The sequence below is a fragment of the Simochromis diagramma genome, unplaced genomic scaffold (genome assembly GCF_900408965.1).
Source record: "Simochromis diagramma unplaced genomic scaffold, fSimDia1.1 OVJJ01000602.1, whole genome shotgun sequence".
NCBI lineage: Eukaryota > Metazoa > Chordata > Actinopteri > Cichliformes > Cichlidae > Simochromis > Simochromis diagramma.
Genome location: NW_024387040.1, coordinates 478,670 through 622,848, shown reverse-complemented (window position 1 = coordinate 622,848; position 144,179 = coordinate 478,670). Strand labels below are relative to the sequence as shown.

The 144,179-nt window shown below is 40.5% G+C and overlaps 1 protein-coding gene across 1 annotated transcript; it reads left to right on the top strand.

Annotated features, from left to right (window-relative positions):
• The first annotated feature begins 45,462 nt into the window (after positions 1-45,462).
• Positions 45,463-125,061, top strand: ofcc1 (orofacial cleft 1 candidate 1). Its single transcript, XM_040044284.1, has 23 exons — positions 45,463-48,105; positions 52,343-52,409; positions 52,790-52,969; positions 55,355-55,459; positions 56,088-56,171; positions 58,262-58,486; positions 58,815-58,912; positions 60,296-60,382; positions 60,471-60,541; positions 61,801-61,924; positions 66,402-66,644; positions 69,724-69,872; positions 70,182-70,296; positions 71,120-71,417; positions 77,560-77,651; positions 79,433-79,578; positions 91,019-91,273; positions 93,322-93,574; positions 93,957-94,120; positions 100,415-100,574; positions 117,749-117,949; positions 123,146-123,278; positions 123,474-125,061. The coding sequence occupies exons 1-23, from the start codon at positions 48,088-48,090 to the stop codon at positions 123,545-123,547; spliced, it is 3,342 nt and encodes a 1,113-aa protein (XP_039900218.1). The 5' UTR covers positions 45,463-48,087; the 3' UTR covers positions 123,548-125,061.
• The last annotated feature ends 19,118 nt before the right edge of the window (positions 125,062-144,179 follow it).

Here is a 144,179-nt window from a genome sequence, read left to right as displayed (position 1 = left end):
AAAAGTGAAGCTGGTGTAAATTACAATTCCCCTGCACATAATCCACTTGCTGATGGAAAACATTACAGGGGCCTTGTCTCTTGACAACAGATTACAGCTGTGGCTTTACCCTACCCCACTCGCAAACAGGAGAAACCATGGGATTTCTGTTTTTATCCGCCCCATCCCTTCTTCATCTTCTTTCTCTTCCTCCCTCCCTAACGTCCCCCTTTTCTGTCCTCTCGTTCTCCCATTGATCTCATAGTGGTATTCAGTATGTGCCAATGGTTCATGCCTGCAGGGGGGCCACCAAATCCATTATCAGGTAGGACAACAGTTTCCACACTGCTTCACTCACACTGTATACTATATGGAGGAGAGAAGACAGGGAGAAAGAGAAGGAGAGATGGGGGATGAGGTATACAATAGGTTTTCAAACCAGATTATGAGCCACTGGAAATATAATTTAAACACTGCAAATAACAGTTAAAAAACTGATGACTGTATTATCCACAGTGCAGATAAAACGTGTGATCCAGCATAAGGGAGCAGAATGTCAATATTCACATAAATCTAACAGATTTAGAGTTTACATATAAACATCATGGGTGTGAATATTAATTTGGACTTTGGATGATTCCTTTAAACTGTTCTTTTTCCCAGCCCAAATTTACCATGAAATTAGGCATTCTGATGAATGTATTTAAACTTATGACCACAACTACACATTCATCTTCTAGCCATAGCTGACAGTTGCCACTGTACTTACTGATACTGTATAATGTGATATATAATCAAGACAAGCCTGTGCAAAAAGTGAAACAAGTTCAAATGTGTTCGAGGGTGTGTAAATCCTTGTGACAGTTACGACATGTTACCTGCATGACTTCAGAGATAATATTAGATGAAGCATGAGCATGAAGTATGTCAAGTGGGTGGCTTTTTTTTTAGCATTCCAACAACCAGATATTATAATACATAGCTAATGTTAGAAGGTCTCTAATTACTCATTTTAATATAAGGATAGAACAAGTCATCTCATAAAAACAGTTCTCAGGATCACAAATCAGCGAGACGTCTGCTGATCTAAAGTAACATTCTCGACCCAGACATCCACAGAAAGCTGCATCATAGTGATGCTGTGAGTTTAGTGCCTCAGTGGGTTTTGCTTGTTGGGACTGGTTGAGATATTGGGAACACTGAAACACTACCGGCAACTGGCAGCATTTACTTATTCACACACACACACACACACACACACACACACACACACACACACACACACACACACACACACACACACACACACACACACACACACACACAGGCAAACTGCGGACTAACCAAGGACCGATGTAGCAGTACTGATGGCCAGTGTGCCAGCCTGAGCGTGAGTGTGTCTAATTCTCGACTAATGCTGTCTACCCCCCAGGTCCACTGTCCTTGGCTGCCTGCCACTCTCTCAGTACTCACTATGCTCTTTTAAAAGCCTTTCAAGGAAAAGTTCAGGGGCAAAAAGTGAGACAAAAAAAAGAACGACACAAGAATACTCACTCAACATATATAAGAGACAGGTGTACTTTATGTACAATGTTTAGAACGACTAGCAGTATTGCTATTGGAGGTAGAAAAAAAACAATATAGCAGTTAGATTATTTTAGTAAAACAAACATTTACTTATCCATTCTCAATCTGAAAGTAGTAAATTAAAAATAAAGCTACAGCAGGTATGCAAACTGTCTGTTTGAAGCAGCTGTAATCAAGTGCTTCATATTCCCCCCTCTATATATCTAGCAGAAACAGATGCCATTTAACCTGAAATTTATCAACTCTGACCGCAAACCTTTCACCTGTTCCCCCACTCCCACATAGTCAATATCCAACTGCAACACACAGCTCCAAGTTAACCTTGCAAAAATTCCCTCTTGTTGCTTTTCACCTACTCTCCCTTGCGTTAAGTTGAAGGCAAGTTTTAGCTACTGAGAGCGTGTATTCAGAGATTAACATAAATGTGTGTTGTGCTTAGGGCCCTAGGCCCTGTGGCTTAGTGACATTGTGCTGGAGGCTCTCCCTTATGAAACCTGACGCCTAGAGCAAAGCTTACAGATAATGGGTCAGCTGGAGGAGGGGGGGGTGTAATGTAAGTTACAGCAGAGCAAACTAACCAGTCGGGCCAGTGTGGCTTGTTGTTATTTTGTGTGTTTCCGTGTGAGAGCCAGGCTTCTGATTTTTCCTTTCATATACCCACAAGGTATATGAACACAAATGTGGCTGCACACAAATCCAAAGGCACAGGGTGCATCTGTACGCATACGAGCGGCACACACAAACATGCAATGCAGAAATGTAATTTGATAATTTTGCTTGCATCTGTTGTTAACAAGGCGTGTCCAGGAGCACACCTATCAAAGTGTGTCATCTATGGCACCTAAGGCCCTTTTTGAATCCTCCACTCTTCACCCTCTTTCTCAGGTTTTGTACTCTCGAGGAACCCAAAATAAATATGCCCTCCACACAGTTTGAAACATATTGTCATCACTTTCACCCCCAAGATATGAATTTCAAGGAAAGAACCACTGGAATTTTTTTGAGAGATGCCAAAGCATAAATGCTGCGCTTCAGGTAATGGAATAAGACTGATTATATTTAGAACAGTAAGATCCTTAAAATTTCAACACTTGACTCATTCATTTTTTTTCATCGTATTTGATTGCGTGCTTTCTAGTACGGGACTGCCTAAAAACACAGGCCATCTACAACAAAGACAACAAAGGGGTTTTGGAGTAATATTTTAACCTCAATAAAATATAAGGGAAAAGTAGAATAAGGCAAATGCACATTAAATCACATATTATATGTTGTTGCATGTTACAACTTAATTTAACCTAATAATGCCACAGAAAACACCTCTAAAGGCAGCGAATTAAATATTGTTTCGATCTCGTTTTCATCTCGCTGTCATATTAAGTATCTAATCTGATGGCGGATTGACAGATGAACAAACAATCCTGATGTCTCAGACCGTAACAGCTGCACTTAATGATGCGACTACTGTTCATGCGATGGAAGGAATGATGATGAAAAATAATCTCGAAATTCATTCACAATTATATACTTACATCCACGGGCACAAGTCATGTCTTGGAGATAAAACGATAGAGTGGTATATTTAAAGGTTAATGGCCTTGGGTGTCTACGTGCATGTGACTGTGAATGCACGGCTGTGTGTGAATGTGTTTTCATATGAACTTATGAGAATATGCGCAAATGTCTGCTCACATGTGCACATATCGGGTAAGACAGATGAGGGTGACAGATGTGAGTGTACTCGTGCATGTGGGAGCGTGCGGGATGGGGTTGGGGGGGGGGGGGGAGCTGGGGTGGGGTGTGGTGTGGGGTATTCGTGTGTGCATGATTGAAAAATGTCGAACAGACATGGGAGCACAATGACGGTTTCATCTGTCTCCCCATCACTGCCTTCATCCCTCCTTCCCCTACTTTCCTAAAGGCACAAACTCTGCCAGTTGTCACCGTAGAGTATTTCAGGCCTGCTGAAGCACTCCACTCCTCGGGAGGAGAATGTCAGCCCAGGCTTGGGGCAGTTTTGACAAACAGAGTATATATTGATACATGATAAAGTATGCTAGAAATCACCCGACTGCTGAGGGCTACTATAGTTTTAATATCATCATTTGAATTAACAAGCATTCTGTAGAGAAATAATGAGCTTTCATTATTCAGAACATCATCCTTACCCCGGCGGAGACTCGCAGGGCTATTAGTGCTTGAGAACTTAATGAAAAGAAGATAAAGAAGGTTTGAGATAAAAGTTTGAATGGCCACACTCGGTAACCAGAGTTAAAATTTAATGCAGCCCCAGTGGATGACGGATGAGCTTCTTATCTGGGGCCTGGGGAATGAGTAGACAGGGGATCCGCTTTGGAAGGTGCCATTCTGGGGGAGGTGAAGAATGTGAACCCTTCCCACTTTTTCTGACAGGCCCAGTGCGGTGTGCTAACCTGGGTGGACCCCCCACCCCACTTACTCAGTAATTCATGACAACCTGTAGATAGTTGAATGTGTCACTGAAAAACATATACAGGATTTAAAAAAAAAACAACAACCCACTGTTGCTTTGCCAAAATGACATCCCATTAAATTAACTCATTGATTTGATTTGTTTGTTTAATATTTCATAGTTAATATTTCCAACAATGTACCCAAAATTAAGTCTGCTTCTCTTCCCTTCTGTAAGCTAGAGAGCTACAGAGTATTACATCATTACTGATTAGTTATCACCAAGAGAAGATAACTAATGCACATAGGAGTTGTTAGTTTAAGATCAGCAAAGGCTAAAAAAAGTTACAAACCTACACACACTATATGGAAAAAAGCACTGGGCCACACCTCTTGACTATTAAAGTCAGGTGTTTTCAGTCCAGTTGCCACAGGTGTATAAAATTAAGCACCTAGTCATGCAGTCTATACTTACAAAAATTTCTAAAAGAAGTTCTTTTTTCTAAGGATCTCTAAATTTGGGCATTGTACTGTAATAGGAATCCATCACTGCAACCACAGCAGCTCAGCCACAATGTGGTAGACCATGTAAAGCTGCAGAGCAGGGTCACAGAGCGTTGCATTGTATAGCATGTAAAAGCTGTCAGTGTTCTTGGGAACCACGAAGAGGCTGCTAGGACACCCGTAACTACCAAATACCTGCAGAGGGAAGGGCAAGTCCTGAGGAGTCAGCTGAATGAAATGAACACAGTCGAGACAATTAACACCCACACCCTCACTGACAACAAGACCAGGAAGCTCCTGACGATGCATGGAGGATTTCACCCCAAATCCAGCACCCTGAGACGGTACGGTATGTATTCCCAGCAGATGCAAGAAGTGGCAAACGTCCAGAATCCTACTGGTGGATGGACAAAGCTGGACTGAAAGGCAACACAGAGGCAGCACAGCACAAAACAAGCTCTCAGCACAAGATCGATAGAGGCTGGGGTCTAACCACACCAGGCAAGACCCCAGGTGCATGCTGTGCAAAGATGCCCCTAAGACAATCCAGCCAATAACAGCTGGGTGCAAGATGCAAGATGGAACGCCATAACCAAGTGGCCAGTGGCCATAGCCAGTTATGGCCACTTGGCATTATTTTATTTCACCAAACTTTCATCTGTTTCATTTAATTCTCCGCAATTTCAGTCATATTTATGCATGCAAGACAGCCCAAAGATGGATCCTCTTCACTCATCAAACTCTGTTATGATGCCCTTTTCCCTTAACTAGTGGTTGTTGCTTTATTCCCTAAATGTGCTTTTGCTGCACTGTATTACATAATTGACATACACTGAGATTTCATGGAAAACAAATCAAGCAAAATATTTTAATTTAACCTAAAACTGAGCTTAAGACAGTAAGAAATAATGAAAACGCTGTTATTTGGAGAATAATCTGATGATGGTGAAACATACAGGTAGAACAGTTCAAGAACACACTCATAACACACAATACACATTGGAAAGCACACACACAAGGAAAAAAGACCACAGCAACCACTCATAGAGTGCCTCTGCTTGATGCTGTGTTTGTCCCAAGGGCCTTAAGGGAAGTATGTTTGCTTGCTGAACCATTGTGAAGTCTCCAACAGACATGTCTAGTTTGCTGCTGTGCTGGGCTGTGCTGTTCTCTGCTGGAGGAGATCTCGGTGAATGGGAGGGGAATGCATTGATTTGATGAATGAGTGCATATTTGTGGGACTACTGGTGGCCAATGTGCAGTCTGGTGTGAGAAGTTATTTTTGTGGCTAGAACTTGACAACAAAGCCTTTAGCTCTAAGACGGCGAGAATCACAGCTCAGTGAAAGGCTACCACAGATTTTATTTTCCCAGACTGTCTCGTAATCTGTCTGTTAAATGTATTTTAGTGTACATCGAATATTTTTATTTCTTATGTGCTGTCATGGACTTTTAAGTATACAGAACTAAGCGCAGAATTTACATAATGGCATCATCTGCATAAAGAGAAACCTTAGAAACTGGATTAATTACTTTATGAATAAGATTTCAACTAATGTGTTTCATAATTCTCAGCTTTGTAATTCTGATGTGCACTGCTGACACAATACTTTAACAAGAAAGTAAAACGAGAGATGTTGTCCCGCACAGAAAAAGAGTTTGGGTTTTACAGCTTCTTCCCTTAAGCTCAAGTTTATAAATCGAAAGAATTTAGGGCAATGCTTGTATTATAGCAATGTGTTGCACCTTGTCCCGTTCCCATACATCAAGACACATACATATGCTGCCAATGTGCTTTTCAGTTTATAAAACTTTTAAGTTGGCCAATATAATCTTTTTAAAATAACCAATTAATACTTCTACCAGAACTATAAAGTTTGACATCAAACCCAGGTGTTTTATGGAAAAAGTAAAAATATCATTCAAATGTGTGTGACTCAACAACTTTTATGGCTATAAGTGGTTCACACTTCAAAGAAACTGTTTAATTTTTTAAGTTCCTATAAAGGTTCCTTATCCATCATGGCAACTCCATTTATAGAGGCTATATAACTTTAATTAAGCACACCCATGTGTTGGCTGGTACAACAACTTGACACAGAGCAGAAACAATACGACCTGGTTAAAGACACGTGAGGGGGAAAAGGGAGGCTAGGGTTTCATGGGCTAGCTGAAATTCTGGGTTTCCCAGAAGCAGTGTAGCCGTGGTGGTACTTCAGGGTTAAAGCCAGTTAAATTTGGAATCCATGTGTGTGTTTTTCTCTTAGGAATACAGATATACGATGGAAAACAAATGGTTTACAGAGCCATATGTAATTCACATCACCCATTGTTTTGTTTTTTTCAATGGAGAACTACAAATTTAAAGGTGAATTTATATATGTTGTTTAAGAGAATCAAGAAAACTGTGGAGAATGGATAAGTGCATCACTGAATGCAAAACATGTTGGACCTTTTAGGAGATGGGCAATAGCAGCAGACCACTCCAGTCAGTTTATGCCAGAAACTAAGTTTATAATATTATAAACTTATAATTTGCACAGTGTTACCAAATTAGAAAAATGTTGCCCAGTGGTAGGGTCAAACAACATGAATGCATCACGACTTGTATCAAAGGTTCAGGCTAGTGATGTGATGGTGTGGGGATGCCTTCTTGGCATCCTTGGGGTCCTTTAGTATGAACTGCTCACCATTTGGTCGCCACAGCCTACTCAAGTATTGCTGCTGACCATCCCTTTATGACCACAGTATCTCCATCTCCTGATGGCTGCTTCAAGGAAGATAACATGTCATATAATAAAGCTCAGATAATCTCAAAGTGGTTTCCTAAACATGACAATGAAATCACTGTGCACAAATGAGCTCCCCAGTCACCAAATCTCAATCTAAGAGAGCATGGATTGGGCCTGGGATATGGTTCAATGGAAGATTTACATCCTGGACATGCAGCTTACATATATGCAGCGACATTCACATTTTTACTACTAAAATTAAACTGGTGTGATGGTCATTGGCTGTTGCAAGCCTGAAAGGGCATTTAGACACTTATTCGACTCTCCCTCCTTTTTTAATATATGTAAGATTTTCAGTCATACCAGTCATATCAGAGTTTAGTTAACATGTAAGTGTTGATTTTCAACATTACAAATCCTCCTGCTAGAAAAAATCATTCACAGAAGGGTTAAATGTGACAAAAACAGCAGACTTACATTAAAACCCTTTTTTTGTAATTTAAAGGAATTTATAGGGGGCTCAATGCTGCTTCATTTACAGATTATCTCAGCCTTTGTAATTCAGTTGCGTTGCATCATTTTTTATGGGACGAGGCAGGGATAGCTGGAGGGGAGGGTTGGGGGATGGAGGGGAGCTCGGTCTAAGTCCTGTACAAGTATTCACACGCTCAAAAAGCAGGGAGGCATCATAAAAAATGGCTCACTAATCATTTCAATACAGCACCGAGGTAGGCAGGAAGATAGCTTTATGTCCACAAGCACACACATTCCCAGCAACAGGTGACATTCATGAAACCTTCGGGGACATTACGAGAAGATGACATACGATAAGAAGTGAACTCAAGGAAGCGAAAGAAAAGGGTAGCGAATGAGTAAGAAAAGAAAATAAGTTGGATAGTTTGTGTTATGATCCACAAGAGAGGGAGAAAAGAGAAAAGCAGACTCAGAAGTGATGTAACAGCTCCACACATCAGAGGCAGCAGAGAAGAAGGTGGTGTGTTTTTACAAGGTGAGCGTGCCTGAGACGTGGAGACACCTCATTTAGATAACTGGAGTAGTGAGCCACTGTCATCTCAAGGGGAATCTTGCTCCTAATTTCCCTTGGAATCACAAACAGCTGTTGTTTAAACTAGATCACATCACTGTCACATGGCTGCGGGGGCTTGGAGTAGTAGCTCTGCTGCTACTACTGACTGTCACCATCCAATAGCCATTTTTAACGCTGATCCCTTTCAGGTACTTTAATGTTCTTGCCGTCTCTCGAGACTGGGGGTGGTGGAAAACAGAGCAAGAGAAATCTGATAATGAGAAATATGTATTTCTTTAATAAGCGCTGACCTAAGCTCAAAAGAACACATATGCCTGGTGTCCAAACCCTGCTAACACAGAGGCAATCTGTCGTTTTCTCTTTTACTTTCCAACAGGATGTGTGGGCCCCATCTCTGTCCTTTCTTTCCCAGGATCCCATGCTCGTGCCATGTGTTGCTGCTGATCACAAACATATGGTTTAAATACAATGAACAGACAAAACAACAAATGCCGACATTAGGATAGATTACTTCCCCTATTCTTTAAATTTCTTTCATAGCATGTGATCTGATGTGACCTAAAATGTTTAAATAAAACATAAATGTTAATGCAATTTCTGTACACATGGAGTATGTCAGCAACACTTAGTACTGTTCAACAGGTGATACAATTTTCTTTAAAAATTGCCATTTGTATCAGTTTTCTTAGTACCAACACAAACACAGAGCCACAGTCTGTCTTCAACTTATGACTCAGGATATCAGGTGATCTTACTCCACACAAAGGAATTTTGTAATACCTATGACATGCAAACTTTGCAGTCTGCCTAAACGAGGAACTAATAAACACCTTTGTGATGTTCAAAAATTAGCAGCGGTTTTAAGTACTGACACTAAGATATACTTAGCGTAGTGCTCTCAAAGAGATGATGTAGCTTAGACAGTCTTGTATGACACATAGATTGCAAGACCCTTTGAGTGCAGTCAGTTTTAAGTCCAGTAATATACTCGAACTATCTCAGTCTTTGGTCAACTTAAACTATATTTTTTCCTGTATGTTATTAATAATAACTGGCTAATTCATTGAATATGAATGAGCAAACTTTGGCTTTATATCAGGTTTAAATCTGTCCCCAGAAGTCAGATGTGAAGGTTGAAGGCAAAAAAATATCACACAGTCATGTTTACTTCAATCCACAATGAAAAGTCCCCGTGGAGATCCGTCTACCTTACCTCGGCCAAGAAACAGTAACCATTCTAACAACAGCATACTCAAAATCTTATTTTACATAATTAGGGTTTACTCTAGCTAGCCTAGAGGCTTAACTGGAAGCATCCCTTGTATTTACACAACTGACAGTTCAAAGTTTGTGTGTGTGAAAGAGAGAAAGAAAGATGGCAGCACGCTGGAGCGATTCTCTGTAGACCATGCTTCAGGAGACAGACGTGAGTGTAAAGAAGCAAAAATGCAAATGAGTCCATCCATCCAAGGCAGCACTCAAACCTTTTACACATGTGAACTTTAAATACCACCCACCCGACTGTTTCCCATTGCCTGTCTGTCAGTGCCTGTCTTAAGAAAGGGCAGCGGACTGAACTTTTTAGTCATTGATTATGTGATTATACTGGCTTAGCGTTTATCTAGCACCGGCCTGCAATATGTCTCATGAGACACTCAGTTCTTTTAGGACTGTGTGTGAAGGATAAGTGTGAGTGGGTGTTCTTTCTTACATGTTTGCATGTTTGATCAGCGACTCCTTATTTCACCCATGTAGTAACTGAATGGTATTGTGGGGCAGAATTTTTTACTTGTATCTGCTTCTGATGGAGCTTCTCTAAACTGTGTTGGGAACAGAGTGGCTGCTATCTTAAAATTCATATTTTATCCAACTGTGTCTAAGAAAGCAGCATTGTCTTTGAATCTCAACTCATGAACTGAAAAGCACTGTTGTGTGTTGCTCGTTGCCTTCCTATTGTGCGGGATCTGCCTGCTGTGCTGATTACAAAGTAAGGGACAAATCATCAGGTGAGTCAGAGCGAGAAGCATTCCTTCATCAACAGTTCCCCTGCGAGCCTGAGAGTTACCACACAGTCATACCCACAGACACGAATACAAAAACACACGCATATACACACACACAGACTCTGCAGGTGTGCCATAAATTAAGTGCATGAGTAACTGTCTGGAAGAGGGAAAGAAAAAAGTGATCCTGAGAGACATTAAATGTGAGCACACACTCATAAACAGATGTATGCAAGTTCCCCTCTTGCACACACAAGAACAGAAGTACGTACACAGCAGGGTAATGTTTACGAACACGTATAAATCCCTGTTGTGTGTGTGTGTGTCTGTGTGTGTTTCTGTGTTTTTAACACTGCATTTTACCATGACAGGCGGCCCAGTGGTGAAGTGGTTAGCACTGCCAACTCACAGACCTGAATCTGCCAGCCAGGCGGAACCTTTCTGTGTGGACTCCGCATGCCTCCCTGTACCTGCACGGGTTCTCTCCAGGTTCCCCAGCATCCTCCCACAGTCCAAACACATGTTTGTTAGGGTCACTGGGGATTCTAAATTGGCCATAGATGTGAATGTGAGCATCTCTATGTGTTGGCAACGTGACAGACTGACACTCTGGCACAGGGTGTACCTCTAACCACCACCATACCACGTAACCCCTAACTGGACAACAGGTTAAGAAAATGACTGCATTCCCATTTTAGGAATTTCCCTTCCCCTGAGTGTGTTATTGTTTTTTAAAAACATTAATATTAAAAAAAAAACATTTTTAGTAAAATATATGTGCACCCTACTAGTTGAACATGTGCTTCACTCTGTTCTGAGAAGGCCTGTTTATGCGTACATATATATGTATATATATATACATATATATATATATATATATATACCTTTTTTTTGTGGCAGTCACTGTGGTGAAAGACTGTGGCAACTTGACAATCCAGTTCTGCATCCATGTGTGACAAGCCACACCAAAAGGTCAGTAACTTGAAAGCCTGGAAGCAGCTTCAAAGCAGAGCTCGGCACTTCTGACAGCTACATAATGTTTGTAGAAGTCTAAACCTGTTTGTGAGGTATGAAAATGGAACATTTTGAAATGGGTGGGTTTTAATGAAAACCTGCCAAGAATACCTATCGCTTTATCTTGATGGCTCAACAGTGGAAACACTTTCGTAACAATGCGTTGGGGAAAGGAGATGTTCAGTGAACGAGGCTTGTAAGTAGAAGCACTCAGGAACAGAATACTGCAACAAGTTTTCAGTTATATTCAGTAGGTTTTTCCTCATGTGAGCAGACATTATGACAAAATCACTGTCCCACTTTTGGCATGTACATATTTTAATTTTAAATTTTAGTTCCAATTCAAAAATCCTTGAAAGTGCTTCAGATAATTCCCATTTAATGCAGGCAAATGTTCATCTTCCCAAAAACTCGTTATAAAGTTATTGCCTACCACTTTCAGAACAACTGGGGAAAAGCAATGGCTGTGATGCACTTGACATCCACTGACCTGTTGCCACTTTGGTATGTACTTGCTTAAGGGGACTTGATTGACATCCTGATCTTAACACAAAATGCTCATAGATGCAGCCGAGCTATTCTTTACACTAAGAAGTAATCAGTACACAGGCATCAGCATTGGCTCTCTTTGTCTCAAAACTCTGCAAAGTCACATTAAACTTGGGCTCACACTTTATTTTTTATTTTTTTTGGAGGACTCTAAAAAATTAATTTGTAAGCCTGACACAAATAAACAGCTCATGCATAAATATGCCCGTAACTTTAAGACAAAAGGAGAACAGCTCTATCTTCGTTGCAAGGAAGGGATTTCTCTTCTTATCAAAGCTACACAGGGCAAGATTAAAGAGTCAAAATCCTCCCAATGTAGTGTGTAGTGTGTGTGTGTGTCTGTGTGCGTATTTGCTCCTGCATGCCTGCCCCCGGATGTTCTCGCTCCTTCTCCTCCCTCCCTCTTGTCACTCTCCCTGTAGCATTATGAGCTAGCTGCCAGGCTCTCCTCTTTAGCATCCATCCATCCATCCCTCCATCTTTACCCCTTAAGGAGTCTGCATTAATCAGTTCTTTTCAAAGGAGGTCCTGCTATGGTGGCTGCTGTGTTTCCTCACATTTGTTTCCACACAGATGTGGCCTACAGTGAAGTTACACCAATTCATATACAGCGGAATCACATGGCCAGTCAATAACATTCAATAACAGCAAGTCAATTGCCTATTGATGTGTCCACTATTCAACCCAAACACTGTGTACATCCTGTGGATTTTGGACTGCATCAAGAAAAAAAAACTTCCATAAAGTAACTTAAATGAAGTATCAGTAGGGAGAGTGATAAGGTCAGTATTACAGAAAAGTAATAACAAATTTAACAAACAGAAAGAGTTGCCAATCCTCCCTGCAACAATGTTTAAGTATTAAAGCCTTTTCTTTATCCTGAAACAGTAATACAACACAAAGCCTCAGGAATTTTTCTTAACCTGAAGAAACTCTTTCGCAGGTAGTAATATGGCTGAGACATCTACTTAGAAGTCTGGAGGTTAAATTTGAAGTACTGTTTCATAATTCAGTAATGAGCAAAAACATTTTTAGTCCTGACCTTTCGTGATGTTTGCCATAGTTACAGATACAAACCACATGCAGGCACATCATGTTTCAGCATACAGCAGCGGTTCAGGTTAGAAGCAGATTAGAAAGGGCAGTTTTGTTCCACAGCAGTCAATCATATTTGAATAAACTATATGTTCACAAGCTAATTATGTGTATCTGAGTCCATTTTGTGCAGCAGAAATGAAGTTAAGGTCATTCAAGCATTGCAGGGCAGTTTCTGTCCTACTCTGGAATTTGAATAACTCATGTTCAAAATACTAAAACATACATTTGGTGTCTTCTCCTGAGACAACATGTGAACCAATTTGTGGAAAAGCAGTTCCAAAATAGTATTTATGGAAATAATCAAAATGAAATAGCTTTTGAGCACCTCCCAAAAAGGCAACTTTTGGTTACCAAATTGCAGGTGAAATAAGTTATTTTTGTTTTGATTGTATTGATATGTGCCTTTTAATAACTGTTAAACCAGTTTAACATAAATAAATAAATAATTTTGCACTGCACACTGCACATGTGCAACCCTGTTACTGGAAACTATTTAGGAAAATCGAGTCGCGTCGTAACACCGAGGTCGGTGCTTGTTGATGTTTTGTATTTTTTCAGTCTTTTCTGACTAGATCGAGTATGTCAGTCTAACGAAACAAAACATATCAATTTCAGTTTCCTTACTTTATTTATATAACTTCATCAATCCTGTTACAAAAAAGTGTAACTTTAAAAAAAAACTGTAACAAAATGACTAATGAAAAGTTGGGCTTATCTAAAACTGAATGACTATGCAGTATCAGGGTAACTTAATGGTGATGGTTTATTCATAGCACACAGCAACTAAAATATCTTGTAAAAATGTGCAGTTAATGCCTCATCTGAGCAAGAATAACTTTTAATGATTTATTGTTAATGTCTTAAATGCATAATGGAGAATTATAAAGTAAAGGGTCTATTTCTTTTATTTCACCAGTTTTGAAGCCTAAATCATCCTCATTCTGGAATGACCCAGTAGTGGTTTGTCAAAAGTACAAGATGTAACACAAAGAAGTACCTGATGCTAAAGATAAGCCTGTTTAGACCCAATGTTTTTAAAAATGCTTATTTTTGCTATAGTTAGAAGATCCACAGAGAAATTTTTTTTATTAAAAATGTAATTTAAAGTAAAAAAAGGAAACATAAGGGATACATAAATATACATAAAAATGCTTAAATATTGCCACAATCCCTAATGCCAGTCTGCTACTCTGAGTCCAAATCAAGCTGTCAGCGAGTGTGCCAACATGTCCAGAGGGCGTCACCACACATACTGTACTGAGCTACAAACAGACACCACTTCATGCAGTGGGTTTACAGTGGCTGCCAAAGGCCAGAGAGGAAAGGAGTATGAGGTGTGTGGAGAAAAAAAATGTGGGACTGAAAGATGTAAAGAGAAGATGAAGAGAGAGAGAAAGGAAAAGTGGAAGTGAGAATGGAAAGAGAGAGGAGAAGAGAGGATGTAGGAGATGGCATGAGGGCAGCATGAAGATTGCCCAGGACCTGACTGGCATATTCTTGGATAGCTAACAAACAGAGAAACAGAGAATAGAGGGAGGGGCGGGGAGCCTGGGGAAAGTTTGGGCCCTCAGGATGTTCTGTCCCACTGCCAGCCCCAGAAGTGTGGCTAGGAGATAGCAAGCCCACGTGCAGTGGTGCACCATACACATGCAGACATCCACACACATGGACTGACAGTGAAAATGAAGACATTGAGCAATGTATGTATCGGGACGCTTAAGGGAAAATGTCCCAAAGATACAGGGAATAAACTAAAGGTAAAAAAACAAAAGAAAGAAAGAAAAAATTGATGTTCACGTCTCTTGGAAGATTTTTCAGCTTCTGGATGACTCTGCATTAAAAATGATGCATTCTTCAAGTTTCATTCCCCAGAATTTGGTAACTCAGACTCTTTTCACATAGACCAGTGTGTAGTGCATCTTCAGTCAGGTCAGCTCTCTTTTTCTGCTACACTTTCTCCATCTTTATCCTCCACTCTCTCATTGGCAATGTAGAGTGGAGGAGCTTGAGGCCATGTGTGCAGGTTTGGGCCAATTATAGGGATTCTCATCAGTGCTGGGCTGTCTCTTGCTGCAGGCACAGAGCACACAGACCAGCCGAGGGTCCACATGGGTCAACCCTGTACCCTGCACATTTCTGCACAATGAGCATACCTGGGAGATGCAGTTTGGTAGACTTGATACATAAAAGACGGGGGGAAAAAACAGAAAAAGGAAAATTATTCTTGTTGAGCTCACGTACAAAGAAAAAAAAGGTGTTTTTCTTTAAAAACATAATACATACTGTATTCTAATACAACCAGACAAAAATTATGTAAACAAATGAAGAAGCTAAAAATGCTTAAATTTCCTAACGTGATCTGGTCAAAGTTATTTGTTATGTATTGTTGTCCCTCTGTGAAAAAGGACTGCTGTCACATAAAATAAAATCTAAATACAAAAGAAAAATCATGAAATTTAAATTCAGAAACACTAACTTCACAACGCACCTGTTGAAACATGAAAAAATGTCCTAAGAAAGAAACACAGACAAGCTTTGTGTTAAAGTTGTGCCTCTAAAGGTTTCAAAGACACCATGCAACCATAAGAAGGATAGAGCAAAGATGTAAGCACCGAGTTTGACACGAAAACAGATGGATAATCCAGTCATACAACAAGACAGTGGGGATGAGATAATCTGCACACAAAGCATTTCCTCTTTAGTAAGTTATTTCTTCGAAATACGACATGTATTCAAATGTATTTCAGCTCTAATGAATTGTTATAAAATAAAAATAAAGAAAAGTTACACAAGCTTAAACATATGATGGTGTAGTAGCAGGAATTCTTGAAACAGAGCCTGTGGTTCACACAGTTCAGCCCCCCTTTTAGGCTAAAAGGAAAAGTAAATAATTGGTACCCAGTGAGTGAAACGTAACATCTGCTGACAAAGTGGTTAAAGCTCACTGTCCCAACTCCCCCATAACTGCTTCTTGCTGGACTCCTTAACACACTAATGTAGAAGTCACTGCCCTAAAAACAAATATCCACATCAGCAGATACCAGTCAATTAGGTACAAGTCAGTTTGGCTTTACCACAAAGCTAACATGGAAGAACAGGTCAGTGACTTTCTTAGTTTACCTGGAAGTAAACAGCACAGGTACGACACTTGGCTCAGGGCTTGACAACAGCAACGACAGCAATACTTCGAGTATGCGCTTTATTCAGCCGTAATTGCCAGCTTGGAGGGAAATTTGGATGAGAAACTGGATTAAGCATGACCAAATCTTCTTAAATGTGTAGAAAATCAAAGCACAGTGAATGTTTGCCCCATACACATTGGCTGTGGGATGAAAGGCTTGGCCGAGGTTCGTGAACTAGTGCCGACACCGGGAAGGTTGTTCGTTGTCAAATTATCTGCTTTTATACTACCAGAACTTTGAACAGTGCTGGTTTGTGTGTTTGCTGCTGAAACAGAATCTCAAACATGGCCTAGAACTGTGTGTCTTGGAGAGGGAACCAAACTTGTGGCCTGTTTGGCGCGCCTGCAGTAGCGCAGCCCTTAAAGTGGATTTTGCTGGTGCACAGGATTAGCTGCGAGCAGACTCAAGCAGAGTGTGTACGTGTGTATGAAAAAAAAAAAACTATGTGTGCATGTCTGTGTGTTGGCGCTGGAGGCTAGCGTGTGGTGAGGAGGAAAGATTCGCACCTCCATGCATGCTGCTGAAAACCTGCTAACCGTTGCATTTACAACTCTCAGTATGGTGAGGTAAACACATTTTTACTGAAACTGAACCCCCACCCTCCCCTCCACAGTAGATTTTTTTTAAAGGAAAAGCAACAAAAACATATCTAAAATAGCAGTGCTACAGAGGAGGGATTCTCTTTGCCCCTAAAACAAACATTTTGGATTGCCAAATGATCCCTGTCATCCAAATGCAAACATTCCCAATACCATCAGTTGGGCTTACGCCTGCTGACAAAATGGAAAGCAAATTATGTGCGGTCACCATCTCTACAGAAACTAACAGTGACATAAAAATATACCCACTGAGATCAGCTAATGCTTTAAACACTCATTTAAGTGCTCTTGAATTTATTAAAACCATAATATAAATAACCATGGGTATTTTTTCACTCCTAAGAGAAGAAAAATGAATGTCAGACCCAGATTTCTATCCCAAAGTGCATTTTGGCTTGTTAGTTGAAGAGGAGGGAAGGAAGCTAGAGGAAGCTTTAAATCCTTGTCAAAAAGAAAGACATTAAGCCTGAGCAAGATGTTCATTTAGGAAACCTGGTCTGAAGGTAGGTACGACGGTGGTCCATTAATTACAATAATCACATCGTAGGTGTTAGAATAATTCATTAACTCAGATTTAGTTAAGGCTTCATTTAATAAGTCCTTGTTGGTCAGGAGAATAAGAGACAGGAGAGAGGAGGGCGGGAGGGAGACGGAGATAGAAAGAAACAAAGGGAGGGGGAAGCTTGAGAGGGAGATACAGGGTGCCTATTAAACCACAAGGCCTGGATTGTCAATTTGTGTTTGAGCGTTCCACTGGGGGAACTGTTCCATCCTTTTTAAGAGATATATCATTTTATAAACGACCAAAGGGAGGGAAATGGAGACAAAAACTGGGGGCTGGGTTGGGTGGGTGGTGGTGATACAAGGGAGGGATGGAAGGAGGGAGTTACAGAGGAGGGGGTGGTTGGATAGGGAATCAGTTTTGCCTACTATATTTAACTGACCCATAAATCTGTTTTTAAATTCCCCTCCATTAAAAAACGCCTGGGCAAACGGGAGAGAGGAGAAGGCAAGGAAAGGGAGGGCTTTTCTTTTTCGCGCCAGCTGTTAAGTACCACAATCCATGCATAGCCAGCGCTACATTTATCCTAACAATGTAATTGGTCCAGCTCCCTTGGCTGGTGGCTCAGTTACTGGCCCTCCCTCAGGCCCCCCAGTGTGTGTATGTGTGTGTGTGTGAGTCTGAAACTGAGGCCCTCCCTTCAGCCCTAAAATGAAGAGAAATCCCTGGATTCTACTGAGACAGAAAGTCACAGGGGGCTACGGTGGCTAGGCTAACCTTGGCTAATGCTAACATAAACTGCATGCACCTGCTAACAACCTCACTTCAGGGCTGTAAATCTGTGTGTATGAGTGTGTGCATATTTGTGCATGGAGGGCACAGGCAACAGATGAAAAAGCAAAGGAGGTATGAGTTAAAACACATATATATGCACACGCATACTTAAACAAGCTATCAGTCCTCCTACAAGCCTCTCCTTGTTTTTTTCTTTCTCTTTGACACATGTACAGTACACACACATTCACAGTCATCCCCACATGCACCCACACACACACACACACACACACACACACACACACACACACACACACTGTATTGAAAGCCTTGGTGCAATTATGAGCAAAAGGACAAAAGCTTCATAGCAGCGAAAGGGTTTGCTCACTGTTTTACCTGGAGCTAAATATCTGAAGAAGAGTGGAGTAAGAGACGAGGGAGGAAAGGGGGGTGAGGACAGAGACATGGAGAGGGGGAAGAAATGGGCAGCAGGACAACAGGGCAAGACCCGAAGAGGAGGTGGTTAAACGCAACTATCGAAAGAATGGATATGATTTTTTTTTTCTCTTCTGTTGTTCAGTTTCTGATTTTAGAATTTTATATCAGATTTTGACAGTGCTAAGAGTGTTGGGGAGCAAGTTTTCTTTAATCAGCATGAAAAATAATGTGAGACGCTGGGTGAGGGTTGGGAAAAACGGGGAGGTGAGGTGGAAGAAGGGAGCATTGGGGATGAGAAAGGAGACAGGAGCTGCATAATGAAATGCCGGGCTAATTTAGAGAACTCCAGCTGGCTGAAGCCAGAGGGCCTGAGCTTCCACAACATCTGAAGCACCTTAATGCTGCACATGCACACACACTATAAACTACAAACACACACACGCACAACACCCTGTCAGTAGGCTTGTGTGGCGTGGCTTTGTGTATGCCCGTTCGTGTTGTTTGGTGACGGTTGATTTCATCTGGCTGGTATATGTGTGCATTAGTTTTTAGAAGGAAGCATGCTAATACTTGGATTAGAATTATTTACATAGAGTACCTTTGTTCTTTGTTTTGTGATATGCGTTTCCACGTAAACTGCGTGTCATGCAGATTTGGGAAGAATGGGAACACAATGCAATGCCATATTTTCCATTCAAAATACTTCTTCTGAATGGCTCACTATGAGATAAAATGCATGTGTTTCTCTAACTGTGATTCTAACAGCAATGGCCTCAAGCTTTCCCAAAAATTCTCCCCCCAAAAAACTAAGGAGATATTCAAATTTCTTCTTATCTTTTCATATAAACAAATGTAAGAGATACGGCGACACAATAGAGCATCATTTGTTGCATCTCGTGTTCTACTGTTTGCACATAATATGGTGCATGGTATGTTTAAAAAAATGTGACAGTGCCATTGTAAAAATAAACTAACAATGACACTGACAATGAAAGTGTCAGTTACCTTTATGGTGCAGTCATTTTGAAACAATAACCCTGCCACTATTAATAATCCTGCTTTTGTTATTGATCGTCACAATCGATCTGACAGGTTCAACTTGAGGTTGAAGTAGTCCTGCTAGTATGGTTGGCCCGGCACACCTTTTCTGAACATCCAATACTTCTTTTTGCTCCCTGTCAACTTTGGATTTCCTCTGTTTGGGGCTCTGCTGCCTTTTTGACCCAAGGAATATGTTGGCCCTGAGAAGTCAAACGCACTTCGACTTAAGAAAACACCAGCAAAAAGAAAAATGCTGTAAAAGCACACAAAACACAACAGAAGTGCTTTTTGGAGACAATAACTTGAGTGAACAGCTGTGGAAGTGACAGAACATGCACAACACAACATGAAAAGGATTGTACTGAGACAAGCTTCAAAGGAGTAGAGCATTCACCGCTGTTTTGAAGAAGAAGATACAAGGAAGTGTTTGCTTTAATTGCATGAGTCATATAACACTGCAGATACATGTTTGCTTTTACAGTTAGCTCGTCCCGAAAAACACTTCCATCGTGTTTGGTGTGCTTTGTTTTTTTTTGGCATTATCCTATTTAGTACACTGACCTTTCAAGGACACCATAAACTTACTTACTTTCCTTTGGCCAGGTAGTCTGTACAGGTGTATAATATCTTGGCAAACAAGTTAACATTGAATATGTACAGTACTCAAAAAAAGAGTAGTAAGGAAGAATATTAGCATTCTATTAAAACTAATAGTAATTATATTGTGAAAGTGAAACTTTTACGCCTTCAGTTCCCAACTGCAAGGTTTGGTCTTCAACACACTGATGCCAGCTACATATGAGGCACTGAGCAGAACATAATTGGCTGAAATGTTGGAGTAAAATTCCTTTCCTCTGAGGCTACATCACAGTAATGGCTCAAAACACAGCTGGATTAGAGCCTTTCTGGTTTACAACCAATAAGGTTTCCCATCTGCAAACAATGCCCAACTATATTTTGTTGCCCTCCTCCATTTGGTTAACCTCAAGCCTTTATGGTTACCTAGGGGTGGCTTGAGGTGATGGCATTTGACTTAAGACTAGAGCCAGAGTGAAATGTTGACTAATCTGTAACATCTGGCAACTTTTACGAGAGAGAGAGAAGAGAGAAAGAGAGAGAGACTGATGTCAAGTTGGCAGGTGGAAGAGTGAGGAGCAGTCACTGTTAAATTTTTATAACCACACACGCACGCGCACACCTACGTGCACATGAAGCGACTAGACTTCCCATTGCCAGGGTGTGTCGGCTACCGATGCCAAGCAGCTCGACCTTGAAAGTTAACCAACACACATTTGTGCGGTTGTGTTAGTTATCCCAAATAAACACACCAAACACAGTCGTCATCTTAGATGGTCACTGAGTGTTTTACATTTACATGCATGTGCACACACACACACACACACACACACACACACACACACACACACACACACACACACACACACACACACACAGATCATTGTGAAGTATCATGTAGTCCAACCAGTGTGTTTTGCAATTGTCGCCCTGACCTTTACTGCAAAGAAGGCACGGTGAGCCCGAGACCTGGGAGCTGTCAGCAACTCAAACAATCCAATAAATAATGTTTAGGCTTAGGTGTAAATGTATGTGTGTGGGTCTGTGTGCTACTTAGAAGAGGCCTACAGCACTGTTTCGTTTAGTTGATACTCAGAAACCATTTAATAAAACGTTAAAAAAATAGATAAATGCACAGCCGTAAGTACAAGTCAAAACAACACACAACTGGTCTATTATTAGAGTTTAGTGTTTCCTGGTTACTGCTGCTGCTGAAGTCCTGGGTTTGAATCCAGCAACTGGCCGAGGCCTTTCTGTGTGGCGTTTGCATGTTTTTCCCGTGTCTTCTTCTATGATCCAAAGACATGCAGTTGGTGGGTTTTGGTCAACTGGTGATTCTAAAATTATTCCATAGATATAAATAGTTGAACTGCGGAGTGGGGTTTTGTGGCAACAGTTAACCATAATCTGAGCATAATTATTCAAAGCACCAATAGGAATTGATAAACAGGTTATTGTGGCAATGTTGACTTCACTTCTGCTTTCTCTACTGAGTATATGCTGTAAAACTGAAAGATAAACAAGCCTCCCCCCTTTTCTCCTTGGCATTTATTAAGCATTATTTTTATTCAAGTAATTTTTCATATCAATTCTTAGCTAGTGTCAGGCTTGCAGTAAACAACCTTCCTTTGTGCTATAAAATCACCAAGCAGATCCCCCCTCTGAAATGTGATAAAGGTGGCACACAATTAAGTCTGTGTATATTATATTTTTCTTATACGTGGAAGATGAATAAGTTTGAATATGAATGTTTCCACACACACGCACAACGATGCACATGCTCTTCTTCAGCACAGACCTCATGTCTTCCTCACACACTGAATTACTCTGATAATCACCGGAAAAATGAAACAGCTATGACACATAATGCAACATAAAAGGGAAAAACACATGCAACACACTTTACTCCATGTTCTAAGCTGTACCACGTAGCAATCACACGTTTGGTACGCACCAGGGTGAGAGGAATAGCAATAAATTGGATTTCCCAAGGATGATGGTGTGATGAAAGATTGTGTGTTTTTCTCATCTACCGCCAGTGCTGTTAGAGCAAGGCATGATTAAATAAAACCTTGCCCAAGTTTCAATAAATGCATTATAACAATTGCATTTCCTTGACAAAGATTTAGGGACTGGTGTGATGCGATTGGATTACTGGGGAACATTGAGCTTTTTTAATGCTGTTTTTGCCCTGCCTGAAGTTGAACGTACACCTCCACTTGAGCAAGTTTAAAGGATTTCTCTCCTCTCAACATGTGGTTAGGGACTTTGATGAACATGATAGAGGTGGCTTTTGCTCGTTCCGTCCCCACCCTTTATGCAATGAAGAAAATAAATGACCACGCTTCTGCCTTTCACGCCATGATTTTAATTCCTATTTGTGGTTAGTGCACACACCAGCAGTGTAACAAGTCATCTGAAAGTTTCTCTCCCAGTATTGATTAAACCCCTAAAAGCTCATCTCTCTTAATCAAAATGGCATATTTAGAAGTTTTAGTTTGGTCTCTTTAAATGGACAAAATGTAACTCTACACCTTTGTAAAGGCAAACCTGTCTCTGCCTCCAGCTCCATCAACCCTCTCCATCTCTCTCCTCCATTGGAAGCTACACAATGGCTAGGTGTAGTATTGGTGTCATTTGCCATGCATGTTTGCACCAGAAAGCAATTCAAGAAATAAAAGTGTAAATTGTACATGGTTGTATGAGCCTTCAACTTGACTGTGTCATGAAAGCTCATAAATCTGTTGTCGAGCTTTTCTCACGACACTGTGCAAGATGCCGGGACTGGTTCCACAGGAATTTTATGTTTGAAACCGTGAATGTCTGAAACAGGAGATTTTGTGCAGCTCCAAGTTGGGAGTGTTACAATACATGATGACAAATGTCAAACTTTTATGTATTTATTTGTTTTTTTAATGACACAGCAATGGAGAAAAGCCTGGTATCCAAAAACAAACTTGTATATGCACCAAAAATCTTTTTGTGATTATAGAACATAGCAACACAATTGATCGCACGGGCACATTCATGTGGTCTGTGCTGCCTCAGATGAAATATTTATCTGAAGAGTAGAGAGAGTATGAGTCATAGCAGATCTAATAGTACAGAAAGATTAGAAGCCTGTTACGCTGATGACTAATACGTAAAAGGTAGTGCATAGTTACTGAGGAAATTCAAAGAGATGTAGAGATAGGAAGAACACCCAGATAAACAAAAGGAGACAAGAGACAAGTTTATGAATGTGTGTGTGTGTGTGTGTGTGTGTGTGTGTGTGTGTGTCACCTACCAGCGTGGGAAGATTGCCTTTTTTTTAATTTAAGGTCAACTGTCTGTCTTTTCATTAATTCAAGTCCACATGTTAGGAGATATAAACATACTCATGACCCAGCGCTACCCATCTGTGATTCTGGCAGGTGGCGACAGGTTTGTTAACAATACCACACCTTCTCTTTCTGCTTTCACCCACACAGATGCACAGAGTATACACTGATATATAGGACCTGTATGAACACATTACAAAAAAATTACACGCTTTAAAATCCTGCTGCTCTTGTCATCAGTCCATATTCTCCTGCCTATCTGGGTGTTTACAGGGGGCAGAATAGAGGAGGACACATGACCTTGAGCGGTGTTATTGTCTTCAAAACGGTGTAGAGAATAATCTTTTTTTGCAAGTGTTCAGGATGTTAGAAATGAAAAAAGCTGTCCAGGTTGTTCAGAAATGCCTGAACAGCCCGTAACTGAAACACAGTAGTCTGGGATTTAGACTTTACAGCTTGATCATTTACTTTATGTGACCAAAATAAAAAAACACCTCCAAAGACAACATGATGCGTTAGGTAGGTTATTTTCTCTGTGTCAAGAATTTGACTCTAAATAATGGAGGTTAGTTCATATATACTGTCGGTGTTATTTGCCTTATGCTATTGTGCGACCAAACTCTGCGCAGAAAGGGTTCGTGCCATCCCTCCTCTTTGGTAGAATACGTAATTGGGCTCATAGCAAGTGTGTCCAGCGCCAAGATACATGCTAAAATACAGATCTTTCCTCTTTAAACCAGCCAAGTGCTATAGGAAACTTTCTTCACCAATGGTGTCCACAACAGCCTTTTGACACCAGCACAGCCACCAAAACAATAGAGATGTGGAACATGGAACATTGGTTCCCCACACTCTTACATAAGGCTTCAACAGCTTTGCAAGATTTGAAGAGATCCCAGATTACTAATTGCCTAAACTGACACTTTTATGATGAAACACAACGAGTTGGTCAGACAGTTCTTGCTGATCACACCGCAGTCCCATTCCACTGCCCAAGTGAGCACTGAAGGCCCCAATGGAGTCACGCCAAAGGAGTCCAGAGAGACGCTTGAAGTAGTCCCCCAACCCAAGAGTACAATGAAAGCACTGGAGGAAAGCAAAATGTATGGCCACTAAACCTGGAGCCAAGAGTACTACAGTGTACACCACTGTGCACTGCTTCTTACCCAGGGCAACTCCAGAGACCAATAGAGTCCAGCCTCTCTCCAAAAGATTGGCTCAAGAACCTGAACATTTAGGTAAATCCAAACTAGATTTAGCAGTTTTCTTTCAAACATAACTCACTTCTTCTTATAGCAGTAGTCTTGGAAAATATAAGTTTGTCTAGGGTGACCCTACAAGAGTCAAATTGCCCCCAGACAGCAGCTTGTAAAAAAAACTGCCTGCAAAACTAAATAATATCAAGGTGTTTTTTTAACATTGTTTTAACTGGTTACATGTTGCTAATTCAACCAGTTCAGTTCCAGAATAAACATGGTGCACCAGTGATTTAACCACAACAGTTTAGCACATCAGAGAATTTAAGCTAAAGGCTGAAACAAAGCGAGGAAACATTGCCTCTGGTCTTCTAAGTAAGATCAGACTAAATTCAAGTGATCTGAAAATGCTATAGATTAATTTTTAATGCCACTAAGGCAGTGTAAACCATTTTAATTCATCTGTCACGTACGGGCGTGTGGCAAGCAGGGAGCGAACCCAGACACAGGACCCATCTCTTAATCTTGGCTTTATTAATGCTGGCAAAACAGCAGGAAAAGCAAATAGCAAACAGTGAAAAGGCAGGTCAGGAACTGATTGACAAAGATCACACACAATGAAGAAGAACACAACAGAGAACAGAGGGAAACACGGGCAATATATACACAGGGGGTCAATTCAAGTGGTTGGGCTGTATCCTATCACAGCTGCCATAAGGTTAGAGGCAGGCAACACCGTGGACGCGTCACCAGGTCCTGTAAAACATTCACAAATTACTAGTTAACCTAACATGCATGTCTTTGGACTGTGGGTGGAACTCAGAAAGAACCCATAGACAAGCACAGGAAGAACATTCAAACCTCGCATAGTAGGTGAATTCAAACCCAGGCAACAGTGCTAACCACCGCGCCACTGTGACGCCAACAACTACTTAATGTTTTTTAGTTTAGCGAGTGTGTGAATCTGCACTTATGTGTTGAAGATATTACATTCACAGTTAACACAAACCCTATTTCATTGCTTCATAATATGTAATAAGGTGAAATCTCATTTAAGCTATCGAGACAATGACGATTTCATAACACTAACTGTATATGCGAATACATTAATGTAAAAGTTCCTTATTGAGAGAAGCACAGCTGTACGATGTTAACAAGAGTGTGATGAAGAACAGCATGTTAAAGTGGATGGATGTTAAGTAGGCAATAGTGCAATATATAGCTTAAAAGGGAAAATGTAGGTTGTTTAAACAAAAACACTAAAGTATAAAGCTTAAAAAACACTTTGCGATGTCACATTCCTACTGACGCTTTAAAAAAAAGCATAATGCAAAATATGCCTGGTATGACATGAATAAAAAAAAATTGCACAGCTTTAAGCCTTAAAATTAAATGAGAAACAAAACATTGTTTACAATATGCCACGGTTATCATTATTTCAACAGGCAAATATGTGACATTATGGAATGTCATAAAAAAAGTGACATTGAGTGATAGCAAGAGCATGCAATTGTGTGCCACGGTGGCAAAGGCTGCTACGTCAAATCACTGCGAACTAAAGTGACACGCAGGTTCCTCAATGCAAAATAAAAATAGAGTATTATAATGAGAAAAAATTGTTTTATTAATGTTTCCCCCCTTTTCTCTTTTTCTCTCGCCGTTGGAGGCATCCAGGGTTCTGCTCAGCATAGCTCACAGTTCCTCCCTACTTGCAGTCTCTCCTTGGAGGGAAAGTCAAAAGGTTTTTCATTTATCTCAGACTGAAGACAAAGCACAAAACATGACTCCCTCGAGAGACCCACGAGGAAACTGCGAACACCTTGCCCTAAATATCTGATCTTGGAGGAGCAGAAAATAGCATGCACGCATTTGTTTGCTGGGACGAAGACTTCCCTCATTCCCCAGACGCTGTGTTGTCATTGAACATTTTGCCTGTGTTTGTTAGGCATATAAAAATACATTTCGATTTTTATTGGGGAAAGAAAACACATACTACCAAGAACAAAAGATAATTGTATTGATTTGCAGAGCATGTGGAGCAGTTCAAAAAAAAGTATCTGTTGGTAATGTTTGGAGCTCTGAGATTGTGAATGTGTGTTATGTGTGCATGCATGTGTGTGTGTATTTGCTCACTTCTGTATCTGGATGTGTATATTCTATTGACCACATTTTTTTTTTTTTTTACCAATGTTGACTTCCAGATATAAAAAGGCTCATTGGGTTGTTAAACTTGAATTTGAGAAACAGCTTTGAGGTATAAAAAACTAAGATGAAAGCTAAAGAGGTGGAGGCAAAAGGTTTAGAGTCCTTCTGCGGGTGTATCTGTACACTGTTCCTGCACAGTGCAGCTACATATATAGATCAGTGTGACACAGAGTTAAAGTTCAAAGCTGAAGGGAATGTGGTTTAAAGGCTGTCATACTCATTGCGGTAGCTTCCGTGTCTGTTAATGCAGCAGTAATATTTTGCACTTTGCATTCAAACCTGCATAAAAGTGCCGAGTAAGGGACTCCAATGCTTGCATTAGGCTTTTTATTGTGAAATAAAATTCGTATTTCACGCATGCTTTTCCTGCAGAAATTCATGGCTGCATCTGAACAAAGTCACAGACAACAGTTAATCAGAGTCACTGAGAGGAACTGGTAATGTCAGTTATGGCTCATGGCTCAAAGACATATTTTCTCATCTGTAGGCAAGTTAATCTCTCACTAACACACTCTCTTTTGCTGCAAGCTACACTAAATCAGATTTGCATATGGATAACTACTCAAGTGAAACCGTATGAATGTCCACAGAAAAAAAGAAAACAACAACCCCCCCGAAAAAACTAAAGAGCAAAATAGTTATTATGCTCCGTTTTGCTTTTATCATATATTCTGCCTGACTCGTTGTCTCGTTCTCTCATGTACACATGCAAAAATGTGTATCTTGTATCAAATGTTCGTGTTATTTTGAAAGATATATAAAATGAAGAAATAAAGGAGACAATGTAAAGTCTGCCCTCTGCTGCAGCCGGAATGGCAGGCTGCTGTTTGTGTCAAGCGTCGAGTCTTGCACAGACTGGTTTGCTGCACCAAAGCAGTGCAACAAGTAATATATTAGATCATTAGTGCAAAACCTTCATCATGTGCTTTTTCTTGTGTGGGTGGGGGACCTCCGGGGAGGCCAAGCTTAGGGGGGAGACCTCCAACCTTTTCACAAGGAGGGTGACCTACAGAGGCAAAGGGGAGTAATAAGACCTTCAAAGGCAGGTTAGTTGAAGAGAGTCAGGGACAACCCACACTTAGTGCCCGCATGAATATGAAAACAAGCAAAAAACTTGATGCATTGGAGCACTTAATCATAACGTTTGGGTTTTTTAAAAAAAAAAATAAAAGGACATACAAGAACATATAAAGCTGGGAAAGAAATTCTCACTGATGCTACAGATGCTAAAAAAAAACCCTCCTTCCTCTCACCTACATATCCACACAAACACTCACATAAAGTTTCAATCTGGTTATCAACCTTGGTCTCTTGGCTACAGGGCTTGTGGGATATCCCTGCTTCTTGGCACTCATATCTAACACAAGCTAGAAAAACAGGCTTCGGGTTTGTGTGCGCACGTCTGCGCTTCTGAGTCATTCTCTGTGCGCGTTTTGTTTTTGTACGAGTGAGTGTATTTTCAGAGTACGTCTGTTTCTCAGGCATGTGCGTTTTAGACGGGCTTTTGTTTGTGGGATAACTTGTGCATGCACCTGTGCAAATGTGTGTGGATTACAGAAGGTAAAAACAGATCCACGACTAGATAAAGCTGCTGAAAAACATAAATGACACATAGAGGAGGAAACGGCAATTAGCCGGAGACTAAGAAAAGGAGAGATCCGAAAGCAACTGGTTTCTAAAAAAGCGAATCATTTCTTCTTCTGTCCATGCAACAAAAGGATTACAAAATGTTCTTGCAGAGGGCTTTTGTGTCGTTACTAAACTTTTAATCAAAGTGAAAGATAAATTTTGGATTTATATGTGAATGTATAAATGACAGAATCAAACAAAAAGCATAAAAATTTGAAGTCTTCATTCTTTTTATTTTGTTTGAAGTAAATTGCCTGAGGAGCAGAAAAAGTGTTAACATTTCATGTTAACTCATTTCATGTTACTCAAATGCTGAATTCTGATTGTGCTGCAAGTGTTCATGACAGAATTACTCAATTTACGTCTTTCAACAACTATATTTTTTAGGTGTAGGCACAGGTACGTCTGTAGGTATAAGTGGGTGTTACTGTAAGTACAGGGTGTTTTAAAAAGAGTCATCCGATTTGAAAAGGCTATATTTTTCAAAGTAAAGGCGAGAGAAGCTTATGGTAAATTTTAAAATACGAATTCCAACAATATGTGTTTCAGTCATTACTAGTGAACGGCCGTGGAATGAAACCAATTTGTAATCGGATTATTCTTTTTAAAACATCTTGTATATCTAGCACAGTTGAATTTGTATTATAAGACCACAGTAATACATTATAAACTATCAGGGTTGTGATCTCATTTTTGAGTCAAGGTTTGAAATCTCAGCAGAGATACACGTTTCCATCTCACTTACATGTTTTCCTAAGAAGTTACACATGCAACTCTAACTGCTGTTTTTACTGCCTCCTGTCTGGGCTTTGAGGTCACCTCTTACCTTTAATTAGCTCCATCCGTCTGTCCTTCCTTTCATCCATTTTTTCCCCAGTTTTCCTATTTAGCCTTTTGGACCTTGACTTTGAATAGTTCAGCCCAAGCAAGATGGACTTTAATTCTGACAGGTGTATTTTCCCCCCACTGGATCACTTTAAATAAAGGGCAACATTTATTTGAAAAATGTGGCTCTGATGATGTGTAACATCGTGGAGGATGATGCCAAGGTAGGATACATGTTGAATTATTGACGGTGTCGGTGGTAGAGCAGAGTAAGCAGATATTTGATGAAGATTTTGGATGAGATACCCTGAACAACCTGCTCATAAATGTAGTACTAAGTGCTGACGTGCCAGAAGCTCTCCTTAATTTTTTGATTACAAGCAGCATTTGCAAAGCTGCTTTGCAAACACACACACTCCCAATCTCATTCATACATTTAAACACCTAACTTGTTTCCCCCCTTAATCCTAAGATAACCAGATGGTTTGCTTCTAGATACTATTTATCTAACAGCACTATTATTGATATGGATGGCGATAATGGGCAGGGGTTGGGGAGAGGACATGGTGCGGCAGCATTCCTGGTAGCCACTGAGTCAGCTGGAGAGTTAGTACTGCTGAAAGCAAAGAGACTTCCCACCCATTTTTCAGAAGATCTACAGGTACCTGCTACTGCAGCCAGTGTGTTTGTTTGTGTTTATACACTTTTTTGACTACATGAATAAGTTATTAAAAAGCAACCATGGACTAGTTAGACATAGATCTCAAACAACTGCAAGCAATGCCGGGATGTGTGTGCAAATAATCCAAATAAGTGGGCACTGAGTGAAAATAAACAAAGCAAGCATAAAATTACTAAATTTCACCATCAAAACACTGGTTAACATTTTATGACAGAAAAATCCGAATAAATCTGGACATAAAGGCACAGAATTACACAGAATTGTATTGTAATTAACCAGAAACATCATCTCATTATTATGAGTCATGGTCATGCCAATCAAAAAGGTCAGTCCTATAAAATTATATCACTTCCTTTTCTTTCAAGCAATACGGAAGAAACCGTTAACAACTGAGCTGTAGCCAAAACAAGACAGTAGGACAGTAAGATGTGAAGAAGCTAAGCGTTTCATTTTTGAGCGGAGTGTTGATAGAAACCTGGGGTTTCCTCTCTTCTTTCTGATATGTGATGTCTCGTCTTTCTTGTGGACATGAACTAAATATAAATAAAAGGGCAGAGTGCACAGGTATGAGTCTGAGTAGAATAAAAATGGTAGACACATGCAGACAGATACATTTTTGATTAGCTTACTCACTGCACGGGCTGAATGGTAGAGAAGCTGTTGAATGAATGCTCGTGCATTTCTCATTTTCTAAAATTCATTTTTATGTCTCTACTCTATCACCACTGTTCACACATGTTGGTTTTCAGTTGCAATTTTTACTTAAAATGTTGTGGCGAAATTGTGGTAAACAGGCCCCGCACCACTGGCCTCCTCTCCTTTAATAGACCTGGTTAGTCTGAAAATCTCCTTGACTCAAGTTGTTTAATGACCATGGCTAATGCTGCTGTGCTCCCTCCTCTCTTTGTCTTGTCTGTGTAGCTAGCCTAATCACTGCTGACAGTCAGCTTTGCTCTTTTATTAGCTCTGTGTCGCTTGCAATCAGTGACAGTGAAGTCAGGCAGCAGGAAGGGCTTGTGTGAACTCAACACCCACTCTGGCCCAATGTTCAGACTTGCACACACACAGACACACACATACACACAAATGTGTACACATGCATCATCACAAAAAAAACCCAAAACCTCCCTAGTCAAATCAACAATCGCCTCTGACTTGCACACATGCAAATGAGCAGTGTATGTGCAGAGACACGCACGGCCATAAATTCATAAAAATATCTGCAGCGATGTATGTAAGCACAGACTTGTCCATACATGCATTCATACATCTACTTTCAAAATAATGGAACAGCCTTGACAGCCACTGGCCTCTCTGTATGTGGGTCAGGCCGATGCAAAGCTATATTGATTTTTTTGGCTGTGTGTCTAACTGCGTGCCCCCGTGTTCAAGAGGCTGACTGCTAACACGACAGCTAGCAAGCATATCTAAACGCGCACACACTCATTCACAGATGAGAGGTTCCACAGTTTGCTAGCCCTTCTCGTCAGTGCCCCACGAATTGGCAGACAATGAACTTATTTGATAAAGAGGAGGGCTGACATTCGAACGGGCAATTTGTGAGCGACAGGCCAGGAGAGAGGGATGGGGGTGGGAATAGGGGGTCAGGAATTTGCTTCACTCTCTTTAGAGAATGTAGCGTCACCCATATGTCCGTCTGCCCTGGTGCATACTCGATGGAGTGGAAGAACAGGGATGTGAGAGTGCTCTCTCTTTTTTATTCTCTCTCTACTTCCAGCCTATTTTTGCAGGGCTGACAAGCTTTTCTCCCAACTCTGGTGCAGAGCGAAAGCTTAATGCTGTTTTGTCTATTGCATTAAACCATGGAGTGGCCATTTAGGCCACTATGTAGGCCACACAAAGCCAGAAACAGACAACTTTAAAACCTGTGCCATCCATAGCTGAGGTTAGTGCAGTGCACAGCTCTTTCTCAGTGAAATATCTCCAGTATTTTAAAACACTGAAATGTCACTCATCCTGAATTGCCGGAACGTTTCTTTTCCTAAAACGTGCATGCTATATTTAAGTGCTTTTCAGGGATCCCTTATTAATCCCCTTAACTGCAGGTTTGCACCTCATATTTACCACAGCTGACCTTTTGACCCTAGCCACCGGCTAACATCTAATGTTGAAATTGGCTAATTTGTGAAATGGCTGAATTTGGGGCTAAAGACCACTTAGTGCTAATGGCTGGCTCATCTGAATATAAGCGCCATGCTCAGGGGAGGGCATGAACAGGGCAGCACTGCTACCAGTGTTGGTGAGAAGTATTTGCAAGAATTTCCCATCTCAAAGAAGCTAGATGTGTCTCCCTCCCACATCAATCTGAATACCTAAGACTTTCACTGCTTCCATTATCTTGCCATTCGTTATCCTTGTGTGCTGTAGGCTTATTCTCAATTACAGCCATTTATGGTTTCTAGAGTAATTACATCAAACTTCAGTCAGTTACCTGTAAGGTGTGTTCTACTGTAAATTAATTTGGAAGTTTCTGTCTTACTTCCTTTTCATTTGGTAGTAATGGGCTGTACTTCTTTTTATGCAAGACAACTAGAGGGCTGAATGAATTTAGAAGCAGGAATCTGACCTCATGAGGGAAAGCAAAATTCCAAGAGTTCAGAACAGTTTCTATTAAAACCGGGAGACTGAACACGATATGTGACAAATGCCGCACATGGATGGAAAAAAAAGATGAGTCATTTGTTCTCTGTTAATAGGAAGATAATTTAACACATTATTACCACATTTTTTAATTAGAAACAGCTTAATTTGTGCGATGGTAATTGGAATGATGATTCAAATAGACAAACTGTAGCGTTGTGCAAAGTAACTAAAAGTAAAGTAACCATCTTAAAATAGTTTTATTGTAACTTCTTATAGTCCAGTAAAATAAATCCACTTATTGTGCAACCAAACTATCTACAGACCACCACTTATTCTAGGTACAGCTGCTAGATGTTCTAGGACAGTGGTGTCCAAACTCAGGCCTCGAGGGCCGGTGTCCTGCAGGTTTTAGATGTGTCCTTGATCCATCACAGCTGATTTAAATGGCTAAATGACCTCCTCAACATGTCTTGAAGTTCTCCAGAGGCCTGGTAATGAACTAAACATTTGATTCAGGTGTGTTGACCCAGGGTGAGATCTAAAACCTTCAGGACACCGGCCCTCAAGGCCTGGAGTTGGCCAAGTCTGTTCTAGGAGAATCTTTCCACAAGTCTTATGGGAATTTAGACTTTTTCCAGATATTTCATGTAATCCCAAACTACCTTTGGAGGTTGCAATCAATATGATAAAGTGTATATTTATTTATGGTCGCCTATCCTGCAGAGCGAATCTGAGATCAATCATACACCTTCCTGATGGTACGGTCCCTAAAACCTTATATTGCTGTATTCTGTTTCCCAAGATACAAACACCATCAAATACTAAGAACACTTTTGGAAGGAGTACGGTGCTTTTTCAGTGGAATTACACAGAAAATATGCATGATGACAGCTATACCTGAGAAAGCATATTTACTTCCAGCTTCTTCACTTTCTCTTCACTGTAATTTGTGTACTGGATGTTTCACTATCTCGGTTACCTTCAGCATATTTAGCCAGCCCTTCATTTGCACTCGTCATTTAGGCTAACAGCTTATTCAGCCTGTTTATGGATGGCCCCTCAGAGCTAAATTAATAGAAGAGGCTTTGGGGACCAGAGAGGAAAGTCATAAGCAAGACTGTAATGCTCATTTGCAACGCAGAGGCTAATTACCAATTTGCCACTCTCCAATCTTGTTTCATAATACTTTCACGACTCAACTTCTTTTGTGTTTTGGTGCCTGCGAGCGATGTATGACTTTTATACAACAGAGGATGCTTTGCTTCTGTCTTCTTTATAACTTCATGTGCTGGAGATATTGAGCTTATAGAGTTGCTCCACACAGGCCCACATTAAACACTGGCTCATGTGAGAGTGGTACTGTGATTGCCTTCAGATTTGACAGTCTTCCCTTCAGTTGCATTTTTTTTTTTTTGTCTCATGAAGAAAAAGAGAGGTAGATGTGACGAAGCATCTGAGGGAAAGAGTGCAATTGGACATAAATCATCACTCTAAGCTATTCAGTGGTTAAACTTCTAAAAAGATCTTATCATTTCCTTTTGAGATTCAGAAAATGTGGATAATTTTACAGATAAGAATTTTGCGATAACAACACTTAAAAAACAGACTTTTGCAAGCTTTACTTATAACCTATAGTTTACAGCAGGACAAAATGCTCAGATGTCAGGTAATCAGGGGTGATTATAAATAATAACACGCTTTTTAAAAATTATGTGTTTTTAGGGATCATAGACGCATGAAAAATATGAACTGACAAAGCAGTATAAGCACCCTGAGATACGTTATCTGCTTTTAAAATGCCTTTTTTCATTGAAGCCCTGAAAAGACAGACAGAAAAGGAATCTGGAGGGTTTACTGTATTTGACAAAAGCTTTGCTGAACACAATCCAGTCAAATAATTTTGTCAGATCTTAACAGAAAAGTGAAGTCTGATTTCTGAAGGACTCCGGGGTGACGTGTTGACTCAAGGATTAACAAACCTGAGTTATAACATGCGTTCACGAAATGAATGTTGACTCCAGCCTTTTCATCTATGGTTAAACATCTTCTACACAGTAGCTATTAATGCTGCTCATCTCACAGCAAACAAACAATGGATTACCCAGCTTTAGAGACTGCATTCTTGAGAATCCATCACTTATGACTTTTGGGTGTTAGCCCTGAAAGCGTTCATAAATAAAAATCAAATTATGTGTCTGCGTGAATGCTGTCAAGGCAAATGCCAAAACATATAGCATTAATATCTTGTTGTAGACTTTCACATTCCTATGAGAGCACATAATCCCCATTGAAACCTCTTTTTTTTGTACTGACATGAAGGAGCTGGCTAGCTAGCATATGTGGAAAATTAATTTGGGAAATCAAATTGAAAAGAAACTTGTGGTTTTCTCATAACCACTAAAGGAGCTAGCTTACAATCCTTATAGCTTAAATGTTACCTATATCCCAGTCTTCTTTCTGACTGCCTTTTTATTTGGGCTATTTATATCTGACTGCTCAGTGCTAGAAAGCTGCTAGCTTACTCTGTTACAGCTACTTGTAAAGATATGGTGTCCCTGCAAAATTAAACAATAAAGTAAACAACAAAAACCCACAAGAAGTTGCTGTGTTTCTTTGATATACTGTTTACTCACCTCTGCTATTGCCTTGAGATTAGCTAATGTTAAAGGTTATTTTGTAATATGTTCAAGATGTAAAGACACCGAGGTCATGTAGCCATATTCAAGTCACGTGTTTCTGGGAGGAGTCTTGACAGTGGTGCTCAAGCACCTGTCCTTTTGGCCTCTTCCTTGGTAAGTGCACTTTTTGCAAGACAATTTTTTTTGTGGGTTTTTTTTTTTAATTTCAATTTTAATCTTACATTTTGCCCACAGCACACAATTCCCAATTAAAGAATGTAATTTCCAGCAACTATATTTTTATAATTTTGCCAGACCACACATAAGCAGCTAAGCCTGCCAATCAACCGCCATTATGTCTCCTAGCTGCTTTTTTCTGGTGAGCCAGGTAATGATGGTGTTTGCCCTAGCCTCATCCATGTGCTATCAATCAATATAATACAGCCAGCCAAACACAAGCAATGATAATCCACTTTTAGCTTATAAAAAGCAACGCGTGAGCTCAGTCAGTCTCTTTGCTTGATTGCTGAGAGAATTAGGTGATCATTTGTCTACACAAATATTTTTTAATAATTATCATTATTATTTTGGATGAAAACAACGTAAACACATCTAGTCAGAGTAAACAAACCAGGTGTCTGGTTCTGTGGGTGCTTCATGAGGTTGGGCTTTTGCTCTGAGTGGACAATGTAGCAGTACAAACAAAATGAAAGAATATATTAAAGTTCTCTGCAAAACATGAGTAGCAGCAAATTGCGTGACATGCTGCAGAGGAAAAAAACAACAGAGACGACAGAGTTGATGCCCTGAATAGTTTGGATAATTTGCTCATCATCAGACTGAAACATTCCTAGCATTCTCCAGAAAAACATACAATTCAAAAATGCAAGTCACAAACCTAAATCAGTGTCGGTCACTGTTATCGATCAAATGTCTTTAAACCTTAAATGTTGCATATTCATTTACTGCTGATTAACCCTTAATTATCATGTAACACAGCGGTCTCCAACCTTTTTTGCGCCACGGACCGGTTTATGCCCGACAATATTTTCACGGACCGGCCTTTAATGTGTCGTGGATAAATACAACAAAATAAAACTAGTACCGGTACCGAAAAAAAGAAGATTTATTCATAACACACGTGAAAAGACCCAGGAAAACCGAGTTAACGATGAAAACGATAACAAAATAACGCTGAAAACCGATAAAAACCCTGAAAACCATACATTTCACACCTGAGCCTCAACTCTCGCGGCCCGGTACCAAACGACTCACGGACCGAGGCCCGGGGCTTGGGGACCACTGATCTAACATACTGCTTTTGTATTCAGCAGTTGCCACAATCCCAAGAAACAAGAGATTTGGAAAATGAAAGAAAGAGAACTACAGCAGGCAGTCCAGGGTAGCAGCTCACCTCTGTCATGGATCAGGCCACAGCTATCAGTAAAGCGGTGGGAGGGAGATATATATTATCACCTATTAAACATCCTAAACAGTGACTGCAAAACACCACGCTCTGTGTGAAATAATATTTTTGTAGAAATCTGTTGATTTTTGATCTGATAGATGTTTACATGATTGTAAATAAATAAATCATTAAGTATGTAAGCCACTAAATGGTGTGATATTTTGTAGAACCTTTAATTATTTATTTTTGATTAATACTCATGTAGCCTTCTGTGGCTTGAGCAGCTTAGTTAGCTGCTGGTCTAAAAATGTGTGACAAATTTCAAGTCTTATTTTGAAAAGAACCTTTATATTACACACACACATACAATTTTTGAAATCTACAACATCTACAACAACATTGAGAGTGACACAAACAGAGAAAAATGCAATTTTACCCCAGAGAACTCCTAGTTCTCAATGTGTCCTTGCTTCCCTTGTGCGTTAATATGTCAGTGCACACACACAGCAGTAAACCGAGTGTTGAATCATTAACTGTAGGAAATAGATCATTAAAAGTTCAAAAGAGATCTAGGTTAAACTCACAGAGTGAACATTATACCCTTTAAAAAACTTAAAAGGCAAGAGGCAGAGGACACATAGTCTATGAATAGTCCAATGAGCTTGCTACTGCCTTCAGGGTCAGTGTTGCATGTCCACTGAAGACAAGCTAAGAGGAGTTGCTCATTGGACATTAACATTTCAAACGTACTCCTAGAAATTTAGACACACGTGTGGGTTAGCTACCAACCTCAGAGATCATGGTTGAACTCATTTGAGGTAATCAGCTGCTGTTACAGAAAGAGGTTAACCTGGACAGCTCAACTATTTCCTGGTACATTAATTAAAACAGGATATGTCCTTGTGAGCCTTTGATGAACTGATTTAAATAAACTTCAGAAACCTTGCGTACAGTATTTTCTAGAGTCACTTTTTGAGATTTCAAAAAATTAAGCACACATCCTCTCTGAATATTTAAGTTGTCTTACATGTGTGTGAATGTGTGTGTGAATGGGTGGATGATTGTGTATAGTGTAAAGCGCTTTGGGGTCCTTAGGACCAAGTAAAGCGCTATACAAATACAGACCATTTACCATTTACATACACAGGCATTTCTGTGCTACACAGCAGTTCTTACTGTTCACATTGAATGTGAAAGCATGACTGTCAGGAAATAATGACAGTAATGTATACTATGTATACTATCTGTCTATAATTTAATACAAAGCATCACAACATTAGAAAGTTGTTTGACAGGGTAAACTGTTGAATGTCAAGAAGAATGAACTGAAAATCCTAGAAAACCTGTTTAATAAATGATTAGACAAATTCTTAGATAAATCTAAATTACTCTCTGACAGTTAATATGGATTCAGATCAAAAAGATCAACATCTCTGGCATTAATCGAATCAATTGAGGAGATTACAAATGCTATAGATCAGAAACAGTATGCAGCTGGACTATTTCAGGATCTCAAGAAAACATTCGACACAATCAATCATGACATATTAATTAATAAACTGGGACGGTATGGGATAAAGGGGGTTGTACTGCACTGGGTGAAAAATTATTAAAGTGACAGGAAACAATTTGTGAAGCTGGGTGTCCGTTCCTCATCATGCTTGGACATTGCTTGCGGTGTTCCACAAGGCTCTGTACTGGGTCCAAAATTATTTATTATTTAAATAATTTTGGCATCTGATATATTAAAATTAGCATCATTTGCAGACGACACAAATATTTTTTGTTCTGGAGGGAATATAAAGGAGCTGCTGGATACAATTACTTCAGAAATGTGCAAAATTAAAAAATGGTTTAACAGGAATAATCTTATTTGGGAATTCCCTTAGAAATGCACAAGTGCAGATTCATATAGATGGTGTGGAAATTGAAAGAGTACTTGAACGTAAGTTTCTTGGTGTGATTATAGATGATAAATTAAACTGGAAGTCTCATATAAATCATATACATAACAAAATTTCAAGAAGTGTTTCAATCTTGAGTAAAGTAAAACACATTCTGGAGCACAGATCCCTCCACATTCTCTATTGTTCCCTGATTGCACCGTATTTGCATTACTGTGCAGAGGTTTGGAGCAATACTTACAAATGTTCGCTATCATCAATCTTTATATTACAAAAAAGGGCCATAAGGATAATCCATAAAACTGGTTACAGAGATCATACAAATCCACTATTCTTAAAATCAAAAATTCTAAAAATCACAGATCTGGTTCATTTTCTCACTGCACAAATTATGTATAAAGTATTCTAAAACTGTTTTCTAAAAGAGAACGGGGATACAATTTGAGGGGGGAATTAAATTTAAAACATCCTTGTATCCGTACAACATTAAAAAGTTTTTGCATCTCTGTGTGTGGAGTGAAGCTGTGGAACAGACTAAATAAAGACATGAAGCATTTGATAGGGTGTCCTTGTCCAATATTTTCATGTGTGTGCGGGTGCACAGGTATGTTGGTATGGGTATATATATCTGTAGGTTGTGTATCCTTTGAGGTGTTACTGGGGTTATTGAAAATGTGTATATGTGTGTATGTGAATATATGTATGTATGGATAGATATATAATAAATAAATAAATAAATAAAAATACACGTGACATATAATGTAATTGCAAGGAGGTATTTCTGTAGTCTGTTGATTACTAGATAGTGGGAAAGGGGTGGGATTAAATAAGCTTATGCTTCTTCCTGCTCCTTTTTGAACATGAAAGTTATTTGTAGTTGTGGTTGCTCGTTTTCCTTTTGTTTTGCTTTGTTTGTTTGTCTCTTTTTAATTCTATGTTGTTGTACTTTTTCAACATGTTCAAAATAAAGATTCAATCAAATCAAATCAATCTTTCAAACCCAACGAGTTAACAATTTTGTCATACAGTTCTAAGATTATGTTATTGTGGAAACCTTTTTTTCAGAAATGAAGTTAAACGGGAATACAGAAGGTTTTTCTAAGCAGAAGCTCATCCAGCTTTGCAACTGTGTGTATATAATAGGAATTAAACTGTACTTAATAGGGAAAAAATGTCTGGATTTACTCTGATCTGCAGTGATCACACCTGATGTCAGGTTTTAAAACACAAGTAACTACTCCCACTATTATATATTATAGGAATAATTTAGTGTCATTACAGTACAGTTAGGATTGTAATTCAATTAGAATTTATTAATGAACATATTAATGTAATTGCACTTTTTATTGCAAGCAAAGGGCATTAGATTGGAACATGCCAAAATATACAAGGAAATACAATATACAAGGCAAAACAGAGTTTGTACAATTCCAGCAAGCCTTAACATCAATTCTTCTTCAAAACAAACCGAACTTTCTTAGACAAGCTTTCTTGTAATTTCTTTAAGTGGTCTTCAGGAATAGTCCTCCAGGCTTCTTTAATTGGCATTCAGAGCTCTTCTTCTTCTTCTTCATCTGTGGATGTTGTCTGCTTATTTGTTCTATTCTCTGTCGAGATGATCCCACACTGCTTAAGTAATGTTGAGGTTTAGGCTCTGGGGAGGCCAATCCACGACAGATAGTCTTTCATTGTGTGTTTTTATATCCAGGTATGATTTTACTGCATTACTGTGTTTGCATTCATTGTCATGCTGAAAAATGAAGCTGTTGCCAATCAGATGCTTTCCAGGTGGTACACACTCATTGTTGTACCTCTCTCCCGGACTTCTCCACATATATTGATGATTTGAACCAAAATTTTAAATTTGGATTTATCACTTTATAATTCTTATAAAGTGATGAATTACAAATTAAAAGAAAGTTTGGCTGCTTAAGACTTTTACACAATGTTGTATGTCATGTTTTTGTTACATTTTTGATGTTTAGTTGTTCAAATAAGTCAATAAACTTAAGCTACTTTAAGCTAAATATAACCAATCACCAAGCAGCAGTACGGTTTTATATTACATATTTCTTTTGATGTTTGCTGTGAGTCACCAAAGTTAAGTTGCAGCAATCGATAAAGCCAAACTTGTATGTTCACTCTTGTCTCAGACTGTATTTCTTATCGTATCCTATACACGCCAACCCTTTGAGCCACTAACAGAGTGCAGCCTCTGGCTTCCTGATCTTTAAAAAGAGATCATAAGTCCTTCACTCTGACATGTCTTCGCTGTATTTCAGAATAAATGGCAAAGAAAGAAAAACAATGTATTTATAGCACAAAGTTTCCTAACAATTGTCTAATTTCCTCAAGCACTTTGGGTGCTCATCAAAAGGGGCAGACTCACTGCCTGTCAAAAATAATAACTTATAAATTCTTGTCATATGGAGTCATTTGCATGTGAAAAGCCCCTTGTTGGTCACCAAAATGTTTCTCAAACACGTCCCTCTTACTCTCAATTTCTGTGAGATCATGCCCTAATGATGACCCTAGGCACACTTTTAATCACTATTTGCATTGCCCTTTTAAAAATTATTCCACTCCTCTGCACAATTTTAACCATAGAAACAGGAGAAGGATTCTTGTGATTAACTCCCTTATAGACGCAATCTTTTAGGGCCACGTCAGTTTTCTCTTTGACATTTGAGGCATTCAAAATAAGTAATGTGAAATTTTCACATGTGCTTATGGTGCATCATGTAAAGCAAGTTTCCTTTCTACAGCAATTTTTCTCGAGATTGATAAAACCAAAGTTGAGGTTTTACATGCAAGCGACTTTAAAAAAAAAAGTCACTCACTCCCACTCTTATAGATCTACATGAACTCTATGGTGAAAGAGACAGCAAAGCGAATTCAGAAAAAAAAAATTGACAATAGATACAGAATTTTTTTTTCTTTTTTGACAGAATTGCTCTAACACTTACTCTTAGCAACACCTTTTCCAGTTTCACTCGCCTATAAAATCCAACAGGTCACCAATGACTCGTCAAGGTTTAGGGTTACAGTTGGGTATTGTTTTAAAAGGCAGGTTTTTCTATATTAGAGGATGTTAAAATAAAAAAAATGTCATAGATTTTGCCATTACAGTTTCTCTGTAAAAACGCACACAGACCCCAAACCTTGCCCTTAACACTGAGGCTACGTCCACACGTACCCGGGTATTTTTGAAAACGCAGATTTTTCTATGCGTTTGCACCTTTCGTCCACACGTAAATGGCGTTTTTGGTCACTAAAAACGGAGATTTTTAAAAACTCCGGCCAGGGTGGATATTTTTGAAAACTCCGTTTTTGCATTTACGTGTGGACGAGAAAAATGGAGAAAACGCAGCGTCAAAGGTGTGCGCCTTTTTTGACGTCACACTGTGCGCCACGTTATTGTTTCGGTGAAATGAATTTCTACAATACTGTTACTGTTAATTGTACTCTCTGCAGTGTTTAAATGCTTACATATACACACACAGTTACTGTCCCTCCACACATACAACTCGGTTCTGCTTCAATGCCCCAGCTTTGTTTACTTTTTCCCACCGAGGCTTCTAGACTTCTGATTGGCCAACATTTCTGCACGGTTAGGAATCTAGCGCCACCTGCTGCTTTGGCATGTTCCTAGCAGCGTTTTCCTTCATTTCTGCCTTTACGTGTGGACGGGATTATTTTTTAAAACGAAAACGGAAAATCTCCGTTTTCAAAAATACCCGTGTACGTGTGGACGTAGCCTGAATGGATTCCCAATAACCTGGTGGATGTTAAGGCATTATGTACACGCATAGGAGGCAGTTTCTGATAAACAGTATATAATACAGATCAGTGTTTCATCCTTTTTAATTTTAACATTTAGCATAAAACAACAGGATAAACTTTTTTTTTTTTTTTACATCAGTTTCCTATACTTGGATCCAAGAAATAGGTTTATGGTGCTGCAGCGCCACATTCATGTTTGAGTAATCTACAGTACATGCGAATAATAATGTAGCCTTCAAGGTTTATATATTTTCCCTTCATGGGCGATGTTATTAATAGCCTCATCTTTCTTGCTGCCTTAAATACAGGGTGAAATATTTTGACAAGTCCATAGCAAAGGGAGAGAGGTCCAGGCCAAAGAAACATTTGTTTGAATTAATCATTCGATTGTGAATTAACGGTAGGTTTACATCTCGCTGGACCTTTCTCTGTAACTCTGACATCACCTTGAGTCAGTATGTGCAATTGCTCCTGTAAGTCACATCTGTGTCTATTTAGGGAAAATCTTTACAGAGATAAATTATTTTTGAGCAATGAAGGATGAATCTCTTGTGTTTTCTTTGACCTTGTGAGCAAAATACAAAAAGTAGAGCAATCGATCTCTACCCTCTGAAGATACCACAATATTGTATTTTGGAATGAACAGCGGGGGGGAAAAAAATAGAAGTGAAGCCAGATGAACAGCTGTATTGAGATAAACCGTCACCCCATATGCTGAGGGAAAACAATCTCTGCACATTACAGAGAGTGAAGATGAAAAAAATAAGCTTAATCAACTAACATTGATATTACTTCTGGCAATTAGGAGCATGCTGGTAATGATATGAGTTTTCAGCTGTAAATAATTATGCTGCCTGCGGGCCATGCTTTAATTCTCGGCTGTATCTATAAACAATAATCAAACCAACAGCAGCAGGCTAAAAGTTGGAGATTTGTGGTTTGCAGAGCAGCGGTTGAGGAGCAGCTTATTGGAGCCCTGTGGTGATGCCAGTAGTCAGGGTCACCTTCAGGTGCTCTCTCATCTGTACACCAGCGCGCTGTTCTATTGATCAGCCGGGATGTTTCAACACAACAGATATACATATACAGCTGCACACAAAGCACATGCGAACGTATATGAAAGGTTTGTGCAAAGACGTGCACATGAATGCATGGGTCCTCCTACCTATATAGTGTGTATGCATACTTTCTGTGCACACATGCATAAAGCTGGCATGCTTTACTCATTCTTCACATAGGATTTCCCTGGCAATGATTACAATAATACTAGGTTTAGGAAACTGACTCAGAACTAAACGTGCTTAACATGCTTGTTTACTTCAGTGCTCCTAAAATTAATACCAGTTTTAAAAGAGCAACATAGGAAAAAAAAACTTTAAATGCTAGAGTGAGACTTGACAGGTAACTTTTACTCACTGTCACACAGGAAGCAGAAATCTGCTGATGTGTTGGGACTAAGATGAAGTGCATAATTAAGGAAACATATGAAAGCCAGCACCAGGCCTGAGATTAATTAGGTGTGTGTCAATACCCTCATCAATATCCGATTAGCTAATGACACATGGCCCAATGAAGGCTATTGATCTTCTTCAAGTATGCGGAGTTAATAGGTTGAAGCCCACACTCAAATGGAAAGCTGACAGAAAGCTGTAGAAACAGTTTCAATGTATTTGGGACACGGGGCCCTAAACACAGCAAAAATCTGAAATGTCCCTTCAGTCATAGACAGTCGGATCACATTCGCGTAATGTGGCCTCGTGGGATTGCAGTGATTGCTGTGACCACAACTGAACTTACTCAGCTTTGCAAGAATTCCCATTCTTTTAGTGATAATTAAAAATGACCCAAAGGATCCCCCTCCCCAAAATGAAAAAAAAAAAAAAAAGACTCAATCTAGATTAATAGTGGTGAAATGGCCAACATCATAAGTTGGCCCTTTTATGATAATGATTGTAATGATAATAATGAACACTTGGATGAAGGATGAACAATCCCCTGTCCTGGAGTTGAATCCCTATACAGGTTAATTAGGTAAGATAACATCATTAGCCACTCTCATGCCTGCAAAGAGAATTAATTGGATAAGATGGAGATTTAGGTCTATATTTAATCGCATAAACGATCAATGACAGCTTAGGCAGAAAATGGGAGGTCCGAATCGGTGGGCATCTTATTTAGAATATATTTAACCAGCTTAATAAGCAAAAATAAAATTAAACAAATGTAAAAAAAAACAGAGGTTTGTAATATAGATCCTGTAAATACTGCTTTTGATTCAAACGTGCATTAATGATGCGTTGTTGTTCGTAGTTAACTTCTGATTGTTTTTGGCTTTGTTCATTAACCAAAGAAAGAGTGTGATACGGGTCCCCTGAATGAACTCAGAGTGTTCACAGCAGCTATCATAAACTTTTGATAAAACAAAACAGTGACTCCGTAGTGGCAAAAAACAAATGAGGGCTATTCATTGCTGATACATATGAGCAATCTCTCTTCCTCAGTTGAAAAGGCCACCAATGGCCTGATGGCTTTGCAGTCATAAATAAAACAGAGGCTGACTGTTTGTTCTAAGGGAAGCATTAGTAGTTCATGATCTGTTTTAAGGAGACATTAGTGTTAATATGCCTTATGCCAAACATGAATGGGCCAATCCGCTGGGCATTTTGTGACTATCCTTCATAGCAGCTGTAAAGCTTGCTTGGTTTTCTTTGGCTGAGAAATACATTTGTCTGCACTTTCCTTTAAATAATGCATGCAACTCGTGTGAATTGTCACATACTACATAATGGATGTTTACACAGCAGCACGAGCACTTTAGCGTCAGTTTGGGAGGTTCACTGGAATCGACACTGAGCGATGACAAAATGGGGAAGTTTCGTACTTTTGTTCAGGTGAAACTATATGTAAACATTTGTTTGAAGAAGCGCCATACCGCACTCCGCATTAATAATTCAGCCTTGTTGAGCAGTGATGCCATCTGTTAGATGAAACTATTACACAGACCATACTTTATCTTGCCAGCTTAATGGTGTTGGTCATGGGTTGCCACAAACTGTCAGAAATGTCCTTCCCCAAAATGTGAAATTGGATAACTCACAGTTCCTGCTTCTGTCATTCATGTCGTATTCATGACAGTCATCTTGCCGCTCTCGAATAATGAATTGTGTGCTATCTTTCAAATATAAAAAGTTTAAAACCGGACGCGTGTACTTTCACCCAGTGAAAGTGAACATGAGGAGGTCATCTGACACCAAGTGTAAGGGCTTGCTGTTAGGACCTGCGTCACTATCGCCTTGGCGACTGAGGTGTAGCTAACCATAAAGAGGGAGGATTCTGACTTCACAAGGTAACATACCTCTTAATCCTAAGTAATAACAATATCTATGTATTCAGTTACTGTTATGGTGTGCTAGTTCTTTGCAAAAGTTTGGCTTAATAATCCATTCAGATCAAATTACATAGTTTAGTGAAAAGCCTTCTTACCTGCTTTTAATTTACCTGAAGAGGAGCAGTTTGACAGAACTCAGAAAAAGGGATTGTTTCTTATGTTACTATGAATTTATAAAGTGCAAAGAGCACATTTAAAGTAAATATGCTGCAAAATGTTAAAAAGCCTGGCCCCTTTTTTGACTCTTATTGTCAGCCGTGTGAACTGTGTGTTTTGGGGGAGACTGACGGTTGTCAAAGAACAAGAAAAGGCTTCTGTCTGCAAGCAAATAAAATATTCTTTGGTGCGCGATGCCCTGTCTCTTTGTGACTATTGAATTACAGCCCCGATCCGTGTTTGTGGAAACGGGAAAAAAAATGTCAGGGAAGATTTCAGGTCACACCATGCCTCAAAAAAAGGGGAAGTGCCTTGTCTACTGCAAACACTGATCCCACTGTCATTCTGGATTAGGGGCTGATTGAGCTTAGCTGACTAGATGACAGAGGAGATGGTCTTTCTCAGGGCGAAAGAAGTAGATGGAAAAAGGTTGCAGGTCAAATATAGTGACATTCCTGAGGAACAATGCACACACTTGCGGTATTTTTAATCAGTAGATCCATTGTTCATATTAGTGCTGTCACTATTTTAGACGTCTAGGGTAAAGCACAAGCTCCTTATTTAATATATTCAGTGTTTGAATTTATGCGAATAAAGTTTAACTCTTAAAAAGTTTTGAGAGAAAACCTTTAAAATGCTGCTTTGTGTGGAAAGGTCCAGAAAAAGTCGTGAAAAAGTTCTTTAAAAGCCGAAATATTTTCAGTTCCAAAATTTAAAACAGCAATCAATCGACGGCAGCGTTGTCTTTTTAAACTCTGAACCGAGCTGCTTGTTCCCACCATTTTGCTGTGATTGAACAGTTTTGTGGTGTGCAGGTCAAAAACAAATGCAATTGCAGGAAACCGTATATAGATCATTTAGCTGCACCCTGGCTCGTGTCGGCAGAGTGTGTTTGCATGGGTGTATTGCTCAGTAAACACATGAGTTAAATTAACACAGCAGAGAAGTCCAAACTTCTTGTCCTTTTTTTTGGATTGATACTAGCAAAAAAAAAAAAAAAAAAGTCCAGAAAGTGCATGAAACTTCCTGGACTTTTGGGGTTTGTTGTGCAGTGCTGTAATATATTCACATATGGCTGTTGACGGAAAGCAGAAAAGTGAGCCAGTCCTTTATATGGTTAACAAGAGTACTGGCAATCTCAGTATTTGGCAGGGGGTGTTCAGTTTTAACTACTAATGGACTTATTTTTCTCACAGCATCACAATTTTACAGCCTGTGTAAAACGATTGCACACACACACACACATGCAAACACACAATGCCAGAAAAACAGTTCACCAAATTAAAAACAGGAATGTTAGGGTGTCTTTAATTCAATAAAATACACATGTACAGGAAATGCTACAAAGCACCTCTTTATCTAAAAGTATTATCCTTCTTCTGGTGATAAGCGCCATTAGACACAAATAGATGCAGCTGGAAATGTAGCTGAAAAGTTTTACTCTCCACAGTTGTTTACGCGATCGCTTTTTCCTTTTCTTTTTTTGTTCTCTTTTTTTGTGAGCCGTGATAAGGTGCATGGATATCCTGTGGTCTTTGCCTAGTTAATGTGCGCGGACCGCACACTGGCTCCGCTTTCACTGAGTTATTACGTCGAGTGTAATTTGAAACAATTACAAAAACACTGGCCCACTTGTTACAACACTCATTTTCCCTCACATATACAAACCACAGATTCAATAGCTTTACATGTTTTTCAATCACACCCAGTGGAGCAGTGTTCAGTGTGAAAAAGTATAGCATTTCATCCTAGCTCGCATGGTATGGGATAATCTTTCACATTTTGCCTGGGGTTTGTTTTGCTATTTCAGCAGAAACTTGTGCAAGCCATGTGAATTACCATAGGAAAAGACGATAAAAATACCAAATGATATTGTATCAGATGTAAATGAATAAACACTTTGAATAATCAAGGCAAATAATTTGTTATCTGTGATAATAAATGGTGTTTAGTGTCCTACATTCTCTGAGATGCATTGCAGAGATAACGGTTTTAAGCACACAAGCAGGAGGAGAGTGTGTAATGCTGTGTGTGCTGCAGTAAAGGCTTTCGTATGCACATTCAAATAAACCTTTTTTTTATCTTTATAGCTCTAATAATATAGGCGTGCTTTAAATTAAGAGGCAAATTTAACGTTTGAAATTAAGTCAATAGTAGCATCTCTTTGTGCTTTTTATTTATTTTTTAGTTTTTCATGAGCCTCGGTTTAACTTTATGTTTTTTTCCACCATTTTTCACACATTCTGTTTTTTTAGGCCTGGTCTAAGTTCAGAAATCAGGGTCAGCCAGTGATGATCTTTTGCAGTTTGTGGAGATGGACACCTTTGGCAGTGTGAGTACAGTTTCACTTCTGGCCCTCATAACAGTGTGACTGAACACAGCGAGGTCAAATCCTTGTACCTCCAGCTCTCCCTCTCTCTCAAGGTGCTGGAGCAGCCTGACCATTGACATTTAGCATTCCTCTGTGCTGCCTCTGGGTTTTCAATGGGGGGGACTGAGAGATGCAGAGGCCAGTGCCTGGTTCTCAAGGGTAAAAACAAAAAGGCTCTTGAAAATCCCAAGGAGTTCCCATGATCCTAGGAAAGACCTTGATCCGACCTGTGTTAGATTTCCATTCCATGGATTAGGACAAAAAGAGCATATTTGGCTCATATTTACTGGCATTATTTTGGTATTTGTTTTGTATTTTTCCCTGGATTGTGGAATTGCAGCGTTTAGACGACTTATCTAAAATTTTGGCAACAATAAGAATTTACAGATTCTCTGCAGTTTATGTTTTCACATCCATTCAGAATTCATGCCCTTCAATGACATTTCTAAGTCGGTACAAAAGCTTGTAGTGACATTTTATGGTAGAAAGTTTTCAAAGTCATTTTTCAAGGTTTTTTCCAGCAACATACATAATCTGTTAGCATCAAAGGAGCACACATGCATAAATAATTGACTAATTCACTTAAAGGGGGCCAGCGTAGATTAATTAAGCTTGAATACTAATTATGTTTTCTGTCTACACCAACTGACGCGGTTGTTGTTTAGAAGAAACTGTTTGGTGGGTCACAATTACCATGCACATATAAGGCTGCTCTATAAATTGAGACGGTTTCACATTTTAAGGGTAGAATTGGCTTTGTATGCTTTTGAAACAAAATGCTAACCTTATCTATACTCATTTAAATAGAGATGCTTTGTAGATGTTTTAATTATTCTTATGACATTTTATCAATATAACCATTTTTTATTATGTGGATAGATAAAAAGAGACTTTGTCAACATGAAAACAAAAGTGGTCATTGATTTAGCAAGGCTCAACTTTTGCGTGTCACATCGTTTTATTGCATGGAGTTATGATGTGTAGTCGCACATATATGTATATTAATGACTTTACTCGCTGTGTGTATCATGCCCTTGGATTCAAACTGTGTTGATCAAGACAAATAAGAAATTATTTTTAGGTACAAGTTGGAGCTCAGTGAAGACACAAAACACATTATGGGATCTCTGTGTAAAGCTCTTAAAACTCTTGTCACTTCCAGAATCACTCTTGTCCCTGAATCCTTTGCCTAGTGCGCAGGGTGCTTGTCTGGAAATGGTAGCTTTAAGTAGCTCAGTGAAGACAAGGTTTTGCTGTCTACTCTCCCCTGGCAAGCAGCGCGCAGGGACAGAGGAAGACAGCTCAAAGCTGGGGCCTTGTTTACAGCTGTGTGGGGAAGAAAACAGGCAGACGTAAATGAGGGTTGACGGTTTCATGAAGCACAATTGGTTGATGGCAGATTCAATGTGACTGGGCTGAACTGGGCGATGATCCGTACAGTATGCAAAATTCACTTTCTAGCTGGTCTGTGCCCACCAGCCCCTAGCAGCGAGCGGTCTTCCCCAAGCCCTTCTAGCTATGCCTTTGAATGCAACAAGAACTGAACAAGGCATTGTTGTGCTCAATTCCTTTTGACAACAATCACATTTAAAAAGAAAGAAAGGGAAAAAAGTCACGATTCTCCTTTTTTGTCACCCGTTGTAAATTATTTTTTTCCCATGTTGGCTGCAAAGTAAGCATTTGGTGTGCTTCACAGTGAAATGAGGTGGAGTGGGTGGATTTAAAGGGGCATATGCAGATGCCTTCAGATGGGAAGAGAATGGGCCTGTTGTGCTGTGTTACTATTTACAGTATGGCTGTTGTGAATGGTATAATACATCCAAATTTCTTGGCGTGTAATTTTGGTGCAGCTCCAAAAGTTTAACACATGTTTGTGCAAAGTCACAGAAAACAGCAGAAACTTTGGCTTGGGCTGGTTTTCACATTTCTCATTGTACTGCATAGTAAGTCCTGCACCTGACCAATTAGTTGGCTTTTTTGTTTTTTTAATGAGTCCTTTCTTAGCTTTCATGACAGAGAGTTTTACATGGCAGGATGTGCACCCAGAGTCTGGGGCTACCATATAGAGTCTAGGCTCTTTACTTGGTTACCTTATATTCAAATTGACACTTTTATTTGCAGGGCATGAAGCTATCACACTATGCACAGTTAGAAACATGGGAACTTTTATAAATCAGAGTACTACAAAATGTGCTTTGAGGACAACCAGTGTAAAGACAAAGAAAGAAAAAAAGAACAGTGCCAAAAACCCTTCATGTTATGTGCTTAAAATGTAAAGTCTGCTATAAATTATGAAGTGAATGATATTGCAGATATTTCTAATTGGGCTGTTAGCATAAAAGGTGGCTTCATCTTAAACGTCCACTCTTCAGATGGTTTGTGGTTCAATCCCCAGCCACATGCCACAGTGTCCTTGGGAGAAACATTGAACAATAATAGCAAACACCTGTGTTGAAAGGACTTATATATGCAGACTATTAAAGATTATTTTCCTAGTCTGAAAATCAATTACAGTAGCAAACAAATCTGAAATGTTTCTAATCACAGTATGTGTTGTTAAAAGGCTGAAAAACAAGCTTTTAGTGTCAAGGGGGAAAAATGTAGTGTGGATGGACATTATTTTATATTTAGTCATTAAGGATTTCCGAATTGGCTCTGAGGTTCCAATAACAATCAGCATTTTAATACCATATAAAGAATGCAAATACCATTTAGCTTATTCAAATCACTGATTTAGTTTGCAGGATAATATTATTTAAGTTGTCTGGTGTACAAATGAGGAGTGTGTGCATTTTTATTAGCAAAAAAAGAACTGTCTGATTAATTTTCTTCTAATTGTTGCAGGGAATGTCGATAATTTGAGTATGCACCTGAACATTAGTGCAGAAAGTTCTGTAAATTGTTTACTGAAATGTAAAGAAAAAAATCAGAGAGAGAGAGAGAGGAGAAGAAGAAGAAGAAAATGAAAGAAACGACATGGAGACATCTTCACCAATGCCAAATTTGTCTCTCATTTTTGTATGTGCAACTCAGAGAAAATGATTGGTACCCAGTCGAAAAGAAAATGGTTTTTAAATAAGTTACAATTAGATAAGCATTAATCTCAGTGGTATAAATGAATGTCTTGCTGTAGGGCTTGTTGAATGTAAAAACAGATTTACAAAAACTCCTCTTACCAGATTGGTCTGGAAGTAGTCCTCTGCTATTTTAATTGCTCTGTCATTTAGAGTTGAAATAAGCCCTCCCCACCCATTCTGCCCCTTGATTTTTCCTTTGAAATTAAATATTGTATACAAATACATGCTGTTCATGGGCATGAGCACAGTTCATCACTGAAATCTGCATAAAATGATGCTTAAAAAGCTCCATACGCTCTGAGCAACAAAGCTCTTTTATATGGCGCATTCTTATGTAAACATATCAATAACAAAAACAACTACTTATGCTTTTTACCTCGGCTTTCTTATTGTTCTGCTTGTCCGCAGAAATGAGAGAAATGTGGGAGTGCGGGGTTTGTTCCACATACTCTTGATTTCAAAGAAACCCATACTTTCTCTCTTATAGCCCTTCTTCTTTTTTCTTTCCACTTCATACCAGTGAAGACCACCTACAACTCCAAGTCGGAATAGTGTTCACTTAGCCTGTCTTTGTATTCCCCCTGCCGCCATTTATATTAAATTTGTGGCATCTTCAAGAATAAGTCCTTCATCAAAAATCTGTCTTTACCAAATGCAGGAGACCTGACATGATGTTATTTAAACACCACTTCTCTCCCTCCTTTGAGGGTTTTTAGGTTGAGTTCATGTGAATGGAAGTAATGAGAAGTGTGCCTGGATTTCCATACTCATTTGCACACCGAGACGGTGTACTCTCATGCAGCTTGTGCAGAAAAAAAGAAAGAAAGAAAGAAAATGCATAATTTTCCAGGCGCGAGTGTTGTTGCCCGTTCTTTTTAGAAACAAGGAGGGAGTATTTTAATGTGACCTTCATTACACATTCGTGTCAACTTTTCTTATCTATTTATGATTAAATTCTTTTCCACTCCTGTTGTTCAATTAGTGCTTGACCCCTTTAGCGGCGATGTAAATTAAATGACATTTCAGTGTCGTCCCATATTTAAAATACTGCGTTAGTTGCGGATCATAAATGATGATCTTCATTCTGCAGCTAATTTATTCATTTAACAATTTCCCTCCAGAAGTTACAGCAGAAGGCTCTGCAGCAACCTAAGCAGAAGAAATCCAAGTCGGCTGAATTTCTGATGGGTGAGTCCTGCTTGATGAGTTATTGCTCATAATTTGTGTAAGGATTAATTAACTAATTACAGACAAATGGCTTTGGGCTAAATTTTGCTCTTGCTTGTCAGGGCGCAATTTGTAATTATTTTAATCATTTCTTCTTCTCCTCTTTTTTTTCTCCTCCTCCTGCAAGATTCTGATTTAATTTTAACCTAATTGTGTTTTAGCATCATTCGAGGAGGATGCGCTTGAACATTTTGGGGCAGTCAAAGCACCAATAGAATTCTGTTGTTTATAAATATGCCTTGTTTTTTTCTTTTTTCTTTTAATGACTCACTTTGATGTAAGTGTTGTCCCGGCCCTGCGTGTCATTGTATTTTCATTTATGTTTCTATTTATTCTGTCAGGGAGAGAAGCGAGAGCTAATGTGGTGGGCATTGAAAACCCAGCCTTTGATGGAGAAAGAAGCACCGAGCGTTCCATTCCTCCGGTTTGGCTCGGGAGAGAAATTCGAGGTGACAGGCCAGATAGCACCCTTGCAGCTCACCAAAAAAAAATGGAGCCGCGAGCCCCTGCCAAAGAAAGAGGTGAAGCTTCATTCTTCATTAGCCTCAAATTTGTTGACAGTAGATGTGTTCCTGATCTAACCTTTCTCTCACTGCCTCTTTCCTTCTCTCAGTCTGTAGCTTTCCATTTGGGGGGCCCTTGGTCCCTGCATTCCAAAGCAAGCGTGTCCTAACAAGCAACCCTCGTATAACTTCTTCCTTCGCTGGAGAACGCTACAGTAGTGGGTGTTCTATCTCTATCTAGAAGTACCCTCGACACAATCAGCCTTGACTCCCACTCTCGGCTACATGCCTTGTGGTGGGCTGGAGTCATAGGAGAGTGCATTTACATACGCTACTACGCTATCGAGCCGATCCGCTGTCTGTGTGGTGTACTCACAACGCCCCCAAAACACAGCTTAAGGCCAATCAGGCATACGAATATGCCCCCTTATAATTCAGTATGTCAGAGAGAACTCTTGAGGAATGGGATGGTAAATTAGGATGTGTTCGAGGTTGTGAGTGTGCCAGTTTTCTCGGGGATGAGTCACATGTTAGATTCTTGATTTAATATGGTTTATTTTGCTTTCGCTGTGTATGGCTAGTAATTATTATCTATTTTGTCATTATTTTTTATGCACAAGAGGCAGAGCAAATCCTGGGTGGAAAATAAAGTTCATTCTCAAGTTGCTCTGGAAAAGCAATCATCTTTTTTCTTCTCTCCCACCATTGGCTCGCATTTGGTGTGAATTAAACACTGTCAATATCCATTATAAGGATTTGCAAGGTAGGCGACCAAATCTGGAATCAGAGAGCGAGCCCCATCCGTTCAGAGAGGAGCGTTACATCTGACTGCCGGTAACTCAGAGTAGCGCTGCAATTGGACAAGGGAAGCCTGCTTTGATGGACTGCCTTCATTTTTACATGGACTTGATTAGGAAGGCAATTTATGGTTGCTGAAACACTGCAAATAAATAAAATTGAACATGCACTGAAGAATTTATAGGCTCTGAATCCACAAACTATGAATCAGTGGCACGCAATAAGCACTTCTGACTTGTGTGCCTTTACTGGAAGATCCAAACAGAAAATGTTCCATGTTTGTGACACTTTGGCCTTTTCCAGACTCTTTCATTATCTCTTGGTCTCTGCTAACAGTATCTCTGGCTGCCAAGAAGTGCTAGTTACAGATATTGTGCATGTAAGAACAGATAATTGAAATTTTCATTAGAGAGATGAATTGGAGGGCAGCCAGACTATTTAGGTAAATCACAGCTATGATTCAAAAGGCGATTCACGAAGCTACTACCATTATGCAAATTTGTATTTGAAAAAAGGGTTTCATAACCTCAGAGCTATTTGCGGAGAAATTGTTCAAACTCTCTGCTAACAATGTACCAGGATTTAACATGTGAATTTCACAGTCAATTTATGACACCATTGAAGAGTCATGTAGCAGCATGACTCTTAATAAGTATTTCAGTCTGAGTGTTTAAGTTGGAGTATGAAAGAGCAGGAAAACCTCATGCAGATATTTTACAAGAACACAAAAGAATTTCTGTGGAATTTTTTTGGGGGTAGTGGCCGAGTGGCCAGTGGTCCTTTTATGCAAACAAACTCGCATTTTTATGCAACCAATCACTGAAGCCCTCAGACTTCTATAAACGCGCCTTGTGTGGAATATATAACATGACTTAATCCATTTTCCCCCCACAATCTGAGAAATACAAGTCAAGCAATTTAGATTGGAGCAAAATATTCAAGGCTTGCAATGATAATGATTCCAGGGGTTAAAAAAAAGCTGTAGGTGGTGTGTACCTTTAATAGAAAGTGCCCCTGAGCCAACTGATTCCCATAAACTCTGTGGAGCAGACTTGATACCCATAGGTCAGTGATTGCTAATAAGAAGTCAATGAGACATGGGCTCAAGTTATTTTCCTTTGGATCTGCTCCCCCAAACTTGCCTCCTTCTCTAGGCCGCTGACCTCGGAGTATTTAGCTGGTATTGTCTTTGAAATTCCAGGTACTTTTGGGCTTGTAGACTTTCTCATTAGTTCCTTTTGAACATGGAAAACATATGGCAGTCATATTTAAGAGATTGCTTGCCATGACCTTTTGCAGCATGCTAATTAGGCCCCTGAGCACCGCAGGCCGTGGAGAGGTGCACTGAGAAACCCAGGAGTCTTTTTCCCAGTTCTTTCTCTGCGCCTCTGAACTCCTGTCTCATCTTGGCTCTGCCTTATCTAGTAGCAGCCACTACCACTGCCCTTCGACAGTGTGGGTTTCAAAATTAACATTTTGCTTCATGTGCTTCTAATAACCACTAACCTGAACCTGTACAACTCCCTCCTTCCCCTCCCTTACCACCCCGCCAACTCCCAATCCCTCTTTCTCTCATTCGCTTTCCTCATCGTGCACTTTCCACAGGAAATGAACGTGCGCAAAATTACTTTGACCCGTCATCGACAAGGCAGACGGACTCGGGGCATTGCAGGACGACTGGGGTCAGCGCTGAAGATGAGCTGGAATTAAGTATGCCATTCTCTGTCATAATGGTTCTCCTCGGTTCATTAAAGAGGGGTGAGAGAGATCACTAGTAACAGGCTGCCATTCGTGATGCCACGGCGGTCTATGTAAATACACCAAGTGATGGCATCACTAGATTGGCTACCCAAGTCGTTGTCATTGATGAAGGTCATGTATCATTGGTCAGTTTTCATTTCACAGTGGCATTTTCTCTCCCCCCCGTCAAATGACACGTGCAGAGCCATATCAGGAGTTTGCAGCCCCCTCCTAAAGTAGGCCTATTAAAGGCAAGCTCTTGGGAGCCAAGTAATATGCATGTTATAATGAAACCTGGCTATTAATGGAGAAGGCATTTCACCTGTATCTTTTGGATATCACTGCCGTGTAATATCAAAGGATCCACCAAATCAAATCTCATCACATGATGACAGGCCAGCTAACAGGCATGTTAATGCTCCCATTTCATTACCCCTCTACATACACTTGATTTTCACCCTTCCCCACGACTAATTTGCATGTTAAGATGCAGTTTAGATTGAGTTGGCTGATAAGCAGAAAGTAATTATTAAAGCACACAAAAAGAAATATATTTCTTTTTTTGGCACCATTTAAATATACTTGTTTGGATTTACAGAAACTTTCACTGCTGATGAAAAGAAACTGTATGAAAGAATAACTGCATTGCTGGATGACGAAGACACCTTCATTGACTTACCTGGTATGTATCCTCTATTAGCTATACTACAGTGATTTGTGGGTCCTTGATTTATTGTGATATTTAGCCAAATTTCATCCAGTTTTGCACATTTAACCTATGTGTATCACTTAAACTAGTTTGCATGTATTTGCTTGTATTGCTGGTTTAAATCATTGGTATAATTCACAGACATGCTGGTTAGTGTAGATAGTGCAGAAGCACTAAATTTGTTTTCAGATTTTAGAGATACATCTTTCTGTTAACTTCCATCTGTATTAAAATATCATTAAAAACACAATTTTGTGAACAAGAATGTCATATTTTCTTGTGTGTTCTACTTTCTAATGTTAAATGTAAATAACAGAAACCATCCACCCAAAAATATGATGCTGTATTTCCCACTAAAAGCAGCACTACCATAGAACAAAGAGTAAACTAGAAAGGGACGCTCACCAGCAGACGGTGCTTTCCAAGCAACCCTATTGTCTCACAGTAGTCGTGCCTTTTCTCATTAGCTCAGTTTCATTTAAATATGTAGCCATCCAGGCAATACTGAGATGGTTTAAGCTTAGCATTGTTCTGGGTGAAGACAGTCATACCAGATCCTGTTGACATGACGCACATCTCTCTTGTAATTCCAGCGCACAAGTGATGGGTTTAGGCCCGCTTCAACACGGTAGAATTTAGCAGGCTTGTATTATTTCCTATTGTTTTGGATTTAGCTGTACCACCGAGATTAGCAACCCCATCCATTGTTTTGGAATGTTCATGAAATCCCACAGAGAAAGTAAAGAGGATCTTGGATTAAGAGTTGCTTCATGCAATAGGCTGAGAGAAAGGGAAGGAAAGAGAGACAGGGAAACAGAGAGAGAGAGAGAGAGCTTGTACTTCTGTACTGTCCAACACTACTGCCAGTTAGCACTTTACTGAGCTACAATAGACTTCAAGACAATGACCTTATGCAGTTGTATGGATGCCTCCCACCGGTGTAGGCTTCAAGTGTTCTTTGCAGAGGGCTCAGAGTATGTCAGTCCTGATCCTGACATTTTGTGACTGCTTCTCAGGCTTTTGTTTTGGCTTTTACAGCCTGTCACAAAGCACCATACACATTTCACAAGAAAGAACCTGAATAAAACAAAACATTAATGAAATGGACAGTGGCCAGTGTTGGAGCTTTTTTTCTTTCCTTCTTTAAGAAAAAAAAAATCCTGGAGAAGTCTTGTCTGTCTGCCTCGGATCTTCAGCTCTTCTTCTTTTTTATCTTGATGAATTCCTTTGCTTTGGCTTGGAGATGAAAGACCACAAAACTGGTATTCTGGTTTTCTGTAAGGTGTTAGGCGTCGCTATCAGCCTCTATGTGAAAAGCATTAAGCAGTTTTAACAGATTTGGCTCTTGCACACGTTGGACTGCACACGTTGAATATAGAGATTGTTGAAGAATACATCACATTTCTACCAATGAGCCAGTACAGCAAAACTGAAACAGAAACAGCGAGCATGATAAGCTACTGCAAACAATGCCTCTCTCCATTCAGTAATGATTTTTAGGTTACTAACTTAAAACTACTTTGCATATGTTTTTTTCAGTTTAGAGGCTTGGTCCCATTTCAGTCTGGGCATGTTAGATTAGCCTAGCCTGTAGAATGCCTTTTACTGAAATAGAGCAATTTGATGAAATGTGCTATATTCATTGATTCATCCTATTTTTTTTAAACTAACTAAAAAAATATATTTTTGTACACCTCTTATAATAAAAAAAACTAACATTATAGGATTCAGCATTTCTTTTTTGTTCCTTCTCTAAACAAAAGTCCTGCCTCAGTATAGTTTTAAGCCAAACATGTGGATGTGTGAATTGAATATGATGCTTTTTGACTGTTCACCATTGTGTTTTTGTACACACTTCCACTTCAGTACATCATACTGTTTGCAAACATACACATATCTATCAGTTGTGCCTGTTTCTGGATGTGCTAAATATGCTCATCCATCAGTATGTGAATACATGTTCCAGTGTTTACGAGTGGAAATCCGTGTGCGTATGTGTGTGTGTTTGTGTATGTCTGGTTGTGCGTGTGTCTGCACATGCCCACTGATGCGAATCTCTCCAGGTACGCTGCTAGCCTCCAGGGATGAGGAGGTGTTGGAGGTGAAGGCGGGTGATCTGGTGCTTCAGCGGCGACTGCTGCTCCACAGTGGTGGTGATGCCTCGGGCTCCAGGCCCTCCCAGGCCCATACCATTGCCAAAACCCAGGCTGAGGGTAGTACTGAGCCGGGAGGAGAGGCTGGACTCGAAGCAGGGAGGATGGTAATGGGCAGAGAGAGCACTGTAAAAAGTAATGCTATCCTTTTATTCGTTTTAATGTTGATTGATCCTATACATATATACATAGTACTATTTTATAGCACTAAATTAAACAGATTATCTGATTAAAACAAATATATATTGGAGAGCAGAAAATGTCTCATAAAATCAAAGTTAAAGGTAACATGATATTATTTCAGCATTGCAAAATTAATTAATTAAATTCAGGGTTGCATGATTGGATCAATGATGCAATGGGAGACTTGACATAATATTCAAAGAATCATGCATGCTTTGGTAATATTGTAGTTTTGTTAAATATTAGAATGCTTTTGCTGCCTCTGTAATATTTCTTGCAGTGAGGACAGTTGAGGAGGTGATCCCCCACTACACCCAGCAGCTGAAGGAGCGTGCGCGGCCTGACATGATCATGCTTGGCAGCCTTTCACTGCAGCAGGTCAGCGCTACAAAGAGGAATATCTGTGTCATCATCCCATATTCACCAGCACATCAGCCATGTCCATTATGCTGTGTACCAGTGGCTTGGCTAATGGACATAGAGTCTGTGCATGTGTGCATGTACGTCTATCTGTTTTTTGTCTCTTCACATGCCTGTTTGCAAAGTGAGTAACTTCCTTGGCTTAATTTTCTTCTTCTCATTTTCTATTTTTCTTCTTTTCTATGTTGTCCCAAACCTTCCCCCCCTCCCTTCTCAATCCATTTCATTTTCTTGGAAGATGGTCTCAGCTGAATGCACTCATGTTTCTTTTGAACAGCGGGCATTCAAGGTACTTCAGAGGTTAGATTACTCATTCATCCTTGACTCAAAATTAGAACATGGATTTTAAATCGATATTCTATTCTACATATGATAAGCTCAAACCATTAATTTATTTGATTTATGCAGACTCTCTTCTTCTCTCTTTCCACTTTGTTGTGCATTATTATGCATATTTGTTTCAAACAGAAGCTGAATTTCCTCTGTGATTTACAATTCTCACGGTCTTTTCAGGAAAAAAATAAAAGATCATGACTACTTTTCATTTTCCAACTGAGGATTTTCTGAACTAGCTTTAAGATCTGAAGCTTCTTTCAAAACAAGTGTTTGCATTTGATCAGACAGAAGAGAAATGGGAGTGGATAGAAGGACAGCAGGTTCTCATTGTGTAGGCAAATCTAGGTTCCAAAGAAACACATTAATGCATATGTAAACACAGGAATGCAGGACTTCCATCCACTGTATTTTTAGTTCTAATCCCATTTGAAAAGAGAGGAGAGAGAGTATCAAGTTACATGAATAGAAAGTAAATGTAACCGGGAAACAAAATACCCAACAATGACTTACTGTCACTCCGAAGTCACAGCAACAGTTGACTCATCTTCCCTCACTGGATAATCAGCGGCATCTACTGTGTACTGTATCAGTAGTGGGATCGGTGTTATCTTATTCGACAATAATATGTATGCGCTCTCCTACTGTTTCCACTCCCACCTCCCATTGAAAGCACATTATCCACCAGAGATTTCACATCTATTTTAAAAATAATAGCGTTTTTCTTCTTTCTCTATTCTGCCGCACAAAGCCGCTGCAGTGCGAGACATTGTCACTTAGCAGTGTCAATGTGTCTGAATGGGGAGTGTGAATGTGCTGACTGAATGTAAAACCGGCAGAAATACTCATCAAACGCTACATGTCTTTAGGGTCTGGCTCGGTATCGATTGCCTGCAGATTGCATTACAGTTGCTCCTTGTGCTTAATTCTGCCATTATGGTGCACTGCACTGTTTCACAAAGCTGCACCCAAAAGAACGCGTGCATGTGATTTTGAACATGTTTTCAGCAAGTGGCTCAGAATGGACCCCCGAAGAGAAGCGAGTGGGCAAAGAGAAAGAAAAGACTAATGGCTTTCTTCACTGGTGATTTTAAGGTAAATGATCATGTATTGTATAGTGCAGAGCAGAGATGTTGCTGTTTTGCTACATATGAGAACACAACATATCCACTTTAAATTAAAGGAGCCCGGTTCACAAAGAGACAGGGATGAGGCAGTGAGACCACAACCCATGATGAACACACTGCTTCCGTGGTAAAGTCCAGCCCATTTCATATTTCTTTCCATATGTAAAATTTATGTCACATGACTGTAATCATTAATTGTGTTGAAAGCATTTGTATTCCCACTGACGTTCGGGAAGGAATGTAATTCATGTGTCCCCCGCATGGCTTCTCTTGTCGGCAGACATTGCGTTGTGGGTACTATGGCTCCGGGGCACAGAAATCTGTCCATGTCACTGGGCTCGGAGGTGCATCAATTCTTGGTCCATCCGCTTTATTCAGAGATCACACATCACATCTTGAAGCGAGAGCCCCAAAGGCAATCAGCTTAGCATGTTTAAGTTTTAAGTAATTACGGACTACCGCGCCGGCTGACACGATAAAATCAAGACACCACTGTACACATCAGCATCTCGTCTCGCACCGGGTTGTATTATGGGTGGGTGGCAGTCGGACACCAGCCCTGTCAGATGAATGTGGTTTGGAGTTTAGCGAGATGACCTCCTCTCGACAGCCTTGAACCCTGTAAATTCCCTCTGATATCAATGGTGGGTGGCTATTAGACATGGGAGACTTTCTATGCATCACCTAGGGCTACATCTGCCTGAAATTGAATGAGAAATTATTTCACTTTCTCTCTCTCTCTCTCTCTCTCTCTCTCTCTCTCTCTCTCTCTCTATGCCTGTGAAAGAAAAAAATTAAAGAGCAGAGACACGGAGCTGACTTGTGGTTTTTGTAACAAATGTGTAATTCATTTGTTTCCACTGTTTCTAATTTAATGGAGGTTGAGTAATTGCATTAGGAAGCACATTGTGCCTTGTTGTGAACTGATGAAAGCACATGTAATACTTTTGATAGGCAAACAGAGAGGAGGGAGTGAAGGAGAGAAAGAAAAGAAAGAGTGCTCGCCTTTGATGCGCAGCATTTATTTGCTGAATTATCCTCCCTTTTACAAGCATCTTATCCCCAGTCACAGGCAGGCCAGGGCCCTTGTGATATTGCTTTATTTTGAGGAATTAAGAGAGGTGGCGAGGAGACAGAGCGAAGCAACCGCTTATTACATTACCACTGATAAGATTGAAAGGCAGAGAGAAGAAAAAGAGGAGGGGGAGAGAAAGACAGAGAGAGCGAGAGACAGTGGAAAGTGTTTTGTTGTGGTGTTATTAGATTGAGCCGCTGTTGGCTACAGAGTGGAACAACAGAGGGTCCAAAATGCAGGTGGCTGTTAACAGGGTTAGCCTCTTGTGTTTGTGCGCATCGCATACAAGTGTGTGTTTGTGCACGTAGCAGCAGCGACATCGAAAGCCCGTCACTCAGAGCGTTGGGGGAAGGCCAAGAAGAAGCGATGGCCAAATACAGCCAGATGACAGAGCTCCCAGAATCCTCCTCTGCAGCATCACGGCCCCTGTGGCAGGTAAGATCTGTTAGAGCGAGCCACACATTCACCGAGGACAGAAAGCATGTAAACAGGAAGTGACATACCCTTAATCTGTAAAAGGGTGGTCTCGCAGGAGAAGATATTGATCCTGAAGTGTTTACAAATAACCACAAAAAACAAAAGTGAATGATGTAATTTTGTGAAATCCTGTAACCTGTTAGAGTATCCAAAAAAAATCCTTTATTTTCTAGATTTTCAAATGTTGCTCCTGTATGTGCACACGCCTGCGCAAAGGCGCATATATTTGCAATACAGCGCTGACTAAAACAGTTTTCCTTATACAGCATGCTAAACAAGTAGTCACAATATCACTATATATTGACACAATGTATTTTTACGTAGCATATAAAGAATCTTTTTTCTGTGGGGATGCTGTCTTTGGTTTTTGCAAAATAAGTAGGAGGAAAAGGGAGCCTTTAGAGATGAAAAAGGGGGGAACAGAGTTGGAGGAGAGAAAAGATAACCGAGTAGGAAAGAGAGAGAAGGGGACTGCAGCTTTAGTGGTAGCATCACCAGCTGTGGGAGGAGTGTGCTGTTGTGTTGCATCTGGGGATGAGGCTGCCATGCCACCGTGCTGGCTTAAAGATGTAATGAATCTTCAGTCGGGGGCTTTCCTTCCAGGGTGACAACTGGCTTTGAGGAAGGTTGTAAATGCAGGGGAGATTGTGGTATAATTCCTCAGACTGGCGTTTGTGCCCCCCAGTCACCATTCGATTATCTCCCAAATTGCTGTGTTTCACTGAGATAAAGATTTTTTATGGCTTGCTGACTTGAAACAACTAGCACAGGCAGAATAGGGGGCAAAAGAGGGAGAGGGAAAGAGAGAAAGAAGAGAAAGCAATGGCCAAACCTGCCACGCATAGTAATTTCCTTTGGTAAATGACAAAATCTTTGTTTATATGACATTTCCCTAAAATCACTGCAGCGAGATGAATCTGAAATATAAAATGTCACATTTGGCATGCAAAACTATGAAAATATATTTCTGTGCAAAATTCATGGAGGCATTTAATTTAGAACGTGTTTAATAACTAAGGCAGCCTGCATCAGTAATCCTGCCCGGAGGTCCCAAAAAGATTGTCATATTTATTCTCTCCTTTCTTCACCCCCCCTCCTTCATTCCAAAGCCAAAAAATTTTAAGGGTAAATGTTCATTGTTAATTAAGATATACTAATTAAAATGAAAATAATTAACGAGAAAGCTTAATCTCTGAATATTAGCCCATACTTAGAAAGAAAGGAAGTTTTTGTATGTGGCATTTCCTGTCTCTATTAAGAGTGCATTTTGTGTGATCAGTCAATGTGTGGAAAGCCCTGAAAAGATATTTCAGTGAAAGGACGGCCGCTTGCCAGCAAAACCACGGAGGATCCCTCGCTGGAGCCTTTGATCTCATCTGTAGGAGTGCTGTAATGTTATGGCACTTTAGGCACAACTCAAGCTTGGGGCAAACAAACCACCTCTGATATGGAAAATTGGCTCACTTCACCTTTTACCTTCACCTTGCTGTCTCGACTGACTCCTGTGATGCCTGTGCAAGCATGTGGGCTTGATAATAACAATGCTTACAAATTGGACACCGGTATGACGTTATTATTTTTTATTCCGGTGCTTCTTTATGCTCCTTTCTCCTCCTCCTTCTCTTCCTTTCTTGTCTGCATGCATACATCTCGTTCCAGTGTGGGGGTTTGGAGGTCTTCATCCCCTCCTCCCAAATGTGAGATGTGTGGGCTAAACGGCTTTGCCACCAATTATACTAATTTCGCTTCTGCCTAAATTGTTTTAGTTGTTTTGGTATGCAAAGATGCTCACAGAGGGGAGATTGCGGGGCATTACTGCAGGGCTCAGCACACACACCCCTGCATTGCCTGGCAGAGCAATGGGGATCACCAGCCCTTGCTAGGTGAACGTGTGTGGTGCGTGACTGTGAAATAGCAGGGAACAATCTCAGGTACAAACAGCACTGTGTGAAAGTGCGTGCATATGAGTATAGACACTAGCCCCTGAGTGATGCTATATCATTGATTGGAACTGAGGTCTTTAATTGCCAAACACTCAGAATTTGCCCCTGGCGACTGGTTAACATGGTGTAAATTTGAGCACATAAAATAAATAGGAATTAGAAGTTGGACCTTAGATAATGTCAACACTTATTTAGGATAGGATGATATGTTGAGTATCACTGTGCGAATTGTATTGTGGATTTATTTACCTTCATCTGGCAGCAGGATTAGGTCAGGAGAGCTGCTTAAAACTTCAGATGGCAGCTTACAGATAGGTTACAAGTAGTTAATATTATAGCAATGTATCAGTAGTCTCATGGTAACATAACTATAAAGTTGTATTACCCGACAACTTAGCAAAGTAAGGACCAAATTTCGTGCTATCCTATGCTATAGGTTGGTAGATAAACAGTAATATCTTGATGTTAATGCATAATTATTTCAATATCAAAAGACAATTAATCGCATAATATTCTGCATTTGCAGCGGTATATTGTTGGCATGGTCACTTTTGACCATTAATACACTAATCAGGGTGAGTATTATTTACATATTAACATTCATCTTGATGCATGCTCAATCATCCAGGTAAGTAAATCTCCAAAAGTTGATTCTGTTCATCTGGATGAGCACAAAAACGCTACGTCCAGATATTAACATTCAGTTAGCCATTTTTGCCAACGTCATATAGATTTGGTTACAATGGCCATGTACTCACAATGCTGTTCTTAATATAACACCCCTGCAATGACACAAAAATATTCTCTACTAGCCAAGAGTAGAGAATATATTAACAGAAACACAGAATATGCATTTTAGCAACAAAGTACTAACATGTGTGAAATATAGTGGGGGGGAGGGGAGTAGTTGCAATCCAGCTAGAAGCCTGCAGTAAATGATGTTATGATGTGAATAAGCAGAAGTAGATGGAGTCAAACTATAAGCTCAACTTTTCTTCTAGTTTTTAAAAGTGGTATATTGGCTAATATATATATCACCCATAAGACAGTTTCTCCTGCTGGTTTTCAAATGATTATAAAATATGCAGTTACTGGTTAAATAAAATAAATATATATTTTTAAAAAATGACATGTGCACATAAGAAAGCTTATATTCCGGCTGGTTGTGGTGATCTGTGATTGCTATCAGGTGGCTGCAGTGCTGCTTCCTGTTTGATGTGTGAAATCAAAATGGCAAATGCTGTAAAGTGGCTTATGGTGCATGATGTCACATCACACACACACAAACATGCACATGCTCCACAGGGTCTCATACTTTCCAGACTCCCTTGCAAGTGCCCCTGATGGAACATGAACTCATGAGTGGAGTTGCTGTAATCTTAACCTACACTTAAACTAAACTCAAATATGAATTGCATTGAAATTTAGAAACAGCACATAATTACATTGTACAGGTTATTACAACGTTGCCATGCAAAGGCAAGCAATGGGCCAAATTTACTGTTTGTGCTAAAAAAGTAAATAAATTGTGACTAAGATCTGGGGTTTCTGTTTAAACTAGATTGACTTTTCATCCACTGCTGTTCAACAGATGCCATAGGACACAAAAGGCTAAAAAGTATATACATTGTCGTCTGATTATGTTTCATTAGAACAAAATAAAAATGACTGTCTAGCCTGCTTAGACTATTACTCATCCTAAGCTCTGAAACAAGGCACATGTCACCAAAGCAAACAAAGGCATTTGCAAGTGGAATGATGTAGCCTGAAGGTTAACGGGATAATCTTAGTAACACAAGGATGGCTTTTTTTTAAAAACCAGTCGTCTGAATGGGGAATCTAGTTTCGTTATCAAGGAATGCTGGTATTCCCTTGAGCAAGGCCTTGAGCTTTAAACGCTGAGGGATTGAATGGAGATATGTAGATAGGAGATTGTGACTTTACTGAGCTTGTCTTTAGTGGAATCACATTTGAAACACCTGTAATCTGAGTATTTATTTTTTGAGAGATAAAAATGCAATTCTTGTTTGAAAGATATACTCGTATGAGGGTTTTTAGTTTGTTTGTCCATCTGTCTGTTTATTTGTTTGTTCTAATGATGTTGCCACCAGCATTAAAGTAAGGACAATATTTAGGTTACATGATAAATAATACAGACGTTAAGATGCCATTTGGCAAACTCCTCAGGGGTCTCATATATCCTCAGCAGTCAAAGACACTGTTGACAGGCAAAATCTATTAATATAATTATTAATTGCCCCGTAGTTTCCTTAGCATACAAGAATTTATATTTATATTTAAGTATAGAGAAAAGCTGTTCAAATAGAATTTGACAAACTTTATTTACACTCACAGTTATTTACAAAGTTACAGAAGTCTTGGTTCAATAAGGGTGTTGATTAAATAACAGTATTTTCCCTAAGAAAATATTTTTATACACAGTTTCCACGAATAAAGAAAGATAATAAAATCAAGCCTGTACTTTTTTGTAGGCGGACCAGAGGAGTGCTCCCCAGCACGTGGAGGTGTGTGTGCGTTGCCTAAGAGCCACGAGGGACAGACTTCCCAGGGGTCTCTATACTGTCAGAGTGGCACTTCACAGCCATCTAGGGGGTCCGGCTCTGGCCTGGTGCAGTAAGAAAGGGCAACATGTTTGGGCAGCGTCTACTGAGCCCACTGAGCATCGGGGGCGCTTCTACGACATTGACCTCCACATTAACCAGAGTCTGTTCATGGTAGCCACAATTTCACTTTGTATAAGCTGTGTTTAAGCATCAGGGCAAAGCATGGGGTGTGCTCTAATGGGGTGATATCCACTGAGCTCTGACAACAACAAAAAAGTTTTAATTTTAGTGTCATACGTCTTTTCTCTGTTCACAATAATACAACAACACACATCAGGGAAAATACACACAATCTGTCCCTGGTTGTGACTATTAAGTGTTAAGAAATAGTATAAATATAGTACAATTTTGTTTTGCAGTTGACAATTGGAAAACTTGAATTTAATTTCTATTTTTTCAAAGAAAAATGGAACTAAATATAAAATACATCTTTTACCGGGAAGCAATTTTGACACTGAGGAGGCAAGAAATTAAATAATATTTATAAATTGGTCAAACAATAAAGCTGCACGTGCTAAAACGACAGAAGCTACAACACTACATTTCTGGTGCTATTTCAGAATTTCTCTTTCTTCTTCTGCCTTTATTTTCATCAGCTGCAGTGAAGATGGAGCAGTTTCTACACTGAAAGGGTTATGAGAAGTTATATTACTGTAAAGGCAGCGTATGAAAATATGTCACACACAGCCTCTAGGTTTTTCTCTAGGGATCCCTATATGAATAAAACAACAACTTCTCAAAGATGACATTTAATCCATGCATGTAAATCAAATCCAATATCAATTATTCATTCATATAGAAGAAATAATGTTTTATTGGAATAAAAATGGAGCACAAATGGAATGAAACATTTCGTTTCTTTCCTGTGTGTCTTTCAGCATCTGCCACATGCTTGAGCCGGATCAAGGCAAATAAAAGCAAAAATAGAAAAGTTAGGCAGAACTGACAAAAATATGTATTTGAAACATATTTTTAAAATTGTCAGCCTACATTTCCATTGCATAATAGATGACTAAATATGTTTTCCCGTTTGGTTCTTTTATTGAAACAACACAGCAGATTACATTAGATGAAATTATGCACATTTCACAACCCCTTTCCTAAACCTTTGGATATGAAGGAGCGGATCTTCTATATAAGCTGTGCTAATCTTTAAAAAAAACCCACATACTTATTATAGATGGTCGATATTGACCAGTGGATTAGAACTCTTTGGTTTATTCATTCAGTGATGTGTGCACGGTACAAAAGATTCACAAGCAAAACCTTAAAACAGAAACCACTAAATGCAGTGTCCCTCTTGATCCCATAGAGTCTCATACAGGCTGAGAAAGCATTTCTTCACTGTTGTGATGGCAACTCTAAAGGCCTAGCTGGAGCATTTAGCACATGTGGACACTGTCAGCGTGCTGGTGGGTGTATTCACTGAGCTAGAGCATTCTGATAATATTGTCACAAGCTCCCATGAAACATAAAAGATGGGGTAAAATCTGGCACGAACTGAAAGCAAAACCTGGGCTCTGCGTCAGAGGTAAAAAGAAAGAGGAAAAAGAAAAAGGTTTAAGTACAGCATGGTAAATGCCTCGTGTCACTCTGCCTTCCCCCCTCTCCTCCCCAAGCCCTCAGCTGTGCTTTATAGACAAACCAGTTGTTGTTGTCCTCATTGATAGTAGTTGGAACGTTGATCAGATTTGTCTGAGACTACCAGGATTGGCTTAGCTGGTTTTCTCTCCGTCTCTCTCGCCTCTTGCCCACACGATAGCGTGCGATTTCAGTGGAGCTTGCAGTGCCTTCTAAGAGGAAATGAGGAATTAGTGATGGTAGGAGGAAGCCAGGAGCTTATTTTCCTTTCCTCTTTCTCCATATCTCTCTCCCACTTTTTTTCATTCACCCTTTGCTTTGTGTGTCTGGGTTTGGATTTAGACAGAAACAGTGCCGCTTAGTTTTGAAATGTCTTGGATATGCAGAAGAGTGGGAATGCTTGAAAAGAGTTGAGAAGGGCCGGGACTCATTTTAGAGTTTTATACCGAAAAAGGGAAAAAAAATGATCCACATTCTAATTAAAGAGGGGAGGAGGGGAGTGGACAGGGAGAAAATTAGGAAAGATCCTTGGAGGTATATGAATTTATTCTTGTCTTTTCCACTTTTTAAATCTTTTGTCATGTGTTGTGCTTATTGCTAAAAGATCACTTTTTATCAGTTTACTGTAAACTGCACAACTGTAGCCGTTAATTTCCCCTCAGCACTTTAAAAAAAAGTCAACCTGGATATTTATAATAGTTTAAGTAGATCCTCCATAAACAGAGGAGCAGAAAAAACTCTGAAGCACATCAAGTCTCACAAACCTCTCACCACATACGCACATATGGCCACGTGTCTACACAAAGGCACTGCGCGCGCACGTAAATGACTATTTATGCAGGTCACATTTCTTACAGTAAATGAATAATATGAATATCCTCAATATCTATAATCTCTGATATTATTCCATAAATTTATGTCCTGAGTCAGACACTACTACCCATCATTTCACAGGTGCATACCAAAGGCTGATTTACAGGGGGGCGGGGGGTTGAAGAGAACGGGATACAAATGATTTATGTGTTAAAACAAGTCCTCTGCATTTTCCATTACAACTAATAAAGGGATAAAATATTTCCACCCAGTGATGGATGATGTCGCACGCACCTCACTGTCAGTTCATTTTTTAAGCAAACCCACCGTTCTCTGGGTAAATAAGAATGTATGTGTTTTCCATTGACTGCTAACCACTAACAATTTTTGCTTCGCGCAAGACACCCTTGATATTATCAGTCTGATTGATGATGGCTTCTCTGAATCACAAATTCGGTAACTGTCAGCTCACGCTCTACAACAGCAAACTCGAGTTGCCCTCTTCGCAGTGTTTGATGCCGCAGTCTTTATCACGCCGACATCTCCTTTTAGGCAATTTTCTGAGCTCGATGGGTTAGAGTGGCAGTTTAGAACGATCCTGAGACAGCAGATAAGTTACGGGAGGATTCAAGTGTAGGATGTAGATTAAAAGGCAGTTAGCATGAGATACTCTGCTGTTGATGTGTCTGCATGTGTGCATGCGTTAATGCATGCGCCCTGCAGGCATGTGCGCTCAGCTGACTGAAACTGTGAGCAACTTTCTTCTTTCCTTATATTTCTCTGTATGTTTATCCAGGTCTTACCTTCCACCTGTAATATCATCCCTTCCACGGTGCTGGTTTTCCAGCTGATCACAGCACCGGGAGACAGAAGTCACGTCAGCTCTGTGTTGGCCTGGGCACCATTTCCTGCTTGTGGGCCAAGTCTCGGTTTGGTCGAGGGCAGGTGAGTCAAAACCACTGTGATGAACAGCAAAATGATCTTGACGTGTTTCCCTCTGTCATTCTGCGAGTTTCCCCCTGACTCAGTCCAAAGACAAGCTCTTTAGCTTAAGCGTGTTAGTTTTTAGCATGTGCACCCTGCCTTTCTGCCCCCCCAGTTACCCCAGATAGGATAACTGGTAATGAAAATGGATGGCTGTAATTCATTTTCAGAGAAAATACCTGCAGTCCAAAAAAATGCAACCTGCAACTTTTATGAGTGTTTCTCATCAACATTTCTTTGTACAGTGACAGGTTTCTGTTATGTGCACAGGTTCAAAACGCCACTGGTCAGGGGCGAGCCCAGCACACAGCTGGACCAGTTTAAAAAGATTGAAGCCCTCATCTCCTCTGATCTCGACCACTGGCTGTGCAACCTGTATTTTCAGGTGTGTGTGCAATTACGAAACCCCTTGTTCACATGTTTGTTTTGATGACGCGAACCTCTCGATTATTCTATTTAAATTCGTAATTGCGTGCAGGTACAGTATGTGCGTGTTTATTTCTTGGTCTCAGTTATAAACCATGTGCTTGTGTGTGCCATTTTTTTTGTGTCTTTTTCACTCTGATCCTCTTCTTTTATTTGGAATGTTTAGGGGGCAGAACGGTGGATCTGAAAAGATGGGGGGTGGATTTTTGGATTTTCAACGATAAAAAGCTTTTACAGAGAAATTGAAAATTGGCCCCAGAGAGCAAACAAGAACCACATCTTTACCCAGCAATTCTGAAAGCATTAGAGCTGATGCATTGATTAGATTAGTAAACATCTTAATTGAATTAAAAACCAGAACAAAGCTCTCTGTCTTGGATTTGCTTCTTTATTTGTCCCTTTGACTGTGACATGTTGTTTGTATTACTGCATTATCATTACTGTTGGTACGGTTGCTTTGATTGCTGTGGGATATTTTTTTTGTATCTCTGCATATGCACAGCACAACAACAAGCACAATATTCTTGTCACATTTATAGATTTAATTGAATTGTTTTACTGCACACTCTGACAAATGCTAGTAGTTCTCTGTGCCTGCAGTTTTGAACACCTGTAATGTTATTCATACAGCAAGATGTTCTCCCACAAACAATGATGATGCAATGGAACATTATGCACATAACCACTGATTATTACAAGCTATTAATGTTCACTGAACACATATGCAGACCTCTGACACACGCAAAGCAGGCCTGTTCCTCTTCTGTTTTCTTGTGTTTTAGGTAAAGAGACTCCCACCTGGAGCATCTCGGGGACCAGAGCACTGCATCACTCTATCGATCCCCACTTCTAAACAAGCTATCATTCCCCAATCTGAGGTCCACCAGAACCAGCTGCCACTCCAGCCCAAGCCCCCATCGCAGCACCAGCTCTGTCCTCAGCTCGTTCATCCCCAGTCCCAACAGCAGCCCTGTACAGACCCCAGCTGCAGAGCGGGAGATCCCTCTGTGGTGCATTCTCACCGGGGGTCCCCTCTCAACCTGTCAGCTGATTCTGCTTGCTCTTCCTCATCTCTGCCAGGTAGGGCTCCGATGTTACAACCCCCAACTATGCCACAGTGTGGAGAAAATGTCACCCTAATGTCACCAACACTGGGAAAAGAAGAATGACAGGCCTCCCTTACAGCAAAGCTCCACTGAGGTGAATGTGCTTGAGGGTAGGGTTTGGTAGGGGAATGCTTGACAGACAGACATTATATTTGTTTTCTCAGTTAGATTATGTGTAAAATATATAGACTCGAATGTTAGTGTTAGCATAGGCAAAGTATCGTGCACAACATTAGCAGAACCTGATAGTTGACAGACATTTAGATAAATAAAACCACCACTTCAGCAAGCAAACAAAAACCTGGCATGTAAAGTGCTGGTTAAATAAGTCCAATCAAGCTAGCTATCGGTGAACAGTGGTTAGCCTAGCTGCCATGATTAGCACAACAAAGGTTTTGGAATTTATAACCACATTTTCTTCTTTATATTCTGTGTCCAGCTGAGCCAAACTAAACATTTTACATGCTTACATGACCTGGAAGACACACATTGCTGTGTTTTGCGGTCTGGCTTTGGTTCACTGTGGATGACTAACTTATAATTACCGAGTTCGAGCTATAAAAAGAGCTATATAGCAATTTTCTGCCAGTTGACCGAAATTCCTTCTTTAAGTTCAATACATAGTAGGTGCTTACATGCTGCAATGCATTTCTAATTACCATCTTAACTTCATCTGCCTTTTTATCCACAACTCACCATTTCAATAACATCCGGTTAGCTTTATTTTATATGATTTCTCCTTAGGAAGATAAGATATAAAACAGATGATGAAGTTTTAGATTTAGTTATGAGACTTCATCTTGGTTCAGTCTTTACTGTTGCTTCAAGTCAAGGAGAGGCTTTTAGAGTTCGTGTGTTCCCTTATATGTGTGTGACCTCTTCCTGTGTCCTGTAGTTACTTCTTTAAATCTTAACACATGCAAGTCATGTTTAAGTGAGGGATGGGCGCTCCTTTGCTTCCCTTTTACAGCATGCAGAGATAATATCCTGTGTCATACAACGTAGGTATTAAGGTATCCTTTAGCTACGTAGGTGAAATGTTTTTTTATGGTTTCCTTGCTTATGTGGTGGTCCAACCCAGGTATATTAGTAGAGGGCCCGGGTTAATATAGTTTTTGCTTTATTTCATTACTGAAATGGAGTGAAGTGATATAAGTATGACTCTTACAATGTCCAAAGTTTGAGCTAAGCGATAAAAATGCTGAAATCACATATTTAATCATAACCACATTTAATTGGGGCTAATGATTTTGTTGATAATAATAATGATAATATTAGAGTCCATCTCCTTATTTTAAAAAACATACTAGTTTTAGTCATCTAGCATTCTGGCCATTGCCACAAATCAAGTGCAGACTCATTTGGTATTGATCCTCAACAAAGACGACCGGCTAGCTTCTTTGTTATTAATACACTGGCCTTTTTTTCCTTTTCTCGCTTTCTTTCTTTCTATTTTTTTGCACGCACAGCTCATCTTTATTTAACAGTCCTCAAAAGTTTCTGGGGTGCTCTGCTTTAAACATCACACAGGCTTTTTAATTACAAATGAGTTGTGACAGGTCTGCTGGGTAGCACCCTGGCCCATTTTAAACGTGATGCCGGCTGACAGCTTGGCAGTGTTCTCCCAGCACTGAAACATGTGGAAGAAATTGGTCTTTTACATTTCACAGCTTGTCGCTTCCTCCGCTGGCTGACCTGTGACCCCCCACAGAGATCCTAACGCCCACAAGGGAAGTGTCCCCAACGAACTGACTGCCTTTCCAGAGAGAAAGAAAGAGAGCGAGGGAGGGAGAGGAGCACTCACTATGGGAGATTTATGTTCTGCCACACAAGGCAAAAGGTACCAGGTCTCTTCACCGCACACGGCTTCAAACTCTGGCTTGCACGCAGGCAGAGATGTCAACACACACGCACTCGCGCGCACGCACATTCTCACAGGTGAGGAGGTTGCTTGGGAAGTGAACCCAATCCGCAAGTGAAATAACGGATCAAAAGGTGTCCTGCACAACACCTCATCTGCGCCGTTCCCTAAGCCGACCTGACGTTTGTGCCTCATTTGCATACAGATCCGTTCATGTTGCATTACCTCTGGAGCGAATTATGGTGTTCAGATGGGGTGATACGTCAAGGTTGAATGGAGCGATTGGATGGACAACTTTAACCTAGCCAAAAATGGAAATCCAATTCAGCAAGGAAAAGAGGAACGAATTACCCCCCTACCCCACCTCCTTCTCAGTTTTTAGTCAAGTCTGAGGGTTTTCAGACATTTCCTTCCTATTTCATGCCTCCCTGTTTCTGATGTCTTCTGCGTGGAGCTCACTTTCTCTCTGCATGTAACGCCTAGATTTTCCTCATTACCCATTTGTCTCTGAGTCAGGACAAGTATATGGAGATCTCTTGTCATTGCGATAATCTGCACAGTGCAGAGCTTGACAGTGAGACTTGAAGATTGCATTCCTCGGGCCTTAAGTTAATTAATCCCCACAGAAGAAACACAGCGTTGGTGAGGTGTCTATACGGAACGAAACCTGACATCCCAAACCAAGATTATAACTCTGACGAGTTTCAATCAAAACAATTTTATGTGGGCATTAATGTGTTTCTGTTTCATATTATTATTATTAGCTATCGGATGGTAATAATCTGATTTACGTCAGTTGACTTGTCCAAGCAGAACGGAGTGTATTTGGCTTTTTACCGCAGTGATCGGCTGGAGGCACAATGGGTTAAGTGACCTTTCGCATTAACTGAATGATCCAGTTAGTATGGGTTTACTTGAACCCAAATGACTAATTAGATTAGCATCTTGTTTCATGATAGCCTTTAGTGGATCACTATGAGCATGCAGATGAGTCTGCCGTAACTATGACACTGCTTCCTTTTTTTTCTCTCGTTTTTTGAACTCATTTATTTATTTTATCCCACAAAGGCATCTTAACATCCATCCCCTTGAGCATAGATGGTGATTTCGAGGATTCCTCATCTCATCTCTCTTTTGGAGCATTGCCCTTTACTTTCAGGATGTTTTTTTCCCCCCTCCAGGCCACTCCCAGTCATCAGCATTTCAAACCGCGATGTTACCTCATAAACTCTCAATCAGCCGCATGCCACTTCCTGATGATTAATTCGACAATGTTAATGTCCAACTTCCAAATGTATGCAGAAACACACATTTAAAGCTTTACTTTAGTATAAGCAGACTGCATGGGACAAACACAATGGAAGGTGAATTCCCGGAAAGGTGAAGGCTGTGTTTGATTCAGCAGGTGCGATGTAGACAGATTTAACCTGCAAGACCTACAGAATTTACCGGTAACTCCTGATATAATGGCACATAACTATTTACACATTAGTATGCACTGCAGTGTTTGATAGTCATTAAAATGCAATGGATTACAAGAAAGAAAGAAAAAAAACTTGAGTGAAGCAACAATAAATCTGCACCGTATCATAGCAACCTCAACATGAGAGCCTGACAGACTCAAGGGTAATCCGTGAGTTGCTAACCTTCGATTCCTCTGTAAATTTGGACCAGTCATCAGGCAATTAAGGGCCTAGGTGAACAAGAACTGCCATCTCAGTCTGGTTCCATCTCACCAGTAACACAGTGATGGGGTCTCGACGGTGTTACAGGCCTCGGGCTTTTCTCTTTACTTGGCCTGTTTTTGTGTGTAAGCAAGAAAGAAAAGAGGCGCGTTGAGTTATGCGTTTTGTGAGGTAGACTCTTACATTTCTACCCTGGAAAATGTTTGTCCATATATGCAAGTGTCTACATATTAATATCTTTGCCTTTTTGTGTGTGGGTGCATCAATACAGAGTGTGTGTGTGTGTGTGTGCAGTGGATGAGTATGTGTTCTGGTCTTATAGCTCAGAGCACAGGGGGGAAAACAAGGAGTTTGTTGTTGGCCTTGGGTGCCCAGGGAGGCTGGAGTTGTGGCAGCTCTAGCACTCTGAGTTCATGGACGTAGCCTTTAGCTGTCAGAGCTGTCGATGCTGCCTCCGCACTGATTCTCGTTCCATAGCGTCTGAGCGTAAGCAAGTGGGGCCTAGTGTAATAAGTTCGTGTTTGTGTGTGTGTGATAGTACAGTCTCTGAAAAGATCCTAATCCACGGTGGTCCAAGTCTGTGAGTTTATGTGGTTGATGCTTCAGCTAATAGAGTATGAGCGGTGTGTGTATTTGTGTGTGAGAGCATTGCATTGTTCTGACTCAGACTGTCTGCACATGAGCACAGACGTAGTGCTCATGTGCAACATTAAAAAGACTTCTGTCCAATGTAAACTAAAGTCAGCAGTGTCGCTGTGTGCTATTTAATCCGACTATGCTTTTTAAAACAAGGTAGGGTAACATCCTATAGTTTACAAAAAGATTCTTTGATTTTTTTGACACTTGAAGACCTGTACTTTTTTATACTCTTTATACTAAGACACACCAATCTGACACAACTTTAAAATCACTTGTCTAATATTGTGCAAGTTCTTTTCATGCCACCAAACCAGTTCTAACCAGTAAAAACTGGCACAGAGGATGTCTGGAGGTGTCCCATGGTGTTTAGATCCTTTAGTTCCTGTGGTTTGCAGGGGTGGAGTCTCTGTGCATACTGTGAATGCTCGATTGGATTGGTAACAAGGGAGTTTGAAAGACCAGGTATATTTCTCAGGCTCTTATTCTCCTTGTTTGAGTCACGTTTGAGTCCTTGTACTGAGCACTTTTTGGCTTAGAGTCTTCTGGAGGAGGTCACTGAAACCAGAAAGGGCCTGGCCTGCAGTGACTAACAAGAAAGAGAGCAAAACATTGCATTTAACCCTAGAACACTATCGCTGGGTGATGTACACCCGAGCAAATACATTTACATGATTTCTCTCTCCTGCAGCTGTTTGCGTGTCGAGGAGCCTGTGCCTTCACCAGGGAAGTCTCAAATGTCCCAGGAATGGGTGGACCAAAGACCAGCTTTCCAGAGTCATTATGTTGTTTTAGGAGGGTTTTTTTTTTTTCATTTTGTTAGACATGGCACAGTTGAAAGTAAAAGAAGACCACTCTAATTTGTCATGTGTTGTCATATTTTGATATATTTGATTACTTTTTATTGGTTATATTATATCGGGTAAAAATCACCCGGCATTAGTGATTGTGTTACTATTTATAGCGATAGTGTTCTAGGGTTAACAAAGTGGTCAGTTCTAGTCACCTGCTGTTTTAATCTTGTGGCTGGCAAGTGTGTTTATCCCAAGCCCTGATGTGACCACACAACTGAGTACACGGTTATGTAACGTCTTTATAATGTAGAAATAAAAATTTTTATCCTGAGAATAGAATAACTATAACACCAGGGCAAATGTTTACCAGCAAAGGGGTGGTAATTAAAAACTACATCAGTGTGAAATCTGATTTCAGACTCTGTGGAAAATAGAGGTGAGCAGAATCTTCCTGCCATTTAAATGCAGTAAAAATTTAGCTGTCAGGAGGATTTCTGATGTGTGGCTAATATTTAAGTTATTATTACTGATATATTTAATCCCACAGCAGGAGAAAAATTATATCATTGCTGAGGCTTCCATATGTATTATATAGATGTGATTGGTTCCACGGGGGGAAAAAAAAGTTTCACATAGTGAGATTTTTACATGTATCAAGCTAAGGTTTACTTAATTGCAACCTCCAGGCAAAGCAGGAACCCTTTTTTAAATTCTGTGAATGTTAATATGCTAAATAATGCAGATCTTCGACTCTTCAAGCATGAGACACACATCTGGTGGCTTACCATTTAAATTACAGCAAGAAAAAAAATGCGAGACAGAGAAAAGAGAAAAAGAAATGGAGGATGAAAAACACTTCAGAAGAAGGGAAATGATGGGAAAATGTGTGAAAATGTATCATAACCAAAATTTAATTTATTTTTTGATTTTTCATCATTTGTAATTGCATATATATCCATATCTATATATCTTACTGTATCTCCCTATATATTTTTTCTTCCCCTTTTTTTATTATATGTGTATTAATATTACTCAGGCCTGAAATTATAATGATAAAGTGTGGTATGCAAGAGAAAACAACCTTAAATATTCTTTTCCTCTTTACACTTACTGCACATTATTTCTCTTTTGGGCGTGCAGGCAAGAATTTCTCATCAGGAGCCATTTCTGGAAGCACCGGAGAGAAGAGTGATCCATGCAGGGAGAAAGCAGAGGGTGGGAATCACTACAAGGTAACACTGTGATTTAAGGGGAAGTGTTCCCACCCTTAAAATGAGCACCCTTTCTGCTTTCCCCTTCCATTCCCTCCCTTTCCTTCCCGCCCCTCTCTGCGGCCTTGCGCGCACCTCCCCGGCTTATTATCTGAGATTTGTCAAAATACATTTCACACTAACAGGTATTTTTCAGCCTTCAAAGCCAGTTTTGATCTGCTTGACAAGCCAAAGCAGCTCAAATTGTGTGAAATCAGCAACGCTAGCCAGGCCTCGCCTTTTTTTTTTTTCTCCAAACCGTTCTAAACACGCCTCTTCCTGGGCTACAGACGACTTAAGCTAAATTAATCAAAGCCTGCGTGTTACCTGCCATACTTTGAAGTGGTAATTGCAAAATTACTCCATGTGCTGATCTGGCATTGCTGCCTCCCGGTCCGCCCCTCTGCTGTGGCCTTTTGTTGTTGTGATGTTATTGTTGAGGTAGTTAGACGCCTATGAACAACATCAAGCCTCCTTCTCTCAAACACATATACCCACCACCCTTTCTTCCCCATCTTTATTCCTACTAACCTCCTCCTGCTGATGTACAAGAGGCTCTTTGGACCACCATTAATCAGGGATGACCTGTTAAATAAATGAGTTTGTTGATATGAGGTTTTATATCTCTGCAGCCTCTGCAGACCATGTTTTTCCTTCCCCTCTTGGCCTATCTTTAAAACCTTGCTAACTCTGTCAAATGTCTTGGTTGGAACCCAGTTGTCTAATGATTAAGTGGAGTGATCTCCAACCTGCCCCAGCCTGGAAGCGCTAGGGATCAGATTTCAGCCCTTCAACCTGCAGTGCAGGCCTAATTAAAATGAATTTTCTCCAGGCGACCACTTTGCCCACAGGGCAGGAATTCAGCTATATACGGAATCCACTCTTAAGGTATTGCATTAAATTTATTGTGTGGAGACACTGGAGAACATTGTGGTATATCTCCTGCATTTCCCCCCCCCCCCCCCCGTCTCTCTGCCTTTTTCTCTCACTCTTTTCCACCTTTTTATTGTGATCATCACTCTGGAATCCAAGCTTGCTTTGGCAAAGATTGCCCTATGAAAACGGATGGAGCTTTTATGGGACTCTGCCCATTTACTACTTCCTGGGCCTAGTTTATCTCAGAGGGAGAGACAGAGAGGGATGGAGGAAAGGGAAGATGAAGAAAAAAATAAAAAATAAAACGGAGAGAGGTAGAGTCAGAAAGGGGTGGAAAAAAGAGGCAGCTTGCTTATTCCAAACTGTGGGTCTCATTAACATACATCAGTGTGTATTTCACAACTTCAAGCAGAAAGGCACTAAGCCCACCCAAGGGCAACACAGGCAGGGCTGACACGGCCAGGGAAAGCAAGCCGTTAACATGTTGGCGGCTTAACAAATAATATCTGCTCCCAAGTACCTTAGTGAAAAATTTAAAACCCCACTTCCTAACTCCATTTGACTGTGTTTATGACGATGACAGTAAACGACTTGTGTGGAAAAAAACAGTGCCAGCTGCTCAAATATCACATATTTAACGCCACCATCACTGTACGCATGTTTCCCAAATGAACTCAAGTTGAAGGATGGCATGCCGTATGCGATTTTGCCGTCATTCTTGTCTCGTGTCAATTGAGGCGCGGGTGAGATATAGGAGAGGCTCCAAAGCGCCACGCACACTGTCACTGTCACCGTGTGCATCCCCCAAGATAAATTCAGAGGCCTGTTTCCTGCTTTGATTACAAATGACATCCGCATGTGTTCTCCCCGATTTCTGCTCCTCACAGAAGAAGCCAATCAAGAAGACAAATAGCTGTGGCCCCAGCATGAGCGGCAGAAGTGCACCGCCTCGGCAGGCAGACAAACAGAAGATGCAGCCTTCAATGGAGAACCTCTCCGCGGAGGAGATGGAGGAGTATACATTCTCCCTACAGTAAGTCTCACCACTCATTATCCCGGCTCAGCCTTGCAAAATTCAAATGTGTGGGGGAAAGAAAAGAAAAAAAAGCAAAAGAAAGAAAAACGTGGGTGACAAGTGGTTTCTGTGCCTCACAGACACTGAAATGTACAGCATCAACCAGACAGACTCTGACAACAAGACGTGCCTAGAACACCTCCTTAACAGATATAGATAAAGTAGTCGAGTGTCTTTCGAGGGAAATCCAAATGAGTTTGTATGTGGTATAGCTTAAATCGCATATAACTCAATTTTAATTTCCCAACATAAACAAGGCACACTCAAAGCAATTTCCAGAGCCTGGTGGCCTCATCTGTCCCGAAGGAAAGGAAAGCACTCCATAAGAATTTGGTGAGGAATCACAGAAATTCAGCTGCCCACAATACTATCATTTTTATATTTGATACTTTCAGAAGTCACAAGTCCTCTTTTGTCTGTTAATTAAATCTGTACTTGCCTACATTTGACTTAGATCTCAAGACTGCACAATCAACAGTCAGTGTTTCTTTGTGCTTTGCTTTTCAGGACAAAATAATCAGTCGTATTTCAGCTAATTTGCTTTGTGACAGTGTCGCATTTAAAGCCAAACCAAACGCTGCTCAAGCTACAACAATAATGTCCCCGTGAATTTTTGTTGTTGTTGTCTCCCAGTCCTCTGCAAAAATGCGTGGAAATTACGTTTCATCTTTATTGTGGCTCACAGCATTTGATTTTAATGAGAAAACAAGAATGTATGAAATACAAACAGAGCGCCGAATTTCAAACACCTCGGCCAAATTTGCTAAAAGCATCCAGGTAGCACCCGCATGCCCATGGAGCATCAAAACAGACTGAGAGCAAAATTGCTTGTTTCAACAAGAAAAGTCACAGGTATTTGTTTTTATTTGAATGTCAACTAAATTGAGGGGAGGAGATTACCATTACTGCACTGGGGGGGGAGAGTAAAGACAGCGAGAGAGTCTACTGTATGTATGTGCAAGAGAGACATAAAGCGAGCGCTCCCTGGAGATTTAAAAGTACCCACGTTTCCTCATTTCTGGGAGTTTGTAATTTATAGCTGCTGGTCACATATTAAACAAGATCAGAGACTACTCCCTGACATCTTCTGAACATACTGAGGGAATTCAAATGATTACCAGCGTATCCTGCCAACAAATGACGACATAGAGACTATCTTGAGGGAAAGTGAATACAAAAAAAAAATAAAAAATGAACACAGAGCCCGGGCAGACTGCGCACAAAGGGACACAATTAAATGGTTTTCACGATTATTCATAGTGCCGCTTTTTACCTCTGAGCAGTTGCTGGGTTCGGTGAGATGAGACATTTCTGTCAGTTATAGGTACGGATTGTATTGAGTTGGAGACTCGGCTGTTCCCTGATGCCCTGTGAAGGTGCTGCTGCTATTGATTTCATCTTTACAAGCACACACATTACAGTATCTTTGAGCTAAAGGCTGATAATTTTATTTTATTTTTTTGCCCTCACCTAATCAGGCTATTAGAAAGATACAGTGGCAGTGCTGGCTCTCACAGTGACGTTAAAGACGCAGCAGTCTCTCATCTGTCTCTCCCGCTGTGTTGTTTGACTTATTCTGGGTTTGTCTACATTACCTGAGGACTGACAGAGATGCCGACGAAAGGGATTATTTACAGATATTTTTTTATTTATTTTGCCTTAATGATGTCATCTCGCCCCGCGTCGTCTTTTGGCATTTTGGGAGCTCGGGTTTTTATCTCTGTGTCTGTGTTTATGTGCATCTGTAGACGAATGTGAGAGACAGAGGGTGTGTACAGTATTTTTTGACTATGCAAGCGAGTAGAGTATGCACACACACACACACACTTGCCTGTATATTCTTGTATTTTAACTGAGGAAAGGAATCATACTGAAGTGATTGAGGGATATTACTGCCATCTATTGAGCCACAAGAGACTGAGCTCATTGAGATTTTTATAAGGCGTCCTGACACAAACGTGCAAATCAGATGCTCATGCATTATTAAGCAAAGACTTTGAAACAGTAAGATTCAGTTCAGACAGTCGGAGAATCACACGAGCGGTTTAACATAGTGCATTCATTTATGTGTCGCAGTCAGGAGCACTTTATTCATCAAGTAAAATAAATGCAGCGCGATGAATTGGAATGAAGTGGGCTAATGTCTTAAAGAGATCTGCAGTATGTATGGGACCTGTATACAAGTGCTTAGACTGTGTGTGCGTTACAGGTGGGACTGTAAATAGGACAAAAAAACCTTTTTTTTAAAATGTATCAACTACATAAAAACATAATACTGATACAAGTAGAACCAAGTCAAAACTACTAGAAAACTACTAGAGGTTTTATGTAAAAGTTTTTTTTATTCCAAATGGTGACAACGTCATCTACTTTGACAGAAATACTGCAAAATACATCTTTTGGGAGGAGATGTTTCCAATGGATATGATTGTTTATATATTATAGTACACACATGTATATTTTTTATTTAAAGTCTTTGTTTCATTGGGTGAGGATCAGGCTTTCTTGTGTAATTGTTTTCACATTTCCACGCTGGTGATCTAAAAAGGCATAGAAATAAAATAAAAAAAATAATGAAGTCGAAAATCAAAGAAAACACTATGCTATGCACTTTTTTTTAAAAACTGCAGGTATTGACAATTGCAAATTAGTTCTGGGCAAATGAAAAAGTCTGAAAACATGTCAGGAATGATCTTTTTGTCAAGCGTTACTGTGCCGCTGATATCTGTTTGAACACGCATGAAAGACTCCAGCCGACCCTCCAGTTTATTTGATGTCTACAAGTGTAATTTTCAATACTCCTCTTTTTTTCTCACAGAATAGCACTGAGCAAAATCAAAGCACCTGATTCAATATGGCTGTTGTAATTCGATCGGGCCAATTTAATGCTTTTGGTCGAGGATAAACATGCTGAATTAATTTTACACTTTAAAGGCTACTTTGGCTGTATTTTACATTTTGTGTACTCAGCACGGTGATGAGATACTAATGGTAGCTCACATTCGACCTGTGCAAACCTCATCATGTGTGATATTGACGAATTATTACTAATAATAATAATTACTATTAGCTGTTATCTGATAATATATACCCTCTTCCTATGTAGTGTACCACATACTTACATGATTATTATCAAATTGCTATAGTGTCGTATTATACCTCATCAATGTCACCCAACTGTTTTTTTTTCCTACTCTCGTTTTGAGGAGAGAAACCTGTTTTAATCAAAGTCATTCTCATATAGCAATTAGATCTAATTAGTCCAATTATCAAGATTCTAATTACACTGAAATATATCCCCTAAATCTCATATCAATTATAGTATGTGTGACTCGTCCTGATCGGGAAACATGAAGAGCGACAGTGAAGACAAAGCTGTGTTGAAGGTAGCAGAGAGCGTTTTCATTCTCTGGAGGACAACTGGCTGCAGAACTGTCCCCATCTGTCCCCAAAGCTTTTATTACAAAATGCTGTTTGGTCATCTGGGGATAAATGTCGCTTAACCTTTATCTAGTTGTTTCAAAATCTGAACTATTTTGCTGCTAATTATGATGCCATGATTAGTTACATGCTTGTTTGTCGTCTCAGTTAGATAAGTTGAATGAATAATAATAAATACAGTTTCAGCTGTTATTGCTGCAGCTATTAAACACCACCGTTAAGTCTGGACTCAAGTAAGGAAGAAGCCACTGTGGTGACAGTGAACTAGATTAAAGTTAGGTTGAACTTTTGGTAGCACAGTAGCTCATATGCTAATAAGTCTCAAACAGGTACACAAATCCACACACACACACGAAATCAGGAGCAGACCTTGATTGTGTAGCACAGTATGTTGCTATAGTGGTGGAGTGTTATACTGTAGGTGCACTGGAAAACACACGCACACACACACACACACACACACACACGCACAGCCTGCTCTTGCTGTGGAGTCAGAGGGAACACACTGACCTAATTTCCCCCAGTTAACTCGCCTCGTTGGGGACCAACGTTCCTCTCCACCCGTTTCCCCCAACCGAGCCTATAGGAGCGTCCCTGATGTGTATCTCTGTGTCTCTATCATTCTGTGCCCTCCATCTGTTTGAGTATGTTTCCTCGCTCAAGTATAAGATTCCAAGTTAAGTGTTATTCTATTTTACGTGTTTATAACAAGGGTAACGTGCAACCCCGCAGTGCCGCACGCCTGGGAAAGACCAGCAACTGTCGTGGAGAGAAAGAAAGCCGAGCCTGAAGTTGTGTACAGAAAAAAGGCAGAAAAACACCTGAAATAACACCCAGTTTCAGGCTGTCAATCCTCTGCAAACTGCAGCTACGAATCACAACTCTGTGCAAGGGTCAATAAATTCTGATGTAATACTGGTAGGATAAGTGGGTGGAGACATGGTGGTGCTAGTCACCCCTCTCTAGCGCTTTCCAGGGCTCTTTCCTGTACTGAGAGGGCAGGGAAGTGTCTGCGCTTCTGCATGCCCAAGTACCTGCTTGCATGTGTGAAAGAGTGGCCCCTGGCTACCACGGCCCGAGTGCACATGTTAGGGTTTTTTTTTTAGTGGCCAGACGTGCCCTGGGTCACTTTCAGATCTCACAGACACATACTCGCAAAATCAACATGCCGCTTCCTTTATGGAAATCAGAGCTGTCACATCCTTGACAGGCTAACACTGCAATATGATTGGTTAATTCACACTGATGGTGTGCATCAGTCGGCGCATACTGCGGTCCCATTGGTGGTCTGGGTCAAATGAATGCGCTTCACACTGACACGTGGGAAAGAGGGGAGGTGTCAGATACTGAAAAGTGGCAGGAGCTACATGTAAGAATATATGAGTGATCGCATATGATTTGTGCATGAGGCCTTTGTGTGCACTTGAAAAAATAGAGCTAAGCCAGAGATGGCACTTAACTTACGCTCTTCCTTTTTTCTTTTATATCTGTAATCACTAGTTCCCCAGCGTTATATAAACACATAACTCCTCCAGAAATTACAAGTTTTACATGCAGCTATGTAACAGCCAATGCACTGTAGCACAAACATGCACTAATGGACTGTGTCCTGTGCAAATAAATGTGAACTCTTAGGAAAATATTACTGACAGGCAGCTCTGATACTATAACTGACAAGCTCTCTGGATGCCGATGTAATCAGAAGTTGCAGTTGCCTACTGCAGCGTTTGTATATATATTAATGCATGATGTCATCTGCACACGTTTTAGCTATTATTATCAGCAATGAACAAAGGTGGAGCAGGCCTGACAGGCATTTACCTTCTTCTTATATTTGCTTGGAGACAGTTACAGTTATAGTATCTATAAAAAAACATGATCTTTGTTAATCTATATTTGTGTTGAGGCTGGATTCCTTTGAATGAAGCATTTGAATCAATAACAAAACATTATATCAGTGAACATAATTGGCCCCCATTAGTGGTAATGTATTGTAACAAAGCCTGGGATTGGAAAAAAAAGTGGTTTGAGAGTTAGAGACTCCTACTCCAAAAGGCATTTCAGGCCACGTCTTCAAGTCAAACATCATGTTTGCTTTTTGTCTTTAGCACTCACTTAATTGATCTCTGCGTACCCGCACAGTTAGACTCTATAGCTCTTTATTATTTCCTTTCTTCCTCTCCCTCCCTCCTGTTAATTCCGTCTTTATCTCACTTCTCTGCCTCTCATTTTCTCCATCTTTCCCTCTCCATCCTGTCTCTATCTCTCTGGTGACAATGTCCTGCAGTTATGAAGCAAGGTCAAAAAAGTGAAATCCATTTAAATACTGATGCAACTCTCTGGGGGGCCATACATACATTCTGCAGCACCCGTCCCTGTACACCTCACACAGATTGCTGAATGGATGGATGTGGAACAGTTATTTGTTCTGCATTTATCGCTTATTGTGTTGCACATTCACTGGCATCCATATCTGTATTTTCTCAGCGCCCCCCAAAAATCTAGAGAGAGAGCGAGAAAACAACAACCTGTTCTTCATTGTTGAGCACAAGGGTGGTGGTAGTTGCACCATTTGTGTGTGCGTGTGTGTGTGTGTGTGTGTGTGTGTGTGTGTGTGTGTGTGTGTGTGTGTGTGTGTGTGTGTGTGTGTGTGGCACTCGCAAAGTCAGTATGTGTTTGTCCATCCCAGGTGCATCTGCATTTGAAATGTTTCCACCCTACTTTATGGTGCACCAAGGGACCTGCCATTTCCATTTTTAATTCCCTCTCGTGCTAAGTCAGGCACTCCATAAAAACGCCACATGTTGCTCAGCAATGAAACAGCTACCTCATTTATGCATCTAAACTATTCCAATGTGTGCGAGGAGGCCAAAATGTTTTTGCAGGAGGAGTTTAGGCAATGCAAGAGTCAAGTTGCTAAATTATGGCTCATGATCTAAGACTAGTTTATCCACAAATATGAGATATGAGACGGTTACATGGTTTGACTTGTAGAGTTTTTTTTATACCTCTCATCTATGAATGTATCATAGATATTTTTACTTTTTAAAATTCTGCTCTCCATAACTTCTGTTTACTTGCAAGTAATTGGCTTGATTTTTAATTCTGATGTGTACAGGTTTTATTACATGGCAATTGATTCCAAATACCTGTCACTGTGCTCCAATTTTGTCAATGGAGCTCATTTAGGGTATGTATGTACTCTTTGGCAGATTTGCAAAATAAATAAATAAATAAATGTGCTTATAAAACCTCAACATGTTAACGTAGTTTCACTTGGAAGAAAATAAAGCAAAGAAAAGAAACAAATGAGAGGAGGGAGTACGAGAGAAAGAGTGAGCACAAAGTTGTATCCGATGCATTTTTTTTTTCATGCTTTCTGATTCTTTTTTTTCCATGTATAAATAAAAGTTCTCACAAGATGATATAAAATGACTCAATTATCTAAAAGCCTTACAGGCACAGAGAGATGCTCTGTCCAAGTTGTTATTGTGCACACACACATACACGTTCGAGGTGCTTTGGAAAATGATACCAGCTTAGAAACCAATAATTATCATTTAATACATCTTGTGGGAGCATGTTTCTTTATGGTTTCCACTTTGTAAGCTTCGTGCATTATATTTGGCCCACCTGTGCAAAGCACTGCTTCAGTGCCAGAACTGCAATAAACATCTGTACTTCTGCATGAATAAAATTTAAAAATAAATACGTTTGTTCACATAATTGAAATGCATACATATGAATTTTATTTACACAAACTTCTGAAACTTATTTGGCAGCTTTAGTTAATAATTCTTTATTGTGATTTTTTTGCACTCGCATTATAGATCTCCCACAGAACTAAAGAAACCACTTGCATGAGATGCAAAACAGCTTCAAAAACTTTTCAAGCTTTTCAGGATCACTTGCATTAGAGTCAAATATCAAAATATTTATTAGTATTCAAATATAACTGATAACATCCACTTCTTTGGTTTCCAGGGACAAAATGCAAAAAAATAAGTGTTAAATGAAAAGCAAGACATAAGAAGCTGGAGCAGTGATGGCTTTGGCAGCGATTCAATTGAAACAAGTAATAATCTGTTGGGGACCCGTTTTTGTGGAGTATCCAGCTGTGGGAGGCCAGGGAGTGCCTTGGTGTGTCTACTTTGTGTGTAACAGTGATTATGCAGGTGGCATGCCAGGCTAAATTAGTTAGTCTAAAGACGCCAAAGTGCTCCCAACTACTTTTGGGTGCCAACAACTTGTAAAATGTAACAATGTTCTGACAAAATGATAGATATCTCATGCCCGGAGTGAGCAATGGCTGGTTAACATTACACAAGTATGTTTCAAAACATTGAAACAAAAAGGCCATTTAGTTTAACATCTAAAGCAAAAGAGGATTTATTACTTTTATTATTCATTTTGTTTATCACATTGTGTTTGTTTTGTTGTATTTTAAGACAGTGATGCTGGATGCTGTTGTTGCTGGGCTGACTGACTGACTAAAGTGATATAGGTGTTTAGTAGTCTCGCAGCTTTGGATGTGATGCCTGTGGTATGTTTTGATTCAGCTTTGTGGACTCTAGTAGCTTAGGTCTTCCCCTCTACATGCCCCATCATAACTATCTACACTGACAGCATACTGATGCACATATACAATGCCAATCAAATTTGTGAAAGACCACTTAAAGCACAAGTTTTATTCTGGATGCTCTCACCACTTTTAAATACACAGTTATCCCCCCACTAATTGTTCTCTGAGTTACTTGCTCTCTCTTTTCTTGGCTGATAGACAGCGTTCTTTGTTTTATTCCAGTTAAACGCTTTTTGCCACTACCTGTGTCTGCAACCGTCATTATCCAGCAATGCCTCTAAGCTCTCGATGTATCACATGGGTACTGCAAACACAGGTGACAAGGCTGACATGATGACCTATAAGTTTCTTTCAGATTACCAAAAACCTTTCACCACGTTCCAAGCCCTAGCAACGCCTTAGACCTGATTGTGTAACGCACGTAGGACAGATGACAGATACACTCCTAATTCAAAACAAATGCATTATCAGCGTTCCTCAAAAATGAAATATAAACAAAGATGTGGTATCTTGAGTCCTATCTCTTGACAGAGATAATCACACTTCCATAATCACCACAACACTTATGCATCTGGGCCACTAAGAAAACAATTACATTATCTGTCAATCTCTTAAGTCTATTTTCACAGTGGGGTTTTGTTTTTTTTTTGCTTTCTCTGTTTCCCCAACAGCAAACCGTTCATCGACTAGGTGGGAAAAGAAGTGTGGGAATTTAAAAACAATGCCGGTGGCCTAAATAAGAAAGTGACAGAAAATATCTTAATCCTCCGAATAAAGGGATAAGTCCAAGACTTTAAGTGGTCTGACACTGGAGGGTTTAAGCCATCGGGGCTACGCAGAGGGAATCTGCGGGTTACCTTTACTCCCTACAGCCCTGGAGCCTTCACACCATAAGTGTGCTATTTTAAATGGAACACCCCACTGTACTCCCTCCCCCATCCACCCTTCCATCTCGTATTACCCATGCCGTCTTCAAGGTATAATGCATGTCACTACTTGCTTTTCGCTTTGTGCTATTTTTAAGAGCGTAGCGTCTGTTTGTTGTCATAGCGTACAACATTAAGGGACACCAGCCTGGGAAAACCAGTCCAGGAGATGCTTCTGACAGAAACACGCTAGTTAAATCTGATTTACAGGCCTTGGCACACTCAGGAAAGGTTTGGAGTGGATGATGAGTCCTTTTGCAATATGCTTTGATGACACGGGTATGAAGAACAAACATATCAAAACTAAGATAATGAGCAAACAGCTTCTGGCCCAGATTTCACAAAAGCATTAAAACTACAATTAAAATATAGTATTATGTCCCATGCATGCCTGTTGAAATGGTTGGTTTCATCACTTGGCCACTGTGCCACATACTATCAGCCATTCAGAGGACAGGCTGTGATATTGAAATGAAACATCCTTCATCCCTGCGAGATAAAAATCCCACACGTCCGCCCGCTGCCTTCCCCTATTTTTCTGTATTATACTTTTGTAATTGGAGGTGCCATAATGAAATCAATTCAGTCGGGATAACAGATTTCACATCATGTTACCGGTTTCCTTTAGAAGGGGCCGCTTCGTGAAGACGTCTAAAAATATTCCTCTTTCATGCATCATCAATATCTTCATTACATGAAAGATGGACGTCAGATTGTGTTTGCTGTTTCTGCGCGATGCCAGTTGACAGGGTAGCATCTCGCCTGTGTCTGCGACACACTGCGTTTACAGGGATTTGGAGAGCATTTTTTGTACAACACAGTGAAGTTGCGATAAAGCTGGAAGTGCTTTCGTGGAGAAGCATGAGATGCGTTTGCTAAGACATCGTCTTTCTATCTGCGTTTTAACTCCAAATCTTGTATAAAAGCACTGAATTGGATCTTTTTCAGTGATAGTAAACAAAGACTTTGGCTGAATAAATATATATATTTACTCTGTGTGCATGAGCAACCAGTGGTTTCACACAGGAAACACGCAGTTTATTCGCAGTGGAGTATTCTTTAGTTTAAGATCTCAAACAGAGAGCTGAGTGATAACAGACTTTCATGACACATTTAGCCCAACAGGATAAATGTTATTTCAGCCAAGCTCGAACATTTATCAGCCCAAACTCTTGACTGAGCACCTTTTTTCTTTTCAATGAATTCCAACTTTTCCCACATGTACAGCAAAATATACCACTGCTCTAAATAGCATCCACTGAGGAAACTTGATTCAACTTCAGATAATTTCACACTTCACACCTCACAGCGACGGCCAAAATTATCTCTGGCTTCGAACGAAACTATGTGAGGCTCCATATTTTCGTATTAGTAGAAGCAGGGAACACAATGCACTTGTACATTTTGATGCAAGTCTAGCCCACATTTGGTAATGGGGGTGAGAGAGCAATACAATTGATTCGGTTTTTCGTCTTTAGGCAATGTACCATTTTCCCTAGATACACACTACAAAGTGAATTCCAACTGTGCTCTGGGACACAGTGGTGAGACATGGGGATGTCCACAGGCATAGGCCTTAAGTCACATTGTGTGATCCTCGCCATAGCTCTACTGTAAACACCTACTTTAAGTCTTGTTCTAATTACTATCAGGCGAATGCTAGGAGTCATCACTATCACTGCTTGTTGACATGTGCAAACTATATTGAATAAAAGTCAACGAATGTTGTAAATGCACACCTAATTTACCTATACACAAATGTGAAATGTCAGGTTTTTATGTTAGGGTATTTCCTTTCCTTTCCTTTCCTTTCCTTTGCTCCTGCCTCCACTGCTCCATCTGTGCACTCCTTATGAAAGGGAATAGTTGAGCAGGCCTGACAAAGGGCGGCACATAGGAGGCAGAGGTGCTGAGGGAAGCTGAGCACCGCTGAAAGGGATTCCTATCTGTTTGCGTGTCTTTGGTGTGTTAGTGAGGGGGAAAAAAAGAGAGAGCACTTGTGTATATGTTGGCAATTGTATGCGTGTGTGTGCCAGTTTGAATACTACATTTCCCTACCTTTAATGTTTACTGCATGGCTGTCGTGATGGAAATAAGCTTCTGAATAGTATGCAACAGAAAGAGGAGGAAGGATTTGCATCGTTATTCAAAGTGATTGTCATAACCTCCAAATCGACTGAACAAAGTCAACACCTTTGTTCTGTTTCAGTAATCTTGCTTTATGTGGTCACCTGTGCATGAACGTTCTTATCCAGCCTGAGAGTGTGATGTAAAATTAATGAGAAAAAAAGACATTACAATGCTTTCATTGGAGGAAATCTGAGTAATGAACTCACATAATTACATACTTGAGTAATAGTATCAGTGTCTAAAAAAAAAAAAAAGAAATGGTGAAGAAAACTTCAGATAGTCATGTACAGTGTGTATGATCCTACTCTTATGAAAACAGATCACAACTGACTGGACCTGGCTCCTGTCCTCCGTGTCTGTCTGACCGAGCGCGTCTGGCTCTCTCCATGCTGCCATCTGAGCTGGGCCTGCCGTTGCTGCGGCAACAACAACAACTGCATAGTAGCTGGCATGGCTCCGTTCAGCAGCTCGGCCTCATTATACTGCTGCTGGCTTTGATGTGGTTTCTGAGGCTCTACCTGCATTACTGCAGCCAGTGGCTCTACCTCCAGGCCATAGCAGTTCCTGTCAACAAGTGAGTTTGCTTCCTTTGATATTGCCCTGCACACACACACATGCATGGAAGAGGATCGCATGAATACACACACAGACGCGCAAAACTTTTCAAGCGCACACATTGCTGCTGACATAAATCCATTAATAAAAACGGAGGACTGACACATACCAGATAATAGTAGCATATTACCATACTGTAAATTTATTAGCATGGCCACACATAACATGACCTGTATGTAGGCTCACACACATGCGGCGTACAGTTATGGGAAAATACGATGCGGAGAGGACAACAAGCTGAGAGGATGAGGATGTGCTGTGTGTGTGTTGGTGTGTGTGTTGGCAAATGCAGGCTTGATACACCCAGATCATCTGTTTGGAATCCCCCCATTAACATTTTAACAAGACTTTCTCAATATTAACAAACCATTGCTGGGGGAGTTTGCTCACCACACAGCTTTAAGTCCCAAAAGGCTACATTATTTGGAAGGAATTTATTGTTATTATTTGGTACGCAGCATTGATAATAAACAGCAATAAGATGCCACAGAACTGTTAAATCACATTGGAATAGCATATGGTGCTGATTTAATTCATCACAATAAAAGGGCTGGCTGCAAACATGCATACAACCAGGTTTTTATTACAATAACTCAGGGGCGCAAACATCATGGAAAGTGATGGAGGAGAGCTCAGGAAGAAAAAAAAATGTGGCTGAGTGAAAAAAAAAGGAAAAAAGAATGGACTGAGGGGGCGGATAGAAAACAAAAATGTGAAAACAGAGGGGGTCAACGCTGGATGACAACTTCCACATGTCCAAATCTGCTGCTCTCCCTCCAAGCATTTCTCTCTCCATGCAATGGTCAGAGCTGATGATGCCCATTGAGAGGGAGGGAGAGAGAGACTAAGTGACAGTCAGAGCGGTTAGCATGATGACAGGCATACCTCGCTTCACCCTTATATCTCACACTCGTTCCTTTTTCTTTCTTTCTACGTCTGTGTCTGTTTGTTTTTGCATTCTCCCTTCCCATAATCCATCCCGGGACATCATCGGCCTGCAAAGAGTCCCCAACAGCAAAAGTCCCTGGCCTACGGTGCTTCTACAGTCATCTATGAGTGCTTCATTTCTTCTCTTCTTTTCTTTTACTCACTCAAGTTACAAAGCAGTAATACACTGGTCTAAGGTACTAAACATCTTGTGTTCAGAATATCCTGAATTATAAGTAAGCATATACTGTAGGCATAAGCAGTATAATACTTTTTATGCTTATTAAATATGTTTTTCAATGTAATCTGTTAAGAGAGCGATCAGAAGTAGAGTGTAGCATAAATCACATTCTTCAAGGACAGAAAAAGTATGTCAAAGTTGTACTTAACTAAATGTACTTTAATTATAGCACAAAATGTATCTTATTTTGTGCCAAAATAATAGGAAGCATTTGAGAGAGATCTTAAGATTTTTACTTATAATTTTGTCTGGAAATATAAAAAATAACACATCAAAGTCTCATGTCTTTACCGGTCATCCAGAGAGGTAATCTCTGTTCTCTGAAATGACTTTTTGGGGCTTGAATCTCTTGAGAGATTTGCTTCAGATGAAACACCAATGGACCTCTACTGTCAGATTAATGGACAGAATCTGAGAGATGCTTGACTCTTGAAGCAAATCAGATGGAAATTAATGAGAGAAAACTGGACCCCTCCTCTCCCACCACTGGCTCTACCTCCTCCTGACTGATGGGAAGATTAAGGAACTCATGAGGCTTGCTGTAAATGGGGAGTTTAACGTACAACGGGCTTGGATAAGCTCTGCCATGTATCGGCAAAGGTTGTAATACTCTTACTTTCAGTGTCCTTTGCATCTTTAGTGTCTTTTATGATAGTAATAGGTATAAAAAGGTTTCCTTAACAACAGTCAGTCATAATGCCATCAAAGTCATTTGAGTGAATTAGCCACAAATACTATAACACAGTATATGGAGTTGCTGGAAACAGCTGCCCTTGAGCTGCAAAGCATCACAAACACAAATATGGTACACATATATTGACACTTTCCTCTCATACCAGATTCCACTTCCATGCACACACGGTGGACCTCGTGTACCAGAGTTCTTTACTCCACACCCGGGAGGAGCTGGCAATGGTGGTGGTGGGTCCCCTGACCTTGAACGCAATAACGTTCCTGCTGGTTCTGATCAGATGGGGCTGTCAACAGATATTTGGCTCACTCCCTTCCTTCACGTCAAAGTTTATCATGGCTCAGGGAGTGTGGACAGTCCTCGACCCCCTGGCAGTCTTTGCAGTGGACGCCATCCTCGGGGTAAGTCACTTAAAAATAACTTGGACACTTGTGCACTTTAAATAGGAGTTCACTTTATCTTGGCAAAGTGACTTTAGATTACAAAAAAAAGAGTGCAGAGAGGGTGAGAAGCAAAATGTGCAAGGTTGGATGGGTGTCTTTTTTGGCAGCGGGTTAGATGTGTAAGGTGACTGAAATGGATTGGACATTTCTTGCTGCAGTTTCATGTAGGCAGCAACTTAAACGTAAAAAGGGAGAGAAAACGTTGTTATATTTTGACTTTTGAAATATGTGAAAGAAAATCCGTGAACTGTCTTGTGATCTTCATTTAGAAAAAGAGATTTTCTGCATCCACAGTTATAGGAAACTACTTATTATTTATTTTTAATCCTTGTCTCCTTAGCGCCTCTCCTACAGTCCTGACACACCAGTGGGGGATGCTGCCAAGCTTTATTGGCACTTCTATCAAGCTGACAAATCAGGTGCAGCGGGGGTGATCATCACTCTCTTCCTCTATGCTGTCGTTTTTCTCCTTTCCATCACCATCCTCTCCATGTACCTGCTCAGGTGAGCTACACAGTTAGAATACCAAATATAGCAAGAAAACAATTACATTATCTTAAACACAAAATATTTTGAAGCAACTGGCATTAACATTAAAATAAATCTCAAATATTTTCTTCTTATTTTAGAGATAAAATGAATGTATTTTTGAATGTTAATTTGTTTCTGTTTCAGGTATGCTCCTAGTATATAATATGTACAATAAACTTATTTAATACTTGCTGGCTTGGTTTAAGTCAACCATCTACAAGAACTTTGTTTTGAATCTGAAAACAAGTTATATCACTTGTTAATGCCACTTGTATCTGTGGCATTAAATACAAAGTATCTTTATGAGACACCCACAAATAAGTCTGCCTTAAATTCTGTTTCAGGGGCTACATGTAGGTCAATCTGATCTCAAGTGAGCTTGGACAATAAAACCACTGCAGTAAAACCTATAACACCCCCACAACCCACAGCACACAAATGCACAACCAGCCCTTAATCGTCCAAACCTTACCTCCTCCCCATTTAGTAAAAAAGAACGATGACATTTTGAAATTGGTTTCTTTGGGTCTCAGTCACACCGGCCTAGAGACAGGTCAGTGATCTCCTGACAACCTCTATTTTCGAGGGAAACATTGTTAACAAGTGGTTAAGAAGTGGTTGCTAAAGTTTCTGCATTAAAAATCTCTTTATGATTGCTTCGGTTGCTAGTAATCACACGGCTAAAATACAGCTAGCAACTAGCTGTGGCCACCTATAGTTGGAAGTCAGCTACCTGCCTACAAACACTGGCCAACTGCTCCTCGAGGAGTAGTGAAACTTGATTGCAACTTGCAAACTGCAGGTGGAAACAGCAATCTGCTAGCAACAAAACAATCATAAAGATGTTTCTTGTGTAGGACTGTATACCTCTTCTTGAACAGCAACTTCCAGCAACCACTTGCTAACCGGAAATACACATTTTTCTTTAAGGACTAGAGGTTGACAGGGGTTGCTGGCTAGTCTCCAGGCCTGCGAGGCTCATTACATGTGCATTACACATCAAAGTAGCTGTGTAAAGGGACAAAACCCTCACATACAAAATGCTTTTGCACTAAAGAAAAATTCACGAGTCTTGAGATCTAGAAATATATTTAACTTTCTATACATTTCCACTCATGTGTAGTAATGCTGGCAGGCATCACCACGTTGATGTGTTTTAAATTATTGATGACTTCTCTACTATCAGGCCATCCAGTGGGCCGTATTGAAACCTGTTGTGGGCAAGTTTGGTATATAGGAGCACTTCTGTAGACTGCTACAGGCTCTGAACAGGAAGATAGTTTCTTAAATGCACCGACACTCACCAACCTGCTATCCGGTCATTAAGTCTGACGTCACTAACCGTGTCAGCGGAGTTTTAGGCCCGTGTCTGGGCCTAAAACTCCGCTGCAGGTCCATATATATCAAACGATCACTATGGCATTACTGAGAGTTGAAAAACTGTCTAAAGTCTTTCATCTTTAATAAAATGATCAGCATTCTGCTCTACCAGGTGTAACAATTGAGTTTAACATCCAGGCATCCATGAAAACGGAATTTATGACATTTAACGGAGTTAGAAGTTAGCAGGGAGTTAGCTCGCTAGCTTCTATCTAAATACAATATAGCATGTACTGACTGCGGGGTTTTGGAAACAAATTAAAACGTACAACTCTGTTACCACTTCCAACATAAATGAAGACAGAAAACTAAACAGCAGTGACGTTTGTAGGGTTACTGAAGTTTGGCTAGCTGGTATATAATGATGTGCTACGTGACCGCTAGCGACACAGCTATGTTAGCATAATATAAACAAGCTAACTTTTTTTCCACTCAATAAAAGTTAACGTGAGTGTTCTCGGTGGTCAGGAACAAATGTAATCGCATGGCAGGATGCTGTAAAAGGACCAAACTTCAGCCAGGAAAACAACTGAGATAATCCATCCACAATACGAGGTTAGTCATTCATATACTGCTGCATGGGCTGGGCTGTAGTTACATCCTAAGGTTTTAAAAACTGAGCTTAAATAAATGATTAGCGGTAATAAAAGCCGAGGGAGGTCAACAGGGATCACTGACTGTTTTAGGAGCTTTTTGAGATTAAATAGAAGAAAATACATAACATTAAACATGTTAACAACACAAAAGCCATATTAAACACAGACTACTTTAGGCCCGGAAGTAGGATTCGTCACGTCATCACTTAACGACCGGATAGTATAGCACCAGTTAATAATAATACAGTATATCTAAATGTTACTATCCTGCTTGTTCCACCCTTCATCAAGTATTTATTCACCTTTTCTGTCCACAAAAAAAACTGTAAACAAAAAAAAATCAAAAATATAAACAGATGTTGATGTAATTTATTTTGAATTTATAGTTGCAGGGAATTGCTGATGGAGTTATGCATCAAAGGCTCACATACACAAGCATACACAAACTTATTAAACACAGAATCAGGAATATACACACGCACCACACAGCTAGATTGCCTGAACATACCATTCGCTGCAATTCACTGGAAAATGGAAATCATTTCTAATTCAAAAGTTAGATGTGTTTTGATATAGCGTGAATATGGAACCCCCTTACTTTATCCGATTAGGCTGGGTGTTTTGCATGGTTGGGATCACTGCAGGTTTCATACATATTGAAAAGGACGGCGTGCGGATGGTGATGAACACACATACTCTATCTTAATGCACTGTGTGTTGCACTCATGTCTTGCAGATTGAGGTCAGCCATGTTGAAACATTTGGTTGCTAGCCTGCATTGTGATTTGGCAACTCGGATGGCTTTTTCATGTCATCTATAGACCTTTTGCTGATTAGTTCGAAAGCCCAGGCAAAACAAACACTGCTCTTTCTCAAACATTCAAAGGCATTTGATTTGACAGACTTTTTGCAATATAGGACTCACTTTAAAGGCAGGCAGGTGATAAATTACTGAATAGTGTAACTCAGTATTCATCCAAGGTGTGTTCTCTCACTCTAACATACGACCAAATTCCATTAATAGCTTAAAATGTAAGAAAACGCCTATTGAATTAATCAGTTTGAGATTGGCAGCCAAGGAGATGGTGCCATCTAATTTCAGTGAGCGAGACGCTTATCGGGATCAGACTAAATGGACAATATTAAAACAGCAGCCGGGAATAATGACTTCTGCCACTCAGCAGCCACACGGGTTTGTATTGAATGTAGGCCACGAGGCTGAAGCAAGGCTGATAATTTTATGGGTTACAATTTCCTATTGGCTACAAGGAAGGGGCTCTGACACAGACCATGACCTATTTCTAAAAAATATGCTCCAGGCCGTATGTATAGATAGAATGGACTGTTATCCTTTTTTCTTAATTACATTTAGGAAGCTTTTATTCACTGCCTGCAAAAATACACGTAAAATACCTCTGTATTCTTTGACCCTTTATGGAAACCAAAATGAGCAGCTATAAAAGTAGTAGTGTAGTGGTAGTTCCATCAACATTTTTGCAAGACTGTAGAAGAAAAAACACTTTGTTTGTTTCAGTTACTGCAAGTGTCTACTTCATCAGTTTCTTTATCAGTTTTCCTTCTTCATTAGAAGAGGTTTGCAAGTTTGTTTTTGATGGAACAAGATAAGAAGGTATCTTTGTTTGCTCTGAATCCTTCTGTTCCATTAAATTTAGTTTGATAGGATCCTTTAAAATAAATCACACATTCTGTAAATTGAGAAATACCGTTTAAGCTACTTTTGACTGCTCCTTTGTTCACTAAGGGTTTCCACAGTGGGTATCTCTGCATGTTTGATTGAGCAGTTTTCACACTGAATGCCTTTCTTGATGCAACCCCAAAGGGATTTGTGTCACCTCCCATCTTTTGCTTGCTAGGCAAATGTGTAAACCACTACACTACGGAGCAACCAAAGTGAGAAAAACCTTTGGGTGAGATAATACTAACATATACGTTAGAAAGACAAATCATTTGTGTTTTATTCTCTGACCCTTTCATCCACTGACATCAACTCGTGAACCTTGTGCTTAAACAAAGACCTGCCATGAGCCTTGTCATCCAGATCACAACCTACATGGTAAAGAATTACATACTTAAATTCAGGCCTTTTCCACACCAAAGAAATTAGCCCGTTTTGAAGCTCGGAGATGCAAAGATGGTGAATTCCTCCAAGAGAGAAACCGCATAAATGAATGAGAAGCACAATTCAAGTGTAGGATTAAAATGAATGCATGCTATTCCTGTGTCTGAGGTCAAGATTCTACAAACATCCCACTCCCAAGAGCAATGGGGAATGATGCTGAGTTCAAAGCTCCGTACCAGCTTCTTGTATAAATCCTTGCCTCCTTGATGTTGGTTTTATTTGAGAGTTGATTACCCTCTGACAGGCTAGAATCTCTGTGGAAGGGCACAAGGTCTGTTGGTTTTGATGGTCAGCCAAGACATTTGTTTACAGACATGGTGTTTCTTTTTAGGGGTTGGCTGCATGTGGCAAACGAAAAATAGCATTTTGGTGATGTGTACTCATGTGGAGGTATGAATCAATATGCCTTCTGCTGGGCAGAAAATTTTCTTGTGACTCAAGCCGGGCTCTCCTGATGCATCTGCAACCAGCACGTCCACTGTATCTGCCATCTTTGAAGCACAGCATTAACACTGAAGAACATCCCAGGATCCGACTCCCACACATTAATATTTGTGCAACCACGCAGACACCCAGCCAAACTCAGACATTTCTACACTCAGCTTGTGTCCACAAAATACTTCCCACTCACAGGCCAATTTGTTTGATTCCTTTTGCTGTTTCAATTGATGTATTAGACTTTTATAGAGCATCCAACCCAGCTGTCAGAATAAAAAGTTGGCCCTGTGCATTTCTGCAAGCTGCAGATCCACACAACGTCTGTGTTCTGGAACCAAAAATAGGTTTCATATGAACTTTTCTAGGTATGTGTGAATAAAGGTGATGTTTCAAATGCTCTTGGAACTTTTGAGGGCATATACTGCAGTAACCTATGAAATAACAAACGTATATATTTAATTACGCACCGCATTTTACATGTTTCTGCAACAGTGGAAACATTTTTTGGTTCACCATCCTCCAGCCTCCATTTCTCATAGGTGCACTTGTTTACAACCAGCGACCATGATTTAATGAACGCAATTAATATTCTTAATAACAAACTAAGAAAAAAAAATTGGTTCTTGGTGGCAATGAAACAAGCAACATGTTCTCATACGTCAGTGGTAAAGCAGGTTAATTGCCAGTGACTCCTAAATTGATATACATACATGTTTGTAGAAATAACATAAACGAGTATTTTCACTCATTAGTTGTGTTTGTGTTATAATGCTTTAGTAAAGTCTGATGATTTAAGGCGTAAATCTGAGTAAAAAGTCTTTGTTGCTTTTGCAGCTTTGCCAGTAAAGGTTTCTAGGCTGCATCAGTCAGGTTCTTGTATTTCTCTGTGTGTTTAGTCTCATAATGGCAATTTTAAATGTAATTCTTAAACACAGCAATGTGCTCGACAAAAACTAAGGACATAGCTTTACTGACTTCAGTAAATAAATGCTTAGAAGTCCGTGGCCTGTCAAAAACTCCACATTCATTCTGCATCAGTCATTCTTTTTTTTTTTGCCGTGATCTGACATTTCTCATCACTGTCTGCTCCAGTGCATTTACAGTGAAGCTATATCCCCTTGCAGACATGTATGTACATACATAGAGAAATCCTCTTCAAAATATTTCCAATAAAAAAGAGTGTTTAATGGGTGAAATAGGAAAAACAACATGATGCATGTATTTACATTTGAATCCGATTGACCAAACATGGGCTGGTCAGGGACAACCAAAGGGCCAGATGTGGCTTTACAATGGCTAGGTCTGTGGTGGGCAGTACAGTTACCGCTGTATACTTTATTGGCCATCATTCATTCCCTGTCATTGGGAAGTTCCCATTCCCTTCTGTGTTTCTTTAATATCTGCTGTATTTGCAGGCTAAGTACCCTCATATAGCAAGTCGCCATTTTTTAAATCTCGTGCCACTGTCGGGCATATTCTCATGTGCTCAAAGAGCTTCTTATCAGTCTTGAGTTGCCACCAGCAATTAAAAAATTATAACGCTAAAATGTAGATATGAAGCCATATTTTTTGTATCAGGAATTCAGTGCAGTATTTTATTACAAAAGGCTGTGTTTAGTCAAAAACGTTCTCTAAGATCTCCAGTCAGTCTGCTTTTGTTGCGCCGTCTTACATTTCTGAATCTTTTCTTTTTTCTCACCACACACCTTCCAGACTCCACAATGATGGTCGCATGCTGGATGTCTTTCAGCGACTCACCGCCAAGGAGGGGGTATACTTCCTGCCTCAAGACCTTGAGCTGTCCAATCAGGAACTGAGCTACATTGTCAAGAAAGCAGAGCAGTGGAGAGGGTTCAATGGAGAGAGGCGCAAGGTAAATACATTATTGGTCTCCTTTGCTGTCTCTAAATAAATTGCATTGTAATTAAACCAATAGTGACCTGTTGGGCTAATGATACTAGTCTTTTCAATTAACCTGGTCAAAGGGGAGGAATTAACTGTGGTGTTTGTAACCAATAAGGTCTTCTGCCGTGGTGCAGGTGCTCAATGAAAGTGCTGAGCTGGGTGAGATCAGTGAGGCACTAACAGAAGCATTTAAAGGCAGCCAAGATAACACAGGGTTAGCATTCACTGGTCACTTTAAAGGAGATATTACATCCGAGAGGATGTATAGAATAGGTTCATTTTATATCATTAAATTTTCTTTAGTTACATTTGAGAAAGCTGAGAATTCATCTCAGAGGTCTTTAGCTCCGTTCTAATTAGTACAAGATAATTACCAAAACAGAAACTCAGCTAACAGGCAGCCTGATTAGTCTGTGGAAACCAATTTTCGAAGATATTTCATTAAAGAGAGACTGCTCAATCAACACACACAGTGGAATGCGTGTGTGAGATATAGTGGGCATTCCCTTATTGCGGACATTTCGAAATCATCTAAGGCAGCTGAAATAAATGCTTGTCCCCATGAAATTACTATCACGGGGGAGAGGATGACGCATGTGGCCCAGCCCCGTGTAGGTCGATGATGGTGGCACAGGAGAGGGCAGTGTATTAGCACAAAGCCTACCCCTGATGTAAAATCTTTGCATAGTGATTGAAAATGTGACTTGTTGAGATAAGGGAAATAGAATGCAGCGATCAAACTGCAGCCCCCTTTAATTTATTCTGTAGGGTATTTTAGTAGCACACTGCTCGCTACATGTTCTCCATGTTCATTAACTCCCTTGCTCTTTTCTCAAATAAGTATGTGAGGCAACGGGATGAGAGGCTGCAGTGGACTGTGGTGAAAGATGGTCTGGGCATTAGGAAGTGATGCATTATTTTGTCTAATTGTAGAACTAAAACAGAGTGGGCCAAACCAAAATGTAGTTTTTGAGGGTCGTAGCAGTTAATATCTGAACGACTACACATCAAAGTCGCGTCAAACCGTGTCGTAACAAAGTTTACACTACAAGCAGGACTGCATTCATTATGTTGCGTTCACAGCGCTGTGGAAAAGCGAATTTCGTTTCAATGAAAAAGGCAACATGAAGCTGCTATCTCATACCTGACACTTGTCACCGTGTGACAGGTGTGACATGTGATAAAGAAAAGTTAAACATTCCTGAATTTCTTCAGGGCAGTAATAACAGGGTGAAGCAGCAACCAACAGAGCCCCACAGGCAGAGACGGAACAAAACTTCAGCGGTGAACGATGCAACAAAGTGAGCTTGTTGCCGATTGTGTCAACATGGCATTAGAACTTGTGTCTTCCTCTCAATGATGCAATGCTTTGTTGGGTTTTTTTTAACCTGTAGTTACACTTTATTTTGAAACAAAAGACAGGACGTGCAACAGGAAGCAGGAGACATGAAGACAAAACAGTATGCAAAATCTTGTTTTCCTAAACAAAGTATTTAACTATGTCGATTGTGACGTGCCAGACACAGGGGAATGGATACCTTTGAAAAGCTGGATTCTTCTTGATAGAAAATTGCACAAAAACTCAGCTACAGAAGTGAGAGAAACAGAGGAATACATTTTGCATCAGCAGGACCTAAAAAATACACTTTTTAAATGGTTTTACACTACATTGCTAAACTAGATAGTATAATTGTAATCGTGTAAATGCTATTCTTTTTCTAAAGTCTTTTTTGTTGTTGTTGTTTATTGGTCTTCACGCCTTAATGAAATGCAACCCCTGTTCTGAGAGGTGACTACACCGCCATTAATGGGATGGTGATGGACCTGTTTATTGGAAGAAAATTGAGCCTTCCGTTGTTTGGAGACTTTAAAAGAAATTACATCCCCAAAGTTTGTGATTAAGAAAATGCCTCATTTAGCAGCTGATGGCCTCTTGCTGTGGTGCACTGCTAAATCATCTTTGCATTACTGCATATCCCCCTCCATGGTAACAATTACAGCATACTTCATATTATACCTAATTTGATGTTATTAAACTGATAAAATGCTAACACGTTAACACGTTCTCTGGTCTGATGAAAATTTAGGGTTATTGCATTTTAACATTTTTACATTATTCAAGCAGACCATTTTTCATCAAAATAAGATGGGCCTTACCATTATTTCATAATTATTGTAACAGTTTCTCCTATGAAAAGGGTCACTTTCCTAACTCAGCAAAGACATATCCCTATTAGACTAATTTGACTACATGCAAATTTTTGTCATTTTTCCCTCATTAACTATTTATCATAGACAGGGAAAAAATATATTCATGAAAGCGAGCAAAGGAACAGCCCAAAAGAGCTGAAACTAATATTTTGCAACTCTAATGATTTTTTGCATCCTTAATTAGATAGAATAAGGTTGATATGATTAGGTCAGGATGTAGTGTTTTTCATTAAAAATACATTTCAGAAACTGTATTCCAAATGTGCCCTTGCAATTAAATAATGAATCTGACGCATTCCTTATTATGGACCCAATTAATATCAGAGGCAAGGGCGTAATTTTAATAACAGTGGGCCACAAGACCTTCATTAGCTGAGCGAGAAAAAGGAGGGATGAGGGGAAGGAAAAACAAGGTACCCATAGGAGCATCAAGAGTTTGTAACCAAATTTAAAACGTTATTGAAAAAGATAGAGTGAGATATTTTGAACAAATCCGATCTCGGGCTATCGGGATCTGCAAATAGCCCATGTTTGTTTTAACTAACTCTGGCACTTTTGAATATTTTTATAGTCTTAGATCCTCTTCTAACCCTGTAGAGGTGTTGAGGCTGGACCAAAGCTGAAAGAAGCTTAGCCTTAAAAGGGAAAAGAACGATTATTGCTTTTTATTTTTAACATCGCACCTCTACTGAAATGCGGTCACCTTTGAAAAGCCACTTCCCCTTTTTCCCTCTCCCCCCCTGGAAAGCAGGCAATGCATTCATCAGACAGTCACCACCACACACTTGACCTTTGTGTGGTCCATGTGCAAAAGGGCGGGTGTTGCTCAGTGCTCACACAGTGTCAGCGTCATCATGGATATACCTCCAGATTCTTCTCAGCCCGGGGGAAACTTCTCATCCCATCCATACTTAAGTAAATACATGAAACAAGTCTGCTGATTACGATTCCTCCTAAACAGCTAGCTGGTATCCATCTAGGCTAAAATCATGTTAAACAGTGTGTAAATATGAAAGTTTTGTAACTGCACGTATTCTGGCTGCCTAACTGTCATGTAGCACAGAAGCTCACCTGCTAAAAGAAAGCCTCTTTAACCCTCACTGAAATACAAGAGGCTTCATAATAATGGGAAAAAAACAGGGTGCTATATCTAGTCTTTAGCCATGTCATCAAGCATGATGTGTGCACTTTAAATGTGCATGTTACACATACTGTATCATCACAGAGTTGGTTAGCATGGGTGAACATTGGTGAGCCAGAGTCTTCATTGTGGGCATTAGCAGAGTTTTGAGTTCTCTCTTTTTTGCCATATTTTTCAGGTATATGACAACAGCAAAATAAGATTAGAAATTCTGTTTTTGCTGTGCCAACGCAATACTTTTATTGGCCCTCATATGGCAAGATTAAGTGGCGTCCCTGTTTCTGTCCTGGATGCTCTTTTCACTTCACCATTGACCTCTCGTCCTTTTGTGCAAGTAAAAGTAATGTCTGCATCTAGACCGCGCCACCGTTTTCTTCAGCCTTCAAGCTGCAAGTTTTCTTTTTTCTCTCTAACTACTGTTGAAATCACTGAGAACCTTTGTAATTAAATATTTGTGACTGTAATTGGATGAAAGTAACACATTCGTTTGTAGCACGTTACGACATTAGCAGTGAATAGCTGTTTCTGGCCTAGGCCTGGGTTCCACTTTACCCCCACTTTTTTTTCCTTTCAAGCAATAAAGGTTAGGCTTATACTTACATCTCCACTCCTTAAAAGTTGTAGAACCACCTATTTTTCTATTTTGGAGATTTCTACAGACAATCATTTACAAATTTCTGAAACGTATGATTCTATTATATGTCGGCACCTGTTCTAGAAGCTATATTGCTGAGACTTCTCCATTATTTTTAAACACATACAAATCATGAACTGACTTACCATGTAACACCTTGAAGCAAGGACTTTACAGATTGTGCAATGCTAATAATGGAGCCACCGATCAGTGCTCCAAACCCCAAAGTAAAAAACAGCCCAGATAAACTTCAGGGGCATAAAAATTAGCCCTGCAACAGGTGGCAATTTCTCCAAAAATCTCCAAACAACAAACCTGCCAAGTGCAACATGAAGTCATACCAAAACTGAATTTTATTTTTTTTTCCACTGTTTCTTTTTAAATATTTTTTTTTAAAGGCTAAAATTAAACCAAGTAGAATATGAGAGGCAGGTAATCAGTTAGGCTAAAAGTAGATTCTTGATGGTGTTAGCATGCTCAGCAAAATCTCCGTAATGCTCTATGTCCCCCAAGCAATGAAACAATAAAAAAAGAATCCACATTCAATAACCAACCTGCAAATGGCCTATTATTATCAAACTTGTAATTTTCACAAGGTGGTCATAAAACATAATCTCATTTTTACTTTCTCACCAATTAACTTTATATTATAAGATTCATCCATCGAGTTGTTCCATTGAGTTGCTTGAAGGTTTAAAAATTCCTCAGGTGAAGATGTCAACAGCAGGGTCCACTGACTAAGCAAAGAGGGCGAGTAAAATACTAGTATGTAGCTTTTTAATTTAATCGTGTGATAAATACAATCTTCCTTTTCCTGTGATAACAACAATCATAAAGAAAACATCATACGTTCTTCATTTGTTTATCAGATTTGCCCTGATATACGACTGATTCAGGATGATGTTTTTAAAACCTGTGGAATAAATGAATAAAAACTTCACATATTTTGCTGGTAGACGGCAATCAGTACCACAGGTTAGCCAACTAGAGGCGCATTTCAGTGATTTCAAATAAACAAAAATCTTCACTTTTTCTGTGCCGTCAGTAATGCTCCCAGCTAGTGAGAGGGCTTGCATGCTCCACATCTTACTAGTGGTGCAGTAATGAGCCCCATTAATTATGTAAAGGCAGTGATGCAGATGGACCTAATTAATTGTCTCCCGTCACCCCCTTGATTACTGTACCTGGAAGGGAGGTGTTAATTTCTGTAATACTTAAGCAGGTACGCAAACTGTTTTGTCGGAGCTACCGCTATGACAGTGACAGAGTAGAGCACCAGCTTTCCCGTTGCTGTTAATTCACCGAAAGGAAAGTTTCCCAGTGGTGGTGGTGACATTGTATTAATTGAAGGAGGGAGGGAGAGATTAAAAGAAGTGAGGAAGGAGGGAGAGAGTGGAGAGAGGGGGTTGTATGATGGCCCTAGAGATGTTTTCTCAACCTGATTGCATCAACATTTGCGTACCTTTGTGCCGTTTGTCTCTGTATGTCTAGGTAATGGGTTACCAGCAGGCGAGTTTGGGAACACCCAAGGTGTTTTGCAACAGCAGTGCGCTTGGTGGAGAGTAAACCTGTTGAGAGTCAAACGGCACAGACTGGAGTGGTAATGATAACTTGTGTCTGGGAGGCTGGCTGTTAATCATATGAGGTGTGTTCTCCATTTTAATCCAGAGCCCGTGTGTGTTGTGAGCCCCTGACCATGGAGGACTGTCAGGGTCACACTTTTGGCACCAATTACCAAGTGATAAAAATAGATTTTGAGCTTTAATCTCTTTGCAAAAGTTCATCTGGAGTCAGACAAAATAATACAGGCTACAAATATCATACCTGCCTAATCTATACAATAGCTATGAGGACATGCACGTTCTCTATTTTCAGAGGCATCAAAAAAATCTTAATCCCATAGTTAAATAAATACAATTCAGTCCTCAAAACACTACAAGTGTGCATGCCTGCGCACTTGTACTCATCAATCTTGGGCTTGTTCAAATAGTACAGTTAAATGAGTGTGAGCCACTTGAGATGCAAATCTAGACTCATGTAAAGAAAGAAGCTTTGGAGAGGAAGGTAGACAGAGGGAGCAGTAGGCCGTGACAGGATACACAGGAACCGCTGTCACAGAACAATAGAACCTTCAGCTCCTCAAAAGGAACCCATAACAGAAACACAGGAACCCCGGGAGAGGAGAGGAAGAGCTGAGTGGTTCACTGGCACAGGAAGGGTTTTTAGAGTCAGAGGGCAACTACTGGTCTGTAGTGTGTGTGTGTCTGTGTGTGTGCGCCTTTGTGCGTGGGATCAAAATAGTCCTCCCAACCCCCAATAAGCTCTACAAAAGAGCAATGTGGTCAATGTACGTGTGTGTGCACGCGTGCATTTATTTGCTTGGTTGCGTGTGTATGAAGGCAAACCTGTTCATGTAGGCCCAGCATGCCTGCATGTGTGTAAACTGTCATGCACATTTATAAGTGTGACTGTGTGCATGCAAACCTTTCTGCTTGCCTGCGTGTGCATGTCACATTAGAGAGACTTCTTCAATTACAGTGGATTTTTGTTTCTTCTTTTTTTAGTGGACAGTGCTGAGGGCCCCAGTGGCCCGAGGCGATAGCGAGCAGACAGGCAAGGACAGGAGCGACACAGCAGCAAGCACAGCATCCACAGTCGGAGCATTAGGGAGCGCAATATGAGATATGACTGCAAAGGCTACATGCCTGTGTTCCTGAAAAGGTCATGGACTTTGCTGAGCAGTAATGTGTGAAAGTGGTGCACAGTGGTTAAAAAAGAAGAGAGAGGGGGGAAAAAACAGATAAAGATCAAACACATTCACCTCTTTCCCAATTCGCACGCAAGATTTTATGGACACAAATACAGAATATCTTCAGTAAAATGAGCTGACTACTTTTAAATGTAGTGAGATCATTGCAGGCTCATAAAGAGGGTTAAAAAGCACAAACCTTATCTTATTTGGGTTTAAATTTCACCACACACTTCCTTTTCTTATAGTCAACCTGCATTCCTAAACAGGCGCACAGTTCCAACATTAGATAGCAAGAGAAAGGAGAAAGTGTTCCAGTATGAACTCGTCGGTGTGAACAGTTTAATTACAGGGAGTGTCAGCTCCATTGCTTAATGTGTCCCTTACAATTAATCCAGGGAGAGGATGTCATTATCTACCAATGCCTGGGCCTGGGCAGGCTTTTCTTTCAAAGAGATGGAATGTGAGAGGGGAAAAAGAGGAGTCTAAACAAGGAAGCGCCTTTGGTTAGCAGCCTATATTATGTTCAACCTCTGTGTCAACCAAAAGGATTTAGGTAATATGCTCGGGTGTTGTTTCGAAACATTGAGTTTGAATATTTTGGACACTTGACTCTCATGAAACCATTAGTGAGGAAAAGCTTTTCCCTATAATTTCTTCATAATATGAAGCTTTGCATGTCAGCTGTCAAAACATGGGCAGCTGGAAGAGGTTAAACTGACAACAGGTTTTCGCCACTTTCAAGCCTTCCTTCCCTCGACTTCTTCCTCCTCCAGCGGGCCACGTCCTAAAGAGTCCTTTTTTTCTGCTGCACTGCCATCCCCTAATGTGAAACAGAAGACAACAAATTGGACTCTTGAAAGTGAGAAAAAGACTGTAGCGAGAGCTTTTCAACCATGGAACAAATTTAGGAAGACTCGTTTTACATCGGTTAAAGAGGTTTTCCACCCAGAGCACCTGGCTCGGATCTGTGAAGCTGGTGCAGAATGTGGTTTCACCAAACATTTTAAGTGATTAATGACACAGTGAGATGCCATTATTGGAGGAAAAGATTTGATTATATCAGCTGAGGAAATGTTACAGGGCATGTACCCTGCAGGCAGATATACTTTGCATACACACTGGGGCGATGTTGTATGTAATGCATACTCAACATACATGCATGCTTAGGTATACAGCTTCTAGCTCCACAGAGGTTTTGTGGCTTGAATTTGACAGATCAGATTTTTTGCGACTGTCTGCCGTTACTTACTTCTCCTCCCTTCACTCCCCCTTTAAAGAGTTTGACCTTGGCCGCTTCCTGTGGCCCTTAGGGGATGAAGAAGTCCTGGTGATTGTGACAGGTGTCGCGTCTTAACAGCCCCACGTGACATCCAGAGGAGAGATAGACATTTGGATTTTTTTTTTCACCACATTTGGAGATTTTTTTCCCCCCTCATAAGCTTAAAGAGACAACTTAGGGTGTGTGTGTGTGTGTGTGTGTGCTCGTGCGTGTGTGTGCACATGCAGCTATAGTGTGTCTGAGTGAGAATGTGTGTGAAGTCTTACCACTTATTCCCAGCTCTCATTTTGGTTATTGGCTTGGATACTTATCACCTCCAGCCTTCGAGGCTTTATTAGGTGGAAGCTACTCCAAAGTCAAATTCTGGATATCAAAGGCAATACTCAACTTTGGCATCTGTCTGCAGCATCTTAATACGAAGCCTGGTCTCCTAAAATTTTAAGAACTCAACATGACATTTTGAAATGCGTCCTCCACGGAAATGTGTTTTCCCACCACAAAAGGGCCAGCATGAGGAGTCCATGCGACAAATGCCAAATGAGTAAGTTGGAAAGTATTGGTGACACAATTAGTTTGAACTTGATACACTTAATGTTATAAAGTTATGGTCCTGACCGTAGGGGCTGGCTGGAAAAGTCTAGCAAGACCCATCTACCAATCGGAAGGTCAGTGGTTTGTTCCCCAGATACTACAGTCTGCATGACAAAATATCTTTGGGCAAGATACTGAACCCCAATCAGTTCATTTCAGTTCAATTGAAGTTATATAGCAACATTGTAAGGTCGAGACCCTACATTAATACAGAGAAACCCCCAAAAATCAAACGACCTCCTTTGAGCACTTGGCGACAGTGGAAAGGAAAAACTCAATTTTAACAGGAAGAAGCTTCCAGCAGAACCAGGCTAATGGAGGAGCAGCCATCTGCTGCGACTGGTTGGGAGCTGTTGAGCTGATTCCACAGAGGAGGGTCCTGAAAGCTGACGACTCTGCCTCCCATTCAGCTTTTAAATACTTTAAGGAAGCCCGTAGTCTGAGAGCCAAGTGTTCTGTTAGTACGATACTCTACTATGAGATCTTTAAAACAAGATGGGGAATGATAATTCAAGAACTTGCATGTGAGGAGAAAGATTTTAAATTTGATTTTGGATTTAATAAGGAGCCAATAAAGACAGAAGCCAATATGACACACAAACCTTTCTTGGAGGTTGGGGTTGTAGCGTCGCCCCCAATGCATTCATGTGTGTGTGTGAGTGTGTTCAAATGTTGACAAAACAAAATAATTACTAAACGTTTGACACTTGATTATAGTTTCATTTATCATCAGTTCTGTTAGTGAAAATAAGGATAATAAGAAAACAGTTGAAAACTAGCTGCTGCCTGCTGTGCGTCTTTATGAGAGAGAGGTTTCTTATTCCAGTAATAACAGTAACACAGTTTATTCCTGACAGAGAGAACGAGTGCCTACTTTACTGTTTCACCCTGCTTGTCAGTATTCTTAAGTATGATAAGGTTCATACATTTAACTAATAGTAACTAATTTATTTTCTGTTTTACGGGAGGTAAGAGTGAAAACTATGCTCCTTGGCAGGAGAGCGTGTATTCTGTTTCTTTATAACAAAGTGAAGCAGTAATGAATCATGCATGAGAAATACTGTAGTAAAACCCATGATCAATGGAAATTCAAATACAGAAAAAAAGAGTGTGGAAAAAGTAGCATATCATCAATATTTTAGAAACCAGCAACATTTCATAAATCATAATCAGGTGAGCTCATGACTTATCAAGAGCAGTTCAGATCCTGGTCTTAAGAGTCTTAATGCTCGTGGATACTGGTTTACGTGTTCGCCTTTCCCCGGTGGATTCATTATTTCAACACTGATGAAGATTCGGATCAACTTTAATCACCTTTACTTGCAGAAACTTGTGACTGTGAGTCATCTGTAAACATTGAAACATTTAAATGTGGCACAGGCTTATTTATCTTTTGTTAAAGTTTCAAGTAAACTTCAATATTCTCCAGAACAAACCTGGAAAAAGTGATCTCCCTAAGGCCCAGGGTGAGTCAGACATGGTGTGGCAGAAAAAAAGATGGGCTGCTATCTGAGTTGTTTACTGTAGGTTGAGAGTAGGCTTTCTGCAAAGGAGATTAGTAATGGTGAATTATGCATATCTTATTTTCTGGATTATCTCAGGCAGTCAGAGATGCTATCTCATTGTATAATCTCTTTTAAAGTCGTTTGGTTTATTCTGACTGTAAATACAGTCATTTTTGCTTGTTTATCTTTTCTAGAAGTCCAATTTAGCCTGTGCTACTTTTAGATGGAGTGTATTATTTCTTATAATCTATCATTCTTCAAGTTGAAATAAATGCAGACGGTGATCTTTGCTTTACGGGCACAGCCATGTGAGGAGGGTGGGTGGAAGCTACTGTAGCATAACAGTCATTTTGTCACTGTGCGTGTGTGTGTGTATACGCATGCACGTATGTGTGTCCCTCCATGCAAATATGAATGGGTGGCCTGTCTTGTCCAGTGGTGCGTTTAACCAGACACAGACCTTTGCTTCAGCCAACTCAGGCCCAACGCAGACAGTGTGCATCCATGCCATTTTCAAGCTGCTCCAATTATATCCGCTGAGCATCCACATATTGGCTAAATTTGCAATAATAGCATATCTATTTCCATTCTAATGGCTGACATTGCTTGGCTTATCCATGCATGTATGTCGGTGGTCTTTTATGCTTTATGGTTTGGTCTGTTCCCAGCCATGTGCAATGTGCTGTAGCGTGTCTTGGCTTTGGATGTGTGTGTGCTGGACGAACCTCGTGTGCTGCTATGCACTGTGGAGTGCAGCAGTTTGTTACTTAGAAAAATGTTACACTAATGTGGATGCATTTTTTTCTTTCCTTTAACAGGAACTATGCATGGTTACAATTTGAAATTCAGTTGTTATATTACATTTGCTAATCTCAGTGCCTCCATAGTTACTTTGACATTTGTGGTTGGCCTATTAGCTCTTTTATTAGCTGTTCCAGGATGGTGGTTCACCTCTACCAAAAGACAAATGCCAATTCTAGTAAATTCAAACTGTTTCATGCTATCGACTGGGAGTCACCTAGTTTTTATTTTTAACAGTTATAGTGTACCTGCTGAGAAATAAGGCTAATGTGTCCTTGAAGACAAAATTCCTTAAGATGCAAAAAAAAGTTTTTCTTGTAAACTTTCAGATCAGTGTCGAGTAACAACAGGTTATTCATGAGTTTTGTTGCTGGGTAATGGGTAATGAGTAATGCGATTACTTTTTAAATAATGTCATGAGTTAAGTGACTGATTTTCCAGTAACATTTCCAACATTATGTTCATAAATGCATGAAGTGATATCAGAGAATGAGCTTGTGCTTTAGTACAATTTAGCCTCTGACGTACGTGCAATGCATCTGTGCATCTGCACCACAGCATATGCACTTATTAATTCAAATTGTTGTGCTGCATGCAATGTATAATTACATGTTGGTGGTGCATGTGTCCACGAGTCCATGTTGACAGTGTGTTTGTGTTTCTACGTTCTGTCTGTATCTGTTACATGAACCCCGTGTTCAGCAACCAGGCCTTGAACCCAAGCCAGCTCTGACAGAAACGATGGTGGTGTTGGAGAGGAGGGATTGACCCTCTATAGCTTAGAGAGCCTCAATGCACAGTACACACACACACACACACACACACACACACACACCCAACACACACCCTCCTCCCCATCAACCCACAACCCACTACTCCCTGCCTCCCCCCACTCCCTGCTGCATAGCCCTAAGCGCCCGCAGGCATTGGAGATGCACGCATGCGTTGCCTTACTGTGTGGGGCTTTGTCTGTCTGTGAGCATGGTCGTATGTGTGTGTTAGTATTTATATGAGTGTTACTGTTTCTCTCCTCTCTCTCTGTATGTATGTGTGTGTGTGTGTGTTTGTTTGTGTGTACATGTGGACAAAAGAAGCAACCATGTCTACCTCTTTTCTCACTTGGTAATAATCACTGATGCTTCTTTCAGATCTGTCTGTGCTAACCCACTGCATTTACTGCCTTAGATGTGATTGCCTTTTGTTCTAAAGTATACGGATGAATTTGTATTAAATGGTAATACCAATGAGCACTAATTCAATGTACAGTGAAAATGTGAAAACAAAATATCGCTTTAATGTGTTTTAAGTACCTATGTTCAATACCACTAAATAATCTATCTATCTATGACACAAAGTCTACTTCGTAAACTTAATGCAATGCAGTGATCCAGATGAAGCTTCACTGGATCTGCTGAAACACTTAAAATGTTTCCTTTTGGATCATGTCACAGTTCAGCATTTCCAGCCAACATGACTCTGATCTGGTTCACAGCGTAAAATGTATTTACAGAAAGACTGCTAAAAACCAGGTGACTCCATAAAGCTTTCTTTGTGCTCAAAATATTCCTTATGTAAGAATCTCCAAGTAACTTGCTAAGGATACCCCAAAACCAAGTCTGTACACAGACTTCTATTTTTTATTTCTAAACCTCTATAGGGCAAATTAAAGCAGTAATCCATACACACAGTTCCAGACATACATCAGTCTCTTTAATCCAACATAGGTCCTACTACTCTCCCCATTACTGGGTCTCTTACCACTATGGCCTTAAATCTCCTCCATATATCCAGATTCACTCCCATATTTCTTTCCTCTCTTCTACACTTCTTTCCCACTGATTTGGTGCCAGCGCTGTTGCTGCCTTTCTACCTTATAAGAAGCAGCATGGATCGAGCAGGTTTAGAATCAAATATTACAAATATTAGACTGCATATTTTTGAGGTAATTTACATGGTAAAAAAAATCATGGTGGGTGGAATCTGCAGACTGAATCTGCAACTCTTTGATTAATTTCTTGCAGTAATCCCCAAACCACTGACGACCGTGGATCTGACTTTGGACCAAGCAGACTTGTTGGATGCAAACAGAATTGCTGGGCAGCAGTCTTTTTGTGGTGACAGTTCATGGAAGCGGTGCTAGGTTGGGCACCGGTGCTGTAACTGCTTTGGTTGGCAAGATGTGCAAAAATGCCAGGAGCCACAGCACCGTTCTGAGCACCGGGTCCAGAACCAGCAACATCCTCTGTAGTCTCCCAAAATCCAAACCCCGTATCACCCTCTCCACTGAGTTTCAATCTCGTCCCTAGTCTGAGTCCCAACTGCAGCCGCAGCCGGGGCTTCCATGTGCGACTGACACATAAATAACCAAGCCTGTCCGCCACCCAGGCAAATTCAAATGCACCTGTCAAAGTGATGAAGCACCCACCCGCAGGGAAGCATTGTTTACATTTTCACTCCATTCTTTGCAAAAGTGAGATTCTAATTATTTTCCCACTGTAAATTAAAGCCAAGTGGGACAGAACTACAAACCAAAAGGATCACGGCAGTGGAGAAAACCCCAGCCCTTGCGGAGTAGGCGTGAGTTGGTGACGGGCGGGACGGAGGCAAGGTCAGCAGCTTTTAAGAAGGGAAGCAGAAATGGGAGGTATAGCATTCACACTGGCTGTAAAGCAAGGCGATGCAAGCAAGACGAGTCTAAGAGAACTCCAACCGGCTGGAATACATTATGCCCCTCACATTTCATACATAATAACGTGCCAAAAATGTGCTGCATTATTTTTCATACCACTGGACACAGAGTGAGACAGAAAGAGGTAGGGAGACAGAGAGAGCAAGAGAGGAGGGAAATGTTTAATTAGTCCATGGAAACGTGCAAATGGGAGGTAAAATTAGGCGAAGGTAGGAAGGTCTGGTGAAGAGAGAGTGCATGAATGGTAATGATGGCTATCTAGTTTGGATCAATCATTAAGGGATCAGGGGGACTGACAAGCCTGTTTGTGCCCATGCCTTAGGCTCCTGTTCTGGACAGTAGCCAGCCCGGCTCAGCTTGTGTGCTCAATGAAACTTCTCCTTTCCTCCTCCCTTTAGTTGCAAACATACACACACACTCTGGCTGCACAAGTACATCATACAGTATAAGTATAAACAAGTTTGTGCAGTTTAGTATAGTAAACCCATCATGTTAAAAATAACATTTTAATATCTAATACATGTAATTAACTCACTTGCAAAATAGTGGATTTCCACATTCGTGGGAGATTTTTAACTTGCTCTTGAGGCCCCGTGATTAGTCCCTGCTCTGACACAGTGTTTTGATCAGTTCATTACAAGGTTACATGGTTACATTTGGGAACTGTTTTGATTGTCAGGAGCGACATGACAGGTTTTTTTTTTCATAACAATCAAATCTAGACATGGTGTTTACATGTGTCATGCCACAAAATGGAGCAAGATGTCACATGTATATGTGTATGATGGGGAAGGCCATGTAAGACAAACAAATAAAATACACTGTACCTTTCCCAGACACGCATTACCAGAGAAATGTGTCACCCAGTGGAACTGCGTCTCTCCGTCTGCCCTCTTTTTAGCTGTTATTTGCAAGTTCAAGTCCTATTTTAGGTATAAATATGGGTCGCTCTTAAAATATAACACAAAAGAATACCCTTTTAGAATGAAGTGCATTTATACTTTTATCTCTGAGCCATAGATGCCTCCGATTGCAGTTTATTTTTTATTTTGTTTGCCCTCAGACTAAAAAAGCAACAAAGCGTCATGCTGTCGGTGACAGGTAATCCAAATCCATCTGTTGCTAGACTTTATATTTGCACACGCACTTGAATAAAAATGACTGTCAGGTCAGTCAAATTTTATCACAAGTCACACTGGATTTTTTTTTTAAAGAGAACCTTTCCACAGGCGCTTGTATTTAAAGACTGATGGCTTTTCTTCTGCATTCATATGTGGTATGGTATGATTCGCTAGGTGTGAAATCACATCTTCTCCCAGAAAGACAGACAGACTATATTTGCGAACCATGGAGCCACGTCTGCAGCTGTGCCATCCCCACTTCCTGTGCCCCTGCTCCTCCCTCCCATTCCCAATGTGCATTTGCGGTAATGTCTACAAATCCTGAAATTTATGTCCCTGCTGGAAAACATGGTTTGCCGTTTATAGTCCTCCGCTAAAAGAAATAAGGCCCATCTCTCCTGATACAAGTCAAGGGACTGATGCAGACTCTATCAGATTTCTAAATACAGACCCCAACGATAAATCCTGGCTTGATTGGGTTTGAATTGGGTTAGCTCACTTGAATGCTATCTGCTTAACCCACAGCTGGCCTGTCTGCTCCATGCAGGCATTGAACCTAAATCAGTCACTTAGTGCTATCAAATGGAACAATGGTGGAGTGGAGGGAGCACTCAAGCTAGGGCTAGAAGCCAGGCTAGCACCATAACACAACACAACAGACCAGAACAGAGTAGTGTCGAGCAGACAGGCCCTCTAATGCTCTTTCCTTTTTGTGTCTTAGCAATGATGCTTCTTGAGAGCCATGGTGCATTGCATGAAATGGCATCACCCAAACCGAACACACAAACACCTTTTCAAGCTTTTGTCTCGTCTTGTCAACTGGATTTCACGTGCTAATTAGCATAGGATGGTGGCATGGCAAACATTTAAAAAAATAAATAAAAATCCATTTTCATGCAAGCCAAAATACAGACACGCAGCACACCATACCGGGGGAATTCAAGCAGGTGCGTTTAACCAAAGTGACTGAGAGCACAGAGGCAGAATTCATGGTGTTTCTATCGCCACTGTACAGCTTGGATTAAAACATCCTGGAAAGGGGCCATAATTGAGTCATAGGCACACTTCCTGTGGCCAGTAAAGGAGGAAAAGATGCTTTCTTAGCCGTTTTTTAAGACTAATGAATGACCTTAAAAATGCAGTCTGACCTCGCTGAGAACCATGGTATTGGAAGAGATCTACGTAGCTTTTACTCAGAGAGAGATGAAAACAATAAAAATCTGAATATCAACATCGATGTAAACATCCTATCGAAACAGACTGATTGCTGCCTTGCAGGGGCGCTAAACACAAAAGAAATCCAGGTAATCAGTTTCCCTCTCGTGTGGGCCGAGGCCAGACTGGAGGCAAGGCAGCTGAGGGGATTCCACAAATGAGCATCTGAATTAGCATCGAAGAGATCCATCCTAGCATACACACCCAACACACACACACATCTTCTTTGAGTGTTTTTAGCTAGTCTTATTTTCTGCACTCATAACCCGTTGACATTTCGACTCTGAGGTCTTTTTCCACTCTTTGGGTCGTGTGCTTTGCAGTTTATACTAGGCTTCTAATTACAAGAGGGGTAATAGCTCCCACTGTTTTCTCAGTGAAGCGCCTAGAGTTGTGTTTGGCTAACCGTTTCCAAGTCTGAGGTGACATCGATACACCGCCAAATTAAACTTCTCCTTCAGCTTGACCCTGCCACTCACGGCCCCCTGAATGAGTTTGCCTTTTTCCCCGTATTTTTAGACGAATCATAATTATGCCGCCAATTAGAGGGTCACCTTGAAAAACTTCCTCCTTCTTTTGACTCTCTGTGTGTGGCTCAGTTTACGTGTGTGTAATGTTCACTGTTTTGGGTAGCTGTGAGCTAGACTTTAAATTATGTCTTTAAGTACAGCCACGTACACACAGGCAGAGAAAGAGTGCGTCACTGATTCAGCAATGTCACAGTCGCAGTTTATGAATATGAAAGAAAAAAGTTGATTTAAAGACTCTCTGTGAGCCAGATTTAGGTGGGCGGTGCTCGTGGCTTTACTACCTGGTCTTTCAGTTGAAGTGACGTATACAATCTGTGACCATTACACGTTCAAGACTTTACCAGCAGACACTCTCGGAGAGGAAGAGAGCTTCCATGATCTTCACACATGGATGACTTCAAGTTACATGACCTACATAACATGTTACACGCGCCACTTGCTCCCCATGCCTCACCCTAATAGGGAAGGGCAGCACATTACAGGTGTGTAATCCCTAATATGTGCATATGGACACACAGAGAAAACAACTGGTCTCTTTACATGCCACGTGGTACTCATGCACTCTGTTAGCTCCTGTTTAACACAACGGCGTTCATATTTGTTTTGTTTTTTTATATCTTCTCATGTGTTCCTGCTGTTAGCTGGCCTTTATGTTCTTATCTCCCTCTCAAAGGTGGCCGTGTATGACTATATCTTAACAACGGAGGACCCCGTGTCAGACTCTGCAGCGCCCAGCGATGAGTCCCATAGGGATGGTGCGCACATGCCAGAGGGTGAGACCAGCACCCACGTGGCAGTCTACACACTGCACCTCAGCGGGCTTAAACAAATATACAGGCACTTTCTTCGACAGTCAGATGGAGCCATCATAGAGGTGAGATATCAATGGAGATGACACTGAAGTCTTAATTTATTTGCATGTCCAATTTATGCAAATGTGAAACAAGAAGGAAAAAAAAAGAGTCTGTTGTTGGAAGACGTTGCTTCCTGCTTTGCTCCAAAATGAAACTGTATAGTGATCTATACTGGAGCTGAATTTATATGCCTTTAAAACCTGAAACAGGGCTCCCTCTTCTGTTGCTCTGTCCTGTTTGTTCAAAGATTTACTTCAATTCAAATTAAAGGTCTAATGCGATAGAATTTCAGATGGTGTACAAATGACAAAACATGAGACGATTGTATCATTTAAAAAAAACAGAGTTGTGTATTCCCTGAAAATTGAAGCTTTTTGCTTCATCTACATTCAGATCAGCAGTAAATAAACAAAAAGCTACCTTTGGCTGCTCCCCTATTCACAAGGCGTCATGACAACGGGTGTTTGATTTGATGTGGAGTTGCTGGGATTTACGTCATACTAAAAGAGAAATCTGTTAATGTAGATCATATTAATAAAGCTTATCTGTATATTTATTCAGTTTGAGACCATTTTAGTTTGTTTTATCTCATTCCCTCACTCTTTCTTTTAATACTTACTGACGTTGAAATTAAAGGAAGAGGGCAAGAGAGAGCAAGAAGAAGACAGAGGGTGTGATTGTTTCACTGGCCCTTACATCACTTGGTTTATTCCCTCTGAATAGAGTAAGAATGGGAAAGGACAGAAGTGGATGCAGCAACTATTTCTTTATTCTACTTTCAGCACAATGAGAGGCAACAGTACAGCTCTGTGGCCTGAAAGGGTGAATAACTATGATTCTTTTCTTTTTGTTGTTATCCTTGGGCTAAAGCAGATTTGAAATTCTTTCTTCTTTTCAAACAGAAAATGACAGGATTTGCCTTGAGAAACAAATCATGACTGAGTTCAACATGTGAGCGTAACTACAAGCCGAAATTTAGCCAACAAAACAATTTCCTCTGTCTCCGTGTGTGTGGGTAACAATCATTTAGAATTTTTGGGGTGCAAAGATCTGCTCTGTATAAAGTCCCGGACATCGGTTTAAGTCACGACTCACGGTGACATTGGAAAATATTGATTGCTGTCCTCTAAGCACTTGTAAGAGAGACAGGCCAGAGTAACCGGCTGATTCATAGCTTGTTGCCTAATTAAAAGTAGGACTTCCTAACGACTGCTGCTGTGGCAAGAATGTTTTCCTTTCCTCAATCATTCTGTCACTCCCCTCACAACCTGGATCGTCCCAACAAAATTAATATTTTGAATGTCAACAGAGTGAGGATAGAGGGTGTCATACGCACTAACAATTAGCTCTGAGGCTCTGTTGTGCGCTAATAGCTCTCAATCATAATTTGAATGATGGAGCGCTTATGTGAATAAACACATGGCATGGTATATCTATTACTGGTGTCACACTGTCTGTCTGTTTGTGTGTGCGTAGCCTCTAGACCTGTGCATAGCAGATGAGACATCTGGGAGGATTTTTCAAACAACAAAACCGCGCACACACCGACTCACATATCCTTTCTGTCTGTGAAAAAAATAAGTTATAGTGTTCACACAAAACCTTCAGCGCTCTCCCTTCGCATAAACACACAAATTTACTACACCAATAACCTTGGCAGACACAGCCTTAGCTCACTCAGAGAAACAGAATTCATTCCCAACCTGGCAACATGCTATTCTTTAAAACAGTGCAGGAAGTGTCAGAGAAGCCACCGTAAGTGAAAGATAGGTGTCACAGAAAAACAGGAAAACAGGCTCGCACTCATGCACAGACACACACACATGCACACACAGACACATGCTGTTCATAATCTTTCTGTTGATCCCTTTTCTCTCTCTCTTACACACACACACACACACACACAATGTCCCGTGGGTATTGCTGTCTGTTCCTTGCAACTTCACAGGCAAAGGACCCCCAGCAGCAAGACATGCTGATGGCATCCTCTTTCACCCGCCAGTGGTGGGTATGATAGTGCCGATGTGCGGAGTCGCCAATAGAGTACTTTGTCGCTTCCTTTTGCTTTTCAGAACAGATCCCCTCTTTACATATGCAAAACTAATCCCCTGGATATATAGACTGGTTTTATGTATAGGGCAAGATCTAAGAATCTCCAAAGGGCATCCCCAGCACTTGGAAGAACACTTGAGCTGATTTTATTAGTGCTTTATGTAATTCTGGCAGTGATATACACACTGCAGCCGGGTCCTATATACAAAATGGCTTTAAAATGTAAGGTGACTGCTGCTGAGAGATGAGAACAGCACAAATTATATATATATATATATATATAAAACATCTCAAAACATGTTTTTTTATGTAAAAAACATGTTTTGAGATGTGATGATGTGGTTACACTACAGTTGCATGGATTCTTTATTTGTGAAATTTTCACAACCAGTGACAAAAGCATTTATCTTAATTAAACTGTGTACTGACAGTACTCGATTCTCCGCCTCAGTTAGCTTAAAAGCTACTCTTACTACTTAAGGAGTCTGTTTCCATTTATTGTGGAAATATTGACTGATGCCTCATTTCCTTTAAAAACCTTTGTTTTTTCAGGCAGCGTCCTGGACATCGGTGCCCTGGAGGACTTGTTCCGCCCTTAGCCTAACATGACCACAGCTCGAGGGGCCTGTAGCTTTGCATAACGCAACACATATACACCCAAGATTTGCCTAAATGCACATTTTAAAAAGCAAGTCCCAGAAGAAGTGCCCTGAGCTATAGACACTGTAAGACACCGTTTGGAAGGAGCAAAACAGTTAGGTGTGTACTGTTTGATTTGCTGTAAAATGAACTTCTGAGCGAGAGTCACGAGAAACTAACCTATTTCTGTTGTTTATTCAGCTACTGTTGAAACAGCTCCGTTCTTTTCTTTCCTCTGTTTCCGTCCTCGGTGACACGTAGGACCAAACGGAGGAAAGCTGAAATCGTGGGTGCGTCGTAAAAATTAACTGATGCTCAAGTCTTTATTGACTTGCATATTGAATTCTGTTTAAAGAAAGTTAATATTAATGATCCATCATATGCTCTCGTTCAGTTTGTTGCCCAAGGCAGGTGTCTGTAATATGGACCATGTTGAAGGAATCTTCTCGCTGAATCACAACAATAGAAAAAGTTAAAGCTACGTTCCCATCAGTGTGCTCCAATAAAAGACATTAAAGGTAAAGTGAGGTGTAGCTTTTCAAACACTCATTACCTATAAACAGATGTTCCACAGCTGCCGACTCACAAAACGCACTGCTGACAACAACTGTTAGGGCCAAAATTATGCAGGGAAATGCATCTATATAACCTAGGACCTTCAGAGAAGGACTCATAACCACTCTGTCTGGAGAAACAAGATGGCTGATGAAGAAATTAATGCAGGCAAAGTCATTATCTTCCCTCCTAAAACCACAGTGGGTTTATGTCCCCCTGTGTCGTTTTTTCTCCGGGGCTAACATTTAAGTGTCGATGGACTTATAAAAAGATAGGACAAGCCAACTGTGCTCCTTTTGTCTCCTTTCCTCCATATGGGAGGCAGCAGCATATGCAAGAACTGGCTCAGCTTCTGTAAAACTTCCATTAAAGATGCACAACTAAGGCTCTGCCAGCTTGAATATTACCTCTCTCTGCAAATTATTTATGGCTCGGAAAAAACGCTGATGATGAGCATCTCCAGCGACTTGTATAAATAAAAACACTTTTTTTTCTGCAATTTCAGCTGTGCTTTTTTTTTTTCCTCCCCTCTCTCTCTCTCCCTGTTCTGGGAATGCACTTAACTGTTTGTAGAAACCAAAGCTATGCAGTTTAGACACATACGGTTTCAACTCCATAACATTTATTAGTTTACCTTCCCAGCTGGACTTATGGAGTTTTACAAGTACAGTGACAAAGCAAACAAATATGATAATAATGATGCAGAGCAATGCAAAGCTGGGAAGAGGTTTCATAATAATCATTATATACCATCTCTCATTAACAGAGCTGTTTGTGTGTGTGTGCATGTGTGTGTGTGTGTGTGTTTTCCTTCCCACAGCTCAGTCCACTGTCCTTCTGCACACGACGACTCTTCACCGGACCAATATTGACCTAATTTAACATGCAGACAATATGAAGAAGTTAACCTTTTGAAAAAACACCTTGCAGCAACATTAATTGACAAACCACATCAATTCTCCCTCCTACCCCTCTTTTGTAATTACTCTGCTGCATGTTTGATTGCCGCTGTGGAGCTGAAGACCTGCGCTTCATTTGCCGTGAGGTCATCGGCAGCCCTCAGAAATATGAATTTGATTTTTACAGGAAGTGAGCGCGCTCTCTGTGTGCGTGCGTGTGTGTGATGTCGTTTCATGTGCCGCGTGTGTCTACGAGAGGCAGAGGAAAAGAATTAGGGAGGGGAATGTCCTTGGCTATGTACTATATGTTGCATGAGGAGATTAATGCCTCCCTGGCAGTCATATCTGTTTAATAGGAGGACTTCCCTGAAGTACACCACAGGCAATTGTCTAGCAAGTTTATACTAATTTTAGAAAAAATAAAAAAATAAAATGAGCTAAAATGAAATAAATAATAGAAAAGAAAACATTTTTTTGTCAAGACTTGCAAAACTAAACTTTGAATATATAGACTGGTTTCATGTATAGGGTGCTTTTGTGCCAGCCTGCATTTTCAGCCTGACCACTTGATGTATAGCACAACCTGATAAACATTATTCTCTTCTTTTATATGCCTTTTTTTTGACAAATGTGTGGTTCATCATTCTGTAATTGCTTATACCAGTGAGATTTAAGTTATATTTCCTATCACTGTATATAAGTAGGCCAACCCAGAGTTGTGAGAGCCGTTTCCCCTCTGGGACGAGAGGTAGTGTGTCATATAAAGTCTCCATTTCTGCTTCTCCTCCAACTTCACTCTAAGCACGGGGACAGAGGAAGAGACTGTGCATGACAACACTATTCGCAGGCCTCGAGGAAAATCGCAGTTCTTCTGCCAATCTCAGTCACTGTCATCCAAGTTCAACCTGCACTTTGTGACGCTTGATACGTTTACAGGCCGCGGGGGCTCCTGAAACAGTCGGGTTTATCATTGTTGTGTTGTTCATTTATTTTTTGTCACCTTTTTATCGTTTATGCTACCTGGCTGATTTAAGCATGCTTTGGGTGGGTTTTTTTTTTCTTTTTCTGAAGGTGATGGGTGACATAGAAGGCCTCGACAACGCATCCAGCACGGTGCCCTGCCCGGCTCAGAGCTCTGACAAACAGAGGGAGGACAAAGGAGGCGACGCTCTCCAGCTACGGAAACGAAAGAAACGATTCTGGCGTGAGTGTCTCTCTCTGTTATTTCTATCACTGTAACAAAAATATGTTTTTCACAGTTAGCTCGTCACACTGAGAGCACACAACTACAGCACATTCAGTCGTCCCAGTCACCTCACCTCACACACGTTTGACTCTCTTGCTTGTGCAAACCTACCTGTTATTGACACAGTTTTATCAGTCGTTTCATTGCCCTTAGGGTCCCATCGTGTTGAGCCAATAGGAGGAAACAGGTGTGACTCCAGTTTTGCACTACAAGACCTCAATCAATGACACCAGATGGAAGAGAGAATAAACACTGAGTCCTCTTATTGATCATTTAGCAATGCACTGCAGAAGTTATGCATTCTGAATGTTACTTTTCCTGCTCTTTGTGTTAAAATCAGCGTTTATTAATCTGACAACAGCTCTCATCACCTGTTTGTTTTTTAGTAGTTACAAAAAACATCCCCCTGTTCTGTGTATTTGTGTAGTACTTCAAAGAATCACAGTGAGAAATGCACTGTACTTTTCACTCTTGAGACCCTGTGCAAGTAAACATAAATGGTGTATGTGAACTGATAATCCATCTGTGACCTAATAAAGCAAATAAATACTTCACCACCACTTCTAATGGATACAGGTTGTTAAGTGCTGGGGACTGCCTCAACACAATGAAATATGAAGATTCTTAAAGTCACTAATCAGAACACGAGTGATAAAATATCAATATTGGCCCCACATTAAGCAGGATAATATTCAGGCCAGCTTGATTTGTATTGAATATGTGTCTGCTAGCCGGTGCTTAGTGTAATGAAGTGGCTCACAAATCAGACTGTAATGGCCGCCTACTTACACATATTGCTTAATTAAAGGTTGTGAGCTTATTAGCATGTGTCTCTGCACAGGGTGGAGGGAGATGAGGATCGGGACTGCTGTCATTGAGGGCCAGGCTTTAAAGGTTTTATAGATAGCTAACCTATCATACTAAAGCCATAGCACCCCCTGCCACCCCCCTAAAATCGGATCTTAATAACCTGTCATTTTCATTGATGATGATTCTCCTTTATGGGCAGCCATTATAGATCAACTTCTGGGTCTTGCTGAATGGCGATAGCGCCCGTTTGCGGCCCATCATTATCGCGAACACACCTTACTTTTGCCTTGAAGTTGCTCCTCACCTCCATGTTTAAACCATCACAGCCCTGCCCCTATGGCCCGGTGCACAGTGCGTATGGACACACACACACATACAAGAGGCCTCTCAATCCCTCTAAAAGAGAGAAAAGAATGAAAGCACTTTAAGGCTCAGAAGTCCATTTTTAATACAGAAAATGAAGTTAGAAGACATCGGCATACTTGATAGGTTATCTGTAATTTATGCAAATGTCAGCTATTTGTTTATCACAGTGTACCTCCAGCACTCGCAGGATGTGTCAGAGTAGTGTTGCACCTTGCCCTTCTGTCTGCCTTTGACACTAGCCAGAACCTACAGAGCTAATTAGAGATCGCTCCATTAACGGTGACAGTGCTACACCCACCAATTCAATCAGCCCTGAAATGAACATTAAACAGAGACGCTGTTTTTCAGAGATGACAGGAAGCTCTTTCTCTAATTTTCTTACCTTGCTGCCTGCGTCATTTCACGGACCTACTCAGTGTCCTCTGTCTTACTTTGTTCTATAGTATATATGTGACATGACCTTGGTCTGAGGTCATCGCAGCTAAATGATGGACATATTTCACCTGTTTTCTCGTTTGCTTTGGCACGTTATTCTCTTTTTTCATATATAAATAGAGAAAATTTGATGAATGGCTCTTCTTTGTCCTCCTTTCTCTTTCGTGTGATGTTCTCTGGGAGCTCCATCACCTTTTTCTGTTCGCAATCATCAAAACAAAGCCCCGTGCAGTATTTTCTTTTCCCAACTACGGGCAGAGGGTGCAGAAACAGAGGGGGCAAAGGTATTTCAGCGGTTCAAATATTTGATTGCTAATGACAAACACCGTTTCACAGCGATTTAAATTTCAAATTGATCCCTGGGAGCAATTATTTCTGAGGGGAGAGAAACACGCCGCTAGGTCTCTGCTACACACATTTGCTGATTTAAGTTAAAAGAAAACCTTTTTGCAGTGCTATCATAAGGGAGCAGCAACTTTTTGAAGTAAGTGCCTGCATCTGCTTGCAGCCAACCCAACCTGGGGATGTTGCTGGAGAGTGAGAACAGAGGGGGGAAAATAAAACATAAAAAGAAAAAATAACACTTTGTCTAATTCTATATTTATGTAGCCCTCAGCTTGAGGTATTCACATAAAACAGTTTGTATTCAGAAGTGCTGCCGTGATCGTTATGCTGCACGTTGAGATCGGCAACTCTTCGGGCAGGGTTGGCGGGTGCAGCTCAGCCTGATTCATTTGAATTAAAGTTGCTCAACTAAATAAAAGGGATTCAAATTCCTACTTTTTTTCTTCTTTTCAAACCTGTTTTTAAGGCAACCGAGCATTTCTTTTGATGAGGAATTTTCTACCTTTAGTCTTTGGCATACACGCCTGGATTCTCTATTTGCACAACCCCATTTATGGCATCGCTTTGTTTGATATTGAAATTGTATTATGTCTTGTAAAGAGTGGTAGAGCTTGTTGCTTTGGGACCTTAAGAAGGTCTGAGACCATAGAGAGTGATCGAGTGTTAATCCAAATCTTGTATTTCTCTGCGCTGCTTGGCACACACTTCTTAAAATCCAAAACTTTTTTATAGAGTGTGCACGATTAGAGTCAGAAGGGTGTGCTACGTTATTTTATCTATTATTTCATGTGTTATTTTTAAAGAAAGCATCCCTCTGCTTTAGATTGTGCCAAATCAGATACAAGGCATAGCGATCTAGCTTTAGCAGCAAGTCCGCTGATCCTCTTGTCAAATGAATTTAGTAGGGTCTCCGTAAAACCTCAACACCAGTGCGATGGCAGCATTCGTGCCACTGTGGAAGAACAATATTATGCAAAACAGATATACACTCCAGACCTCTGTCAGGTTTTTATGCTCAGGCTGTATTCTTCTCCGCTGACCCCGAAAAGGATTCCCTGGTGCTTAAGCTGTGGAAAATCCACACGGTCGGGGTATGTGACGATGTCAACATCGTGCCATATTTCTGTGGCATCTGGATAGATCATGTGCCTCTCTACACACACATATTTATTTATTTTTCCTCTTCCAGAGCAGTGTCGGGGAGGCAGATGTCCTGCTCACAGGAAAAATAATTTGCAGTGGGGGGGAAAGAAAAAAAAAAGAAGGGGGGGAGAGGTGGGGTGGTGAAGGGAAAAATATATGAATATGCAAATCTTGTCACAGTGTGGAACCTTGTAATGAGTGGGAAATGTTGTTGCCATCTTTCATTATGCAGAGGTCATTGCTTAATGCCAGGCAGCTGGGCCCAGATTCTTCTCTATGAGCTCCCCCCCCCCCACCCTCACCACCACTACCATCATTTCTGCTGTCATCTCATAGCAACTTGAACCAAACTACAGCCTGGCAACACAGTTCACAAAAAACACACAAATGCACGCAAGGCACTCACAAACGCTACAGGTACACGACACCTGGATGTCTCCGTAGCTATAAGGAAACCTAAAAGGAAACCTTGTTTTGTTCAATATCCCGATTAAGACAACTCTGCTGCTTCTATGAAGTACTTCAGTTTAACACAATTGCATGATTTACTGTGTGTGTATAAATTATCCTGATATGTCTGCATGTAGTTTGCCAAACCACATGTGAATAAACCTGACAGCATATTTGATCAGTCAGAAATTTTGGTCAGAATTCCCGAGACCAGATCTGGTGATTATCATCTGGCTCATACGTTACACTATCACCTCAGCAGGACTGTGTTTGTTACCAAATGGGCTTCTACGTGTGGAAACTAAGAGATTTTGAATCATTTTTAGCATCATTATAGTTTCTTGGGTGCACCTGTAAGTAAAAATATCAGTTTTACTCTTTAAAAACAAAAGTTAAGGTATATGAATACTTTCTAAAGTGACTGCTGCTGTATGTCGCGTGTTTCATTTGTGCAGACCGATGCTTGCACAGCTTCAGAAAATGGAAAAGAGGCTGTAAAGTATGTCTCTTTCCAATCCAGCAGCTTGACCGTCTACTGGATGATCTATTGTTGTTTAAGCGGTTGCATCAAGCTCTTTGGAGCTGAAAGTTTAAAAAGTGGGCACAGCTCATAGTTGTTGTTGTTGTTCCCGGCTTCCTTTTGATCAACCCTTTCATGTTTTGTAGATTGCTGAGACAGCTCACTGCTGTTCTGTCTCCTCTTGCAACAGCTTTCCTGAAATTTCCGCTGGCGTCTGCCCGACATTGAGCTATGGGGCTAATCATTAGGTAAACCCGTCTCCCTCTCTCTCATGCACTCTTCAAATAATCCTGGGTTTGAATGCTAAAAATGTAATGAACTTCACGGTTCATTGTGTCTGACATTGCTTAATTAATGGGTGCATTTAAAGTACATAGGGCCCCGGTAATTGATTTATATGCATGATTTGCACATACAGCTGTTGGTTCCTGTAGGAGACTCATCACTCAAAAAGTGGCTGTGCTGATGTTAGGCTTGGTAGGTAATATTAAGATTTTTCTGTTGGCCGATCCAGCCTTGAGAGAAAAAGACCAGGTCACATGTTAGCATATTTTTTCATTTGCAATTATGAACAGCTACTTAAAAAATTAGACTTGGGCAATTTAATATCATATTCTCCACCAAAACACTTAAAGGACTCAGTCTGAGCCTGGAAATGTTTTTCATATGGAAAACCTTTGGCTCCTGTAACATAATTGGAAAAAAAAAATGGCAGAATATATTTGAGAAACTTTATTTTCATTAGGCTGTTCCTGACAATAGGGCTGGACCAGTTAGTTCTGTGCTACCCACAGGACCTCCAGCACGCTTTGGCTTCAAACCATCAGTCTGTCTTACTCGCCTCAGTTAATGCATTTGCCAAGAAGAAGTTGGACACAGGCATTACCATAAATGTCTGCATGCTGAACATGATGCATTTGAATCTGGGTTTTTTGACATTTATTTTTTCAGCTTAGTTTAATCTATAAAAGAATATTTGTCTTTTATTTTATTTTGTTTCTTAATTCTTTTTATATCTTTATTTATGCTCAGAGCCCTTCTTGTGATTGCACTTACCCGTCTAAAAACTGAGGATACTGTACAGTCCAAACCGGCTTACCATCCATTCTTCTCACCCCTGACTCTATAGGAGCTTAAAACTCATCTGTTCAGGCTTTTGTGTGGTTTTTGTGTTTTATTTGTTTCATGTGTGTTCATTATTGATACCTCTGTAAAACATTTTGTGTGTACATTTTACTTTAGGCAATATTTTTATAATCTATTGACGTCCGCCTACGAATTTATGCATTCGAAAAGTACTCACAGCACTCTAAGTTCACTACAGTAACCAGGGTTTGTTGTCTTTAAGTGACCAAGTGTAGTGAGAATCATTAGGTGGCCAGGAAATAGTTAACTAGGGTAAATGATGTGCACCAGAAGACACATATTTGAGAAGAAAACAGAAGTGTTGACAGTGTGAATGCAATTATTGTTGAAAGTTCCAGGTTTGTCTTTTATGCTGAAACACAATATTTGTAACATTAGTGTTCATCTTTCACACCTTTATGCTTATTCCAGGCATATACAGTGTGGTCATAATTATTGTTTTCTGCAGAGATCTCGAGGTCACTGGCTCCTAACCATTATTTGGCTTCGGAAAGATTCTCTGTGGAGCTCTGATCAATCTATCAAATTCAAGCGTATTTCTATCACCATCAAATTGATTTTTCCATGAGCAGGCCCTTGTTGTATGCGTGTGTGCATGTGTGTGAAGTGTTTTCATGCACAGCGCATAGGGAATGCAGCCTGCAGCATGCACGAACACACACACGCACACAGCTAAATGCGCCGCACAAAAAGACGCATGCCCAGGTGCACACGCACAGATACTGTACTTGTTCATTTATTCATTTCTGTAGACACCCTTTGGCATTTCTGGGAGTAAAATGCAGGCATCGGCATATTTAGCGGTCTCAGATCTTAAACGCGCGCTCGCACACGCATACAGTACACTTCTTGTTAAAGCAGACACCGAGTGAACCGTGGCCTCACCCAGGTGTCTCACTTTCATTATTATGTACACATTAATCAATACAGACTGACCTGGCGTTGAGGCTTGCCATCTTTTCATCTTTCCCCAACACACACACCCTCTTCAACCCTCCACCCCAGCACCCATCGCTCATCTATCATTTTCCTTCCCTCCTTCACCTCTCCGCACCTGAATGCCATCAATCCCCTTCCTCGTCCATCTATCAGCTCTTATCCGCTCATTTCACTGCCCAGCCATCACTCCTTCTATATGACTGTCTCGGTCCTTGGCATCCCTTTGATTCAGGAAGGGGGGGGGGGCATCACAAGAAGTTGTGAAGAGTAAAAGAAAGAGTGCGCAAAGAGAGGTGGGGGTGTGGCGGCAGTGAATTGTGGGCTGGCAGCATTATTGTCATCCATAACGTAGCTGGACAGGGGAGGGTGATTTGGATTTAAATAATGTATTAGTTTTTCAGAGCTACCATCCACAATACCTCACAACACTGTGAAACATAATAACTTAAAGGTGCGCGTGTGTGCGTGCAGGCTTGTGTGCGAAGGTGAAGGAAAGCAAAGGAGATGAAATTGGATGTCTTTTAGATGCAAATTGAGCTGCGTGTAAAATGGTTTGATGCAGACTGATTGGGTCAAATTGTATTCCCACTGTTGTTTAGCAATAAAGGATAGAAGAAATAAAGGAAGTCGTCTTTTATTGTCCGAGTGTGCTACAAACACACGGAAAGACAGGCTGCCGTGTAGCACTGGTGCCGAGGACTTTGAGACAAAGGAGGTGGCTGGGCAGAGCGAGGAGGGCGGGAATAAAAGATTGTGCTGGAATTTGTCAAAAGCCAATAATCATTCTGGTGCAGGAGAGGAGTACTACATCAGAGTGGCAAATCAATATCGCATTACTTAGTATGGGAGTATATACAAGACTCATCAAATTGATTATTTTTGATGCTACAATGGCAGTTTCATTTGCTGGGGCCTCTCGACAACAACTACTGTTCAATTACCGGGGACGTCTGTGAATTGGGGAGAAGGAAAAAAAGAAATACAGCAAGACAAATGGATATTTATTTGACTAAAATAAAGCCTTGCCTGGTAAAGAAATGAGGAATGGAATGTCACAGTCAAGCTCTGGTTAAAAGATGACTTGTCTCATCGGACATTGAAATTTCATGAATATATTTTCCAAGGGCCAGGAAAAACAGAATTCATCATGAAGTTTGTATACAGGCCATAATGTCACAGCAGAGATTAGTCAATCTCCTAATGCACAGTGGCACTGTTAAGCATACGCCTCTCCTGACTCGCAGAGTTACAGAGTGGGATGGTTGTGGGCAGGGTGCAAAACTTTGTGCTGTTTTAGTAAAACTGTGTTTTGGGTTTCTCCTAAAAGCCTTAGAGCCCAATTAAATCTATACTCCATAAATTATAATTTAATGGGAGTAGATTTGCAGCTGTGTCGAATCTTATAAAACATATATTATCGACGCGTATGTACGCAGCAAGCGGCCTGAACAAAGAACAGAATTTTTAAAACCATTATTTATAAAGAAAAAAAGAAATGCACATCAGATGTTTCCAGTGTTTCATCCCAGGCGCTCTTCAGTTTGGACTAGTTCATCCCTAAAAAGCCCAACTGTTGCTAACAACAGCTTCTACCAATGAAGTCCTTCTCCTAATGGCTTCAAGTCTTCAATATGGGGCCATCAGGAGATACAAGGCGCAGCGGCTCCTTGGATGATTAAAAAGTCATTTCCTTAACTGTCCTCCCAGGATTTGTGGGCTTTTTTTTTGTAAGAAAACATTAAATTGCTCCAATCAAGCATAAACGTCTCCTGCTTGTGGTGTAATTTGTACTGCTGTTCGCGTGGTGGGCGCTTATTTGTCATCCTTTTCCTTTGGCGCTTTTCCCAACCGCCTTGATCAACAATTAATGGTTGAAATTGCTTCCCTGTTACTTATGGCTGTGGAGACAGATGCAGCAATGCAAAAAAAAAAGTAAAAAAAATAGTGAAAAAAGAAGTTTAATTGAACAACAGAAATGAAGTTCAGATTTATTTAACTTTATTCATACATGCTTGGGAACAAAATATATATATTTTTGCCATTACACTTTTTTCGAACAGTTATAGCTCGGAGCCTCCAGCATCATGAGTTCTGTTATTGGACAAATGCAGCATCGCATCAGCAGCAGTCCACTCGTTCTTTCCTGTCCACTCTGCCTCTCTGCTCTTCTGTCTCTCTTCCCCCACACTGTTCTTTTGCACAGTGACCTTTAGTGCTCTTTTCTTCATTGCGGGGACAGGCTGGGGCCTGGCATCTGATAGAATCAATATTCTATTATGATAGTGCGTGGAGCGTGTGGGGCTTTACAACTCTGCTGTAATAGTCTCTCTATTTCATCCCGTGGCAGCCATGGCCTGAGGGATCATCCAGGCTTCTCCAGGCTCTATGCTCCCAGCATCGCCCCATTTCCATTAACGTCGCAGGCCTCTGCCTACCAGGGGACATTCTGTGTGACCGATGGATGGGGTTGAGAATGAGTCCAGCCCGGGTGCAATGTGTGTCAATAGACTGTGTAATAGCCAGGCCTGGGTGAAATGTTAGTTAAATGGCTTTCCAGTTTTAAAAGAAACAGGAGGGATATTTGTGCTATTTCTCTTATTTTATCTTGGCGTTTTTCTTTTTTTTTTACCCTATTGTCTCTCCCTAGAGGTGATCTCAAACTAAATCAGAGTATTTGAAAATACGACTGAAACCGCCAAAGCAAAATGATCTTTTTCTTGATTTTCATGGCGATCAGTTATCCTCCACAGTGATTAAAGCAGTGGCAGACAGACAGTAATTCAGGATTTATTAAAAAAACAACAACAACAAAAATAGCACCCATGATTTGGACTCAAGTTAGCATCACACTCTAGCATGTAAAGCATTTTTTTGATTAGGGCAGACCTGGGTTATACTGCCCTAGCGAGGGAGTGCTAAAGTGAAATGTTAAGCTATTAGAGATCGTGACACCAGGCAGACCCCCCCCCCCCCCCCCCCCACCCGCACACACCATAAAAGATTCATGCCATTCACACAGCTGCCTTCTCGAATAATTAACTAATGTGAGTATTTTGCTCAGCCAAATGCAGTTATCGTTCAAAAACCTGTGCATTTAAATGTCATTTATGAGCGGACTTTTGATGTGACTTTTTAATCTGGGACAATAAACGTTATGAGGTTAACAGGACATTCGCTGTCATCTGAGATGCTTCCATCAAAGCCTGGTCTAAAATGTCAAGATTGGTTGTAAAGTGCATTACTGTTTCTCTTGGTGGGAAGTTGCTGGAATGCATAATATTTGCAAAGTCACGGAAGTCAAGAGCAGACACTTTAAACCCTATGGTCAGTGCGTAGTGCCCTTTTAAATGCCACAGACACGCACACAGACACAAAAAAAATCTTTGAGAAATACCTGTAGAATAACCTCCTTCGGTCCCATTTACTCCTGATGTATGTCTTTCTTTCTTGGGGGAGAGCTGTCCCTAACAGCATACGTACGCCTCACCCCCTAGAACTCCCCCACCCGCCGCCTCTTCGTTTGATTGAGAGTTGGGTGACTGGAGGTACGCGATGAGGCCCCATTCGCCTCATATTCATCATGATGTAACCGTGAGCAACCCGGATCTAAATTACCTTCGTCTGGCATCATTCCAGCACATGCTATAAATGAGGTAATCGTCCTTGACTATAAAATTTGCATTTTCAAGACTTAATTGCTATCATTACATTTTTTGCGTAATTCTATTAATTTAACAGAATGGGGGATCAGAGGCTTTTTTATGGTTATAATTTGCAGTAAAACAATGCATTCCCAAAGTAAAAAAAAAGAAAAGAAAGAAAGTCTCTAGTAGAAAAAGGATGAGCGGAGAATCAGGACAACTCTGGCCCTCGCATCACCAGCTTCCATTATCCCTTTGCATTTGAAAGGGGAGATTTGAAAAACTTGCACTCGCACGGCGTAAGGCTCAAGGATGTGTGTTTGTGAAGGCTAGCGTGAAAAGCTGTCTCAGGTTTAAAATGGGAGATGCCTCAATTATTTCCCATCGTCACATTGTGTGGGCTAACTGAAGCTTGTGTCTTAATAACGTCAACCTCGGCTCTATTTTTTGCCCCCCCCCCACACACACACACACGTGTTTTCAACATCGCCTTCCTCCTTTCTTCACATACGACGTCAGCTGCGCTCAGTAGTGCCGTCCCTGAAAAAAAAATATGGTGGCGAGCACGTCGGATGACACGGAACAACGGAGCCATCAACTCCCATTTATGCTTCCTGCGGTGACCTTGCCACAGACGTCTACGAGGTTCAGAAGTGCGCCAAGCTAAGTGCCAGCAACATTCTGCAACCCGCTGCACTTCCTCGCACTCTGCTGACCTTAAAAGTGTGGCCTCAATTTGGGGGAAGGTTGAAAAAAAAAACATGCGCGCGTTCTGCTTCTCCTTCTGCGTTGCACTTGTGCTGCAGTGCCCTACTTTTATCACCGTGATTGTTTACAGTTTTTCACAAAAATGGAAGTAAATTAATTGCAGATACTGCAAATCAGATAGCAGCTTTTTAGACTTGATCATTGGGATTTCCCCAGTTGTTGGATTCAGCCAAAGAACAGCACCACTGGAGTCACTCTGGGAGAACTTGTGTATCTATTGTACAATATTTCACTTTCTTCAAAAGCACAGAGTGACACGTTACATAATCAACTGTCATTTAAATCAGCCACAATTTCTAGATTATGTTCTCGAATCTATTATTATCATTGTTATTATTATTATTATTTTTTTTTTATCAAGCTTACAAAATACAAAATATGAATACATGGGACAGCTTTAGTTATCAATAAATAATAGGCTGACACTAGGAATACATTTTATGTATGTAACTTCTTAAAATGCACAAGCAGCTTAAAGAAAATCCCCCGGAGGCATCTTGTGTTTCTCTAGCCTCAATGTGCTACATCTGACAACACTGGAGCTCAAAAAATAAAAGAAAAAATAAGAAACAGGTTCATTATCAGAGAAATATTTCTGAGAATTACCTCTCACATGTGTCCCAGAAGCAGTTTAATCCAGGGTGATTAACACTCCATGTGAGGGTTTAGTACAATGCCATATTGTCTAAATTAAGTCCAAAGAGCAGCATTGTGGAAAAATCTAGCAGGGACCGACAACATACAGCATGGTGCTGCTTTAGATCAAAGTAATGCTGGTAAATACAGACAGCGGTTCACTAAAGGGAAACGGTATGAGGATCTGGTGTTCCTTTATTCCCCATTTCCCTTCCCCTGTTATCTGTCTCATACTGACTTCTGCTGACACTGACCAGGTGGCTTCGTCACTACGTGTTTCCATGGAGCCTTTAAACAGGAAGCAGGTAAGGTCTGACACACCATCCTCGATGCTTAACGTAGTGGTGAAGGAACACCGAGCTTTGTTTTGACTGTGTCAAGCAACATCAGCTCAAGCTTTGGGTGTGAGGCACAGAAGGCTGTTTCCTTTCTTTGTGTCTCCGCATCAGCATCTGGAGTGCGAGCGTGCTGTGTGTCTTCATCGCGGCTGGGAGAAGGTGTCAGGTGTGTATGCACTGAGAGCACTTCTGACAGGGGCGCTTTAGTGCATGTGTAGATGAAAGAGAGCGGGGCTGACTCACCTCTGGACATTGCTTTGTGGTTTAGCTACAGTACAGACAGTGAACAAAAGCTTAAGCTCTGGTCGAGACCGTTTTTTAATAATTTTAAGAATGACGTATGAATAAAACAGCCCACATAGCCTAAGATGACACACCAACATCATTTCTAGGGATTCATGAACAAAACTGTAGAGTAATATAAAAAGGATGAAGGCGCGGGCGTAGTAGCCAAACCTTTCTCTCAAAAAAGCAACAGTAAGAGTATTGTTTAACCTACTCTTTAGCTGAAGATACATGAGGCATTAAGGAATCAAACGCTGTTTGAGTTTGGATTTAAAATTCTCACTCAAGTGTTGAGAGGCACAACTCTCCGTTGCCACTGATAATCTCCATCTATCAACACACTAAGCTAGCTGCGATAAAAAGTGTTATCTTTAGTGCTTAAAGACATTTTTCCAATAAAGGCTCTCATCAAGACACCTCACTCCGCACAGAGCGAGCATATTAGCCACTTTGTGTCTGCGGACAGCTCAAGCTGTTCGCTCAGATTCATTTCTCATCGCGGTACAGTGTAGCAGAAGTAGAGAAATGAGTGTTTTGATCACCGCTGAAAGAAAAAGAGCTTTTATTTAAATAAGTTGCATTAAAAGCTTTCTGCTGTCAAGCTGAACAAAACATCAACCGCTTCCAAATGTGAAGCTAGGTGGAAAAACAAGAACAAACTTTTCAAAGCTCGGAAAGAAATATGATAAGTTTCTCTTTAATGCCAAAATCAAGAGCTCATTCGACTTGGTGGAAGCCCGGCTCTTTGCATGCTGAAACAAAGGGGCATTTTCTTGATAAAGTGCTGTACTTGACATTCATCTGTTGTGCAAATTAACATTTAATAGCAATACACATTTGAATATGTTCTATCTTGACACAGTGAGAAACCCACAACGTCAACTACATACACAAGCTGAGGAGAACGAGAGATGGGTTTTGGCCCCGAGCGCTTTTGCCCACCACAAGCAACATTAATTGTTTCGCAAAAGCTAACTGCGGAGCCCATTTTTCAACATTGTTTCTTGTTTTTTTGTTTCTCCTGTAAACAACTCTTGCCTTACGATTTGTTCATCATAACTCGACAGTGGATGGCAGAAAGAAGCTTTTTTTTTTTTCGTGCCCCGGAGTAACGACCTTGGAAAAAAAAGCCCAAATAAAAGGACCAGTGGGAGGATGATGAAGGCAGACGATGGTTGTGCATTTGTCAGATTTCTGAATTAAAGAGATGTTTGTGGAGTTATTGCTGCACAGATGACCAGCAGAGACTGCCATCATGCATCTGTGTTATATGCGAGAGTTCTCCAGCCAAGTTACTGACACCGTCTGAATGCTGAAGTAAGCGTGCACATATCAGACTTTGAGCTAATAAAAGAAATAAATTAACATATAACATGGATTCATACACTCTTTCTATAGGAAATCCTGGTTATTTGGAAGTGCTTCCAAAGTGCTCAAGCTCAAAAGCGTGACACGATCTGTCTGCTGGGTGCTGTTTGTTTGGTGCTGCTTGACTTCAGCTCAAGAGGAATCTACTCTGCCGCTCGTCAGGTGGTGCAAACCGCGTCTTAGAACACTTTTCATTGAGCGTGCAAAGATGGCAATAAGCCAAAGTGTTTCGTCAAGGGTTTTTACTAAGAGAAGAGAAGAGGCCCTGAGTGTTGTATTAGTGTGTTTCTCCAGAGCGGCTAGCCCTCTTCCTCAGGTGTGACAGATGTGACAACAGAGTCAGAACAGTCTTTAGCACCTAGAGGTCAGGTGGAGGTAGACTCAGTAAAAACCTTCCTCCTGGTCAGGATCAGGTGCTCTCCTTGGGGACGGGCGATGTGGGAACCCTGATAGCAGCCCTGACCCTGTATAAAGTGTTCATGTCTGTGCGTGAGCGTGCACGTGACCACCAGAAAGGGGGCATCTCCTTTCTGATTGAGACTGATGCATGCCGATTGGTTGCGAGGCCGTGCTCAGCAGCGGCTCAGCAGTGTCAGGTGAAATTAGCAGCCGTCAATAAAAGGACCCTCAGACCTGGGGGATTCATTAGGGACAACCGCCCCCATCTCAGCAAGCTGACAGCCCTTCACACTTCCACCCTTGACTTCCAAACACACACGTGCATGGTAGACACACTCCATTCCCCTCTGTTCCAAATAATGACTCCCAGCGAAAAGTCTCACCAAGTTCAAAGGAGGAGGGTGTAACCATGTGTGTGTGTGTGAGTGAGTGTTTGTCAGTGCATGTGTGTCCCTGGCCCTCTCTGTTTTGCCTGTGAGGACGTGTGTGATGCTACAGGGCCACTTCAGCAAACACCACACCAACTACAAAACATCATTCACAAGTATCGTCTTCTACACTTCAACAAGCTTGCTGTCTCTTTCAATAAGATAACATCAGAGCAGAATCACTAAAGAAGTTATCTCTCAGTTTTTCATCCTTGTACTGCTTCCTCCTAGTTTTACATTTTGATTGACAGGAAACCCAAATTAGAAAAAAAAATGTTTTGTTATGGTGTCTAGGCACTGATTTTATGATTTATACGGCACCAGTGAAAGTATCATAATACAAACTGTAGTTTGAAGTGTTGTATAGTATAGTGATAGTATTGTCCTTAGCTAACCCTTTGAACATGTGGTTAGATTAGCTAAACAGCTCACCGGATAACAAACATCCACCCAGAACCACCTCTAAATCTCACTAGTGTGCCTTTTTTCAAAAACTCCATTGCTTTTGGACAAGTGCTAAGCAAGTCAAACTCCAGCTTCATACATAAGAAACAGATGAGAGTAAAATTGATAGTCTCATCAACACCTGGCAAGGAAAATAATAAATGTATCTCCTGAACGTTGTACTGTTTTTTTCTCAAGTTTTGAAAAGACAAAAAGTCATGAAAGAGCTTCTGTGAGACAGACTTACCTGTGATAAATTGATTATGTACATTGCTTGGCAACATGTTTTTTTTGGCATTACTGAACCAAATAAAAATCCATAACAACCTTTCATCACATGCAAGTGCAGGGGACTAGACTCCTGCAGCTCTTCTTTGCTCTGTTTACAGGGTTTAGAAGACCTGGGCTATGGGAGACTTTGGCTAATCACACTTCTTTGCAGACCGTAGCAGGAACAAGAAGACTTTCACCTGTTTTTTTGGTGTGTAGGAAGCACAATATGCCCCCTGACACCTGGGCTTACAACAGGGAGGGGAGAGCTGCAGAAGGTGGAATATCTATTTAAAAATTTTCTCCTTCTTTTTTGACTTTTTAAGATTTCTATCAACAGAAGTTGTTAGCTGAAGTCACATATGTATAAAGGAGCTGTTTCCACTGTGTGCTCTGTTCTACCGCATACATCTAATCAGTGGTGGTATGTCTGCTCACACAGCCAAGCCCAACCTGGAAATGTGCTAATGTGGTCAGAGATTGTATATTAAGTCATTATTGGTACTACAGGGGAACCTGCCGTCTCCAGCTGGACACAGCACTCATGCTACCTGTGAGTTTTGGCGTTATCCCAGATTTGCTCTGCCGAATGAGAAACTGTTTCCAGCCGGCCAGCCTGGCCCAGTCACCCCCCACCCTCCTCCTCCTCCTTTTTTTCCTTCTTCTTCTGTTTACGTGTGTCACTAATTTTTATTCCGATCCACTCTCCGAAGTTGCGTCAGCCCCTCCTTCCTTCCTGACTTTTTGTTTTCAGTCCTCAATTCCCAGCATAGATGTCTGTTTACTCTCTTCTCTGCTCTTTTTCTATTTTTTCTCTTTGAAATCGTTTATTTATTAAAGCCTCTAAAACAACTGTAATTTAATACAGGATAAAGGGTGGTACTAAGTAGGTTTTGGTAGGGTTGCATCCAAACCTTTTATGGGGGAACACTGACAAATTATCAAATGTTGGAAAAAAGTCAGGGTCATACATTCAAATGTGTCTCAAATCTGTAGGATGAAAGGGAGTATGCGTGGTTTAAGCATGCATAGTACATCAGTAGAGTGATTTGAAACAGGCTTTTATGCCAGTTTGTACATCTGCATGCATGATGAAAGCTGATGACTTTGAACTAGGGTCCATTTGCCCTCATGAGAACTCTCTTAATCCAGTGCTTCCCAGTTTAGGAGCATGTAGCTGCAACACAGAAGCTCTGCTCATTAGAATTAGAGACATTAGTTACGACCAAAGGAACTCTATTTCACGCACATCTCCCCGACTGACTAAATGAAGCTTTGCAAATCCTCTACAGCTTTTAATAGCTGCCGCTAATATTACAGGTCACAAATGATTGCACCCTGAGACTCAGATTTGGCTGATCAAACACAGACTGAGATTATCAGTGTTATTTACGCTTGTATTTCTCTGGCATAAACACGCATTTATGGAAATGCAATCCTTCTGTGGTAAGACACAGCAATGATTTATGCCCAAATGATTCATGGAAAATGGGGCGGCATATAGGCAGATTCAACCCACAATCCAAAGTTGATTTTTTAACTAGCATTTCTTCCCATCCTGTTTCCCAACATAGACGTGGTTCCTGCTAATGCTTACATGTGCATGTATCACAAAGGCTCAGGCTGTGTTTCGGAAACACGAGTGGTCTGTGTACAGAGTACAATGGTTACACCTTTACAAATCAATTATTAAGTCCGGACTAAATAATATGATGCGTGTCTTATTACCCAACAATTCAAAAGCTTTTAGGGGCCTTGCCAAGGAGTAATGGAGCAAACACACGTAATACCATGCAAACACACACATACACACATATTTAAAAATCCCAAATGCACATAATTGGTTTCACACTAGCTCACACGAGTAGAAAACGCACAACTCAAATAAACACAAAGTCACAGGTACTCAATATATCGACTAATTAAAATAAAGGATTACTATGTTGAATGTGTGTGTGGGGGGGGGGGGGGGAGGGGGGGCACCTGCTGCCATGCACACAGGCAGGCAAGCAGGCAGGCAGGCCTCACATTGCCCACAGCTACTCGGTAAGGATTCCCGATAAGGAGAATTAGTCAAAACTTGGGAGCTGCCAGTCAGCGCCAATTAAACTTTAATCTTGGGCTGAAACAGGCACAAATAAATTAAACCCTTGTGAGCGGCAATGTGCGCTCTCCTGATAATAGGGGATTGAAGTCGTCTCGAAGCGAGGCTGCATGTTCCCCAGCTCAGCCATGGCAAGCAGTGGTGCAGAGGGAACGGGGGTAAGGCTGGTGACAGAGTGAACTGAAAGGAACTCTCAAAGTTGACAGAAGCATACACACTGATATGCACACAAGGACAGGAACGCACAAATGACAAGAATCCTCGATGCTGGCCAACAGAAAAAAAAAAGAAGAAATTATAGGACTAGCATAATTCGTCTAACATCCCTGATCATTTAAAATGAAGGGAATTTCCTCTTGTGCTACAAGATCCTTTGTCTTCTTTATGACCTTCTAATGCTCTCACATTGTGGATGAATCTATGCAAATATCAATAAAGTTCCTTGCACCTTTTTTTTCATGGTCCAGGCCTAAATATGGTTATTAGAAATGCTACCCAGGCATGCAATTGACCTTTTTTTTCATATCTGCATAAAGCCGATGTATTTATTGTAAATGTCTTTGGACAATCTTGGGCTGGGATCACCTCACAGTGTGTGTTGGAATTTGATAACAAAACCATGCATGATGCTCCCAGTACCAAATGGAAATGATATTTTCAATCACGTTCAGGCGTGGAAAACAGGCTAAAAGTATCAACTTATTAATAATAAAGATAGATCTACTGTTCATATCAGCCAGAGGAAATGCTTTTAATGTTGCAATATTCAAAAGTATGGTTGTCTCCATGCATGCTGTGTAGAGGGGGATATTTCATTAATATTTTTTAATGAATTAGCACCCTTATCTCTATTTCCTGTGCCCGACCTGTGCTAGCCTGGTGTTTAATTTCAAAGTCATTTTCTTGCTATATGAGCATGCAGTTTATGTATTAATGTCATGGGCCTCGTCAGCCAATGCCATGATTTATTCCAGAGTAGCGGTCACATACATTCTAATAACTTAAAAATAAGCCCCAGAGAAATGCTGTAATGAGAAAACAATAACATTAACAATATTAGCAACAATAATGAAAATAATTGCCGGTGAAGCAACAATGGTAATCACACATAGAGAAATACCTCTGTGTTTGACCGAATCGTACACAATTATCATGCATGTGTATATAATATAATTAATTCTATGTCTGAGCCTCTTAGCCTGGGGCGATCAGCATAGAATCAGTTTTGTATGTATAATAGATCAGAGCGCAGTTCATGAATAAAACAAACGTAGGGACTATGCAGCAGTGACTGTGAATGTTTGTCTTTGGACAGCAGAATCAAAGTGAACATGTAATATTGTGATAATCCATACTTGATGAATTCAAGGGGCTGACTTGCCTTAGCTAAGTTCAGCTAATTTCCAGACATGGCTTGCCTCCATAATTGAGTTTCCAATAACATTATGATTATTCCAGCCCACATGATAATTGAATCCAAGGTATTTTTTTTCTTAACACTGCAATATTGTAGATGTGTGATTATTATGCATTTGCATGTAGATTTCAGTGCCTTCCTGAAACTCATCACTTTTCTTCTAACTGGATTTCCTATATTGTAGCATACATTTGGCTCATAACAAATGACGGGATCCCCTCTCCTTATGAGCACAGAGTCAATTATTCCAAAAAGTTCATTTTTATATCAATTTTACCCCACATAATGATATTGCAAAGAAGATTCACCCCCTGAAAAGTCTACTCGAAAAGTCTACCCAGCGCCGACCTGTTTGTCATACTCATTATACGTGAAAAGTGAATATTTTTACTGTTGAACTCATCAAATTCACATCACTGCCAACACTCCTCCCGCGCTTCCAGTCTGATCCTGCTTAAGAAATGCTATCAAACTTAGACACCATGGCCCCAATGCTCATCTGTTGCATAATGTAGACTGTATAGGCAGGAATGGCGCGGGTGTGAATGTAATTTTCATCAGGCTGCTGATAGAGCCCCCACAGATCCAGCCTGTGCATACGGGTAAAGTAGGGGCACAGAACAGAGCAGGGAGCTGGCTGTTGAATATGGGAGTACTGCAGTTTTCTTTTCAGCGGCGCAATGCACTAAATCCCCTTTTCTTACAGCTCTAGGTGAACTAGTTGGCAACTTCAAACTGTACCCTTGCATAAAATGAATTTTTGACAGTGCAACGCTGAGAAGTCAATGCATTCATGCATGCATAGTAGCATAAATTGAGCACCCCCCCTACAAGACGCCAAAAAAGTGGGAAATTATTTACCATATTGCCCTCCATCTAAGCCAGCGTCACGCGCAGATTTGTAAGAAAAAGAGTTTTTATTCTGGTGCTGATCAGCACTGATATCGCGCAAGTTCACAGCAAAGAAGTGGGTGGTGTTTCAGCATTAGCGTAGCGTTAGCCGCTTGCTCTGACTGCAGCTAGCTGTCACATTGGGGAATGACTGGGCAACTAGTTGATGCTTTAAGCTACTGGGCGCACATGGATGGTTGTGAATGGAAGCTCTATCCATTCTCATCATTTGGAGTAGCCACAGGGCCTGTACAGTGAGGATGGCACCAGCCAAGACATTATGCCAGAGTTTAGCTGTTGTTTTGCATAAATGTTGAATCATGCCAGCGTCCTTTTAGTGTGTAACAACAGCCTGCATTGATATTGATTTAATGCTCACTAATATTTAAACTGCCCTGAGGGATCAATACTGTTGAACATGATTTAATATGGCCTACTAGTACAGATATAAATACAGCCACATAACACAGAAAATCGATTATTTGGTCTCAGATTTAACTTTTTTTTTTTTTTAAAGAGACAACAACTCTTTCATGTCTTATTTTAAACTGAAAATATTTAATACTTTATTAAATCAAAAATGGCCGCCAGGGATCATCAGTACTGTACAAATACACCAGTAGACATTTTCCTTTCCGTCCTTTTTTAGCGGACATCTATCATTTCGGAAGTAGACGGAATTCTTGTTGATGAGGAAGAATGGGGAAAGGAAAGGCAGAAATAACGAGCAAAGAGAGGTTGCAACAACTTTTAACAAAACATGACATGCGAATGAGTGCTGAGTCCTCATTTACATATGCTGACATTTTGCGGAGAATATTTCAACGTTGGGCTGAGCTGTAATGAACTCCTGCCAGGGAGCAGTCAAGGAATAATGTTTCCATAAAGGTAACCTGTCCACATCTCCTGCAGGAGAAAGATGTGGAGGAGGAAAAGAGACATTTTTCTCGCTCCCCCTCTCTTCTTCAATGCTGGGTTTTTGGCAACAAAGGGGTATTTTTCTTTCAGCACACTTCATCCATCTTGGCCGATACTGATTTAGTGTATTTTTCCACCCTTTTTACAGGCTAATTGCGCACAGCAATGGTGAATTTGTTAGTGGTGACACCTTGCCTACCCATTGGGAATGCATCTCATTACCGGACGCAATGTCCAGGAACATCAGATATTATTAGCTGTCATTAATCTGCCATATATAGTGAAGGGGGAGAATGGGGAGGAGAGAAGGGCAACAAAGGACACAAAGAGACAAATATGATGGCTGGCAAAGGGTTGTGTGGTAAGGTCAAAGTTCGCAAAGGTTAGCAAGAACCCAGGTGGGCTAGAGGAGGTGGTGGAGATTATGAATGATAGCGTTTGGAGTCTTAACTGAAAATAAACCTAATGATTGTTGCAGCACACAAATGCAATGCAACTTTATTTTCTCCACCTGCACACACGGCTTTAGATTTGACTTGCTCACTTAGCAAACGAGTAAAAAAAAGTAAACACTGGAATGACAGGATTTTGTTTACCACAGCAATTCCAAAAAGACAGGAACAAAGTCTCATGCTTGCTACTTCAATGCAAAGAAGAAGAAAATGACACACATATAAATGCATTCCTAGCTCATAATTTCAATAAGTAAATGTCTCATTGCCAATGCACTTCTTTTATTTATGACTTCCAACTCCATTGTACTAAAATATTTACATCAATAATATTCAGATGATTGTA

Excerpts from the sequence above, each read along its gene's own strand:
- ofcc1 (XM_040044284.1), top strand. Across the intron at positions 58,487-58,814 it reads CAGAGAGAGCACTGTAAAAA|TGAGGACAGTTGAGGAGGTG; the intron begins GTAATGCTATCC and ends TATTTCTTGCAG. Across the intron at positions 71,418-77,559 it reads CTCTTCCTCATCTCTGCCAG|GCAAGAATTTCTCATCAGGA; the intron begins GTAGGGCTCCGA and ends TTGGGCGTGCAG.